This window comes from Oryx dammah, unplaced genomic scaffold (genome assembly GCF_014754425.2).
Source record: "Oryx dammah isolate SB20612 unplaced genomic scaffold, SCBI_Odam_1.1 HiC_scaffold_13, whole genome shotgun sequence".
NCBI classification, from domain to species: Eukaryota; Metazoa; Chordata; class Mammalia; order Artiodactyla; family Bovidae; genus Oryx; species Oryx dammah.
In genome coordinates this window covers 40,939,470-41,083,648 of record NW_024070197.1, presented here as the reverse complement: position 1 = coordinate 41,083,648, position 144,179 = coordinate 40,939,470, and the positions used below count along the sequence as shown (strand labels likewise).

The 144,179-nt window shown below is 44.2% G+C and overlaps 1 protein-coding gene and 3 long non-coding RNA genes across 5 annotated transcripts; 2 read left to right on the top strand and 2 right to left on the bottom strand.

Annotated features, from left to right (window-relative positions):
• Window positions 1-23,048: 23,048 nt before the first annotated feature.
• Window positions 23,049-26,372, bottom strand: LOC120873223. The gene is made up of 2 exons (XR_005723414.1): window positions 25,885-26,372; window positions 23,049-23,507 (listed from the first exon to the last, which is right to left on the bottom strand). It is a non-coding gene; the product is annotated as an uncharacterized LOC120873223 (long non-coding RNA).
• IRX6 (iroquois homeobox 6) lies at window positions 25,223-30,987 on the top strand. Of its 2 annotated transcripts, none has more exons than XM_040254023.1 (6): window positions 25,223-25,653; window positions 26,609-26,866; window positions 27,537-27,646; window positions 27,846-28,153; window positions 28,957-29,568; window positions 30,531-30,987. In XM_040254023.1, the coding sequence occupies exons 1-6, from the start codon at window positions 25,609-25,611 to the stop codon at window positions 30,533-30,535; spliced, it is 1,338 nt and encodes a 445-aa protein (XP_040109957.1). In that variant the 5' UTR covers window positions 25,223-25,608; the 3' UTR covers window positions 30,536-30,987. The 2 variants fall into 2 exon arrangements, with proteins under 2 accessions (XP_040109957.1, XP_040109956.1); XM_040254022.1 differs by having other exon boundaries at window positions 30,528-30,987.
• Window positions 30,988-80,732: 49,745 nt separating this feature from the next.
• On the top strand, window positions 80,733-127,053 carry LOC120873221. The gene is made up of 3 exons (XR_005723412.1): window positions 80,733-80,935; window positions 81,359-81,466; window positions 126,676-127,053. It is a non-coding gene; the product is annotated as an uncharacterized LOC120873221 (long non-coding RNA).
• Window positions 119,861-130,893, bottom strand: LOC120873222. Its single transcript, XR_005723413.1, has 3 exons — window positions 130,420-130,893; window positions 129,857-130,388; window positions 119,861-119,874 (listed from the first exon to the last, which is right to left on the bottom strand). It is a non-coding gene; the product is annotated as an uncharacterized LOC120873222 (long non-coding RNA).
• Between the last annotated feature and the right edge of the window lie 13,286 nt (window positions 130,894-144,179).

The following is a 144,179-nucleotide window of genomic DNA, read 5'->3' as shown; positions in this document are numbered from 1 at the left end:
TTTGGGATCCAGGCAGAGGGAAAGCCCTCACTTCGTGGTACATCAAGGCCCTTCCCAGCAGGGCAAATGGTCTCCTCCTGGCCCCATTTCTGCAGGCGGCAATATAGGGCAGGAACAGAGAGACTTTATAAAGCCCATCTCTTAGTATTATTTTAAAGAAGACAAAGTATCTAATAGCACGCTCTAGGCAAACACACTCTCAGAGACAGATCAGCTTAACTCCCCGTATCCTGCAGCACAAAGCATTTTAATAAAGAAAAGATTTTGGCTGCTGCACTAGTCTGAATTGCAGGCCTCTTTTCTAGACATATGTATTCAAAGAGAGGCAGCTGGGAGCGTAGCTGACGTTACATTGAGCTTCAGGTCCTTGCCTCCAACCCTTATTCCTCAAACTCAACCTCAGGCCCTAAGATGCCAACTGGGGAGCCAAGAAGGGGCTTCCTTTCTCTTCTCCTCCCAGCCAGGGCTTGCCTTCCCCAAGCAGAAGACCCACAGAGCTGCCCTCCTCCACTGACCTGCTCTCAAGCCACAGCCTGACCAAAGGCTGACCTTTCGCACCATGGGTCAGGAGCAGGCTTCTGTTGCCAACGCTAAGCTTTTCTTGGCTTAAGAATTATGAGCTATGGCAATTCCAGAAAAATAAACGACCCAATCAAAAAATGGGCCAAAGAACTAAATAGACATTTCTCCAAAGAAGACATACAGATGGCTAACAAACACATGAAAAGATGCTCAGCACCACTCATTATCAGAGAAATGCAAATCAAAACCACACTGAGGTACCATTTCACGCCAGTCAGAATGGCTGCAATCCAAAAGTCTACAAGCAATAAATGCTGGAGAGGGTGTGGAGAAAAGGGAACCCTCTTACACTGTTGGTGGGAATGCAAACTAGTACAGCCACTATGGAGAACAGTGTGGAGATTCCTTTAAAAACTGGAAATAGAACTGCCCTATGACCCAGAAACTCCCCTGCTGGGCATACACTCCAAGGAAACCAGAATTGAAAGAGACACATGTACCCCAATGTTTATCGCAGCACTGTTTATAATAGCCAGGACATGGAAGCAACCTAGATGTCCATCAGCAGATGAGTGGATAAGAAAGCTGTGGTACATATACACAATGGAGTATTACTCAGCCATTAAAAAGAATACATTTGAATCAGTTCTAATGAGGTGGATGAAACTGGAGCCTATTATACAGAGTGAAATAAGCCAGAAAGAAAAACACCAATACAGTATACTAACGCATATATATGGAATTTGGAAAGATGGTAACGATAATCCTGTACGCGAGACAGCAAAAGAGACACAGATGTATAGAACAGTCTTTTGGACTCTGTGGGAGAGGGCGAGGGTGGGATGATTTGGGAGAATGGCATTGAAACGTATAATATCATATATGAAATGAATCGCCAGTCTAGGTTCGATGCAGGATACAGGATGCTTGGGGCTGGTGCACTGGGATGACCCAGAGGGATGGTACGGGGAGGCAGGAGGGAGGGGGGTTCAGGATGGGGAACACATGTACACCCGTGGTGGATTCATGTTGATGTATGGCAAAACCAATACAATATTGTAAAGTAAAAAAAAATTAAAAATAAAAAGACTCTGACTACCACCTTAAAAAAAGGGAGGGGGAAGAATTGTGAGCTATGGGAAGTCTTTTTTTTTTTTGGCTGTTCTGGGTCTTCATTGCTGTGCGAGGACTTTCTCTAGTTTAGGGAGCAGGAGCTACTCTCTCATGGTGGTGCCTTCTCCTGTTGTGGAGCACAGGCTCTGGGGCATGTAGAGTATTTGGGCTACCCAAGTAGCACCTGGGCTCAGTAGTTCCCAGGGCGTAGTTGCCCCCACGGCATGTGAAATCTTCCTCGACCAGGGATCGAATCTGTGTCCCCTGCATTGGCAGGTGGATTATTTACCAGTGGACCACCAGGGAAGTCCCTCTGGGAAGCTTCTTTAAGCTACTCACAGACAGAGAGGGAAAGCATGGGTTCCAAAGGTGCTTGAGTCTGCCTCATTGTAATAAATGTTTCCTGCCATTCTACTGTGTGCAAAATGGGATTCTGATGGTTTGTCTCCACCCTCAAGCAGTTCCAAGAGAGAACGATGATGAAATTAGACTACGAGGTCCCAAGCAAAAAGGTGCAATGGAGTCTAAACATCAGACTAATCCTTCACTCATTTATTCATTTTTGAATGTTACTACAATATGCCAGGTGGTTTTCTATGTGATGGAGTGTCATAACGATGAATGAACATGATTTCTGTTTTCACAGGGAAAGCCTACTACAACATGATAAATGTAAGCAATCAGGACCATAAAATAAAGAGGATTTTTGAGATTTTTAGGAGACCATTCTCATAGGAAGTCCAGTGCTAGTGATATGTCGCTTATTAAAAATCTTGGTAAGCCATGAGGGTACAGTGGGGAGGGGTCTCCCTAAAAGGAGGAAGGAAAAAATTTGCTCAACTATACGCTTAAGAGAATAAGCTCTTTTAACTAAAGGATGCTTTGTTTACTGGACACTTCAATGACCTGGAAATTGGGTTAAGTGGTTCATTCCATTTGTCAAGGAAAAAAATAGAGTGGAGGAAAAGAGGGCAGATAGAACAGGAAAGTAGAATGGAGCTAGATCACTTTTGTGGCCCATGGATATATAAGTTCATAGTTTTCACAATTCCTAAAATTGGTTGATGACTGAAATTACCCTGGGAAAAGAGCCAGGACCAGGGTGAGCAGAGTGAGGTACCTAGGATGCAATATTTAAGGAGTCACTCACTCTCAGCATCCTGCAAGCACAGAGTTAGCACCTGACTGTGGGTGCCTCCTTAAATTGTGCATACTAGGCAGCTCCTGTGCCTTACCCTAGTTCTGACCCTGGGGAATTCTTTTTAATTTGTATTGGAGTGTATTGCTTTACAGTGTGGTGTTAGTTTCTGCTGTACAGCAAAATAAATCAGCTATGCATATACATATATCCCCTCTTTTGGGGGGGATTTCCTTACCATTTTAATTAGAATTTAACAGATGCTTGCTCCTTGGAAAAAAAGCTATGAGAAACCTAGACAATGTATTAAAAAGCAGAGATGTTACTTTGCTAACAAAGTTCTGTATAGTCAAAGCTATGGTTTTTCCAGTAGTCTTGTATGTATGTGAGAGTTGGACCATAAAGAAGGCTGAGCATCAAAGAACTGATGCTTTCTAACTATAGTATTGGAGAAGATTCTTGAGAGTCCCTTGGACTGCAAGGAGATCCAACCAGTTAATCCTAAAGGAAATCAGTCTTGAATATTCATTGGAAGGACTGAAGCTGAAACTGAATCTCCAACATTTTGGCCACCTGATGTGAAGAGCCAACTCATTGGAAAAGACCCTGATGCTGGGAAAAAATTGAAGGCAGGTGGAGAAGGGGATGGCAGAGGACGAGATGGTTGGGTGGCATCACTGACTCAATGGACATGAGTTTGAACAAGCTCTGAGAGATGGTGAAGGACATGGGGTCTCAACGAGTTGGACACAACTGAGTGGATAAACAACAACCATTTAGGTCACCACCAGAGCACTGAGTAGAGGTCTCTGTGCCATACAGTTTCTCATTAGTTATGTATTTTTTACACAGCAGTGTATACATGTCAGTCCCAGTCTCCAAATTCATCCCACCCTCCTTTCCTCCCTTAGTGCCTGTACATTTGTTCTCTACATCTGTGTCTCTCTTTCTGCTTTGCAAATAGGTTCATCTGTACCATTTTTCTAAATTCTACATATATGAACTAAAATACAATACTTTGTTTTCTCTTTCTGACTTACTTCACTCTGTATGACAGTCTCTGCATACACCCACATCTCTGAAGATGGTACAGTTTTGTTCCTGTTTGTGACTGAGTAATATTCCATTGTCTGTATATACCACATCTTCTTTATCCATTCCTCTGTTGAGGTACATTTAGGTTGCAAAATGCTGATTCCTGGGCCACACCCCAGAGGTTCTGATTTAACTGACCTAGTAATGGACCTTGGCATTAAGAATATTTTAAAGCTCCCCAAGTGATTATAATGTGCAGCCAGTTTTGAGAACCACTGACACAGTGGGTCTCCTCAAGCCAAGCCCATTAGTAGTGGGCAGAGGTGTTAATTAGGACTTCCCTGGTGGCTCAGATGGTAAAGCGTCTGTCTACAATGTGGGAGACCAGGGTTCGATCCCTGGGTTGGGAAGATCCCCTGGAGAAGGAAATGGCAATCCACTACAGTACTATTGCCTGGAAAATCCCATGGACAGAGGAGATAGGCTAAAGTCCATGGGGTCGCAAAGAGTTGAACACAACTGAGTGACTTCACATCAAGGTTTGGAGGAGGAACAGTTGGATTCTTTGTAAGCACTTGACTTTTTCTGGTTGGCTCTGTAAGATTTCAGAGTTTCCTCTTTTCCAATGAGACAACCCTGCTGTTGATCAGAGTAGCCACTGGGAGAGCTCCCACACACCAGTTCATCTAATTCTGATGCCAGTCCTGATATTTACTTATTACTGTCTTCATTTTATGATGAGGAAACAAAAGCCCAGAGAGGTTAAGTCACTTGTCTAGGTACTTCTCAGGCTTCCCAGGTGACTCAATGGGTAAAGAATCTGCCTGCAGTGCAAGAAACGCAGGAGACCCGTGTTTGACCTTCAGGTTGGGAGGATCCCCTGGAGGAGGGCATGTCAACCCACTCCAGTATTTTTGCCTAGAGAATCCCATGGACAGAGGAGCCTGACAGGCTACAGTCCTTGGGGTTGCAAAGAGGCGGACACAACTCGCATGAAGCAATAGAGAACACATGCACTAGGCACCTCCCAGAAAGGCAATGGGCTGCAGAATTCGACCCCGGGTTTGTCTTTTTTCAAAGCATGTGCTCTTAACCTCCCACTAAACTTCAGTATGTCTTTCCTGGGCAAGTGGCCACCTGGAATCAATGGTAATGGGAACAATGACTCTTAATTTGTAATCTGTGAGTAATTTTACTTACAAAAAGTCTCTCAGCCTTGACCTAAGAGAAAATCAAGCCATGCTATGCCTTTTAATCTCCAGTCACCAGAGTTAGCAGGTGTCCAGTTCTGAAACCCCGGAGAAGGCAATGGCAACCCACTCCAGTACTCTTGCCTGCCAAATCCCATGAACGGAGGGGCCTGGTAGGCTGCAGTCCATGGGGTCGCTAAGAGTCGGACACGACTGAGCGACTTCACTTTCACTTTTCACTTTCATGCGTTGGAGAAGGAAATGGCAACCCACTCCAGTATTCTTGCCTGGAGAATCCCAGGGATGGGGGAGCCTGGTGGGCTGCCGTCTCTGGGGTCACACAGAGTCAGACACAACTGAAGTGACTTAGCAGCAGCAGCAGCAGCAGCAGCAGTTCTGAAGCCCATATCTGATTAAGGTTAGAATTCAAGTTTGCTTCTGCCTCCAGGAAGGGTTCCATGTTGCCGTGCCCAGGCCACTCAATGATGGCAAGTGAGGCCACTGGGATGCTAGGTCCACACTAATTCTCCACAGTCTCCAGAGCATTCAGCCACTGGTAGCTGCCGTGCAGGGATGCTGGGTGACACAAGTCCCTGAAACAACAGTCCCTTTCAGTTTGAAGATGCCTAATAATCACAGAACATGCTGGAAAGATGCCCCAAAAGGACATGCATGGCTTCCTGAAAGGTACAGAGGATTAAGGCGAGCAAAATTAGGCTCAATGACAGTGTCTTCCAAAGCCAAATGCCATAATCACCTAGTGCTCCAAGAGAACGCTATGTCCCAAGGCCAACTGAGTTGAAAGTAGAATGGATTGATGTTGAAATAATCAAGGTTTGCATTCTCCATGTTGCCAGCTCTTATTTTACTTTTTTATATTTATTTTATTTGTTTATTCGGTTGCCCTAGATCTTATTTGCCACATGCAGGGATCTTCGATCTTCATGGCAGCGTGTGGGATCTTTAATCACAATATGCAAACTCTTGGAGCTTCCCTGGTGGCTCAGCACTGAAGAATCCGCCTGCCAGTGCAAGAGATGCAGGTTCAATCCCTGGGTTGGAAAGATCCTCTGGAGAAGAAAATGGCAACCCACCCCAGTATTCTTGCCTGGGAAATCCACGTACAGAGGAGTCTGGCGGGCTGGCAGGCTACATTCCATAGGTTTCCCAAAGAGTTGGACACAACTGAGCAACTAAACAAAAACAGCAATGCAAACTCTTAGTTGAGCATGCAAACACTTAGCTGTGGCATGTGGGATCTAGTTCTCTGACCAGGGATAGAACCTAGGACTCCCACCTTGGGAGCATAGAGTCTTAGCCGCTAGACCACCAGAGAAATCCTGGTCCCAGCTTTTAGCCATAGAAATACCCACTTCCTTCCATGTCAGCTGATAACATCACTCCTGTGCTCATGGTCTCTAGTACAAGTTCTGGGCCTTCATTACCAGCTATGTGAACTTGGGCAAGACACAACCTCCTATGGTCACAATTTCTTCACTTGTAAAGATAATAATAGTAGCTAGTACTTGTGGTAGATTGATTACATATCAGTGATTTTTGCAGCATCTCCTATTAGGAAGTGGAGCCTATTTCCCCATTCCTAGAATCTGGACTGGTCAAATAGAATAGTGACTGTGTCAGTTCCAAACCTAGAAAACTTCATAGGCTTTGCATGTTTCCAATCTCTGACTCAGAATCCTTCCAGTCTCTGTCTCAGAATCCCGTCAAAGACACATGAACATCCAAGCTATCCTGATGAAAGAATGTGAAAGCATTCAACAGAGGCTGCCTAGCTTAGGTCATCGTAGACCAGCTAGACCCAAGCTGACCCATCAATTGAATACAGACATATGAGTGAGCCTGAAATCAGCCACATTTGGCCCAGACCTGCAGAACTTCTCTAGACTCATGATAAATAATAAGTGATTATAATTTTAAGCTACTAAACTTTAGGATTTTTTGTTATACAGTAATAGCTAACTGATACATTATTTTATACAGCTTTTATGATTATCAAACGATATCATATATTTAATATGCTTAGCACAGTGCTTAGAGCAGCCTAAAAGTTAGTTGTATCCAACTCTTTGCAACCCCATGGACTGAAGCATGCCATGCTCCTCTGTTCATGGAATTCTTCAGGCAAGAATACTGGAGTGGGTAGCCATTCCCTTCTGCAGGGACTGAACTCAGGTCTCCTGCATTGCAGGCAGATTCTTTACTATCTGAACCACCAGGGGAGCCCAGGGGCTCAATAAACACCAATTTGTATTATTAGTAGTTTCAGTGCTAATAGTAGCAGCAAAACCAGAAGAGAATACTCTAAACTTCTTATCATAATGTTCAGTGTATCTTGTCTATTTTATGGTACCTGGATTTAAACCAGATTGAGCAGCTCTCCACACATACTTTGCATTTCTCATATCTTGAACTTGATTTAGACCCTTCCTCCTACCTGAAATGTTCTTTACAATGTATACACCTCCGAAATCATCTCAGACCTTGAAGGCTTAACTGAAATGCTACCGGATCTAAGAAACTTTCAAAGGTGCCCATTATAGAATCCATTTCCCATTTTTCTGCGTATCAGTAGCACTTGGATAATTCATCATAAGATCCTACTTTGTCTTGTTTTGGAACTAATTACACTTGCTCCACCACCTCTGCATGACTTTAGGCTTTCTGAAGGCAAACCTAGCATGTGTTCATCTCTGCGCTTCCCCAGTGGACACAACACAGTTCCTAAATCAAGGATGGCAAAAACTAAAAATTAAAATTTGGGGTGCAAATTATCCCTAATCAGCTGGTGGTCTTCCTGGAATGCTAAGTTGAAAAGGATTGTGAGGTTGTGTCCAGCTCAATTAACAATATCTTTCATGGGCACAAACGGGAAAGGGACACCATCAGAGCCTCTCAAATTTTTGCCAATTACAGTTTTAAAAGTCTGTATCTGAAACAAAAAAAAAATATGATATAATGTTGCATTTCTATATCCTGTCTAATTATTATTGCATTTATCCTCATGACAACTCTGTAGTTATTACTCTCCACTTTACTGAAAATGTTAAATGGCTTGGCTGAAATCACACAGCTAACAAGAGGCAGAACCCAAACTTGAATGCAGATTGGCTGCCTCTAAACTTAAGGCTGCTTTTATTATGGGATATGAATTGTCCTAATTGACATCATAGCTTTGAGTTTATATTTTCATGCACCATGGAAATTCACTAAAATTATGTAAATTGGAATATTTATTTAAAACACAAGAGAGTACAATGTGGCCAATAGCACACAGGCATATGGGCAAGCATACATGGAACTGAGAGACATAAAATCAAAGAGCTTGCTTTCAGTTCTTTCCTACTATAATTCTCAATGTGAGCAACTGGGCACAGACATCATTATTGCTATAATTGTATCATAAGGTCATAATGTAATGACTGATTTACTTGGTAGAAAATGAAGACAATATTTCTAGCAAAGTAGTCTTGGCTGGGGAATAAAGGTGTTCTGGTAAATCCAATGTTCTGGTTAATAAAAAGGGAGTACATAATATACACAGTAGTGAGGAACCATGAACCAGAACCATGAACCAGACGTACACAGAATGATGTGGACAGATCACAAAACAGAAGGCTTCATGAGAAAAGTAGGAAAGAGCGCAAAATGCTTAGTATAATCCAATTCATATAAATTAAACACACACACACAAAACCACATCCCATATTTTACATATATCACACATATCCTTACTTACGAAGGGGAGTGAAATGGAAATCACAGAAAAAAAGGAGATAAAGTTAGCAAGAAAAATTCACTCAGTGTTAATAACTGGCTAAGAATAGAAAAATATGAGTAATATAATTCCATTTTTTAAATATTTATTTATTTGGCTGCACCAGGTCTTAATCGCAAAACACAGGATCTTTTAGCTGTGGCATGTGAACTCTTAGTTATGGCACGTGGGATCTAGTTCTCTGACCAGGGATCAAACTTAGGCCCCTTGCATTGGAAGCATTAGCCACGGGACCACCAAGAAAGTCCCAACATAATTCTATTTTTAATTAAAGCCAAATAAAAGTCCCTGCTTTAAACAGAAAATGGATTCAAAATACATAAATACTTTGAAGGGTGCTTTATTATCGAAAATCATTTTCTCTACCTGCCATCCCATCAATACATATGGACCACTCTCTATGAGCTAGATATTGGGAATCCAAAATAACGTAGACTCTCAAGGAACTTAAGAACTGCTAATATTTATTAAATGCTAAGTTCTGCCAAAGTTATGTTACATATGTTAAAATTAATTCTCAGAACACGATAGCAGTTATCATCTCCTTTTTAAAGAAAAGGAAATTCAGGCTAACAGAAGTCAAGAATTTTACCCAAAGACTCAGCCAGGAAGTAGCAGAGCTGGAATTCAGACTCTCATCCCTCTGACCATGAAGCCCAAATTCTTTCCATGGACAATTTTGTGCGATTTGGTACTGGGGCAAAGTAGGGATGGAGATATAAAACATACTCCTGTTCTTATAGTGTCTTGGTGCAATTATTATAAATGTTGCATTGACTATGAACTCCTTGAGGTCACATACCAGTTCTCATTTATGCCTACAGTGGCAGCACTCAGCACAATGCCTGACTTCACATTCTTAGTAAATGAAAAAAGTCATAACACTAAGAACAGAAGAGCATATTGCTGGTTGAGCTCCCTTTTTTGTATTTGTTCTTTTATATATAGACTAGGCAGTTGCACAGACTGTCATAGGTATGGACACTTGATTGGTTTCATATGATACAATAAACCATGCACCAGTATGTGCCAGAGCTTCCCTGATGGCTCAGCTGGTAAAGAATCCACCTGCAATGCGGGAGACCTGGGTTCGATCCCTAGGATGGGACGAGCTTCTGGAGAAGGGAACAGCTACTCATTCCAGTATTCTGGCCTGGAGAATTCCATGGACTGTATAGAGTCCATGGAAAGAGTCGGACATGACTGAGTGAGTTTCACTTTCAGTATGTGCTAGAGAAGATGCTCACCCACTGCCCAGAACTGGAGATTATCTGGGTTCTTCTAATTAAATAGAAGGGTTGAATCCAGTTACTGTATCCAGCTTCTGAATCATTGCCATCATCACCATCACCATCGCCCCACATCATTATTACCATCACTATTGCCATGATCGTCAAGTATATTCTATGGCCAAACCCAGAGCTAAACATTTTACATGCATCATCTCATTTAATAACCTTATGAGTTGATGCCATTATCTATCCTATTTTACAGATAAACAAAAGGAAGACTCAGAGAAGTTGCTTGTCCACATAGGCAGTAAGCAATATACATCAGGATAGGTTAGAATCTGCTGCATTAACAAATGTCTCCCAAATCTCAGTCTCTTAATTCTTGCAAACTTTGCTGCATGTCAGAGAATATTAAAACTAACCATCCTCCATGCAGTGAGACCATATCCGCATGAGACCTGCACATTTGCAAATTCAAGGAAAAAGAATGATAACTCTCTCACACAGAGATTTCTCGTTGCCTTAGCCCGGAAGTGACTCATATTGTTCATTATCCCGTGGCCCAGACTAGTAACATGGTACTGTCTAATGGCAAGGAAGCTTGGAAGTGTCTTCTCCAGGCCACCAAAAAGGAAAGAGGAGAAGTATATAGGTGAACACTAAAAATGCCTACCACAAAAGAGGACTCTAAGGATCTCTTGGTTCCTGGAGAGACCCTCACGCACCGTGAATGTTGGATGTGACTTCTTAAACACTTCTGCAGGAGCTGGGGAGGATTATCATGTGCTGTGCCTGGACCCTTTGCTCACACCCATACAAGATCACTTGCATAAACGATCCTCCAACATTCACAATAACATCGCAGGATAGGCACGACTGTCCCCATTTTATAGATGAGGAGACTGAGGAGCCGAGAGGCAAGGTGACTTTCCTAAGCAAAGCTGAGACCCAAAGCAATGATTTTCGCCTCCAAAACCCAATTCCAGCAAGATAAGCACATTCACTCATGTGTTGTTTTACAAAATGCTTTCAAATGTGTTCTGCACTTTGCACTTGTGACAGCCCTATAAGGTCACTAGAAAGACCCCCATTTCACAGGTGAGGATGCTGGAGCTCAGCAAGTTTAATTGCATCACCCAAGAGTTCCAGCAGTGGGCGAATGGAAAGAAGGTGCCCCCAGCCCCCAGCCTTATCATGGTAGCCCAATCTTTGGGGAGAGAGAAGGCAAGAGAAATTCCAAACCCTACAGAGTTCATGCTCTTAAACACTTATAAAAGCTTTAAGATCCAGACAAAATCCAGACCTAAGTGCAAAGGTTACTGGAGTTGGGATTTTATTGCCAGATGTAAATCCATCTTCTCTAAGACCTGTTCCAGGTCCCTTGTGCCTCACTTGAAATATTTCATGTGTGCTGAATGGATTTGTTGGCTCCCCGTTGCCTTCGTAAATTATGAAGTCCAAATTTCTTAGGGCCAGGATCCAGCAGAGGTAACTCTAACTGCCCTCCTCCAAGCCCTGAACGGAGGATAACTTTGCTCCACTCCTGGAGATTGTCCTGATTTATTCTTTGAGCCACCATTTTAAATTTCAAAGTGTTGCTTGGCTTATAACAAGTAGACCCTGCAAGCCTCAGTGCGCAAGTTTGAGCCATCACCCCATCTTTCTGTGGCCACAGATGATCGGTCCAGTCACAATAATACTAGACTGAAAATGGACCAATCATATTCTCTCTCTCTCAGGAATATCACACTTATTAAAAGGGATATTGTTATTGGATGCTTATTGGCAGCCTTCTGGAAGAAAAGTCCTCAAGTCTCTTGCTGAGATCTCTGAATGTGTGTGCTTAGCCACTCAGTCGTGTCTGACTCTTTGCAACGCCATAGACTGTAGCCCGCCAGGCTACTCTGTCCATGGGATTTCCCAGACAAGAATAATGGAGTGGGTTGCCATTTCCTTCTCCAGGGGATCTTCCCTACCCAGGGATCGAACCTGCATCTTCTGCAGCTGAATTTTTTACCACTGCAACATCTGGGAAGGCTGAGATCTCTGGATGTGCTTTCCTAAAGTAGGATTGCTAACTCGTCCTTTAATCCACTCTCCATTTACCTTTTTGTTCTTAACGGAGCCCGGCTTCATCTATTGTAGCAACAAAAAGAATCTTGACTGATACCTGTGTTAGCACCCACTCTCAAGTCACAGGCGTATCATCATCAGCCTTCCCACTGCCTTTGTTGTTGTTCAGTTGCTCAGTCATGTCCAACTCTTTGTGACCCCATGGACTGCAGCAGAGCAGGCTTCCCTGTCCTTTCAGTTCAGTTCACTTCAGTTCAGTCTCTCAGTCATGTCTGACTATTTGTGACCCCATGAATTGCAGCACGCCAGGCTTCCCTGTCCATCACCAACTCCCGGAGCTCACTCAGACTCACGTCCATCGAGTCAGTGATGCCATCCAGCCATCTCATCCTCTGTCGTCCCCTTCTCCTCCTGCCCCTAATCCCTCCCAGCATCAGAGTCTTTTCCAATGAGTCAATTCTTCACATGACGTGGCCAAAGTACTGGAGTTTCAGCTTTAGCATCATTCCTTCCAAAGAACACTCAGGGCTGATCTCCTTTAGGATGGACTGGTTGGGTCTTCTTGCAGTCCAAGGGACTCTCAAGAGTCTTCTCCAATACCACACTTCAAAAGCATCAATTCTTCGGCACTCAGCTTTCCTCACAGTCCAACTCTCACATCCATACATGACCACTGGAAGAACCATAGCCTTGACTAGATGGACCTTTGTTGGCAAAGTAATGTCTCTGCTTTTGAATATGCTATCTAGGTTGGTCATAACTTTTCCTCCAAGGAGTAAGCGTCTTTTAATTTCATGGCTGCAGTCATCATCTGCAGCGATTTTGGAGCCCAAAAAAATAAAGTCTGACACTGTTTCCACTGTTTCCCCTGTTCCCTGTCCTTTACCATCTCCCACAGTTTGCTCAAACTCACATCCATAGCTTCAGTGATGCCATCCAGCTGTCTCATCCTCTGACACTCTCTTCTCCTCCTGCCCTCAATCTTTCCCAGCATCACAGTTTTTTGAATGAGATGGCCGTTCATATCAGGTGGCCGCTGCCTGTGACCTACTCTTCTGTACTTCTTTCCCAAACTCAGCCACTTTCATCCCTTTCTTTTGGAGCCCCTGCAGAATGGGACAGCCTGGTGGGTGGGATAGGAAAGAAGCTGAGAGTGTGCACTGGGCAAGGGATAGAGTTCTAGAAAATGCTACATTTGTCATTTATGACACTCCTCGATCCCAGAGACATGAATCAGAGACTCAGTGGTACCCAACGGCCTTCTCAGTCTGTTCACATCACCTCCCCTGGCCCCATCCCATCCATGCCTTCCCATGTACCCTATTACCATCCCCAATATCTCACTTCATGGCGCTGCCTATGCTAATTTCCTCTCTCACATGGAATGCCCCCTCCCTCCTTCTCTGATCAAAACCCCAGCTTGCCTGTCACGGCCAGATTATTCCCTGGTCTTCAGCACAAGCTATAAGGCACAATTAGCTAAGATTAGTCACTCCCATTGCCCTTTATGCTTATTCTCCCTCATTACACTTCACGTGTTACGGTATTATTATCTGATTTATTTCATGTCTGTGCCCCCATTGGACTAGTTGTCATTTAAATACCCCTTCCTTCATAGGATTAATGTCACCAAATTACCTATCATGTTGTCGCTGTACATAGAGGACTTCTAGGTTGGTTTCCTTGTTTGTTCGTTTACTTGTCTATCCATCCACCCTAAAACAAGGGACGCAGCCTCATGGAGGAAAAGTCTGCAAAGATCCAGTTCTTAAATGCTGAAGTAGAACACATCATAAATGCTGCCCTGTGAGTGTGCCTAGCTCTGAAAATAACTAAAGGGGAAAGTTTATTAGACAAGGAGATGTGAAAAGGAACACCTAGCAAAAGAGAAAGAAAACCAATCTCAGCAGATTCTCCTTGTGCTGTTAGCCAGCTGCTGAGTGACATAAATCCTTTTAGAACATGATCCTCCATCAAGAGGGCTCATTCAAATGTCCCATGGACATTAAGAGAAAAAATACTGATCTCTGGACTAAGGAATAATACACTAGGGTCCAAAGGAGGGGTATCTGTGTGCCTTCTGTGTATAAAGTAGCAAACACTTTTGAGTGGTCACAGTGTACAAGAGAGAGCTATGTATGCTTGATCTCATAGTATATTAAATCATCAGAAGAAACTGTGGTAAGCTTGTTATTCTCATTTTCCTAATGGGGGAAATTGAAAAACAGGAATTAAGAAACTTATTCAAGGGACTTCCCTGGCAGTCCAGTGGTAAAGAATCTGCCTTCCCACGCAGCGGATGCGGGTTCGATCCCTGGTCAGGAAAGGAAGACTCCACGGACCCCAGGGCAGCTAAGCCTGTGGGCCACAACTGCTGAGCTTGAGCATTCTGGAGCTTGTGCCCCACAACTAGAGAAGCGTGAATGCTGCAACGAAGAGCCCAAGACTCAGCAGAGCAACAAAAAAATTTTTTTAATTAAAAAAAGGAACTTATTCAAGATAGTCATGGCTAGAAAGTGTTGAGATCACTACATAGGCAGCCTGTATGTCATGAAATACTATATAAACTGCATATATAATACCTATGCTATACTACATAGGTTGCCTCTGTCTAAACCTCCAACCCCCATGCTATACTGTCATTAATTGTGTGTGTGTGTGTGTGTGTATGTGTGTGTGTGTGTGAGAGAGAGAGAGAGAGAGAGAGACGGAGAGAGCGAGGGATTAGGAGATTGCATGTATAACTTATATTTATATGACTTGTATTAACATAGAAAATTTCTGGAAGGCAGCCAAGAAACTGTTAGGAGTCTGTGCCTCTGGAGAGTGGGGATGAAATAATCAGATGACTTACTTGTCTCTTTGTACCCCCACTACACTGTCTCAGGAATTCATTCAGCTGAAAGTAATAGAAAACCCAATTAACAGAGACTTAGACAAAACCAGTTTGTCTGACATAACCAGAGGTAGCGTTTAATTGGCTCCCTGATAAAGGGGTACTTTTGTGCAGTAATCTTGACCCTTTACTCGCAGTGACTCTCCTTCCTTGCTTTCTTTTTGTGCTCTATAGCCTTTCTCTTCCTCTAGAATCTCTGTACTTTACCTGTGTACATTGTTTATTGTCTGACTCAGGCCAGAATATCAGCTCCATGAGGATGGTGATTTTGTTTCGTTCACAACTGTACCCCCACCTCTTAGAATCCTACCTGGTACAGAGTAAGTGCTCAATAAACATTTGTTGAACTAATGAACAAGTGAAAGTGGCTGTTCAAGACTGAAAAGAGAGAAGGGTGCCACATTGCTTCTGGCCTCTCTTATCATGAAAACAAGTGCGTTCCCAGAATCCTCCATGCAAATCTCCTCTATGTTTTATTGGCCAGAATTGGTTCCCATGGCATGCTCCTCTCCCTCATTGAAAGGTGCTAGAAATCCATAAGCAAGTAGTTACAACTGTGCATAGTCACCCCAGACAATGTCAGAACATGCTTAGCCAGGAAGAAGCAGAGAGTGGGTATGAGCTAGACCATCAGTCATATCACCCACAGGAAGTACAGCATTTTATCACATGCATATTCTACTTTTTATTTTTTATTTTTCTATTTGTTTTATTTTTCTTTAAAAAATTTTTTATTTTATATTGGAGCATGGTTGATTAACAATGTTATATTAGTTTCAGGTGTACAGCAAAGTGATTCAGTTTTACATATATATATATTTCAAATTATTTTCCCATGTAGGTTATTATGAGTATTGAGCAGAGTTCCCTGTGCTATACAATAGGTCCTTATTGGTTATCTATTTTAAATATAGTAATATGTACATGTCAGCAACATGGATGGACCTGGAGATTATCATACTAAGTAAAATAAATCAGACAGAGAAAGGCAAATATCATATGATATCACTTATATGTGTTATCTAAAAAAATTATACAAATGAACTTATTTACAAAGCAGAAATAGACTCAAGACTTAGAGAATGAACTTATAGTTACCAGGGAGGAAGGGTGGGGCAGAGAGATAGATTGAGAGTTTGGGATTAACATGTGCACACTACTATATTTTATATTTTTCTTGAATACAGATGTCCAGGCCACACTTCAGGGTTGCTTAGAATCTCAGAAGGTGAGGCTGGTCATGTGTACTTTTTTAAAATGCTCAAAAGATTTCAATCTGCCTTCCATGATAAAAAAGAACTTTCCAGAGAGTCTGTGCTTATAAAGGTAGCAGAAGGATTTTTAAGTCCTGGAAAAGGAAGCGTGACCTGACTCCCAGAAAGATGTGAGCCCAGGGGACCCTTGTAGATCATGGAACTCAGGCTCTCCATTTTGCAGATGAGTAAACTGAGGCTTCCAGAGGAAAAGAGACTTGTCTAAAGCCCTCCAGACAATCAGCACTGGACCAGGGCTAGATTCCAGCGTTGTCTCGCAAACCAGTGCTCTGCTCTGTTAAGCTCTTGGCCATCTTTTCCTCTAACACCAAGTGTTTACAGCCAGGGGCAAAACCCTCCCGTTACTCACATTTAACTTTTACAGAGAAACAATCAAGTATCAACTTTCCCTTTGCTCTGTTAACTGCATAATCTAGAGTAATAAATTAGTCCCCAAGCAAAAAGATGTCCTTAATCCCCACACTGCTTTTCCATATCCCTGTGGTGTATAATGTAAAAGGAGTTTCAGTGGTTAATATCCACTTTCAGCCTTCCCCTTTATATATGTATAAATTTATATTTCATAATTATAGTTGCAGGTTTCCCCTCTGCTCTGCCCCTGCCCTTGAGCTGGAGAGTAACACAGGAAATGGTTTATGTTCTCCGGTCTACACTGACAGTCTAATCCCGCTCGTGTATTTCATGCTGTCTCCGTCAAGTCCATTTTCTCCTGGCCATGAGATAGACACTGCGCCCAGTGTCTCCATCTCCGCAGGTTCAAAGCAGCATGTGCCTGGAGCTAATGTAGGTATCCCCTCTGAAAGACACCAGCTTTGGGGTTTCAGAAATGCAGGCAAGAGATCCAAAGTCCTGTTGGTGGATTTATTACTGTTGATTAAATGTCTCATACTCAGTGTCATGCCCTGTCATTGCTGTGAACACTGGAAACTTTCTCTTCTGAGTTCTCTGTTAGAGTAAACCTGAAACATCAGAAAGCTTCCCAGGTGGCTCAGAGGGTAAAGAACCTGCCTGCAATGCAGGAGACAAGGGTTTGATCCCCTGGAGAAGGGAATGGCAACCCACTCCGGTATCCTCACTTGGAGAGTTTCATGTACAGAGGCTACTTAGGCAGAAAGCAGAAGCATGTATGGCTTTAAAACTGCCAGGGGAAATCTGATAGCAAAGCCAAAATGAAAGAGCAAGGTGCCACCTTCCCAGAGATATAAAGAGCTGCTAGGCTACTTCCCAAAGCCTCTATAGATATCCAAGGTCGGACTTCATGCCTTCTTGCAAAGAGTGCTGGAATCCATGAGAAAACCATGCATCAGTTCAGTGACCCATTGGTTCCAAGGTTGTCTCAAGCGCTACTCAGTTATGTGCCCTGAACCAGAGGTTTAATCCCTCTGAACCCTGGTTACTCATCTGTGAAAAGAGGGTAAGAAAACCTCCCCTATTTAACCTTTAGAGTGACTAGGAGAATGGAAGAAAGTAAGTAATGGACCTGTAATAGATGTAGCAGGTAATATGGGTAGATTTGAAGCAACTGAGTCACGGCTCAGCAGTGCTCCATCTCCTATGCCCATCAGCCAATATTTATGAGATGTGTTTTCCTAGTCATTTAGATATTATATACAACCCTAGTCATTAGTACATCAGTCAAAGGCAAATGTAAAAACTAACCCCTGAGAATCCAAGGGGTTGGTGTCAACGGGACCAAAACATCCACCTAGCTGCTCCATTGTTTTTCATTTCTATGCAGAAAATTGGTATTACATAGGCTTTAAAAGGTAGGGGGAACCACTCACATGCTATGAAAAATAACACAGCAGCTCAGATCATCTGTGTGTTAGGGGAGGTGGTTATTTCTTGAAACAGCATCATCTCAGCAAGTAAGTATTTCATCAGAAATGTTATTTTCCCCAGATTTTAAAGCCAAAAGTTAGTTCAAACCCATGATTTTCAGAACCAGCTCTGTTCCACTGGGCAAGTTAAGCTCTCTTAGGATCCAACTTCTGTAAAACAAAACAAATGATTTCTAATATCAGGTAGACATTACAACTAAACTGTAAACTCCATGGGGACAGAAATTTTCATCATCTCTTTGAACTAAATTCACAGCCCCTAAGTCAGTACTTTTAAAAAACAAGAACTCAGTGAATACTTGGCAAAGGAATGAATGAAGGTATAAAGGTTCTTAACTTTATGCCTAGAGTCTTGTCAGCATTCAGTAAATACTAAGCCACTTTCCCAAAGTATTACAGTGCCAGATAAGTGATTTCAGGATGATGCAAATAATATTTAACTCATTTGAATGTAACCTTCATGAGGCAGGGAACTGTTTTGTTCAGTTCTGAACTCTTACCTCCTAGAACCATGCCCAGCATTCAATAGACATTCAGAAAATGTCTATTGAATAAATGATTTGGGTCATTCTTCCCAGACGCCATGCGCTACTTGAAGGGAAGAATTTTCTTATATTCTCACTCCAACTGTGTGTACACAAAAGATATTCAAACATTCAAAGCAGATGAGTTCAGTGGACTATCAGGGGCTCAAGGTTTCTTAGAACTACCACGATCTGTCAATTACATGTAAGTGTCATGAGGGTTATACAGTACTTTTGACTCCAAAGTAATGGAAACATCTTCTATTGCCCTGGAAACTCTTCCTGCCGACAGAATTTTGAGAGAAAATTGCACAAGAAAATACTGTGAAATTTCACAATCTCTGTCACTATGAAAAATGTCATGGAAAAGGATTTTTCTTATAAAACAGCAACTTATGAAAGTAATCAGTGCTGTAAAGCTCAAAGATAGATGAAGAAAACAAGAGGAACCGATCCAACAGCTCTGGTTTTATGAATAGACGATTCCATCACCCCACTCATTTGTAAGATTCTCATGAGATCTTTTTTTTACAGCACGTTATGAATCATCTTCATGATATCTTTAAATGGATGATCAATACTATATTTTCCCATAAAATGTTTGGTTTGAAATCCGATTTTAAGTGCATTAGAGTTTTTGTGCACCGAATGGGTGAATGCAATAATAAATTGTCATCAAATATGAAAGAAATATAGCAGAGATTAATTGCCATATTTATTTATGAGTCTATAAAATACCTTGTGAAAGTCCTGGCACATTTTTGGGATACCAATTTGAACCTTCAGGAAAGTTAAAAGCATTAAAAGAGACTGCAAGGAGATTTATTATCAGAATGTTTTTAATTGCAGACCTAAGCAGACATGCAGGTATTAGAATGGCTATGCCCCTAATGGGCATGTCTCATATGTTTCTCTTTTTTTTCCCCCTTTAAAAATGATATACTTCCCATATTTTTATTGATTTGTGAAGATTTGTCATAAATTACTCTGGCCAGCACGTGACATCACAAATGGTCCCAGCTTCCCTAAAGTAGCGGGCCCCAGGTGGCACAAAAAAGAAGGCTCCTGGCCAGTTCTAATGCTCAGTTTTAAAAGTAGGAGAAACCACAGTGAAAGAGAAAACTGGCGGAATGCAGCTAATCAGACAAAATGTGTGTGGCCAGAAGCTGCTCGTATTTTAATTGAAGCCTTAAAGTCTATAACAGTGAAATACTTTAGGGAGAAGAATGACAAAATAGCATCCTTAAAAATGGCCTATTAGCAATGGTCCAGTTAGAGTGTTGTATGCAGAAAGGCACAGTCCCTGGCTAGAATCACAGCCGGCACCAAATCAGCTCCCTTTCCTACTGGTCTTGGCCATGTAGGTTTGTTCCCTAACTGTACATTCAAAACCACTCTTGGTGGTTTCCCCTGTTGCCAAGCAGAAAAGTACACAGCACCCTATGCTAGCAAGTCTTTATATGTTGCCTCTTTCAGGCCTTTGTTTTTTACATGCATTTTTTTTTCCTGAAGACTTTGACTTCTGGAACTGTTCCTTGGCTTTCAAATCCATACACCTCTTGTTGACTTTCAATTTTAATTCCTTGAGATTCCTTGAGCTATCATGAGAAAAATGTCAAAGATAAAAATAATGAAAAATTTCTATACATAAAAGCTGCTTTATAACTGAGAAGTTAATGCACCAATCCCCCCCAAACTACTGATGCAAAAACAAAGATTAAAATATATATATACAAATATAAATAATTTGGTTGGTAAATAGTTATATATATATATATATATATATACCAGTCCAGGGATCAAACCCGGGTCTCCCAACTATGTATATAGGAGACCCGAGTTTGATCTCTGGCTGGGAAAGATCCCCTGGAGAAGGAAATGGCAACCCATTCCAGTATTCTTGCCTGGAGAATTTCATGGACAGAGGAGCCTGGCAGGCTACAGTCCACAGGGTTGCAAAGAGTCAGATACAACTGAGAGACTAATACTTTCACATATGTATATATACACACACACGTATATATATATCTTCCTGACACAGTCACTAACCAAATTGCATTAATTGTTTTATAAGCCATCATATAGACATAATCTTGGGTGGATTTTTTTTAGAAGTTTTTTGTTGTTGCTGGGGTTTTAAATTATTATTATTGTTATCCATCACAGATGGGTCTGTTTGCCATTTTCTATTTTAATTAATGATCTTCATCAAATTTCTAAAACTCCTAAATTATCACATAAGCTCTTTCCTAAAACAAGTTGATATAAAAGCATGTAGTAGAGACTTGAACTAATGTGCTTACTGTAGTGTCTCTTCAGATATTTCTGGGCTAAATTACGTTGTGTTATTCCAGGGCACTACATCTCCAGCTGTATCTGGCTTTACATATATTTGAAATAAGGTTTTGTGGAAAGACCCAGACTGCAGTTCTGTTTCCTCCTCTGTCATCTGCTCGTTTGTGTGATCTGAGGTTGGCTTCCCACCTTTTCAATTTCCTTATCATGAGCCTTAAATAAGATAAAGCAGAGGTGTTTAGGGTAGCTCCCAAGAATCTACAAATGCAAAGCTACAATTTTTTAAGTCTGACCTCAGGTTTGTACCTGGCTTGCTGACACACCAGGATCCCTGCATTGTCTCATTTTTCGCTTTATCTAGAAGTTCATTCTTTCTTTCTATTTTTATTTCCTAACAAGCAACATCAACACCCTCATCTGGGAATTATTGCCTTTTTATTTTCCTCTCCTGATGCCAGAGTTGCTGCTGACAATATATATTCAGGCAAGGCAGGGGCTCGCTGGGTTTCACAATCAGACGCCATGCACACTACTTCCGTCAAAACAATTAGTGTTCATTTCGATTTTACTCGGGGAGACCTGTGGTGACTGATCAGTATAAATTATAGATGCACGTGTCCAGATGCACTTGTTCATTCATGCATAGATTTGAGGAGATGTCATCCTTCTCAGTTCAAAAACAGTCACACAAAAAATTCATACTTAAAAAAATAACAGCACATTTTCCTCAGTGTTATTTTATCCATATAATCACACATTCCATCTATGATCTGAGGCATCTAAAGTTGATTTGGGGCATTTTGCTGTTATCATCCTCTCCCTGTAAAAATCTGTTGTCTTTCTAAATCATTAGGAAATCAGAGCTATTTAAAATATTCAAAATAGTACAGTGTGATTTATTTTCCTTTTTATGTGTGTGGCACCTGCATTCAGGTTTATTATCAAGACACATCCTTTACTCTGCCTGCTCAAGACCTTCAGTACATTTCAATCAAAGCAACCTGAACTTCAAATAAACAATGTCAGATTAGTACTATCCCTGCTCCAAAGAGGCCTTTGACTGTTGACTGTTTCAGATTTGTTTTAATGAGCGGTTAGAGGCACTATCAGGGTATGTGGTATAATACAATAAAAGAATCTGTATCATCTGTATAAAACAAGGTGGAACGACTCCCTTAAATATAATTGGGTCTGTATTCGATAGGTTTATTTACTTGCTTCAGTAAAATTCAATACGGACACACAGACAATTGGGCAGTTCTCCCCAAACTAAATGAATCAGGGCTGAACAAAGCAATGAAAAGCCAGCATGGTGGAGAGGCTCAGGGCACTTGGCTGTCGATGTGACTGCCTGTCAACAAGTCCGGAAGAGAGCAAATTCCATGGCAGCTTCCCTGAATCACTTTCCAGGAAACACTCCTTTTCACCCGAGGTTTCTGCCAGACAGAGGCTGATACTGGTTGAACCTGATGGTTTGGTTTTGTAATGAGGGCCCCCAAATAATGGGAAAAGGCACACTTCATAGGAACACTTTTAGGGAATCCTACTAAATGCTTAAGGTGGTGACAGTCAAATGTCAGTGGCACCAGGCAGACTTGCTTTGGGTGCCACCTCTCTCCAGGAAAGCAACATGAAATCAAGGTCTCCATGCCTGGAAAGAGCAGCCTTCCTCCCCAGTACATTCTTATACCTTAAAGCAACTTTGAACACAATAGAAAGAAAGATGCCTTAACAGAAAAACCGGCTCTTTTGTTTGTTTTCTTTTCTGCAAATGAAAAAAAAAATGCTGAAGCATTTATAGTCACACCTCCCAATTCACTTCACCACTGTTCTTCCTCCTCTTTTCTTTCTTTTTTTTTTTTTCCAAATCATGTTGCTTTTTTTGAATCCTAGAGAGGGAAGACAAGAGGTAGGCCTGGAGGCCTTGCACACAGCACTGATACCACAGAGATCTTATAAATCACATGAAAATCAATAAATCCTATATGGTAGTTTCTCCTTTGCAACCAGATCGCCAGGGGACAGAACTAATGCTTTTTCTTCACCACCCTCCCCATTTTTCTGTCATTAAAAAAAAAAAATTCTGCTTAGGAATGAATGGGCAAACAAAGTTGCTGAGTAAGTATTTCAACTACCTAATTTTATTACTTTACAATTGACATACCTTCCCTCTGGAAATGTTTGCAATTAATTAATTAGCGGTAATCTTCCCCAAGGGACTAATTTAATGAATTCTCTCCAATTCTTACTAAAAAAAAAAAAAAAAAAAGATGTATCCCAGCTGCAAACGTGTAGATGGCTCCAAAGTGCATTTTGAAAAATCAAGGAATCTTATCTATTACGGTGAATTTTTATCACTAAATCAATCTGGCGGTAACTGTAATTCTTCTTCTAACTAGGATTTTCCCGGGTTGAACGCAAGGTTTCTCCAAGGTAACGACATGCAGTAGCCGCAGCCAGGAAACCTCGCTGGGTTTGTTCGTATTTGGAATGGATCTGGTGCTCCTGTTAATAATCTCTTAGGCGGTGGAGTCTGCGGTTTGCGGCTTATTCAAGCTCGGTGCGCGTTCTGCAGAATCTGTAAAGAAAAAAGAAGCCGGTGTCGTTCTAAAGAAGTCGCTGACTGCCGGGCCTACTAGTCTCCGCTGAAAGGTGCCTGAGGAAGGCTCGGGGCCAGGGACCCAGATCTTACCCGTCCCTGGGCTTCCTCCTTGCCTTGCCAGAACCCAGGTCAGAGATCCCGGTTGTTCCTAACCTCCAGGCCACACGTTCTTGCGTTTCAGCTAGAAAATAGAGCTAGGCCCTTGAACCACCACCCCCGGTTCCTCTGGGAAGGCGCCGAGAGGGCCTGGGAGAGCGTTTTTGTAAGATGTAAAGCTCGGTGACCCCTCGAGTGACATTCTGAGACAATCTGAGGTGTCTGGCCTGCAAACCCGAAAACCCTAGAGTTCCACTCAGATGCCGGCAGCATCCCCGGAAGACCTCCTCCCTCCGGACTGACAACCCCTTGACGCCCCCAGATGTCCTGGGGTTGACGGCCCCGGAATGCCTGGGGATTGAGCCTTCAGGAGTCCAGTTTCTCCCGTCCTAGCAAACTGGCGGCCCCTCGCCCTGGGGACACAGACCCCTCTAAGGCACCAATGAGCTCGTCCGCCATCAGCGCCCATTTGAGGGCCCCTAGGATGCAGGGGGTGGTCAGATCGCTGGGCCCAGCCAGGAGACCCGGAGGAGCTCAGGGAACCGGCCGCCCTCCCCGCGCGCTGAACCGTGGCTCGCCAGCGCCACCCCCAGCGGAGCTCAGCGGCTGCAGCCCGGCCCCAGCGCCTTCGTGCGGCTCCCGGGTCCCCCGTGGACCCATCGAGCGGCGCGCACGAGGCAGCCAAGTCTCGCCTTCCGAGAAGACGCCCAGGAGTCTCCACCTGCCGTCTGCAGATGCCCAGGGGCGTCCGACTTGGCTCCTTTACCCACAGTCAGAGGAGGGGAAATCTGAACTTGACCTGGAGGGGGCGCTATTCAGTCTATTAGAGGACCAGAGAGCAGCAGAGAAACCCTGGGGTCAAGACCCTAGTAAAGACCGGCACATGGAGATCCTGGATGGAGCTAGAGTCCTAGGGCGGGGAGCCAGGCCCCCGAGGACAAAAGACGGCCGGAACAGTGGATCCACCGACGCTGCCCGCAACGAGCTGGGGGCCAGCGGCGCGAACAAACTTTCCTGCAGCGGCGGTGGGGGCTGGGGGACCGGGCTGGAGGCTTGTCCCCCGAGCCTCTGCGCTCCTCCACCTGCCAGCGTTCCACCTCCGCCCAGCCTTCGCCCACCCTTGTTTCCTCCCCTCCCCCGCGCGCCTCTGTTCACTTAGACTCCTCATCTCTCTCCTCTCCCCTCCTCCTTCTCCCTCTAGTCTTTCTCCCCCACTTTCCTCCTGTTGTTTCTCCCGTCTCTTCTTTTGTATTCTCTCCTCCCTCGCCGCCCGGTGCTTCTCTTCTCCTCCGGGCCGCAGGGGAGGAGGTAGGCGCGCTGCGCCCGGGGCCTGCGCGGCGCGGTGGGAGGCGTTTCTCCTACTTCTCCCGGGTAATTTGGTGAGATTGTATGTGCGCGCGCGCGTGAGCTTAAGGCGAAAAGGGGTAGGATCCTGCGCCAAGCAGAGAGGGTCAGGGTCTTTGACGTTCCTCACCAGCTGCACAAACCTCCCGGAACTAGTGTGAGTGTGGTTAAGAGTGCGCGCGCGCGCACGGGCTGGAGGCGCTTGGCAGGCTTGGTGGCCCGGGGCCCCAGGGCCCGGGGGCCCTCCTGGCGGCCCGGGATTACCGTGACGTCACACTGAGCCTCTGGCCACCTTGGACTGGGGCACCTCGGGAGCCGCACAGCCCCGCACCGCGCCTCACCTGGCCTCGCCGCCGCGCGCTTTTGGGAACCCGCATCCTCTCCCTTCCCCTGCCCATCCATGGGCCCTTCTGTCTTCCGGACCACGCGGGCCGGAGGGGAGCCTTCTGGAGCCCAGGGCTCGGCAGCCGGGCTGCCTTCGGCTCTGCCTCCAGCCACGCCACGCCGGCGGAGGACCCAGCACTGGGCACCGGCGACCGTGTAAGGAACCGAGGCCGCGGGCGGCTGGAGGCGCAGAGCCGCGGGGCTGAGGCGGCAACCGCAAGAGAAGAGGGCGGCGGGGTCACGGACAGTCACAATGTCCTTCCCGCACTTTGGACATCCTTACGGCAGTGCTTCCCAGGTAAGAGCCGCCCCCATGGGGGATGGGGGGAGACTGGAAGGAGGGAGTGCCCAGCGCCGGAACCTGCCCGCAAAGCCCTCCTCTCACACGAGTTCCCAGGGAAGCCAGAGAGAGCGGGAACCTGGGTAGTGTACCGCAGACCCCTCTGACGTGCCCCGTCACTGGCACAGAATGCGCCGCTCCCCCAGGCAAGTTGAAGAATCGTGTGACCCGAAAGTTGGGCACTCTGACCTCGCGCTCCGCGAGGTGGGTGGGATCTCGGGAACCTTCCAGACAGGCCTCCTCGCTGTACAGGTATCCGAGGTGGCCGGGAGGGTCTCAGACTCGCTCACTCTTTTTCTGGGCTCGTTCGTTTGTGATCCTCTGTTCTTTTCCTCTCCCTTCCACGGGTAGGTCCAAGCTCTCGGCTTCCGGTTCCTTCGATTTTCCAGATCTGGGTGGGCACTGTGCAGTGACAGGGTCTCCTGGGGAGATTCTGGAGACGCCCACCCCTGTTCAGTTTCTCAGCAGAGAGCCCAAGCACTAGCCCCAGCTTGACCTCTGCCCTGCTTTGTGATCTCGGATAAGCCTCCTATTCTCCGTAGTCCTCCTTCGCCATCTATAAAATGGGAAGAGTGAGACGTGGTCTCTAAGGCAAACTTCAAGTTCGGCCTTGGTAGGATCCTGTGGCTGCGAGGAGGGAGGGTTCACCAGGGAACTGGCCGAGTCTGGCTTTTGTGACCCGGAGCCCCTGGAACTCTGGAGCTTTAGCAAAGCTTTAGGAGGGTCTATAAAGGCGGTTTGGATAAATGGCGTCTACGGATCATTTCCGTCACAGTCCTCAGGAGAACGCTCAGCACAAGGGGGAATTAGGTTCATATTGAAGGAAGGACTGATCTGGTAGTTCCGCCGCTGGCTCCCGCCAGCCCGAGGCGCCGGTCTCTGACCTCCGGTGCCCCCTCTCTCGCCCCCGTAGTTTCTGGTGTCTGCAAGTTCCAGCGCCACTTGCTGCGAATCCGCCCCGCGCTCGGTCTCAGATGTGGCCTCGGGCTCCACCCCGGCGGCCGCGCTCTGCTGCGCACCCTACGACAGTCGGCTGCTGGGCAGTGCGAGGCCGGAGCTGGGCGCGGCCTTGGGCATCTATGGAGCTCCCTACTCAGCCGCTTCAGCTGCCCAGAGCTACCCAGGCTACCTGCCCTACAGCCCCGAGCCGCCGGCGCTGTACGGGGCGCTGGTGAGTACCCGGGGTGGAGCCTGGGTCCTCTCGACAGAACCCACCCGCCTGAGGGCAGGAAATCCCGCCTGATATTTCCATCTAGGAAAATCTGGGATGTACAGCACCAGTTCGAGGAAAGGAAATGGTTACGATTCTATGTAAAGTAAAAAAATAAATAAACATCTTTACATGTTACAGTTTGTAGAAGTCCATCCTGTTTAGAAAACATCTGTACCTCGATTATTGGGGGAAGTAGGCAAGTCATCACTAGGCTCAGTGTACAGGTGAGGAAACTAAGGTTCACAGTGGCTTGAATAACCTTACCCAGAATCACAGAGATAGAACAAGGCAGAGAATGGCTCCGGAAAGGGAGTAAGAAAGTGCCCCAGCTGTTGGGAGGCAGTTGGGGAGACACAAGTAGTTAAATGACAGCGAATATTGCTTATGCTGCACCAGGAATTCTGCCAAGCATGTTTCTTCAGTAACCTTTAGGCATGATTGTCATCCCATTTACCAAGAGGAAACTGAGGCACAGAGGGGCTAAACAGCTGTGCCCAGGATCACACAGTCAATGCCAGTGGTGGTGCTGCAGTTCTAACCAGACTTGCCTCCAGAGTTCACACCCTTAGCAACTCCCCACCCCTTCTCCCCAAATATAGTCCTTATTTCTTCCCTCCTCCCCCTCCAGAATCCACAGTATGAATTTAAGGAGGCTGCGGGGAACTTTACATCCAGCCTGGCACAACCAGGAGCCTATTACCCCTATGAGCCAACACTGGGGCAGTACCAGTATGATCGGTAAGGCATGGGGCGTTGGTGGCTGGCATCACAAGTCCTCTCCTCCTCCCCTGCCAAGGTAGGACCAATCCACAGAGCATGGGGTGGCTGTGGGCTAGGATGGTGAGCAGAACCTCACTTCCTTCAGGGACAGAAATTGTCTCCTGCCTGCAGCCCCAGGTTCCCAGCCCCAGAACTGTGAGCCAGGTTCTCCCCGCAGGTATGGAGCGGTGGAGTTGAGTGGTGCTGGGCGCAGAAAGAACGCCACCCGGGAGACCACTAGCACGCTCAAGGCCTGGCTCAACGAGCACCGCAAGAACCCCTACCCCACCAAGGGTGAGAAGATCATGCTGGCCATCATCACCAAGATGACCCTCACCCAGGTGTCCACCTGGTTCGCCAACGCGCGCCGGCGCCTCAAGAAGGAGAACAAGATGACCTGGGCGCCCAAGAACAAAGGCGGGGAAGAAAGGAAGGAGGAGGGTGGAGCAGAGGAATTGCTGGGCTGCCTAAATGGTGACACCAAAGGTACCCCATGTTCCCTGCCCCAACTTACCTGGGTTTTCCAATCATCAAACAGTTTGATTGGATTTTCACAACCACCCCATGGCATAGCTTCTGTGGAAGGCTTCCCCTGGCTTCCTTTGACACCTGCAACCCCTGCATGCCTCAGGGCCTTTGCCTGTGCAATCAGTTCCCTTTGCCTGGAATTCCCTATGGAACTGAGAACTGCCTTCTTCTACACTTGAAAGCACCACCTCCAAAAAGCCTTCCCTGTGCACCCACACCAGCTAGCTTCCCAAGTTATTCTCTACCACATGTGTCTACTTTATTTCCTGTGGCATACTTACCCCCTTAGGGATGTCAGCTCCACCAGAGAAAGCCTCCACTGCTGTATTCTCTAAATTCCTAATACTTGAAAGCCTCAGTGATGTCTGGCACATAGCTGGTGCTCAGTAAATATTTTCTGAATTAAATAATACACACCAGATGCCGCTGAGTGTTGACATTGGTTAAAAACTGCCCTCTGCTTTTTTAAGGCTGAGAAACGGATCCAGGTCTTAGGGAAAGTGTCCGTTTCTTTGGACTATCAAAGGGGAGGGCTCTTCTGAAGGGTGAGAGCAGGTCTAACTAAGGGCGGGAATTCTTTCCCAGCCGCAGGCCCGCAGCTCTGGGGCAAGTGTCGGAGGCGGTGTGGCCATCTTGGTGAGTTACACCGAGTCTGCCCTGAGTGCAGGGCACATCTTGCTAAAAGCTTCTCCGGAATGGGCACTCCCGAGGATTTCCCTTGGGGCCTGGGGCTTTTCTCACTCGTTCTTGATTTCCCTCAGACGTTACTGCTGGCCAGGAGGCCCGGGGGCTCCGGCTGAGTGACCTGGAAGACCTGGAGGAAGAAGGGGAAGAGGAGGTGGATGAAGAGGAGGCAGTGGCCACAGCTACGGACAGACGGGCTGAGCTCCCTAAAGACACTCAGCCGCTGCCGGCGGCGCAATGTGCCGCGGCTCGAGAGGGCCGACCGGAGCGCAGGGAGTGCAGTCTGGCGGCACCCCGCTTCTCCTTCACTGAGCCGCCCAGATCGGGAGAAGCCGACTTCCTCCGGGCCGAGCCAGGAGGCCCCACGTTGACCATGCACTACCCCTGCAGCGAGAAACCACCGCGCATCTGGTCTCTGGCGCACACGGCGGCCGCCAGCGTCGTCGAAGGGGCACCTCCAAACCTGCCCCAGCCACGAAGTCCTGAGCACCATCTGATTCCCGAACAGCCTCCAGGCCCGGGCGCGCGACCCGCGGTCCCCAGAGACTCCGCGTGCCAAGAGTCTCCCCGAGTGGCCAAAGCCTTTGGAAACCCCATGTTTGCCCTACAGGGTCTGCCGCTGAACTGTGCGCCGTGCCCGCGCCGGAGGGAGCCCGTGGTGCGGTGCCAGTACCCATCCGGAGCAGAAGGTAGTGGGCCCCCAACGGCGCTGGGCGTGTCTGACCAAAAGACCCCTCCCCTCCCCACCTTCCCTCACCCCACTCCCCGTACCCCAACTCCGGGGTACCCAGCCGCTTCACAGGCTCTCTGCCCACGTTCAGAGGTAGCCTAGCTCGAGTGTCTCACCGCATTCCTTGAAACAGTTTAGAGATCAAAGTTCTAGCTCCTGAATCTTCTTAAAACCAAATACTAGATTATGCTAGAATGAGACTGTAACTTACCTAGGAAACACTTAGAAAGTCATTGAGGAGGGCAGCTTAGATCTCTTCAATGTTTAGATCTCTCCAGATGTGCCAGGTGGGCACCGTCATGGCCCTCCAGCCCAGGCACTCTTGTCCCCTGCCTGCCCTTTGGAGGAGGCCAGCTGGCTCCCCTTATGGTCTTGTACCAAGAGTTTGCTAGGGCTAGGCAGGCACAAGGGCTTTCCCAGAAGTCTCAGGGGAAAGGCCAGATACCTACAGTCGGTTCAAGGCCAGTGCTTAAGGCCAGAAGCTCTCCGTGCAGCCCACTGAAATCCCTAGGGATGTAGTTCAGGTGAGTGCTGTCTGGGGAGGGCCGTCTTACCAAGCTGGGAAGGACTGCCAATCAGCTGTCTCCTGCACCTGGCTAGTTCACTGGTTCACTGGCTGTGTTGGGTTGGAAGGGAATTTCACCCCACAAAGGGACATTCCCAAAGCATTTGGAAGCCTCCAGCAATTACCATCAGATTCTGCTCTTTGAAGTCATTTCTCGCAGGATTAACTACTAGCTTAGAAAATTGGGTTACACTGTTATTTGAATTTCCACCTAACAGGGCCAAATGTTACCTCTGGCAAGCAAATTGCCTCTGGACCTTGGATTCCCTTGGGATGAGACACCACCGACCTCGCATTTCCTAGGAGTAGCCCCTAAGTGGCCTTCGGGTTTTAATCAACCTTTCCTCTCTCAGCAGGTTAGCGCAATGGCTGCAATTAGCAGAAGCATCCTGGAAATAAGCCCTACTTTTTGGAACTCACCTCCACACTAAGAAGCTAAGAAACCTCACCAGGGTCTGGGGCTCTCACTTTGCCTAAGAGACAGACACACAGAAATACTCCGAATGGCCCTCCTGGCACGCAGAGGAGGGGAGTGGCTGGCAGAGGTCCGTCTTTTCAGATCCCCAGAGGAGGTGGAAGGGCACCTTGGGGAAGGTCAAATGGGAAGGCTGGGCGAGTATGCCCAGGGCACCCAGCTCAGCACTCTAGTCTGCCTCTCCCCTCTGGATTCAGGTCTCAAGCCACTCCCTCTCCTGTTCACTCACCCCACCACCCTCACTTTGTAACTTCAATGCTGACCTGGCTCCTAAGGACCAGCGTGTCTCCTCCCCTTTCTCACTCTTTGTGTCCTTAAAAATAATCCACCGAACCCAAGCTGTGTGGCCTGTTTGCAACTGGGGAACTCGGTGAGGTCGGGGTGGTGGGGAGGAGGAAATGCGGTCAGGGGTTCTGGAGACAGGGCAGCATGGGCTGCAGATTTCAGTCCCTTTTGTAGCTGGGAGAGAAACTGACAAGGTAATGGCCAAGGCCCACCAAACTTTGCAGACCCAACCGAGTCGGAGAGCCAGTGGGACTCCAGGCCGATTCCGAGGAGTTGGAGGTGGGGAACGAGTGCGCAACTTGGGGTTGGGGCAGGAAAGGGGAGAGGGGAGCGAGCTGTCAGGATATTTGGGTAGAAGCTGGATTAGTTTCCGAGTTCGTACTTGGGTTTTAAGTTTCTTGGGAGGAGGGGCGATGGAGGTCCGCTCGGCAGTGTCTGGGCCCGCTCCACCCCTCTGACCCAAAGGCAAGTCGGACAGCTTGCCGGGTCGATTAGAGGCGAGAAGGGGGCACCCTTCCCGTTTAATCAAGTGTCAGGAAACACTTCCGGTACGGGCCAACCAATGGGAGCCGACGAGCAGGGAAAGCGCCTTTGTCCCGGGAGTAAGCAGCGTCCAGACTAGAGCTGGGGAGTGCGGAGGGGCGGAGGTGAGAGCCCTGAGTTCGTGTCCCCGGCCCAGTGGCTTCGGCTTTAGCCCGCGAGTGCGTTCGCTGCTGCACGCGAGGAAAGAGAGAGGGGAACCCGGGACGGTACCCTAGGGGGAGGTCCGGGGAGCCGATGGGGACGGGGAGGCAGGAGGGAGGGCTGCTGGGGTGTGCGCCTAGGGGCCGTGTCTCCACTGCAGAGCTCCAGCCCCTCCAGTCCCTGGGTGACAGCCTTTCAGACCAGCGCGGTGCCCGCAGAGGTCACTGAAGTCTGGGACAGGAAGGATCTGCAACCTTGGGAGATTTTAAGAACCTTGGAGGCTGCATAGAGGAAAAGTGGGTGTTTAAAAAATTAAGGGGAACAGGCAACCTGCCCGCGCCCCACTCTGCCTTTTCTATAGAATAGTCAGAGATAATGAATTACAAAAGCACAAAGCCCTTCCTCAGATGAGGAAACTGAGGCCAAATGACAGGGCAGGGACTGACTCAGGGTCATAGAGAACCCGTGGTGAAGATAAATCTAACTCTCCACTCAGCGTCCAAGGCCCCCTTTCGCTCTGACTCCTCTCCCTCTTCCTCTGGGAAACCCCCTCCCTGCCTTCTTTTTGCTCCTGGGTGACAGCTGCTCCTACCCCCAGCCTCTCCAGGGACCCTCCTGTCGCCCTCACTGTCCGGCGGCTTAGGGTCCGGGAAATTAAACTGCGAAAAGATAAACATTATTTCCAGTCGGCTTTGCGGGATTAACGCTTGTAATAAAGAGCATTAGCTAGAGGTTTCTTTCAAGGCACTTTCGACCCCACCCCCTCCTAGGGGGCCAGGTAAACTCACCCCAGCCCCACCCCACCGCCAGGCTGCAGAAGCTAGTTCCCAGGGCCAATTGGAAGTGGGGCACCAGCTAGCCATTCTGTGGAGGGGAGAGGGGCAGTAGCATCACATGGAGTCATATTTCCAGATGGGAAAGCGAAAGCCAGAGAGGAGACTCACCTAAATCAAGGTCATGTTACTGAACTGGGACTAGGATGCAGAGTGTAGGGAGGATGGTAGTGGGCAGAGGGTTTACCTGCACCCTGCCTCCAGTCATGGAGCTTTTATAGGACCCTGAACCTCGGAAAATAAGGTCCAGGTACCATCCAGGACCTCATCTACAGGATCCAGCCTCTCCCTACCTCCCACAACCCAGAGCAGGAGCCTGTAGCCCAGGCTTGTCCCAAAGATCTGGGACTGGTTGGCCAGAGTGTGAGAAGGGCTATAAGGAGTAGCCTTCAATCCCAGGAAATGGCTTGGCCACCTCAATCCCGTTGCATTGCATGCTCAGTTGTGTCCTACTCTTTGCAATCCTATGGACTACAACCTGCCAGGTTCCTCTGTCCATGGGATTTTTCCAGGCCAGAATACTGAAGTGGCTTGCCATGCCCTCCTCCAAGAGATCTTCCCAACCCAGGAGTTGAACCCACCTCTCCTGTGTCTCCTGAATTAGCAGGCAGATTCTTTACCACTGAGCCACCTGGGAAGCCCATTACTCCCTCAATATGTGGCCATGGACAAGCCCTTTGCCCTCTTTTAGTTTCCCCAGCAGTCAAGTATGGAGATAATCTAGTTCTCCACCCTTGTGCTCAGTGTTCTCTGCAGAGCTGATGGTCGGCTCCAAGAGTACAGCCAAAAGCCTGAGAATGGCGAGTCTGAGCCTGCGATCCCAGCCTCCGGCCCCCAGCAGCAATCTGTTCCCACTATCTCTGCCCCCACTGAGAGCCTCCTGCAAATCTCCCAATATAATCTCCCAGAATCATATTTTGAATACTGTTTTGATTAAACGCCTGAGCAAGGGGAGGGGGGATGCAACCCGGCTGTCCTTGGCTGAGCCTGCTGGGGCCTGCAGACAGCTGGCCTGTGAGCTCTGCAAAGTGAGCGACAGTCAAGGCAGCGAGGTGACGTTCTCAGGCTTGGAGAGACTATAGAGAGGTCTCTCCAAACTCCCTTAATGACAAATGTGCTTCATCCCTTGGCTGGGGAGCAACCACCAGAGGACTGGGTAGAGAGAGGCTGAGCCGAGGGAGCCATAGCACTTAAGTGCCTTCTTCCTTTATTGATTCCTTTCCGGCCAGTAGTCATGACATTGGCATGGGACCTACTAGATGACCTCTATGATCACTTTTGGCTGCAACATCCTATGACCCTGGTAATGATGATGAGAGCTTATAAAGCCCTTTTCATGTGCCAGACGCAGTGCCGTGTCCTTTAAATGCACTGACTCATTTATACGTTGCAAGAGTCCCAGGAACCTTTGTGTTTTCTAGTATGTCCTATCTACTCAATGAAGAAAAATGAAGCTCAGGGAAGTAAAATACCTTGATATCAGTTATCCAGTTAGCGAGTAAAGAAGTCAGACCCTTAGTAGGGCTGATTCTTAAGTGAAAGGTGAAAATTAGTTGCTTGGTCGTGTCTGACTCTTTGCAACTCCATGGACTATAGCCCACCAGGCTCCTGTGTCCATGGAATTCTCCAGGCAAGAATACTGGAGTGGGTAGTCATTCCCTTCTTCAGGGGATCTTCCCGAGCCAAGGATCGAACCCGAGTCTCCCGCGTTGCAGGCAGATTCCTTATCATCTGAACCACCAGGGAATCCCCTTAACCACTAAGTTCTACAGTCAGTGCATTTTCTTGTTTTAAAATTCTTTTTTTCTATTATGAATAAGAGCCTTGTCTCTGAGACTGTCTATGAGTGTTATCTGTTGCCTCTGGAGCTCCAGGTTGCCCTGCTTCCTTCTCAGGAATGTCCAATGGAAAAGAACTTTCAGTGATTCCTGGACCTGCCCCCACATCCTGGCCAAGAGCATCCCCCCGTCTCCCACTGCCCACCTTTCCCTGGATCAAGACTGTCTGAGACACCACAACCCTGGTCAGTGTTTGCTAAAATATAGCCTGTGGATCTCCACCATTGCAATCAGACCATGACTAAAGGACCCCGCTGAGAGGTGGGCTGAAAGATTTGCTTATGTGACAAGCACCCTAGGTAGCCTGAGGGGCCTCTGACCTGAGTAGTAGTGGCTGACCCTCAAGTGGCCAGACCCTAAGTTCAGCCTGAGGCTTTAAAATGCCTATTGTTGGCCAAGAGTAAATCACATCCCAGTAACAGGTGCAAATATTCCCTCCAGGATTTAATCTGGATTCACATGCAATCGCCTCATCTGGTTCAGCTCCCCACCCCATATCCTGAAGCTCAAAGATTAGTTGAGGAGGAGGAGGTGACCTGGGAGACGAACTTGCCTCCCCCAGTGGTCTGACGACTAACTAGGGTTCCAGTGTTGGAAGCATCTTTGGATCTCCCAGCACCTCTTCATGTAAGAGAGTTCTGCCTGCTGTCCAGAATCCTTACATATTTAAGAAAAATCAACACTACGAAGGGAAGATTGTATCTTAAGCAAACAAAAGAAGTGATGGAGGAGGTGAGTCTCACTGTCTCCTCTTGCAGTCTTGGCTGCAATAGAAGGTTCTTTCTTTTTTGAACCATTTTTTTCCTCCACATCCCTCCTGAAATCAATCTCTTGAACCAATGAGTTTTACTCTTCTCCACAATTCCATGTTCTTTGTCCTACCCTGTATGCCTTCTCTTTCCTTTGCCCTCTCAGTGGGATCTGCTTGGCCCTTACTCTGAGATCAGAGTAAGAATGGAGCCCAACGGCTGTCTCCCAGTTATATGGTAGAAGATCCCCTCCGTTGGCATGATTTTCATTAAATACTAAGTTGGAGAGTGTGGTCTTGAATTGTGGTGTTCGAAAAGACTCTTGAGAGTTCCTTAGACTGCAAGCAGATCCAACCAGTCCATCCTAAAAGAAATCAGTCCTGAACATTCATTGGAAGGACTGATGTTGAAGCTGGACCTCCAATACTTTGGCCACCTGATGCAAAGAGCTGACTCATTTGAAAAGACCCTGATGCTGGGAAAGATTGAAGGCAGGAGGAGAAGGGGATGACAGAGGATGAGATGGTTGGATGGCATCACTGACTGGGAGCTGGTGATGGACAGGGAGGCCTGGCAGGTTGCAGTCCATGAGTCACAAAGAGTCAGACACAACTGAATGACTGAATTGAAACTGAAACTGGAGAGGGTGGAGAGGCAGTGACCTGAGTCCTTGGGCAAGTCACCAAAAGCCTCTGAGATTCAGCTTCCTCCTGGTAGGTTGAAATCACATTGAACCGTATGGCTCTTTCACAATTTCTCTAGCTGCCATGGAGACAAAGATGTAGGTCAGTGTTACTTAAATTTTGGTCAGTGCAAATCAATGCCCTGATTTTTGCCAAGAGTTGGAGAGATGTTAAAGACATGCTAGCACCAAACAGAGGTTTCTCCTTTGTGAATCAGAGGATTCAAAGAAAGTTGAAGAGGGACTCATTTGGGTCACACTGAGATTCAGCATTATTTAATGCCATGATCAGCTCACATCAAGGCTGGTACACATTCAACTGTTTGGTGAGTTAATCTGTATTAATGTGAAAGGTGATTATTATTTATGAGATCATCAGAGACTGAGGTCTTCCCTCATTGCCTGGGACTGTCTCCAAATTCCAACTTGGCTTTATTCAGAGTTTTAGACAACCTACCTTAGCACAACAATGCCAACAATGATAATGATGATGAGTCTGGAGTATTTGTTCTCAACCCTGGGGGTGCATAAAATCAGCCAGGAAAGTGTTTTGTTTTGTTTTGATTTTTCATACCAATACCCAAGCTGTGTGTGCTAAGTCACTTCAGTCATGTCCAACTCTTTGCAATCTTATGGACTGTAGCCCTCCAGGCTCCTATGTTCATGGGATTCTCCAGGCAAGAATACTGGAGTGGGTTGCCATGCCCTCCTCCAAGGGATCTTCCTGACCCAGGGATCGAACTCCTGTCTCTTACCGTCTTCTGCATTGGCCAGCAGCTTCTTTACCACTAGAGCCACCTGGGAAGCCATACCCCAGACCAACTAAATTCCACCTCTAGGGGTAGGCCCTCACAGTAATTTTGAAACTTTTCAGTAATTCCAATGCACAGCCAAGATTGAGAATCAGTGAACTACAACAAGGCTGTTTTCTCTTTCTAGCCCCAGCATTTTTTAGAACGGTGTAGGAGTAAGTAATGAGGTTTAGCAGAAAAAGTTGACAAGCCTCTAGTTGCTCCCTAGACCCTATGGACTTCATGTTTTCCCCAGGATAAAATGAGGTATAACAGTTACATTTTTCTATTTTGTTTATGAAGGAGCTCAGAGATGGATGTAATCTGGGACATCAGTGGCCAGTGTCAAGCCAGGGAGACCTTCTTGAGCCTTGTTTATCTCATATCCCAGCTGCCTGCACACAGAGTAGAAGGTCCTAGGCATATGAGCCAAGTCATGCCTGGGACAGCTCAGAGGTGGCTCTGAGCAGGGGTGGGGGCCCTTTGAAAGTGTTTCTTGGTGTTCCAATTATGTATTGCAGAGGGAAAAATCTCCTTCGAACTTAGTGGCTCAACAGTCACTGATTTTGCCCATGGATCTGACATGTGGGCAGTGTTTAGTGGGAATGATTTGTTTCTGGTCCATGAGATGTTAGTAGATGCAGCTTGACTGAAACTGGAGGACCCACTTCCAAGGAGGATGTGGGGTTCCAGCCCCTGCATAAGTTTCCACCCTCCCCATGGGCTGCTTGAGTTTCCTTACATTATGGCAGCCAGGTTTAGAGAGCAAGTATTCCAAGAGGCCTGGGAGAAGCTGCAAGGTTTCTTATGACCCATCCTCAGAAGTCACAAGATGTCATTCCCACTGTATTCTGTTGGTTTAGCAAGTCACTAAAGCTTGTCCAGAGTCAGGAGGAGAGGAATTCAACTCTACCATTTAATGGGAGGAGTAGCATAGAGTTTGTAGTAGAGAGCTGGACCATAAAGAAGGCTGAGCGCTGAAGAATTGGTACTTTTAAATTGTGGTGCTGGAGAAGACACTTGAGAGTCCCTTGGACAGCAAGGAGATCAAACCAGTCAATCCTAAAGGAAATCAATCTTGAATATTCATTGGAAGGACTGATGCTGAATCTGAAGCTCCAATACTGTGGCCACCTTGATGCGAACAGCCGACTCATTGGAAAAGATCCTAATGCTGGGAAATATTGAGGGCGGGAAGAGAAGGGGACAACAGAGGATGAGATGGTTGGATGGCATCATCGACTCAATGGACATGAGTTTGAGCAAACTGTGGGAGATAGTGAAGGGCAAGAAAGCCTGGTGCGCTGCAGTTCATGGGGTCACAGAGTCAAACACGACTTAGTGGCTGAATAATAACAATCTTTACCCAAGTTGGGATCATTGCTGAAGGCACAGTTCTGAAGGAACTTGCAGAGTTTATTATTCTCCCATTCAGCTTGTGGATTTGGGGTCCTGTCTTAGTCAGCTAAGGCTGCCATAACAAAATACCACAGCCTGAGCGGCTTAAACAACAGACATTTATTTTCTCACAATTCCAGTCTGTGAAGTTCACGACCAAGGTGCAAGCCAATCTGCTTTCTAGTGAGAGCTTTCTTCTTGGCTCACAGATGGCCACAGTATCATGGTACCCTCTCATGGTGGAAAGAGAGAATGCTGGTGTTTCTTCCTCTACTTACAAGGGCACCAGTCCTATAGGGTTGGGGGCCTAACCTTATGGCCTCAGTTGACCTTTATCACCTCTGCACAGGCCCTATCTTCAAATACAGTCCCACTCAGGTTGAAGGCTTCAACATAGGGGTTCTGGAAGGCCATAAACATTTAGCTCATAGCAGACTCTAACTGAGAACCCAAGTTAAACAAGTCCAGTTAGGAAGTAGGTGACTGAGAAAAGGGTGCTGACTCTCTGACCGATGACCTATACTAGCCACTAGCCAAAGAGATGCTGGTTGGGACAGGCGTCTAGCTGCCAATCGTATTCCCCCATCAACATCCTGCCCTGGTGATCGTGTCTGCAGCCTTGATGGGGAAGAGGAAGCCAGTCACATATATTCAAGAACCATTAAGTCTCTGACGCCACATATAATTTCATAGCACTCTATAAAGGAAGAAACTGAGTTTTAAGAAGCAAAGTCCTGGGACTTCTCTGGTGATCCAGTGGTTAAGAATCTACCTTCCAATGCAGGGGGTGTGGGTTCGATCACTGGTCAGGGGACTGAAATCTCACATGCTGTGGGGCAATTAAGCCCTCATGCTTCAACTAGAAAGCCTGCATGCTGCAACAGAGATCCAGCGCAACCAAAATTTCAAAATTAATTAAATAAAACAAAACATACACAAAAAGAAGCAAAGTCCTTTTTCCAAGGTGCTGCATCTGGAAAATGACAGAGTTGGGGTTTCCACCCAGGTCTGTGTGACCCCCAAAGTCCATGCCACCCTTCAAAGGAAGAGAGAAGGATCTGAGTGTCTCTACTCTAAGACCATGCTGGGAGCAAAGTGATAAGAACATGACTTCTAAAAGCAGACCTATGAGTTTAAATCCCAGCTCTGCAATTTACAGGCTGTGCCACCTGAGGCAAATGGCATAACCTGTCTGAACCTCAACTTGCTCATCTCTAAAATGGGAATTATAATAGTGCCTGCCTCATTGGACTGTGGTGAAGACGAAAGAGTTAATATGTAAAGCATTAGAATCGTGTACCTGGTCCATAGTACGCATTATGTAAATTGCTACCTGCAACTTCTTTTCCTATGACTGTACCCTCGTGGTCCCTGCCTCCCCAGGGAAGCTTGAAATCACTGTCCCCACCCCCGCCTGCCCTGTTCCTTCTGCCAAGTCAATGTCACAGCTCACACGTGTCCCTCTTACCTAGAGCAAAGACATGGGGTCACTCTCCCGGCTGTCCATTTAGGGAGAAACCTCACCAGCAGATTTTTATGAATTGCTCACGCTTCCCCTTATCAAGATTAATGGCATCATTGCCCACGGTCAGTCCTTCTGTGGTCTCAGCTAATGACTTCAACCCTCAACACGCTTCCTCTGCATTTGCTTCAGAAAATCGTTCTGAACAGCAAGACTGCTTTAATAGCCACTTGGTACTAATGATGCCTTTTAAGTGCATAAAGAGAATCTCTAAGTACCAAACGGGAAGGCCCACTGACTGGTGACCACAGCTATTGACATTGACAAGCGAGGCAAGGTCAGAACGCTGCCGACCACAGGGACTGTCCCTGGGCCTAACGTGGGGATTTTTTTTTATTACATTGGAAAGCTCCTCATTTTTATCTCTGGCTCCTCAAACACACCCAACTAGCACCATTTACTGGATTCAGCTATGTTTGTGTCAGAGCTATCAGCTATGCTAGTTTTCATTTCACCTTTAAGGTTCAGGCCATAGCCAAACTTGCACCATTTTCTCTTGATATTTTCCTTTACACATACTCACTTTTACATTTTAAATAAATGTTTTTGAAAAGGAAACTTTGTATTGGTACCTACTCTTTATTTCTGCCCTTCCCCTGCTGTGTGGCCACCATGACACACTCAGCTAGTCGAGAGGTGGTGTGGTAGTGTGATTAAGAACATGGATATAGAGACAGCCCTGGTGGTCCAGTGACTAAGACTGCAGGGGGCCTCGGTTTCATCCCTGGTCAGGAAACCAGATCCCACATGCCGCAACTAAGATCCAGTGAAGCTGAATAAATAAATGTGTATGTGCGTTAGTTGCTCAGTCATGTCCAGCTTGTTACAACCCCATGGACTGTAACCACCAGGCTTCCCTGTCAATGAGATTTTCCAATTTTCCATTACTGAAATATGTTGGTCCTTGGTTTCACCTTATGCTCAGCTTTTTGTTGGTGGTGGTTGGTGTTTAGGCTCCATCCCTAAGGTTGGGGCAGAGCAGCAGGATGAGGCTATCCTCGGGGAGGGTATTCCTGAGCACTGGTGAAAGCTGTAAACTTTCAGTGAGCAAAAGAGAGGGAAAGGAATATGTGGGGGAGAAGCAGAAATGGAGCCTGGATTGGGGAGAGGAAGTGAAATGACGATACAAAGATAAATGGGCATGGAGGATGTCAGTTCAGAGACTTCAGAGATGAGGAGCCAGCTGTAGGGTGACCAAGCCTGGAATGTTCAGGAAATGGAGTCCCTCAATGCTGGGTATCCAGTGGACTTTACTTAATGTGCAGTATGCTGAACATTGAATGCATGTGGCAGAAGGGCATGGGCTGTTATTGCATTTAGTACAAAACTGAATACTCCAGCATACATTCTAACTGCAGCAAAGACACTTCTAATCTTTGGTGTAGGCAGTATCATTATCACTGTGGTCCAGGAGGCAACAGGCCCTGGGATGGATGCAGAAGCTCTGTCTGTGGTTCCTCCCACTCTCTCTTCATCTAACTCTCAGCTTCTATTCAGCCCCCTCCCTTCACTGTGACATTTGACATATGACACCCATGAGTTTCACTTGACCCCTTTGTCGAGTGTCATTAAATGGCCTGAAGTTAAAATGTTAATTATCATTAATCATTTTTTACAAAATGGCTTTGCAAACCATAAATCCAGGAGAGAGAGGCCTCTTGTATGAGCTGACAGTTTATGGAATACTGACTGTCAGAGAAGGCACTTGAATATGTGGATGTTTCTAAAGGGGTAAGTTGTAAAGGGAAAAACGAATGCCTACAGGTGGGAGGGGATATAGACAGTGACTCAGGACACAAAGAGCTTCTCTGGTGGCTCAGACAGTAAAGAATCAGCCAGCAATGTAGGAGATCCAGGTTCGATCCATGGATCAGGAAGATCGCCTGGAGAAGGGAATGGCTACCCACTCCAGTATTCTCCTAGGGAATCCCATGGACAGAGGATCCTGGTGGGTTACAGTCCACGGGGTTGCAAAGCATCTGACACAATGGAGCGACTAACACTGCTGCTACTACAGGATAAAAAAACATAATGGCACGATGAGTCCAGTGGTGGGAGGGAAGGACAGAAAGAAGTCAGTTTTGTCCACCTTGCTCCCTCCACCAAGTGCAGTGACCCATCCGAAAACCAACCTGGAAAGGCAAACAAATGAGGAAGGAGAGAAGAGGTCAGGAAAGAAAAAGAAGAGAAAAGCAGAGGAGACGGAAGTTTACAGAGAGTTGGAGAGTAAGTCAAAGGCATGTGAAAAGAAAAGAGCCCAAATTTCTGACCTTGAGTTCAAGACCCTGGAAACCTCAGATCTGCTTCTTTATTTTTGGCCAAAGTGTGATTTACCTGTTTGATTCCTGTTCAAGAAAAATTTGCCCGCCATTAGTGATATTGCATTGTGCTCCTAAAAATCTGTTGTGGGGGGTGAATCTCATGTCAATTCTTCTTACCCCAAAACAAAACAAAACAAAACAAACACACTCAAAAAGGAACACAAGGAAACTTTGGGAGGTGATGGACATATTTGTTACCTGGGATGTGGGCATGGTTTCACCAGTGTATGCAGCTGCCCAAACTCATTGAATTGTACACAGTAAATATGTGTCATTTTTGTGGATCAGTTATACCTCAGTGTGGTCATTCGCTCAGTCTTGTCCAACTCTTTGCGGCCCCATGGACTACAGCCTACCAGGTTCCTCTGGCCATGGAATTTTCCAGGCAAGAATACTGGAGCGGGTTGCCATTTCCTCCTCCAGGGGATCTTCCCACCCCAGGGATCGAACCCACCTCTCCTGTATCTCCTGCACTGGCTGGTGGGTTCCTTACCAGCTGAGCCACCAGGGAAGCCCACATACCTCAATAAAGCTGTTAAAAATCATCTTTTTATCAGAATAAACAGAGAGTGCCAGATAGTGTCTATTATTTGTAGGAAAAAATGTTCAGAAGTGCACCCCAAATATAGGCGTGTTTGTTTATAAATTATATGCATGTACTAAAATGTGTAAATATACAAAATATATTCATTTTTAAAAATAGAATGTACGTGATAGTTTTAATATTTCCACTCCATCTCCCAAAGGAGAAATCCAACCTCCCTCGACAGCACTTTTTGGAGAAAGCCACTTCTAGAGTTGAGGTCCCCATCTTCCCATTCTCCAGCCAAACTAACCCCTACTATAGGGTGCCAAGTTCCACAACAGGAAATAAAAACTCTGGTGTCAAATTTGACATTTATAAAACTCTGAAAGTCTATAAAACACTGCGTAACATCATAAAAGTGGCTTCTTGGCTGAAGTACTCACATTGCCAAACTTGCCCTGCCATCTCAGCTTTAAATTCAAGCAGCAGTGGTTTTACTTTTAGGGTTTAATATAATATACAGGGGCTTCTCAGGTGGCACCAGTGGTAAAGAACCCACCTGCCAATTCTGGAGACATGAGAGACACAGATTTGACCCCTGGGTTGGGAAGATCCCCTGGAGGAGGGCATGGCAACCCATTCTAGGATTCTTGCCTGGAGAATCCCATGGACAGAGGAGCCTGGAGGGCTACAGTCCATGGGGTCACAAAAAGTCACACATGACTGAAGCAGACAGATGGGCATCACAGCATGGACAGTCATCCAGGGTGCATTTACTTCAACCCCACCCTGAAATTACCATGGCTTTCACCTTTCTACCTACTGTACAGCACAGGGAACTATATTCAATATCTTGTAATAACCTATAATGGAAAAGAATTGGAAAAATAAATCATTCTGCTGTCCATCTGAAACTGACACAATATTGTACATCAACTACACTTCAATTAAAAATATTTTTCTTCAAGATGAGGTTTTCAACTACATGGAAATAGATGACGTTGCTTTTTAGTTTTAAAAGCCTGGCTTCATTAAGGTGATTGTACCCAATACAATCACCCTTTTTTCCCTGTGGAGAACTGAAACCTGGAGTAAAGTTTTCTGAGGCAGTCCCAACAGATTTCCAGTTGAGTACCTGTAATAGAGAATGAGCTGTTTATCTTTGTCAACATACCGAATATTAAAAACTATAATGCAACCATGTACTCCATTTTATCACCAACTCCCCATCTCTAAAGAAATAATAGTTAATTGGAATTCTAGTGCAGTAACAGCCATAAAAGCAAGGCTCTCAGCTGAGATTGAGGGGAAGTACCATTTTAACAATTACACTTCCTTTACCTGTCAGAGGAAGGGATCTCTGCCCAAAGAATTCAGTCCTTGGCAAGTCTGGGTGAAATTACAGAAATGGAATCTAAACGGGTAGCTTGGTGAAAAACACCTTGTGTTTTCCAGCCCACATTATCCCTTTGTCCATTTAATGCTCTACAGTTCACAATGTATTTTCATGTGTTTTGTCATTAACCCTCACAAGTGGAGATTATCCCCCTTCCACAGTTAGTGGAACTGACGTTGAAGAGGTTCACATAGCAAGACTGGATTTCCCCTGCAAGCTAACTTGAAAGCAAGAGTTGAATTGTTGTTGTTCAGTTGCTAAGTCATGTCTGACCCTTTTGTGACCCCATGGACTATAGCCGACCAGGCCTCTCTGTCTGTGGGATTCTCCAAACGAGAATACTGGAATGGGTTGTCATGCCCTTCTCCAGGGGACCTTCTGACCCAGAGATTGAACCACTGTCTCCTGAATTGGCAAGCCGGTTCTGTGCTGCTGAGCCACCACGGAAGCCTGAAATAGTCAAAAAGACTTTAAATATGTGTTATGCTTAGTCACTCGGTTGTGTCCAACTCTTTGTGATCTCATGGACTGTAGCCCGCCAGGCTCCTCTGTCCCTGGGGATTCTCCAGGCAAGAATACTGGAGTGAGTTGCGAGGTCCTTCTCCTGGGGATCTTCCCAAACCAGGGATCAAACCCACATCTCTGGTATTGGCAAGTGGATTCTTTACCACTGAGCCACCAGGGAAGTCAGACTTGAATACAAGTGGTTTCTTTGGAATATAGCCTCAGAAAATACCAGTGAGAAGGAAGACAGAAAAGGCAAGGAAGTCAATTCAGAGTGCATGGACAAACAAGTTACTTCTGTGGGCAGTTGGGCTCAATCCCACTGGAAACTGACATGAAATACGTCTTAGAGCTGCCCCACTCAAGGGTGAGGGAGCTGGTGTTCACCTCCAGTGTCTCCTCCACATCTGATTTGCTCCCAGAGGTGTAATTTCCCAGCCCCAAGGGAATGCCAACATGCAGAAAAGAGAAAGCCCCAGCCCCTCACAGTAGAACATAACTAGCATGTATGGAGAGTGCCACAGAGATTCTGCAAGCATAGTCAATACGTGGAAGGCACCAGGGCTGCTAAGGAGCATCATGCCCAATCCCTTTATCCTTATCTGTCTCCCAGCAAAGAGGTTTTCCCTGCTATCTCTGCAGCTAAAGTTGGCTTTCTTTTGGCCAATGAGATATAATAGAACACCCTTTGGTGTCTTCTGGGAAATATAAATATTTTTATTTCCCATTAAAAGGACACAGATTCACATGCTCACTTCCTGGCCTCCATGTGTTTCCTGCCTTTGGACGGGTTATGTGAGGTCATGCCTGGAGCAGTGGCACCAACTGGGACCACTGTTTCCACCCTGACATCAGTTGTATTCTGAACCAATAATGGCATTGCATATATCCAGACTTAACATAACCTAACAGTGATTGTCCTTTGTTTGAAGCCACTATTGGTTGAGTTTTCTGGTACTTGCAGCTAAATGCATTCTTAATTGACACAAAATTTGCTTTTGTCTCTGAATACAAAGCTTGTATCATTGTCTATTTAACTGTTCTTTGTTCTGCTGGGTAATATAAAACATAAAGGCAGTCTTTGCTTTACTTTTTTCTGTTTGTTTGTTTGCTCTGTGTGGCTTGTAGAATCTTAATTCCCTGACCAGGGATTGAACCCAGGTCCTCTGCAGCGAAAGCGTTGAGTCCTAACCACTGGACTGCCAGGGAATTTCCACCTTACGTTTTTAATAATCATAATGAGGGTAGTGGTTTAAACTGATATAAATATATGCTGAAAGTTAACATACCATGCAACTGAAACAATCAAAATAGAAAACAAGTTATTATTTAAATGAATAAATTTATGCTTGTATTTTCTCAATGCTCTTTTTAGCTTTTACACCTCACAATTTATCGTGGATATTACAGAATTCCTCCCCGCTAGCACAACCCCTACCTTCTCTTGTCCCTCTTTTCATGACTCATATGTAATACGGTTCATCCATGGTGGGAGGAAGGGACAGAAGGGTAACTTTTGGCAGAAATCAAGTTCAGAAAAGATAGAAGTATAAACTAAGCTTTACCAACAAATAGTAATGCATGCCAAGTCACTTCAGTCATGTCCGACTCTTTGTAACCCTATGGACTGTAGCCTGCTAGGCTCCTCTGTCCATAGAATTCTCCAGGCAAGAATACTGAAATGGGTTGCTATGCCCTCCTCCAGGGGATCGTCCCAACCCAGGGATCAAACCTGCCTCTCCTGTGGCTCTTGCATTGCAGGCAAATTCTTTACCACTGAGCCACCAGGAAACTGGTTATTTAAAGCGCACAGGGGCAAGCTTTGGAATGAGAGGAGAGATGGCAGGCAGAACAGGGAGTCCTGGGTTTGAATATTAATAGAAGCTTCACCAGCGCAAAAGGAAAACTCAGCTTCCTGTGTGTGCCGGAAAAACCCAGTTCTTTCTTACTATACGTTTCTCGCCTGTGTGCTCTCTTCACTCTCACACCACCACCATGCTCACAAAGAACATTTCACTTGTAACACCCCAATATGTTTCTCCTCCACCACAAGCAATTCTTTGCAACACCAGCTGGATATCCTAACATTTAACTCACTTCTGACACTACCTACCAGAGGTAATGTCAGAATGCCAGTTACAAGCCCAGATTGCCACCTGAGTTTCTGACCCACTGGTTATAGCTTGGAGGGTCCAATAACCTCTATCCTTCGGTTGGATTATTTTGCGAGAGCAGATCCCAAAACTCAGGGAAACCCTTACATTTACCAGTTTATTGAAGGATATGGTTAAGGACACAGATGAGCATGCAGATAGAAGAGATGTGCAGGGCAAGGTATGTGGGAAGGGACACGGAGCTTCCATGTCCCATCTGAGCTCACTATTCTCCCAGTGACTTCATATACTCACCAACCCAGATTCTCTCCAATCACTATACTTTGGAGATTTTAATGGAGGCTCCATCACGTAGGCGTGATCAATCATTAACTCTGTTTTTCCCTTCTCCCTTCTCTAGGAAATGGGGGTGGAGGGCAGTGGGGCTGAAAATTCTAAACTTCTAATCATGACTTGGTTTTTCCCATGACCCGCCCTCACCCAGGAGCCCACTCAAGTTGTTTCATTAGAACAAAAAACAGTCCTGTCACCCAGGAAATTTCCAGGGTTTCTGGAGCTCTGTGTCAGCCACAGAGGTCAAAGACCAATATTAGAACAAGAGATGCTTCTAATGTTCTTACCACTTAGGAAATTACAAGAGTTTTAGGAGCCCTAGTCTGGGAACCTGGGGCAGAGACCAATAGATATTTTATATTATTTCGTAATCAAGCCCCTACACAGGGCTCTTGCATAGGTCATTTGCCCCATCTAAGCCATACTTGTCCCCCCAGTAAAATGAAAGTGCTATAAGGACTACCTCTAATGCAGTGGGATCCTAACAATGCCCTGATTCATCTTCATTTTCAGATTAGATTTTTATATCCCTGTTTTTCTTGAAACTGAGCACATATATTATTAGAAGCTGCAACCAAAGGTATGTTTGGTTTGCTGGTCACTTCTAAATCTTTATCCCAAATATTAGTTGCAGAAATGTTCTAAAGACAAATAAAATAAAATAAATCAACCATGCCAGAAAATGGCATCCATTTATTTTAAAGTCTTCGGCTGCTACAAAGCAAGGAGCATGTTAATATGACATTTACAAATCACCCCCAACCACTCTCTAATTAACTTATTGTGTGCCTTCTCTAAACTAACATACACAGAATTAGAGGAGAAACACTTATTTGTTCTGTTGCTAAGGAACCAATATAATTTGCATAGTGAAAAAAAAATCATTAGTATATTTAAGCTGAAAATCTATCTATTTACGACAGCCAGATTTAAAACATGAGATCAAATTCTCAGCATTTTTTTTTTTTCCTCCACTCTTAAGGAAGCAGCCCAAAGCAGGAGTGTGGTTGTACTTAATACATAATATTAGCAAGAACCTCTGGGGCACTTTCTGGTACTTACTCCTTCATAGTCAGCCGTAAGGACTAGCCTGAGGAAGGTCAGAATCGATCAGTGTAACCGGACCACACTGACATTACATGTCACTTGGCTTCATTTGACATTTCACAATACACAGCTCAACATATACCTGGATCCCAAGTAAGTTCAGATTGACTGATTCATTTTTAGGCTCTGGATAAAGGTAACTGTATTTTTTCCTTTTTTCCAGACTTACTCTTTCATTTGTATTTTCTGGGGGTGACGGAAAGGGCATGGGATTTAGAGTCAGAAAAACCTGGATTTGACATCAGTTCCCCTACTTATTAGGCCTTGAGAAATTATTTATCTCTATACAATCTTTTCCCATCTGTAAATTACACCAATAATAATATCTATTTCATAAGATCACAATAAGGATTAAGTGAGGTATTATGTATGAAAATATTTAGATCAGTACTACACAACTGTAGCTATTTTATTGTTGTATATATATTTTTTCAATTTTTTTAGACTTATACATGAAACTACCATAAACATCTTAATGCATAAAAAAAGAAAAAGAAAACCTGGACTTGAGTCTTAGGACATTGCCTCTGTGTCAGCTGCGTGAGCACAGGCAAATGTCATTACTTCCCTGAGTCTCAGATTCTTCACCTATAAAGAGGGATTCCCAACATTATTATGAAGCATAAAAGAGAAAGTGGGTCAGAAAGAGCTTTTCAAAGAAGGACGTAATTATTTTTCCCCAGCTTCACTAAGGTACTGTTGACAAATAATATTGTGACATTTTTGTGTACAGTGTACAGTGTGATGATTTGATATATGTATACTCTGTAAAAAGACCTCCCTCACTGAGTTAATTAATACATGCATCAAGGAAGTGATCATTAATTAAGCATTCATTGAGATTTTTTTGGAGTACCTTGACATAAGGATATCAAAATTCACATGGAAAAATAATCTTATAAGATTTTCCAGGAAAATTCTGAAAATAAAAAATATTGTGGGGAACTAGCACAATAGGATATTAAAGGACATTATGAAGCTTCAGTAATAAAAACAGTATGGTCCTGGTGCAGAACAAGGGAGGCAAATCAATGAATTATATATTCAGGGATCTTACATATAATAAAAGTGTCATTTAAATTGATGGAGCAGCTATGGTTTATTCAATAAATGGTGCTAAGAAAACTGGCTAAACATTTGGAAAAAATGAAATTAATCATGAATGCACATTTTACAACTTTTACAGATGTCTCAGATATTTAGATATCAAATGTGAAACCATAAAAAATAGAAAAGAGCTTAAATAATTGTGTTTTAACAAAAAGGCAGAAGAAGGTTATTTCATATATGGCATACTACCCAGACACTATCATGTTAAAGATTGATAAATTTGACTACATAAAAATATTTTGTGTGGCTAAAAATAAATCAGAAAACAAACTGCAAATATATAAAGAAAAGGGCAAAATACATAAACATTACATGTTTTTTAAAGAATTACCAATGGGTAATAAAAATGTGACTAGATGGTTAAACATATTAGTAATTTGAAAAATGTAAACAATAAGATACTTTTCACTCACTGCATTGGATAAGAGTGAGTGGATTATCCAAATATGAGAAGATTGGATAATGTCTACATTGCCTTTGAAATTCAACAGACATTCTGATGTACTTTTTGGAGTGCACATATTTGTTGTAAACTGATTTGGAGTAATTTTAGTTGTTTTATTCACTAAGTTGTGCCTGACTCTTTTGCGACCCCATGAACTGTACCCCATGAGGCTCCTCTGTCCATGGGATTTCCCAAGCAGAAATACTGGAGAAGGTTCCCATTTCCTTCTCCAGGGATCTTCCTAACCTAGGGATCAGACCTGTGTCTCCTGCATTGGCAAGCAGATTCTTTACCATGAGCCACCAGGGGAAGACATAATTTTAGTAATAGCTATTAAATTTTGGCCCAGTAGTTTAATTCTCAGGAATTTTGTTCTCATGCATAAATTCACACAATTGTGCAAATATGTTTGTGTGATTATATTGTAACATTGTTTGTAGTAGCAAAAAGCTGGAGATAACCTAACTATAAAGGAGCCTGCTTAAATATAGTTTAGTAAATTCATATAATGGAATAGTAGGTAACTTAAAAAATGAAGCAATGATCTGATATAAAAAGTTAGTAGGTGTCACTTCTGCCCTTACTCTTGACATGTATTTATTACAGATAGCTCATAAAGTCTTATGAAACAGGTGCTTTCACTCTGGTCCAGTTTTATAGATCAGAAAACTGAGAAAGGAGAGGAACTTGTCCAAGGTTATACTGCCAGTAGTTAGTGAGCCAAGGCTGTCTGACTCCAGAATGATGTTCTAAACACCAGGCTGCGCTGCCTCTCTGAAGAGCCTGGCCACATCACTAAGTGAGTAAGAGGCAAAATCAAGTTACTGAACAACATAACAAGTTTGTGTGGGAAGAGAATGAGAAATTTTGCGTTTCCATAGAAATGTCTGGAAGGCTACCTAGGGAAACCACAGCTAGAGGAATGGATGGGGAAAGGGACTACTTTTCCCTCCTCATAAATTTTGGTTTCGAATTTTTTAAACCATGACAATGAATGACTTTATTATTTGAAATAGTAGTTATTAAACTTCTCCAGGAGGAAATTGCCACAGATCTCTCTTTTATTCTCTCTCCTTACAGACTCTCTCCTCAACTCTTATCTGCTGGCTTCCAAGTACCGAAGAAATGTTGATTCATTCATTCACCTCTGTTGCAGGGCCACCTACAGTACAGCAAAGTGCCCAGTGATGCCAGCTCAGACAGAGTCAGACTGAGCCTCAATGCCCTAGGAGCACAGCAGTGACTGTCCTGGGCTAGTCCTCACCGAGGTTCAGCTCTGCCTTTCTAAAGCAGCCGGATGCCACTGTGGGTCCTTGGGGACTGAGCTCCACCAACTGGTCTTCCCACTGCAGTGGGCTGACTGATTGGACTTCATGACCCAATGGCCACCTGGAGTCAGCAGCTCCGAAGGGCAGCTCCAGGCAGTGGTGCATTGGTTTAACAACTGGCTGGCTCTGTAGGGTAGAGAAAAGGGAAGCTCTGATTCTTACTGTTGGCTGATTCCTAGAGAATAAATACCCCTGAGTGCATGCTAAGTTGTTTCAGTCATGTCCAACTCTTTGCCACCCCATGGACTATAGCCTGCCAGGCTCCTCTGTCCATGGGATTCTCCAGGCAGGAATACTGGAGTGGGTTGCCAAGCCCTCCTCCAGAGGATCTTCCCAACCCAAGGATCAAACCCGTGTCTCCTGCCCTGGCAGGAGGGTTTTTGCCACTAGCACCATGTGGGAAGCCCAAATATTCCTACTCTAGTCGATTTGCAGATAACAATATATCACAGAACATGAAGTTGGGAAAAGAAGCAGCTTGAATAGCACATATGACGTAGCATTTTCATCACACAGCTATAGAAATAATCTCAAGATCACCAATATGGTAATAATAATTAGGAAGTGATGACCTTTAAATATATATTACCTTTCTTTTGATGATTTACTTAATTGAAAAGTTCAATAGTCTAATTTTTAATAATGGCTGTGTGTAACAAACCACTTGCAAAATTCCCCAAAATGTAGTTATTAGATTTCGAGAGTTGACTCATGCTGGTGCCACTGTTCAGAACTTTTGGAATTGCAGCAAATTTACTGATTATAAACAACGATTACTTCTGTTTGGAGTTAATTTTTCTTCGTGGAATTTCCATTTATTAAAAGTCAGATTTGACTGACAACCATTATGTTTTAAGGCCCAGTGAACTCTATGTTCCCACTTCCCTTTTCATTCTCAGATCCATCCTTACCTCCTCCAGGAAACCTGTCTTTTTCATGGCACTCACCCCTGTACCAATATTACTTAAATAATTAGCCTATTGTTGCCATAATATGCAATATTGATATTGTAATATGTTTCATTATTTATGTGATTCATTAGCTGTCTTTCTCCTTCATAAACTGTAAACACTTTAAAGTCGGAATATTCTGTTTGGTTTTGTTTTCAGTGAGATTAGGGAGGCTCGGTATTCTCTTTTCAGCTCCTGTCTTAATTGCCTGACACAAAAGAGGGTCCCAAAGAACATCTGTTGTATATCTTCTCAGAAAAATATATCAGCATCAACCCACCAGGTGGGGTTTTTGAGATGAGCATGCTGCTACAAGTTAGAACAGCCATCTTTGGTTTTATTTTTGTGCTATTGGTTCTGTTTATTCATTTATTTGGTTTTACTTTGTTAGTTTGTTTAATTCATGAAGAGCAGGGTCTTTAGAGAGAACCTCCTATTCCACAGTTAGGAAAATGGAGTCTGGGGAATACTTTTCTCCAGGGCACACAGCCATTTCGTAGGAGCACTCAGATCCCCTGGTCTCACTTTTTACCACACTGTGTCATCTCAAAATAAATTAATTAATAAACTATTTATAAATTATTTATCTTAATCATGGTAATAGGATGAGTATTTTTAAAAAATTAAAAGACAGCAGCATCAATAACAACACTCCTTCCTCGAGACAGGAGGGCTAATGAATATTCTAAAACTTTGATATATTTGAGTAGAACTTTAGTGAGGCCCAGTGGCAATTATGAATCTTTGGATTTAATTTGCTTGGGTTTTTTTCACACATATTCTCAAAAATACCCAATCACCCTGCATTTATAGCCTACCATTTTCTTTGAATGAGAAGGAAGCAACCAGGCTGTACCCCAGGACATAAAGATGGGGTTTAATTGACCTCGCATTTTAAAAGCATGACCTGAGTTCAGATGTAGGAATAGAGAAACAGGAATCATTTGTGTTTGCCAGGCAGACTCTGGGTTTGGTGTCTTAAAAATGAGACAGTTCTTTGGCCCATTTTTTGATTGGGTCGTTTATTTTTCTGGAATTGAGCTGCAGGAGTTGCTTGTATATTTTTGAGATTAGTTGTTTGTCAGTTGCTTCATTTGCTATTATTTTCTCCCATTCGGAAGGCTGTCTTTTCACTTTGCTTATATTTTCCTTTGTTGTGCAGAAGCTTTTAATTTTAATTAGGTCCCATTGGTTTATTTTTGCTTTTATTTCCAGAATTCTGGGAGGTGGATCATAGAGGATCCTGCTGTGGTTTATGTCCAGCAATCCCACTACTGGGCATACACACTGAGGAAACCAGAATTGAAAGAGACACGTGTACCCCAATGTTCATCGCAGCATTGTTTATAATAGCCAGGACATGGAAACAACCTAGATGTCCATCAGCAGATGAATGGATAAGAAAGCTGTGGTACATATACACAATGGAGTATTACTCAGCCGTTAAAAAGAATACATTTGAATCAGTTCTGATGAGATGGACGAAACTGGAGCCAATTATACAGAGTGAAGTAAGCCAGAAAGAAAAACACCAATACAGTATACTAACACATATATATGGAATTTAGAAAGATGGCAATGATGACCCTGTATGCAAGACAGCAAAAAAGACACAGATGTGTATAACGGACTTTTGGACTCAGTGGGAGAGGGAGAGGGTGAGATGACTTGGGAGAATGGTATTGAAACATGTATAATATCATGTAAGAATCGAATTGCCAGTCTATGTCTGATGCAGGATATGGCACGCTTGGGGCTGGTACGCAGGGATGACCCAGAGAGATGTTGTGGGGAGGGGGGGTGGGAGGGGGGTTCAGGTTTTGGAATGCATGTACACCCGTGGTGGATTCATGTCAATGTATGGCAAAACCAATACAGAATTGTAAAGTAAAATAATAAATAAATAAATTAAAAAAAAAATGAGACAGTTGTAGTTATATGATCAAGAGAATCAGCTGAGGCACTAAGAATCCAGATTCCCAGGCTTTCCTCAGAACCACGGAATCATAATTGATAGAAGAGACATGGAAACATGTATTTTTACATAACCACGTGTGTTTCTTATTATCAGATAAATTTGGAAGATCCTGGCAGAGTAGCCAAGGGAGTGGACTTGAGAGTTGCCAGTGATACATCTTCCTAAGTGGGTAAACCTGAAAGAATTAGTTGCTTAACCTCCCTGGGCCTCAGCTTCCCCATCTGGACAATGGGAATAACAATAATCTCAATAATAATAATAATGGCAACCCATTCCAGTATTCTTGCCTGGAGAATCCCATGGACTGTAGCCTGTCAGGCTCCTCTGTCCATGGGGTTGCAAGAGTTGGACACGACTTAGTGACTAAACCACCACCACCACTTCCTAAGGTTTCTAAGACAGTCTGCTCCAGGGTTTGAGAAAACTGTTTAAAAAAGCGCTTTTCTAGTGAGTTCCCTACCCAAGATAGCTAGTTTCTTGCTACTAAGAGGTACATTATTACGGCATGAAGAAGAACAAGAAAACTTACCCAGCCAATATAACTGAACCAAGTGCTGGTTTTTCCGAGTTGCCACAAAGCGTGCTGCGCTGTTGGGTAAAACTAAAAGGCAAATACCAAGCAGGCAGAGCGGGTTGTGTAAGAACATCAGTTCAGGAGTCTGGAAATCTTATGAATTTCAGCTCCAACACTCACTAGAAAAATTGCCCTCAATGCAAGAGACCAGAGTTTGATCCCTGGGTTGGGGAGATTCCCTGGAGAAGGGAATGGGTACCCACTCCAGTATTCTTACCTGGAGAAATTCCATGGAAAGAGGAGCCTGGCTGATGATATAGTCCATGATATAGTCACAAAGAGTCAGACATGACTAAACAATTAACGCTTGAGAAGAATTGAGCTTTTAAAAAAAAAATCTTCAAGCCTCAGTTGCATTGTTTATATAATGGGAAGTAATAAAGCATGCTTTACCTAGGCTGTTAGGAGGCTGCAGTTATCAAATGATATAATAAATATCAGTATGATTTTTATTTGGAAATAGAGGCTGGTTCTATAAGAAATGCTCATTGAACAAAACAGAGAAACTTCTAGAAGAGTTTTAAAAAATCCATTACCTACAATCTACCCAATCCAAGACAATGATTTTTTTTCTAGTTTCATAACATTCATGATTTGGGGTTGCACTTTTGAAAGAAAATAAATTGCTTCTTCATGTTCTAATCATAGGGTCTATATAGTTTCGCTTTTTATCTTCTATTTAATATTATCTCATATGTATTCTTGCATCATTGAAATGACAACACAAGATCACCGTTCACTTCATCAGTCTTGCATTGCCGGACCTTGCTTTGCTACATACCTTGTGCTGTGATAAAAATCACTGTCATGAACATCTTTGTGCTTTAATATTTCAAATTTATTTTTACTATTTCTTTTCTTTTCAAGTCATTCCCAGAGGGAATACGGAATTACTGAGTCAGAGGCACACAATTCCAATCTCTAACACGTTTCTTAAAACCACAAAATGTTACACAGTAAGGACTGGCTGCAGCTCACATTTATCAAGCCCTTCCCACAGCTGCCTGGGACTGTCCTCCATGCCCCAGGAACAACTCACAGAGCAGCAGGGAATCCTTGTGTCAGTCCTAGAGACACTAATAAGTTAATAAGGATGACAGAGATGAAATCAGCAGAAACCCAGCCCTCAAGGAGGCCTCCCTAAGGAAAGCAGAACGATATCTTCATAAATAACGTCAGCAGATCCAGCCTCAGCTCAGCCACTGACGAGCTGTGCTACCAAGGGCCAGACACTTCATCTCTGGGGGCCTCTGTTCCCACTCAGCAATGAGGACCTCACACCAGACAGCCTTGAGAGGACCTTCTGAGCTCTGGAAGTTCTCTGATTCTGCCCCAAAATTGTAGTTTATGTCTTCCTGCAGGGATTCCAAATACTTTACTGCACAGACTGAGTGCTCAGCACTTGGGCGTGTGAAAGATGGGACTAACAGTGCAGTGGGCAGAGCAGGCCAATGACCCCTCTGCCTGCTCCAGGCTTGGGATGCACCGCCATGCACTGCGGAGGGTTTGCCTGGGCAAGGACCATGATTTTCTCTGCAAAGACTCCATACTTGGGAGAGACAGATGTTTCTTCCCTCATGGGCATGCTGCTTTTTTCTAGCTTTGGAAGGAGTCAATCATAGCCAAGTGAGATGAACTCTGTTCATCAAAGAAAACAAAAGGAAGTACCATCAAGATGCAAAATGAAAATGTTTCCATGCCCGAGTGTAAACAAAACTAACATATTTGAAATGGCATGATGCAAATGACTTCACTAATAGTTTTGTTTTTAAAATACTTGCAGTTCGGTTCAGTCGCTCAGTCGTGTCCGACTCTTTGCAACCCCATGAATTGCATCACACCAGGCCTCCCTGTCCATCACCAACTCCTGGAGTTCACTCAAACTCACATTCATCGAGTTGGTGATGCCATCCAGCCATCTCATCCTCTGTCCCCTTCTCCTCCTGCCCCCAATCCCTCCCAGCATCAGAGTCTTTTCCAATGAGTCAACTCTTCGCATCAGGTGCTAAAGCAGTACAAATCAATCTTAAAGTATTAACTTAAATGTAAGCTTATGCTCGTGGCTCAGACAGTAAAGAATCCACCTGCCAATTCGTCACGGGTAACATCTAATTTTAGAGACAACGGCAGGATGAATCCAAAAATATCTCCATGGTAACTTTTCCAAACATTTTTATTGTGTTGTTCTTTTAATTCAAATAAGACATCTTGTTCTCTGTGAGTGTGATACCTCCCTTGTTTACTTGAAAAATCTTCAAGAAAATCTCCCTGATTCTGACCTCATTGATTTTGCAGAGTGGGAGGTTTGCTAGATGAGAGTGGGGAAATCTGGGTCACCTACCCCACCACCCACTCATTCTTTGCCCTGGAAAAGGCATTTTTTTCTTCTTGAACTTTAAGTTTATGATGGAAGCCAAGAGAACTACATTCAGTTCAGTTCAGTTCAGTCGCTCAGTCGTGTCTGACTCTTTGCGACCGCATGAATCGCAGCACGCCAGGCTTCCCTGTCCATCACCAACTCCCGGAGTTCACTCAGACTCACGTCCATCGAGTCAGTGATGCCATCCAGCCATCTCATCCTGTCGTCCCCTTCTCCTCCTGCCGCCAATCCCTCCCAGCATCAGAGTCTTTTCCAATGAGTCAACTCTTTGCAAGAGGTGGCCAAAGTACTGGAGTTTCAGCTTTAGTATCATTCCTTCCAAAGAAATCCGGGCCTGATCTCCTTCAGAATGGACTGGTTGGATCTCCTTGCAGTCCAAGGGACTCTCAAGAGTCTTCTCCAACACCACAGTTCAAAAGCATCAATTCTTCGGCGCTCAGCCTTCTTCACAATACAACTCTGAGAACTACATTAGGTATATAGAATCAGAACATTCCTCCTTTCTCTAGTTCAATAGTCTTGCTATTGAACTGGGACTGCATTGAGATGCTCTTTGTATGTGAGAAGGTAAACAAATAACCAGTAAAGTCGAAGAAAGAGATCTACTCTTGTGCTTAACAAAGAGGGTATGGAGTCTGTGTTATTGACCTAGATTCATCACACCCCCACCCCCCACCATGTCCATGCCTTTCATCACATATTTATTGTATATTTCTCTGCCCTTTGAGTTCAGCCCTGTGACTTGCTTTGGCCAATAGAATGTCCACTGCTGTTACTGGAGGCTTGAAATGTGCTTGGTTGATTGTGCTTGCAAAGATAGGCTTGCTGTTTTGCCCCTCTGCCATCATTCTGAGATCATATCCTGGTTAGCCTGCTGGTTCCAGGAGGAGAGAGAGAGACATGGAGCAGAGCTGTCTCAACTGCTGCATTCTAAAGCAGAATGTTTCAATGTATGAGCAATAATGAATGGTCATTATTGCAAGTCACTGAGTTTCGGCATGGTTTATTACACGGCTTTGCTGTGGCAATAGCTGACCAATATAAAAGGGAGCTTTTTATAGAAGGGAATTTGTATTGGCCTATGAGTAAAATACCAAATAAAAATAAGCTTTATTTGTTGTAAACTATTGGGCTTCCCTGGTGGTGCAGAGGTTAAAGTGTCTGCCTGCAATGTGGGAGACCTGGGTTCGACCCCTGGGTCAGGAAGATCCCCTGGAGAAGGAAATGGCAACCCACTCCAGTATTCTTGCCTGGAGAATCCCATGGACAAGGGAGCTTGGTGGGCTACAGTCCACGGGTCGCAAAGAGTCGGACATGACTGAACGACTTCACTTCACTTCACGTCATAGAATTAAAACTTCCTACACCATAGGCAGCCTAAATTGGATTGTGTCCTGTATGATTTGGGGCTGATTAACTTCTCTTGACCTCAGTTTCCACATTTGTTAAGTGGGATGCCTGAGTAATTAGATTTACTGTGAGGATTAAATCTGAGATCTCATTGCAAACGTTTAACACTGTGGCCACACAGATAACAAGAACTCAATAAAAGGTAACTTTCAGTTAGCCTACCATCTTCCAAACTCCTGTGAAACAAAATTCAGCACATATCTAGGAAAATAATAGGTAAGTAATCATTCTGATGGGCGAGTACTTTCTTACCCAACAGGCAAGCATCTGAAAGCAAAACTAGTTTCTGGGTCCAGCCCAAAGGAATGGAACCACTGTGAGCACTTTGAGTGAAGTCAAATCATTCAGTCCTTTTTTCACTGTTCTTTACATCCTTCTGATTATCAAAGAGATATTCTCCACTGGTCCTAGCACATCTTCAGCACCTTTCTGACATAGGACACAGGATAATCCCCCTTTTTAATGAAGAAAGAGAAAGCCTGGGGCTCAGAAAGCCTTAGGCAAGCAACAATTATTTTGATGGTTACTTTGTATTGGTATAATGAGTTTCTTTCCATTTATAGAAGTGATGCAAACTTCCCCTTTAAAAATAAACTTACTTAATTAAAAATTAAGTCTGTTTGAATAGAAAAATAGGTAAATAATAGTATAAGTTATACTTGGATCTGTCAAAAAACAAAGTTGGTGCTTGAATGATGTTTGGAAATCACTGTGTTAACAAATACTTAAGTGATTAAAGCAAAAGTTCTATTTATATATGGAACTTAGAAATTGTATCTGTTCTGCTAAAGCATTCACTAATCCAGATTTGATTTAGTGAGTGGCTTTATTTTCTATTTAGTGATCTACTGATAGGCCCTATTTTTCTGCCCCTGAATTTTACTCCAAATAACTGGACTTGATGGTGTTTCTGATCTAAAAACATAAGGAACTCTTCTGGAAAAAAAAAATTCAGCATAACATTTCTCATTTCAACACCCAGGGCACTGACAACCAGCCCCTTTCAATACTCTGATGGAAAAAATATATATATACGGATTCTGTGTTTTCCAATTTTATTGGAGCCGGCAGGAACCATCTGCACACATGTAGACATGCAGGGTGACACCCATGACTCCAATAGGCTGGCAAATTAGGCCAAGCATATCTTTGTGTCTACAATTATCAATTTCAAACCCTGGAACCATGTCTATAGAACAGAATCAGAGGGAAACAGGGCTCTCTCTCATGTCTCCTTGCAAACAGCCATTGTTCAAGACCAATTAGCATTACTGGTGGTCCCTTCTTCCGGAGGTTCACACTCTGGGCTGCGGGCATCTGCTGTACGTTTTTCATTTCTTTCCCGTTTTGAACAATTTGGTTCCTAAGCCCTCTTTCCTTGTGGCTTCCTGGAGTTCTGATGACAAACCACCACACTTTGTTCCTGTCCTTTAAGGCCTGAAGGGCACTGGAGAATGTGCAAAATTTGTTTCTAATTTTGCATCTGCCAAAACATTCCTGGGGTAGCAATACAAGCCTGTAAAAATAGGATGCACCATCCCTCTAATTCCACAAAATAAACAAATCCAAAAGGAAATCAAACACAGTCCTTGAAAATGCATATTTTTTGCACCCGCTCCCCCTTTCCTTAGCTGGTGAGAACTTGTTCCTGAATTATGATTTCAGATCGCGTATTTATCCTTTTATGTTTACAACCAATATCATGACATAAGCAAATGAAAAGAAACACTAGGGCTTTCTTCTACTTCTGGGCTTATGTCTTGTAAAATGAATGTCCCTGAAGACAATTTAAGAGAATGCGGAATCCAGTTTCCTCACTGGTGTTAGGAGTTTTATTTTTAACTCAACTACTCAAAATAATAGACATTCCCCATGTACTCTTATCCACAGCTGGAGTACACATAGGCAGAAAGAAGAATCATCTTTCCATTTTCGTTTTCATATAATTCAGGGAACTTAGAGTTCTAAATTCCTGAATCTTGGCCAAGGTGATGTCATTAAATCTATAATGAAAACAGTGTCACTGGGAGAATTAATTCATTATGGTGGAATTAAGTTAAATCCTTTATGATATGCCATTAAGTACCCCTACTAACTTGCTTGCATCAACCTGAATGAAGCACATTCAAATACAAAAAAGAAAAACAAGTTCCAGCCTCAAACATCATAGAATATTAGGTAACTTTCAAAGTTAAATTCATTTAACTATTAAAATATTTATAAATCTCATGGTATTTAAGTATCTTAAGATGTCTTAAATGCTGCTGTAGCCAAATACTTTGTGGTTTATATAACATCTTTGCCTAAGGGAGTATAACTTACTGTATAAATCATTATTATGTATTTTATAAATGTTTTTGCCTTGTTTCTCAGTTTCTTACAACTGCCAAATAGCACAAGAATTGCCCAACATTTCAATAATCCTCAAAATATTACTATCTCAGTCCAGAGATGATAAAGCAGCATTGCCAGAATTTGAAGTAACTTGGTCAAGATTTTAAAGACATTTCTCATCCCCAAGTCTACCATAAAACCACCAAATACTTATGTCGTTAGGGCCTGCAGAGAGGAATAAACAAATGAAATCTATTCCCTGTCCTCTAGGATTTTACAGTTCAGTCCGGAGTAATAATGTATTCGTGTAAAAATCTATCCCCTACAACCTGGCCAGTAAAGGAAGAACTACACGACTATTAGCCTAGCACTTACAAGGGGCTATTTCTGCTTCTGACACCAAATTTCTGCTGAGTCCAGGGAAACTTCCCACTTCCGCCCTATATCCTGGCTCACCACACACTTATCTAGAATAATGACTGCTTAGGAAGGAGGTTGGGTTTCTTAGAGAAAAAAATATTATGATGGCATTGAATATGAAAACGTCGATGTTAATAGTTCTGTTTTGGTTGGTGTTGTTCACAAAGGTCACTGCTTCAAAAACTAGGTCATTTCATACTGTTGAAAGAACAGAAAATTTTAAGAGATATTGAAAAAAATCTTAATTTGTGTTCAAAAGCACCCTGCTTCAGACACATGACTGTTAAGTGACAAACGGAAATTTCCCGAACTCAGTAAAATGAGTTGACAATAGGCTGCATAGAGTTTCTACAGAAGCTGGCTGTCAAAAAAGTTGTAGCCATCATGCATTCCATCATTAATGATGACCAGCCAAGTTCTTTGTCTGCAAAGACTATAGACTAAATATTGTCATAGCCTGGACGGGCTGTGCAAGCCTTTTCTTGTTGCCACCTTGCAAAAGGAAATTTTATTTTTACAGATTGGCTCTCATTACAACAAATATCACCCCAAACCCTTGAAATAACAAAAAGAATTCCGAGGCCCAGCCAATGACCTGCTTGCTTTATACAATATTGATAGGACAACCCCTGGACAACAAATGAATTCTGACGGTGCCTTGGTTCTCTTTGTAATGGGGTTTGGCCAGGATCAGGAAAAGCATGTGTTTCTTTTTTATTTATTTAAAACGTATAGCCTTCCTGCTTCTCAAAAGGTTTAGGATAGCCTACAAAAAAAAAAAATAATAATAACAGAAAAACCACCTGCGTTAGGACTGGGTACAAACATAAAAATGAAATGTTAAAAAAAAATAAAATAGAATGTTTTAAAAGCAAGAAAAGAAAGAAAGAAAATAATCAAACACATCACTAGCCTAGACAAATACAGCTCCTATAATTGAGCATTAAAAGAACTTCGAGGTAGTATTTCCGGTTCAAGAAACAAGCCGGACAGAAACTCAGCTGGGACAGTAGCGCAACTTACCAGACTTACCAGCTGTTTTGTTTTCAGCTGGCTTCCGCTCCAGTTGGTGGATGCTGGTGCTGTACTAGCTGTTAAATATGTTTATCATCACCCCAGGAGCCAGGCAGAGAAGAGGCACTCAATACATGGTAGCAGGTATTCAGTTCATATTTATTTGCAACATACAGAAAATGTATTCATGTTTTCCCTCTAAACAGCTGCCTGCTAAGTGCCTTCTGCCAGCAAAAGAAGACAAGGAATCAAATCGATCTTTCTCTGGGTTCTATTTTTCCTTAGTAGACGAAATCAGCACAAGAGGCCACAGCTCAATTGACGTTTACCAAAAATCTGATTCTTCTTCCTAACAGACTTTGCAACACCATTATAAATAAATTGAATACCGCACTGGGGTACCCCAGTTCTGCTCTATTGCTGAGAAGTATGCAAACACGATATGGAGTTTTGAGCTTACAGCGAAAAGATAGGAGCTGGTGGGGGGGCTCACTCTCCTTTTCTCAAATTTTCTTTATATTTAAGCTTTCCACCTCTGGGAGACTTCATGGAGCTAATTGTGCATTTTCCCTTGTGTGAGTAAAGGACAAGTTGCCTGCTTTCACTTCAAATTGCCTGGCCCTCAATCAACATCACCATAAACGTGACAGATGAATATTAAATCCAAATATTTTATTGGTGCAGATAAATATGATTTGTAAAAAGAGTCAAATTAACAATCCATTACATACTAATGGGTTCTAATCAATAAGTTTAATTTGACTAAAAGGAGATGGGGGTGGGGGGGTGGAGAAAAGTGACTCAATTACACCCAAATGGTGCAATTTAAAATTATAAAGGCGACCGACTCCTACAACTTTTGAGCTCTAGTCTGACTTAGTGGCTTAGGGAACCAAGGCCTGAGCTATGTTGAAAGTGGACTTCTGTTTGGGGTCTACAAAGCTCATACTGCTGATTATTTTTCCTTTAAAAAAAATTACTTTTAAAACAGAAAAAGCACTGAGAATAATAAAAACAAACAGGCTTTCACAACCTAGAAAGGAAAAAAACTGCTAGTGTCATATTTGTATCAGATTATTTTAATGCAAATAAATCAATGCACAGAAAAGTTTTTTCCCCCTCTCTGTCTCAACCTCTCTTCTTTCCCTTCTCCCTCTCTACAACCTGGGTTGAATGTTGTTTGTTTCCTTCTTGTCCTTAGTTCTATGCTCTTCTTACTAAATAGATAGGGCTCCATAAGTCAGCATAGTATCACTAGATGTGCTTGTGAAATTCTACTGCTGGCTTTTCCCACTTGGCACCCTAAGTCATCTCTTTTGACATTTTGACTTGTGATTTTTTTTTTTTCACTCATTCATTCCTCTCCTGACCGGTGATTGGAATGAGCCAGCTTGCTAAGGTTATTCTGACTTCAGTTAGGAGAAAGGTGCCCACATCCCTTGGTCATAGATGTAAATTTCAGGTCTTAGGACAGGCCACAGCCTTACCTGTGGGAAGACCTACACCCCGTCCTCTAGGACTCAAACACGAAAGATCCAAGTGACAAAAATAGCCCCTGCTCCCGCTCCTCTGTCTCCTCCTCAGCTTGAATTTTATGTGAGGACTCTGATCAGTTTGGCTCAAGCTGGCAGGAGCCTTTGAGCGTGAAACGTGCCCTCCTTCCGTCTTTTCTCTCCCACTCTGTGGCAACAGACAGAACTGAAATAAAGAAGGAAACAAACAACGCTTTTCTTTGCAGCGGCTCTGGCTCTTCAGACGGGGCGTCTGCAGCACACCCATAATCCTTGTGTCAGTCTGCTCCCTAGCGTCGCCGGCAGCGTCCAGCATCTGACAAACTCCAATCTACAGCTGCCGGCAGCTCCTTTCTGAGAAGCAACTCACAGCTCCAGCCGCCCTCCTGCAGAAGAGGAACAAAGCCCAGCGGACTATCTTGCTATCTTCTGGGTGGCAAGGAAATCTCAATTATACACCCAAGGGATGTGGTTTATGAAAAACTAGAAAGAATGTTTAAATTGTATACGTAAATTGTTTTGTTTTACAAGCTGGGGTAAATCAGCACATTTGCAGCCCATATTTATCTGATCCACTCCATAAGACTCTTTTTGAATGTATGCCATTGATGTGGGGGAGATGCCTATGCAAGACATAACCGACCCCCTAAATTCAATTAGGGCATTAGCGAGGGGAAAATGGAAATTTTGCTCTGGGGTTAGTCAACACTGCTGAGAACTTCTCGGAATAGTTCCTTGGCTGTAACCGAAGACTGAAATTGAAGGATAAAATTTCCAACGGATGCCGAGTAGTCAGAAGATTGGCTCGGGCTCGCCCTTTTAAGAAAAAGATGGCAAAGGAAATGCCCTCTTCTTGCTTGATTTCTAGCTCATTTTAAAAACTCTCTTCTTTGTGTCTCCCCCAACATAACAGAGTCAACATTTATTGAACTAGATATAAAGCTTCATTCACATTCTCTATCCCAAGGATCATAAATGGTGGAAGATGAGAATACAAAATTCCACAGGACAAACCATAAATTGGGGGGAAAAAATACCCCAAGGAAGGAAATATTTGAAAACAATGTTTTACTTTTATACAACTCTTAGCAGCAGAGCACACCCCAGGGATGTGGTTGATGCAAAAGTAGGAGTGTTTAAATCGTGTATGTAAACTTATTTTGTTTTGCAAGCTTGGGTAAATCCCAGATAGAGGTCACAGTGATGAGAAAAATTTGAGGTGGCAAGGGAAGCTAGGCAGGAATAATCTCCTGGCTTTGACCATGGGCTGCTGAGCCCTGATCACTGATAACAACCATCAAGCTACCGAGGGGCTCCACTTCATATCAATGTGGCATTTACTTCTCCAGAAAGCCCCCACTTTGGACCGACACTTAGGGTGAGATAATTAATAGTCCCCTGAGTTATAGATTCTGAGTTAAAGGTAACAGTACGTAATAGAAGTCAAGGTCATGCATAATACACTAGTTTCTATAACAAAGGGGATTTTTACCGCAATTACCGTCCTATTGGAAAGAAAGATTTTGGAAGTTTTCATCGTTTTAATTCTTAAACCTTCCTCTTGCCACTGAAGTTTAAGCTCACCAATTTATGATAGAGGAGTAAAAACAAAAGCTTTCTCCCCCGAGCATTCAAGTGGCTACTGGGGAGGTGGAGAGACAGAGAATGGTGATCCTGTTTAGCAGGAAGGCTTTCGAGAAGTTTCCACAGACTGGACCTGTCTACTTTGCTTTGCTCCTTCCTGTGTTGTATCAAATACACACTCAAATCCCACCTTAGATGTAACTTTTTCTTTTCTTTTTTTGCTATACAAAACAGGAAAGAAGTTTCTAGCTTTGTGTATAACATTATTTATTCATTTTCAGCAGATAGGATTCTGTTTTTCTTTGGCAGCCACTGATTCCGCCCCCCGCCCCACCAGGTCACACAGATTTTTGAAGGCCCTTGAAAAGTTTGAGGCTCTGGCCCCTTGCCTGTTGTGTCCAGGGAAGGCAACAGCTCTGTGTGCCAGGACCTAAATTGGACTTGAACCCACGTTTCCCGCCCAAACTATTTAGTAACTAAATTTGCTCCTGGCTGGAAGAAAGCTAGTTCCTGTCCTTTAAACCAAAGCAAAACAAAACAAAACCTGTTTTAAAAAAACTTCTTAAAAAAAAAAAAGAGTTCTGGTCTAAAAATTGTGATTAGTTTAATAAGACATCCTGCACAGAGCCGCTCAGAAGCTCTCCGTGCCATTTGAGTGAGCCTTGTGAGCACAGTGGTGACAGACAGCGTCGCACAAGTGCGTTTTGAAATGGTTTCTAACTAACACTGCACTCATTTTTATGACCCGGACAGTCTTGCCGTCTTTCTGCTTGGGGACAAAAGAGCGAGCAGACACAATCATCTTTTGAGAATGATGGCATCGTCATTGTCTGCATAGCAGGACTGTAATTAAGCGCCAGAAATAGGACAGCTGAGAACAGACAAAGAGAGGGGAAGGGAGGGACGGTGAACCGGCGGCGTCGCGGTGAGAGGCCTGAGCAAAGATAGTAGCTGAAATCCAGCACACGCATAGATGAGGTCATCCTGGGAAAGAGCGTGTGTTTGGAAGGAAAAAATGTGAAGCAGGCCAGAGGAAGGGAGGCCCAGTGAGCTGCTTGGTGTCTGGGGCCCAGTTCACATGCTCCTTCCTCCAGGCAGACCTCAGGGATGGCTACTGGAAAAATTACGCATGTACCACATATTTACGGATATAAATGTGGCAATCTCTATTTTAGGTACTGGAGACTCTCTGTAAACAAACCAGGCCCTTGCCTTTCTGGGAATACCTGAATGTCAACTCCAGAAGGAACTAGGCATCGAAAAATCCAGGGGAAAAGCATACGATGCAGAAGGGACAGAAATGACAAAGTTCCCAGGGGGTATCTCTGCAGGCCAAAGGAGGCCAGAGCACTGGACCTGAGGACCCTAGAGGGTGGAGTCGGGGTGAGATTGGAGAAGTGGGCAGGGCTCCGTCACATGGGATCTGTGGACCCCAGGTGAGGATTTGAATTGGGGTCGCTGAAACCATGGAACTGTCATGGAACCGTGACACTTCATTTGCACAGAACTGCGCATATTCACAGGAGCCCTTCTTTCCAGGTTTCTCACCTCTGATCCAGCGCTTCCAGACAATGCACACCCACAGCAGCCACCTCAGCAAGGTACACGGAATTGAAAATGGGTCAGGATTCAGGTGAGGACACAGCCTGTGGAAGCCCGCTTATTCTGGGTGCTACCTGCAGACCTTACTTAGGCTCAGCGAGTTGGTAGATGATGACAAATAAAATAAGAGCTGACTCTGAAACAAAACTTTCCAGGAGGGTTCAAAGAGAACTCCTACAATACCTAGTTTTGATTTCTTTCATCCCATAGTCGATGAAGCTATAGAAAAAATGTATTTCTCTCCAGAAATCAATAGGTCCGTCATGGGACTTTCCTGAAGGTCCAGTAGTTAAGACTTCTGTTGCCACTGCAGGGGAACGCTGGTTCAATCTCTGGTCAGGGAACTAAGATGCTGCGAGGCAAAAAAATAAATAAATAAACACAGAAAACTTCTTGAGCTGAATAAAAAATGAAAAACCAACAAATAAACTTAAAATTTTTATATTGAAAAAGTTATAGATTAAAAAAAAATCAGTCATGAGTCATTTAATATCCACCCACATAGAGGCCCAAGTAGAGTGAGTATTGAATAGGAATAATAGCATTGAAACATATACATTACCATATGTAAAACAGATAGCCAGTGGGAGTCTGAGGTATGATTCAGGGTACCCAAAGTCAGTTCTCTGGGACAACCTGGAGGGATGAGGTGAGGAGAGAGGCGGAAGTGGGGTTCAGGAGGAAGGGGACACATGTATGCCTATGGCTGATCCATGTTGATGTATGGCAAAACCATCACAGTATTGTAAAGCAATTATCTTCCAATTAAAATAAATACATAATTTTTATAAAAGATTTGCAAGTGAAAACAAAATAAAAAGAATATATACGTGAATGTAGTACATAGGATGGAGAAGGAAATGGAACCCACTCCAGTATTTTTGCCTAGAGAATTCTGTGGACGGAGGAACCTGGTGGGCTGCTGTCCATTGAGTCTCACAGAGTTGGACACGACTGAAGCGACTTAGCATGCATACGTGCATTGGAGAAGGAAATGGCAACCCACTCCAGTATTCTTGTTTGGAGAATCCTGTGGACAGAGGAGCCTGGTGGGCTGCTGTCCATAGGGTTACACAGAGTCGGACACCACTGAAGAGACTTAGCAGCAGCAGCAGCAGTACATAGGAACTCATTACAGGCATGAACAAGTGGATTTCTTCATCTGTGCCTTGGATGACTCATCTGTGCCTTGGACAGCTCCAAGAACTTGGGGCCTAGATATCCTGATTTGGGGGCCTGAAGAAAGAAGACTCCTTGATTCCAGCTGTCAGCAACTCCTCTGAGTTAGAGATCCTCTTTAGTGAGTAGAGTCATATAGCATCAGAGCAGCAAGTCTAATCCCAGCTGGAAACTCTGAGGCCCAGAGAGGGGAAGTGACTTGCCCAAGATCACACAGGCAAACCAGGACTAGAATTCTACATAGCGCTCCTTCCAGTGTACCCTGCTTCCTCCTTTTAGGTTAAAGAAGGACAGGGGAAATCAGTTCAGAACATACATATATGAGTGAGCATTAACTAACAAAGGAAGACCTGAACAGCAGGCAGAAGCTTCTTTCCTTTTCCTCCCTGGGCCTGCTTTGTAGGCCCACCCATGATGGGGCCCTTTCAGCAGGGAACCCAGACTCTGGGGTTTCCAGGGCAAAGATCAGAAGAGGAGCATGGGCTTTGGGTGGGCATGCCCCCTTAGTTTCCTCATCTGTAAAGTGGGTATAATTATAGTACCTATCTTACAAGATAGTTGCATGGTAGATTTATCTGTGAAAAGTTTATCACAATGCCTGGCATGTAATTAAGTTCTCAATAAATACTAGAGTAGCCATTGTCAATACTATTTTTTTTAATGATAGAAAATATAGAAATATACACACTAAAAAAATCACCTATTATCCCAAACCTAGAGATAACCATAATGAACATTTGAGGATTATCTTTCCAGTCTTCCTTCCAAACCTACATAATATACATGACATAGAAGTATACATATGTTACACATAGTATGTATAATGTATACACTCTTTCATGTGTGTGAGTGCATACTCAATCACTTCAGTCATGTCCAACTCTTTGCAACCCCATGGACTGTAGCCCACCAAACTCCTCCATTCATGGGGTTCTTCAGGCAAGAACACTGGGGAGGGTTGCCATGCCATCCTTCAGGGACTCTTCTGGCCCCGGGGGTTGATCTCCTTCATCGCCTGTGTTGCAGGCAGTTTCTTTACAGCTGAGCCACCAGGGAAGCCCACACTATTTCATACTTTACTCATTAATTTCAGGTATATAATAAACATTTCCCATGTCATCAAATCCTTCCAAAAAGTATTGTTTTCATGGCTCTTTTAACCAACCTCTAATTATTGGAAATTCAGTTTCATCTACTTTGTGCTATTGCAAATAGGGTTTCAGTAATTATTCTTATACATAAATCTTTATAAATATTTATGATCATTTCTCCAGGAGAATCCCTAAATGTTGACTTGCTGGGTCACAGGGCATGCATATTTTTCAAGCTTTTGATAGAAATTTCCAAAGTGCCCTCCAAAAAAGTTGGATCACTTGACATGCTACTAAGCAAGGTACAGGAGTTTATGTCCGCATCTCCAACAACCCTGGGTGGCATCTCTTTAAATACCTTTACCTTTTAGATAGGCCCAAAATATTGCATCTTGTTGTTTTCAATTCCTCGATTGCTAGGAAGTTATGAAGGTTGAACTTTCCTCTGTATTGATTCATTTAGGAACTTCCTTGCTCAGTCACTCAGTCATGTCCAACTCTTTGCAACCCTATGGACTGTAGCCTGCAAGGCCCCTCTGTCCATGGGATTCTCTAGCCAAGAATACTGAAGTGGGTTGCCACGCCCTCTGCCAGGGCTATCTTCCTGACCCAGGGATCAAACCCGTGTCTCCTGGGGCTCTGGCATTGCAGGTGGATTCTTTACAGCTGAGCCACTGGGGAAGCCCAGGAACTGCCTGATTAAGTCTTTTAACTATTTTCTACTTGGGCATCTGTCTTAGTAGAACTACTACATCTTGGTCGAACCAATTTGTAAGAGGATGTTGTGTAATTGGGATGCTAATGTTTTGGCACGATATTAACTGAAATATTTCTCCCGTGTTTTGCTTGTAGCCTTTTAGTATAGTAACCAAACTGTTGGAGGAACACAAGGTTGGTGTGATGTTTATCTGAATCTGCTATGCAGTCATTGGTGACTAGACAATCTCATTCCTGTTCATTCCTGTTCCCCAATCTGTCACCCATGTGGGTTGGGAGTCGCTCCAGGAGGGGTCCACTTTGGTGACCACGAGAGCCCTTTCTAGCACCCCATGCAGTCCCAGCACCCATCCCCTTTCCAGTAAAGACCCTCTTTAGGGCCTGGAGAGATATCTCCACTTGAACGGCCTCCTTCTCTATGCCCCGGGATATACAATTAGCACAAAAATTAGCATACAACTATTCCGGTGGGTTCCAGATAAGGGATATTGTCTTTGAACAAAGTGGAGGTAGAGGGGAGGTAAGGGTAGCTGCTGGCTTTTTTTAAGCAACCTAATTTAAGTGTGAAAATCAACTTTTCTTCTGAACAATGTGGCAACAACCTGAAAGCTGTGAAAGATGGTGCTAAAGCTAAGGAATTTGTGAGGAAAAGCTTTTATCAAAAGCCCAGGGGGGAAGCTGACTGCATCGGTGCTTACAAAGGACCTCCCTGACCTGCTTGGTTAACCCACCAAGGCTCTTGCTTAACTCTTCGAGGATCTCTTCCTTGTCCCCATCAGTGACCTCTGACCAGGAGACACATCCCGTCTTTGGTTGATGTGATGGACACTGACGCCCCTAGCTGTACTCTCCCTCCTTCTAGTGACAGGACTCCCATTTTCTCTGACAAATCCCTTTCTCAGTTCATGTATTTGAAGAGAAGTTGACTTCAATGCCAGTGCCAGGGATTTGTCTCACACTTAGTCAATCTGAGCAGCGCCATACTTGTGGTCTCAGATATCTGTGTAGGGATGGACACGCGATTCAATTCAGGCCAATGAGAGCCAAGCCCAGAACTCTGCCCCAAAGCTTCAGGGGTCAGAGCTCTGAAAGCTTGGGGCTGCTGGCAGCCAGCTTGCCACACTGGGAACCCATAGAGAGAAGTCGAGGGGAGAGATGACGATTAGGGAGCCCACAAAGGAAGCCACACCTGTATTTTCAGTGGTGTGAGCCAATCAACTCCCTAGTATACATAACCACCCCACCCCCTTGTTTTTTCTCGGCTACACTGGGTCTTAGATGCAGTATGCAGGATTTATCTAGTTGCAGAGCATGAGCTCTAGATCGCGAGGGTTCAGTAGCTGTGGCACCTCTGTGGTTGCAGCCCTGGGCTTAGTTATCCTGCCGCATATGGGATCTTTCCAGATCAGGGATTGAACCTGTGTCTTCTGCAATCGCAGTCAGATTCTCAACTACTAGACCACCAGGAGGTCCCCCAACATAAGCCCTTTTGAGCTGGTTTCTATCACTGACTGTGGAAGGACTCCTCAATAATACAGTCCAGTCCATCAACTGGATCTCTGCCTTGAACAACTGAATTGTAGATACCCATGAACCCAAACCCAGATGAGTTTAGTGTGTGGGTGGATGGGGTGGGGAGCATTGGTAGCCCAATGAGCTCCTAGGACAGGGACCTGGAAATATATGTGAGGAATAGTTGAAGAAAGCAGAGGAGAACTCCAAGAAGATGTGACAGCCTGTTGTCATGGAGACCCCACACCATAGACCATTGGATGAAGGATTTTTAGAGCTGAGTTTTAACTCAATATGAAGAAAAGTTACTGATTCTCAGACGTGGAGATAGTGAGTTCCCTTCCCCTGGGGATGTATAAGAGGAGGGTGTCTAACAAGATGTCATGGGAGAGATTCAAGGACCGCATGCAAGTTGAACTATAGACCCTTGATGTTCCCACTAACCCTGAGCCACTATGAATCTTTCTTTCCTGATGCAGAGGTTGGTTTTCGAATCAGATTTTCCTCTTTTGCTACCCAGCTTTTCTAGCAGTAAAATTATGTTTATAAAGGTACAGTTGCTATGGAGATGATTAAAATGACAGATTCAATGCACAAAGCAAGGAAACAGAGAAACTGCCTTCTACACCCAACCCCAAACCCTTACCCATTTCTGTTATCCAACATACACACACTTCAGGGGGCTCCCCAAAAAGGAACTTAGCTCCCAGGAACCCAGAGTTGAAGGCTGGGTAGATTGTGGGGCAGAGATGAAATCTGGACACCGTCCCAGGGTTTGCCTGACTTGGGTGTCAGAAGGCCCAGAGGCTAAGGTCCCTTGTCTTGGTCAGTTCCTACCAAATATGGGATTCTTGATCCACTGCTGTTCTCTCCCCTCCCCTCAACCCAGAACTACTTACTCTTTTCTAAAATGGAAGCTGAATTGCTATTCTGCGGAATGTGTCTTAACACAAGTGGCCTTATTGTGTCTTTCGGGCTTTTGCTGTTTTTTATTATTATAGATTATATCATTATTCTGCATATTCACATTCATATTTGGGGCATTATTTTGAGTTAATATTTTAAAAATCTTTTTCCAGTTACTGATGTTTGTTTTTCCATTTTGATGTTTTTAAAGTGTGTGTGCAAATGTGTGCACACGTGCACACACACACTTTGTTGCTATTTTTCAAGTCCATTTTAAAAGATCAGGCAAAAAATTTTTCCAAAATACAGATTAGCTGTTTATAGGCACCTTCTTTTTTATGGAATCTATTTATTTTGCCGTGTCTGCCATACCTGAACTATAGGTGTTTTTACGACCTTTCTGTAGGTCTAATACAACCATTGGGAGGAAGTGATTTTTTTAGTAAACTACCTTTAAAAAAGAAATGAGAGACTTTCCCCTTATCTCAGCATCTTTTATCTCTCTTTCTTCTGTTAGTGACTTTTCCCCTCTCCCTCATTTGGGTAAATATGTACCATGCCTGGGACTCTTATGATCCATAATCCACCAAAAATAAAATGTACAGATGTTTTTCAAGTGGGCCAAAATGGACATTTTCCATATCTCACTCCTCAGGGTATTTTATTATTGATTTTTATTTAGGGGAAAAGATGCATCATCCTTTTGGCAATGAAACCAAAGCAAAGGCGTGTCTTAAAAGCTATATCCTTATGACCCTGGTGGGAACACCTGGTGTGAGTGGACCTAGTAATTAGGAAACTTTTCCTAAAGCAAAAATGCCAAAATACCAATAGTGTTATCTCTGGGGTCTGAGAGATATGATAAATTTTTATTTTCAATTTTATATTTTTCCATGGTCTATAGCAATCATAAGCTAGTTGAAAAATAAGTGAATATGTGAAGACATATTCCTTGAAAAAAATGAAACATCTATAAAATTAAAGTCTCCTTTGACTTCTATCACTTCCCATCCTGGTTCCCTCTCTAGATATAATTGCTGTTAGCAACTTAGTCTGTATCCTTCTAGAACTTTCTTTGATTAATTTACACACACATACATACAGGCACACAAAAACATATGCATTCATGTTGTTTTTTAAAAATCAAGGGAAAAACAATGAATTTGGTGAAAGCAAAGCCAAGAATACTTACAAATGTTAGAACAAAAAAAGTTTTAAGGGCTTTCTAGTCCAACTCCCTCACTTAACAAATGTGGCACTCAGTTCTCCGGAGCCTCTCTTCCCAGGAAACCACACTCTGATGCAAGCCATATTTTGATATGTGGGTCTTCAGATGAGCAGGAAGATGTGTAAATACTCGTCTCCCAGGCCTGAGTATGACTTTTAATAATCGAATATGGAGCTTGAGCCAACATTTTATTCAGGCACTAAATTTAAAAGTGGAGCCAAGAGACTTTAAAAAATTTATGATTCCACAAACGCAGGGAATTTTCCCCCACGATCGCTATCTCAGAACTAAAAGCGTAAAACCAGCCCTGTGTGGCTTGGCTCTCTTTGCCTGAGCTCCAGCTCTGGGGTGTTCTGAAGTCTCAAGCAAGCTGCCTTAGCTGGGGGTCCCTCCAGGTGCCCACCCGACCCTCATCCCTGCCCCAGGACTAACGAGTCCTCCTGAAGCCATTTGGCTCCCTTATCACCCCTCTCCCTGTGCTCCAGCCCTCGGAGCAAGCGCCTGAGTGCCCTGTGATAAAGATAGTGTTTCGACTTGAAAGAGTAATTGCTGACACACATTACTGTTTCCCTGGAGGAAATCAGTCCAGACAAATCCTCTGAAACCTAGGACAGCAAACGCAGCAGATTATGGTGGGAGCCGACTTGCCTTTTGGTCTCCCTTGCGAAGCTGCTCTGTCTCATTTTCAAGACTCCAAATGCCTGTCATGCCCACAACACCCTCAACCCTTCCCACCCAGCCTGGCCCATCACCCGGATCTGGACCTCAGAGGTTTGGGCAAAGCTTTATCCTCCTTTCCTGCTGCTAGGAGACTTAGGGGACACAGCAAACCTCCCCTATGTGAAGCTCCAAGGACTGGGAGCCACCCCAGAAGGAAGAAGCCCATTGGACAGAGACTACTTTCATAGGAATTTCTGTATCTCAGCCCTCATTCATTCATTCATTCATTTGACAGTATTCACAAGCATCAACTATGTGCCTGCACAAATAGGTAATGATAAGCTCAGGAAAGAAAAAATAGAACAAGGCAGAGAAGATGGCTAAGGCAAGCGAGGTGAATTTATTATTATGTAAGTGGTGAGCAGGGATGACCTCACTGATTGGATGACATCTGAGCAGAGACAGGAAGGAAGAGAGGATGTAGATCATGCAGCCATCTGATGGAAGAACAGTCCAGGCAGTGGGAACAGAAAGTGCCAAAGGCCTGAGACACGAATAACAAAAAGGCAAGTCTGGCTAGAGCAGGATAAGTGAGGGGGAAAATGGGAAATGAAATCGGGGAAGGAGATTATTTATGGCCATTGTAAGGATTTCATTTTTTCCTTCAAGTAAGAGAAGCTATTGGAGGGCTTTGAGAAGAAGAGGGGCATAACTGGATTCAGATTTTGACAGAATGACTCAGACTTAATTCTATACATACTGTGACAAGAATGGAAAGAAGGAAACCAGATAGGAAGCCATTGTTGTCATCCAAGCAAGAGACAGTGGTAGCTTGGCCCACGTTCGTAGTGTGGAAGTGGTGAGAAATAGGAGAGTTACTGGACCTCTCTTCTCCTAGATAGATAGATAGATAGACAGATACCTATGCACCTATATCTATGTTTGCACACACACACACACACATATAACTGGACCACTCCTACTTCAACTTCATAAGTTAATGTTATAGAAAAACCTAAACATTTGGCCAACTCAATGCATATACATATGACAGGGTCAACAGGAATTTGGCTTACAATATTGGGGAAATGGAGGTATTGGGTTAACCAAAAAGTTGTTCAGGTTTTTCCATAAGATCAACTTTTTGGTCAACCCAATATATTCTGAAATGGGACAATGGCAAAAGAACCAAGTCATAAGGAGTGGGAAACTTGGGAATTTGGACATGCTCATTTTGAGATGCCTTTTAGACACTCAAGTGGACAGAGATTCTCAAGTTCAAGAGAGAGGTATCTTCTGGAGATATGTTTTATGATGGTATTTAAAGCTATGAGACTAAATGAGTAGCTAGAGAAGAAAAAGCATTAAAGCGTGTATAGAAGCAGAGAAGAGGGGAAGGATAGGGAAACGGAATGAAAGGAAAGGGGACGGAAGAGAATAGTAAGAAAGGAAGAAAAAGAATCTGAAGGCTGAGCCTGGGGATGCTTCAACATTTAAAGATTGGGAAGACACTGAAGACCTCTAATTAAGAAAGAGTTTCCATTGAGATAGCAGGAGAGCCAGGGGAGTGTGGTATCCTAAAGTGTTTCATGAAGGAGACAGTGATCAACTACATCCAACACTGCTGATCAGTTGAATAAGATGAAACATGAGATTTGACCATGAGATTTAGCAACATGACCTTGGGAAGAGCTTTCTCAGTGGAGAGGAACCTGATGGAACTGGGTTCAAAAGAGGATGAAAGAAGTAGAAGATAACGAGAAAAAATGATTAGTTCATGAAATTCCATAACCTCAGATCTTGGAGTGATGAAAAGGCACCCAATGCCTTCATGGATTTCCATCCAGTGCAAGAAACCAGCTCCTTGTCAGTCACTGCATTTCTGTATGCCTGCACTTGAAAATTTACCAAGAGTCCAAAGTATTCAAAAACAAACAAAAAAAATAGGATGTGCATTTCTATAAAGTATCTCTATTGCCTTTTTTGTTTCAGTAAGGAAAAAATCTTATGACACAAATGAAACTAACCATATGGCTTTCCAGCGAATGGCTTTTGCTGGACACATTCCTCATTGTTGGAGTTTAGAGGATTCTGTAACTCTCACTTAAACTTTTAGACACTATTGAGCAATCTGACTATTGAGCAATCTGACTTTTTTCCAAATCAACCAGGAAAGAAAAATAGCTGGTCTTAAATAATTCATCTATTAAAGTCATGATCCAAGTGCAGTAGTCATAGCTATCAATGTTTAGTTGTTTAAAGACTACAAGAGTATCATGTTTTCATATGTATCATCTCATTTGATCTTCACAGCTACGTAAGATGGCAGGAACCATTATCTCCACTTTACAAAACAAGAAATGGAGAGTCAGAGAGATTAGAGACTCATCCAAAGTTATTTAAAATGTAAATGGTTGGACTTCCCTGCTGGTCCAGTGCCTAAGACTCTGCACTCCCAGTGCAGGGAAGCCTGGTTTGATACTAGGTGAGGGAACTAGATCCCACACACAGCAATTAAAAGTTCATACATGCCTGCCTGCTATCACTGTTGTGTCCGATTCTTTGGGACCCTACGGACTGTAGCCCACCTGGCTCTTCTACCCATGGGACTCTTCAGGCAAGAACACTAGAGTGCGTGGCCACGCCTTCCTCCAAGGGATCTTCCCAACCTAGGTATTGAACCCACGTCTCTTATGTCTCTTGCATTGGCAGGCAGATTCTTTACCACTAGCACAGTTCACATATTGCAGATAAGATGTATGATCCCACGTGCCACAGCTAAGACCCAGTACAACCAAAATAAATAAATTTAATAAACAAATATATTTTTTTAAGTCAAAAAGTAAATGGTGACCCTTCACACAGCATTACTTCTCCCTCTAAAGGTGGTCCTGATGCTTCCCAGCCCATACCTGACGTGGGGTGGATGGAAAGAGCACTGATGTGAGCAGAGAGCCAGACAACTCCTCCCTGAACGTTTCCCCTCCGTGGAGTGGGTTTCTCCACACGCCGAAGTGGCTTCCTCTGCCCACATGTGTATCTGACATTGTAGCTGACATTGAGTGAACACGGAAAACCATCTCTAAATGCCTCTGCAAGCTGTAGGGAACATGGAAAAGTTCGCCGTATTCTTTGTACTTCACCTGACCAAGGAGTTTGCCCTCATCTTTTACAAATGCTCAATGATCGTGGCCAAGACTTCCCACCAACCATGAGGACAATATGTCAAATGACTAATTGGCAAACACAGTGTTTCCAATCAGAGTCTTGATAAACCACTGCACTAGTCTGATGGAAGTCTGCCCAGCTGTAAAGTCCGGATGGTAATGGGTCCGTGTTGTCTTTGACCTCACATCCAAAGTTCTTGGTTTTTAAATATTATTAATGTGCAGTCATTGCGTATGGATTTATTTTAATCAGCCAGCAATAGCCATTGTGGCCTTGGAACATGAGTAGACAGACGTCCGTAGATTAAGAGAAAGTTCAGAAACAAACTCAAATTTACATATTCATTTGTATGATAAAAGAGGTATTTCCAATAAGTTAGGAAATTAATAATGATTTAATGAAATTGTGCCAAGGAAATTGATTAACTGTTTAGAAAATACAAGGTTAAAGCCTCACCTCACTCTCCCTGCTCAAATGAATTCCAGTTCAATTAAAGACATAAATATAGAGCTAAAATAATACAAGAAATAGATTAGATGATAGGGAGCTTTTTATCTGACCTTCAGCTGGAGAGGATTGTTGTAAATACCCACACAAGGAAGGGAGCTGTGTATGAACATATTAATAATTTGAAAAATATTTTTCTTTTTTTATTTATTCATGGCTGTGCTGGGTCTTTGTCACTGCACTCAGGTTTTCTCTAGTTGCAGTGAGTGGGTGCTGCTTTCTAGTTGCAATGCTTGGCCTTCAGCAGTTGTGACGTGGGAGCTCTGTAGTTGCAGCTCACAGGCTTTGTGGCCCTGGGGCATGTGGGATCTTCCTGGACCAGGGATTGAACTCTTGACCCCTGCTTTGGCAGGCAGATATTTAGCCACTGGACCACCAGGGAAGCCTTCTATTTTAATTAAAATAGAGTCTTGCTGCTCAGGCCCTTACCCTACTCTTACTGCTAAAACTCCCTTTTCCACCCCTTCCCTCTGACCCTGAGTCTTCCTAGGATCCAAGGAACATCAAGCCAAAATTATTCACTCATCTTGAGAAAGGGAAACCAAAGACCCAGAGAAAGGAAGCAACTCATCTAAGAACAGATAGCCTGTAGAAAAGAGCCGGATGGCTTGGGCTTGACTCTCTTCTCTGCCACTGTGTGCCACTGTGCCCAAAGCTGAGCTCCCCTCTCTGAGCTTCAGGATCCTCAGCTCTAAATGAAGAAGGAACTAACACTGTCCTAGTGGTTTGTTGTGAGGATAAAATGAGTTAATCTGCAAAGTATTGGAAACAGTGTCAGCTCTATAGCAAGAGCTCAATAAATGGTAAGAGTTATGTTTACCTCAGGCTTCCCTGGTGTTTCAGAAGGTAAAGAATCTGCCCACAATGCAGGAGACCTGGGTTCAATCCCTGGGTAGAGAAGATCCTCTGGAGAAGGGAATGGCTACCTGCTCCAGTATACTGGCCTGGAGAATTCCATGGACCGAGGAGACTGGTGGGCTACAGTTCATGGAGTTGCAAACAGTCGGACATGACTGAGCAACCAACACCCTTACCTTATCCTGGCAGATAGGGTTTACATGATACATGTCCTCATTACAATGGTAGGTACTAGGCCAGCATTAAATCCTCAAGAAATACTTATTTTTGATAGAAGGTGAGTAATTGTGTATCGCACCATTGCCTTGAGACCTATTCTTTCATTTTAGACTCAGAACAACATTGGGATGCAAACAGGGCAAACACAACTGTACCCATTTCAAAGATGATAAAACTGAGATGTGGAAGTCCTTGCCTTCAGCCACAAAGACTTGGGAATAAGCTCAAATATCCCAGCTTCTCCACTACACTTTCACACTGAAAACTTAACCCTGTTCCCCCACAATCAAACAAACGATAGTCTTCATGCTTGTTTTTTTGTCATCAAAGTCCTCCCGTTTATTAAGCTTATCATGTACCAAATTGATCACTAATGCTACACAAGCATCATCTCATTTAATCCTTAGAACAATCCTGGGGACTAGACATTCCTGTGTACATTTTATACCTAAGGAAATCAAGAGTTAGATAATAAGCCTAAGGTCATAGAAGAACAGATGAAAATCCCTATTGTAATGGAGGTCTGTGTGATAATAAAGCCCAGGTTATTTGCCATTTTTCTAATGGCAGAGGAACTAGGAAGCAGAAGGGCCCAATTCTTGCCTTAAAGTGTTCAGGAGTCCACCTTGGGAAGATGCCACGGCTTAGAATAGACATCACCAGGATTCAGACTCAGGTTGTCCGATTTGGGGGCCTGTATGTTCATTCCCAGGTTACCCTGCCAATTAGTCCCCAAAAATAATACTGAAATACTTGATGATATTAAAATGTTAAAATGGTAATACTGAAAGAAATCATTGTATACCTACCCAAAAACAAAAGCCCTATCTAGGAATTAGAGAGATGCATCCATTGATTATTAATATACCAATGGGTCCAACCCACTGATGTTGATTCCTGCCACATGCCAAGCACTGCTCTAGGTGCTGGTGACATCACACCAAAGAGTTTGCCAAAAGGTTGGGGAGAAGAGACATAGTTAGACAACTGGAGAAGTAGTCATTAAAGATGAAAGCAAGAGTTTGGGAAAAGAGTTCCAAGAGATGGGGTCTTGGTTTCTGTATTCAAAACACTTAAGACCTTTTTGAGGAGACAAGACACAGAAATCACCAAGGGGAAAGTTCCATGATAGAAGTAAATAGTGTAGATGATTGTAGAAAGGCGGCCAATGGATTGCCAATGAGTTTGAATAAAGCATGGTAGTGGGAAGGTTAGTGAACGTTAGAAAACTGCAGAGCGCTCATGCAGACTTCAGGGCCTAAGCTGGTACATGTGTGACTTAGATCCGTAGATAATCTTATTTCCCTGAGTTTAAAATGAATAATAATAATAATAAACTATTTGAAAACAAAAAAGTAAAAGAGCAAAGCATTGTCTCCTTCCCCTGCTGGCCCTCCTCTCCCATTCCCAGTCTTGCAGGTTGTCACCCCTCTCTCTAAATTGCCTGGTCCATAGATCCCCACATCTGATGGAAAGCAAGGCAGGGAGAAAGTGTGAATCGTGTTCCCTGTGCCTTGCTCAGCCCTTCCCCAAATCACTTCTGACCCCACTGTTAGGAGACAATATTGAAAACAGTCCAAAACCACCCCACTAAAAACATGAATCAAAAAGTCGCGACTCCTGGACATGTTTTTAAAATTGCTTAGTTGCATGCAAGTCCCTTTAGTGCTGGAAGGACTTTAATAAAATTGATTTTCTGAGTATAGCCTTTTAGCAGCTACTGTATAAGCTTGAAATATGAACCCTTCATTGTTGAAAGTGTTTCATTTTTGGCCTGTTACTAATGATGAAGGGAAAGTGTGGGTTTGGAATTCTCTAAGGCTGACATTCTCATAATTAAATAGTGTTAATAATAAAGCTTTTGCAGATTTTAAACAAACCGGCACAGAGGTGGAACAGTTTGCCGTATTTCATTTAGAGACCACAGCAATTAGCCTTTAATGAATAGTACACAGCGACATAGAAGCGAGTCATTTCTCCCTGTCGTTTATTTGCCAAATCACAAAAGGCTATGTTTTCATTCTGCTGATTGAAAATGATGCTCAGGATTTCTCCTGAAAGCCTCTTAAGTAATTGCCTCGTGAAACTGAAAAATAAATAAATAAAATGAAGAGGAAGAACATTAATTGCTTTTAATATCTCCGGTCTAATTTCGGCCAAGCTTAGCACGCTAATAGCTGAGGATCTCAAGCTGTACAACAATGGATCAAAAATAGAAGGCTCATCGTGGTTGATATATTTAGAGGCTGATGTTTTTCTTTTATAATTTTAGGAGAGAGATGTTCCCAGGCACATTGTGACTCCTCTCTGTGAACTGACACGGGGTGTTTTTATAGAGGACTCAGGGGTGGGGTGACTCTGAAGTCATTGCCAAAGGAAGATGACAATGATTATCCTGAAGGTGAGACGAGAAAGAGCTGCTCCACGGTCAAGGTTGTGAACAACAAAGGAACGTTTATCCTTTTAGGGTCTTCCTCCTCCAGGCTTTTGAGGACAAAGATGAATTATTTCTAAAAAGGTAGGTAGCCTCTAGAACTCTTTTTTCCACACTTGAAAATATTATTTCTTATCTCTGAGACTCAATTTTCTTATCTGCAAGTTCATGGAGGAAGGAAAGGCAGGAAATAATGACTTAACTGGATAAATCCTAACATCACCAGGAAGCTGTTAAACATTCATATTCCCAGTTTCCATTTGGAATCCACTGAATTGGAATTCCCAAAGGAAGGGCTCAGGGATTCCACCCTTTATGAAAGCAGGCTTAGGGGTCCTGAGTACAGGTATCCCCCACTATTTGAAAGTTTGCTTAACACCTCCTCGCTTTTAGGAAAGACCTACGTTGGTACCTGTTTCACTAACTGAAAGAAATCCAAAGAGAGATTTTGCCTTTAGGAAAAAAAGGCAAAAAATGGGAAAATAATGTTCAGTGTTTGTTTTGCAGAAGCCAGTATGCAGACACCTGAACAGTGAGAGTGGTTCCACCAGGCTCCTTCTCAGGCAGTACACTCAGCATCACAGCATCAGGCCACCATGGCTTTGAACTATGTCTGTGAGTATCTGTGCTTTATCTCGATTGATTTTATGCATCTGTTGGCAAGATGTGTCAAGATTGTTTCTTCACTTGACACCATTTCAGCTTATGAAAGTTTTCATGAAAATGTCATACTTTTGGACAGCATGGAATCCTGAACCTGGTAAGTTTGGTTAACTCGCTTGAGCATCTTTGGACCATCCAGTTCCACAGGCGTTGACAGACTCAGGGACCGCCATGTTTGAAGCAGTGCATTGTGGGAGATCACAGAGGCTCCCACAAGGGGCCACTTGAGAAATCACAGATCCCCAGCCTGAGAAAGTCTTCCAACCCATCTACCACGGTGCTGCAAAGACTTCACCCTTCACTGTGATGCTGAAAGAGCACGGGTTGTGTTGAAATAACTTCCTAGACTCAATGTGGAGCTTCTCCTGCCCAGGGTGCAAGGTCAGCAAACCGAAACTCAGACAACTTCCATGTTCCTGTAAATGACTCTCCTGAAACACAGGCTGTCCAGTCAGCCAGTCCCCAGACGCCAGCTCTGGGTTCTATACTTACTTATTTGTTCCTTATCCATTTTCTGTCTCTTCATTGTTCCTTATTCCTTACCCAGTGAGAGCTCCATGCCTCCCACCCCATTCTGCAGTTTTCTGGACGCTTGGGGACAGAAAATGCCCGCTTCATGGAGTATTCAAGTTTGTATCACCCACATGGTCTTCTTTAATCATTTTTAACAGTTATAAGGAACAGCACTAAGGAAAAATAAGCTGTAACAAGGCTTGGGTGGAAGGTCAGGTGATGGGGGAGGCAGAGGCCCCACAGGGAAATATATGTTCAGTAGTAGACAGTACAAGACAGACCAACAGACAATTTGAATGTCCCATGCGCACCCCCTTCCATGCCGGAAGGCCTGAGTGATGCAGGGGCCCTTCCTCCTTCTGGGTCTCAGAGTGCCCAGCTAGAGGATGTGATGGGTGAACCAGAACCAAAGGTGCCTTCAGGTGGTGGCATTACAGCTCGTAACACCTGGCAGCTTTGCTGGGCTGGTCCAGACTTCTGCTGGGATAGTCTAACCTAATTCTGCTTTGCAGGAAGGGCCTGGGTAAAGTACTTTGATTTGACCTTCTAGTGAATTCCACATGGAGCTGGAGCTGGCCTCATCCAGAATGGCAGGTGCTAACTTCACATCCAGGCATTTTAGAAACAAAACAGCCTTAAAGATTGAAAACTAAGATTGTTTTGTTTGCTTTGTTTTTAATATTTTGCTTTTTCTAAATGAGGAAAAATGAAGAACAGCCTGATAACAGAAACCAACTTAAACATTTTAAGCTTTTAGTACCATTTAACTTTTTTCTCAACCCTCTTGCAAAGTCATTGTTATATCATGGTCCGTATTTCATAAAACACCTCATGCCTTACTTGGCACACAGCAGGTGCTCAGTATGTGTCAGGAGAACTAATTGATATGTTAATAATTTATTGAAGTATCACTGTGCTAAATACTTTCCACGTGTTGTGTCATTTAATCTACATAGTCATCCTTAGAGCCAGGTAGGTCGGTGTGAAGTGGCATCTCACTATAGTTTGGATTTGTATTTCCCCAGCAATTAGGGATGGTGAGCATCTTTGCATGTGCTTCTTTGACCAGTTGTATATCTGCTTTGGAGAAATATCTATTCAAGTTTTTTTGTCCATTTTTGAATCGATGTTCATTTTTTGTTGTTGAGTTGTGAGAGTTCTTTGAATATTCTGGATATTAATCCCTTGTCAGGTAGAGAGTGGACATGGCTACATGGGGAAGGAGAGGGTTGGACAAATTGATAGAGTAGCATATATATACGGAGAAGGCAATGGCACCCACTCTAGTGCTCTTGCCTGGAAAATCCCATGGACCGAGGAGCCTGGTAGGCTGCAGTCCATGGGGTCGCGAAGAGTCCGGCACGACTGAGTAACTTCACTTTCACTTTTCACTTTCATGCATTGGAGAGGGAAATGGCAACCCACTCCAGTGTTCTTACCTAGAGAATCCCAGGGATGGGGGAGCCTGGTGGGCTTCCGTCTATGAGGTCGCACAGAGTCGGACACGACTGAAGTGACTTAGCAACATATATATATATATATATATATACATATACATACATACATATACATACACACATATACATACACACACACTACAATGTGTGAAGTAGATGGCTAGTGGGAACCTCTTATAAAGCACAGGAAGTTCAGCCAATGCTCTCTGATGACCTAGATGTGTGGGATAGGGTGTGGGTGGGAAGGAAGTCCAAGAGGGAGATATATATCTTTACATATGACTGATTTGCTTCATTGTACAGCAGAAACTAGCACTACATTGTGAAGCAATTTTATTCAAATAAAAAATCCTTTATCAGATATATTATCTGCAGTCCTATTCCATAGGCTGCTGCTTCACACTGTTGATGGTGCCTTGATGCATAGAAATATTTAAGCTGGATGGTCCAATTTTTCTATTTTTTTCTTTTGTTGTCTGTGCTTTGGTTGTACTTGAGTGATTTTGATGCAGCAAAATTTGGGGACCCTAAACCCGATCCCTAGTCTAAACTTTTTTTTTATTTAGACAGTGTAATCCTCACCTCCCTCTCAGTTTTTACAAATAAAAACTCACTTAGGAAAACCTGTCTTTAAAAGAGAGAACTTCTTGAATGAATAGTTCTCTTCCAAGTTGAGTACCTGATCCCCAGGGCATCAATATCCCGCAGCAGTAACTTTAGAATAACCTCCACAGGTTTAAGAAGCATTGATCTAGTGATCAAACCACACCTTTTAAAATGGGATCACTGAGTCCTAGAGAAGGAAAATTAATTTCTAGAAATGGATGGTGTCTCTGCTGCCTGCCCCTCCGAGCTCTGTCTGGAGGACCCTGAGGGGATCAGCCATGGCTGATAAAGGGAGAACCCCTTGATTCCTGGCTGGTCAAGATGATCAGTTAACGTAAAATTCAATGATGAAGATGTTTCCATGTGTATGGAGAGCTTTGGAATAAAAACATATTGCTAAGGTAAAATAAGACACGATTTCTTTTAAAGAAAAAAAAATCACCCAAGTTTAACTAGGTAATTAATTAATTCATAAGTAGGTCCAAAGTGAGAGCGATTACTAAACAACGACAAATGATAAAGAATAACCCCTAAGGTAAGTGATGATCAAGAAGATGAAACAGTTTTAGCTTGGAATCCTATTACAATTCTATTTCAATATAAATAAGCTGACACCAGAAGCAAACGATTAACCCCAAAGCCACTGGCTGTTCATTAGCTAAGGAATAATTTTACATTTCATTATTATTTGTGTTGGCTAAATTTCCATTAAAACTAATTTAGTAAACTGGCCTTCTGATGGGCTTGAAATTAAAAGGAGGAAGAGAAGGCAAGGAGGGGACAAAACAGAGGCCACCATTTGCGCATCAAGGGACGGAAAACTCATGAGGGCAAATTGCCACTTTAATTAAAAATAATGTCTCAATTCACTTTCAAAATGAGCCACCAGAAAGTGCCTGGGAAAATTTCCCTGGCCAGGATGTCTGGCTCGTTCACCAAGTGGGTGATTTCTGTTGCTGGGGTTTCCGATTGAATGGAGGAATGGCTGGCTCATTCCCAGGTCAGCTCCCCCAACCCCCAGCTGAGCAGTTTTCAGTTGGGGAGAAAGGGCCTCAAACTCCTCAAATACTTGCCCAAGAGCCTGGGTAAAGAAGTCCATGCTTCATCCTTTGGGCCGTTCATCGTGCAGGCTTAAGGACCCGTATGTAACATTAAAATGGGACCAAAATACCAACAACTAGCTTAGCTCACATTTCACAAGCACTCACTTTAGCCACGCCCTGTACTAAGTACTTTCTTGAATTAACTCATTTAATTCTCTGAATCTCTCTAAGAAGGTATAGTCTATTTATATTCCTATTTTACTGATGTATAAGCTGGGGCACGGGATGAGTAATGGATATTACTCAGTAAAGATAGCCCAGAGCTGAAATTTAAACCTGTCATTTACACCAGAGCTGAGTGCTTAACCATTAAGCTATATTGCCTCTTGATAAAATAATGAAATGACCTTGTGCTGTTTAAGTATAAAAACCGACAGAGCACAAAGTATATAATGAGTTGTTAGGGAAGACAGTGAGTGGGGGACAATTCTGGGTGGGACTTAGAATGCCAGACCCAGGGTTTTGAACTTGACTCTGGGGATTCACAAAGTACAGTGCCCAGACCACTGGGAGTCCATAAACAGATTTTAAAATAATATTTTGTAGTTATGTGTATGTTTTAAGGTTATTAGAAATATGTTTAGCTCACATATACAGTTGGGCAAAAAAGATAATCCTTATTTAAGAACAAAAGAAATTTTATTTAACATTTGGAGTTCCCAGGTGGCACTAGTGATAAAGAATACTTCTCCCAGTGCAGGAGACGCAGGAGACTTGGGTTCGATCCCTGGGTCAGGAAGATTCCCTGGAGGCAGGCATGGCAACCCACTCCAGTATTCTTGCCATGGACAGAGAACCCTGGCAGGCTACAGTCCATGGGGTTGCAAAGAGTCAGACATGGCTGAAGCAACTTAGCACGCATGCACGTATTCTCTTACTGTGTATCAGGCATTGTTCTAAGTGCTTGGCATTTTAACTCAGAACAACTCTATAAGGAAGGTTCTATTTTTCACTTCAATTATAGATAGGGAAATGGAGGCAAACAGAAGTTAACTTATGCAGGGCTCCCAGCCAGCAGATGACAGAGCCAGGACTGGAACCCAGGCATCTATCTCCAGGCTAGACTCTCAATGATTATGCTAAGTGACTAAGAGACAGGAGGGTGGAATATAAGCATCATGGAAGCGATTGATGTCCGATGACCAGCATCTGCTCCAGGTGATGTCGTCTGGGATGTGTTCTTCCCAAGGGCTGCTGGGAGCTGTGGCTGGCTTCCACCCCTGTGAGAGGCGCTGCCAGTAGACCTGCTGTTTGTAGCCAATAGGGCAGGATTCCCAGCACATTTCAAGGATCAGGTGTCCACATCGGAAACCAACCCAGCTCTCGGTGGCCAAAATCACTTTGCGGGCAGTGAAGCTTTTTCGCTCCTGTGCGACGGACCAGTATGCACCCACTCTGGAAGCTAGAGGCCCCGGGGACCCCTCAGCCCAGCTGCTTTGGAACGTGGTAGAAGGAAGAGCAAGAGTGTGCCTTTGGATGGCTCCAATGCAGGAAATATTATACATTCACAGAAGACGTAATCATGCCGCCTCCCCTGACCTATGATAGCGGAAGCAGGACTGGAGACTGCCCTGCCCTGCGCATCAGTGCCTAGTCCATCTCCATCAGAACCTTCTCACTGGTGAGTTCTCTATCTGGACTACCCTTACCAAGGATGCCCACTCCCACCCCAACCCATCTGCTTTCCCAAAAGCTCCACTGAGGCAGAAATTGTGTCCTATGCCCCTTTCCTGTCCTGCATGGCCACCATAAACATTTGATGCCTGATCCAGAAGAGGAGGGTGGTCACCAGCCCAGGCTCTGCTACCACTCACTTTTTACTTTCTATCTGAATGGCCCTGGGCAAGCCCGGTGATCCCTCCCTGTCCACTCTCTTCATCTGAAAAGGAGACTGATTGCAGACCCAAGTCATATGATGGGGTTGGGAGGGTTATCTAGATAATGTATCTAAAACACTTGTCCCAATACCAAAAACATATTGAATATTAGATAAATAATAACTTTGACTCAATAATATTAGTACACTTCAAGTTTGATGGTCGAGATCTGAAGTTTGGAGATGGGCAAGAGTAATTTACATCTGCCACTCACACCTGTGTTGGGTTTGGCATCAAGTAGGCACTGCAACCTCCCAGACCTGACGCCCTCTTCCCTTTATTAGATTCTCTGCTTTCCCTTCTGGCCTGGACAAGCCCTCACTTCTCTAACTAATGGGAGGAGTGATTCTTTGTCAGAGAAAGGGGAGACATCCTCAGAAAGGCATCTGAAACGTTGCCATTTACGGTTTCAGAGAGAAGGCCATAGCTACTCTTTCAATGACACACGCACAAAAGCCCTTGTTATGGACACAAATAAGAAAAGTGAACCCTTCGCCTGGTGTAATTCACTTCATTTATTGACCAAAGGCCTCTCCCCCAACCCCGATTTCTTTGCGTTTGTCAGCGGTTCAGAGACCCCTGGCATTCAGCATGATTTGTAATGTAAATTATATAATTGTACTTTCACATATTTTAACATCAAATGAAATGATTGACTACAGAATCGGAGCTGTCTACAGGTGGGGGTCAATTACCATCTGAATAATCACAGTGCCACACAAGAATAGCACAGCCGCTGAGCGTGACATATTTTTATCTCTATGCATTTCAATGAAGTCAGGCTGGTACATAAAAGGTTATCACCTAGGAAACATATTTTCCTAAGCACAAGTTAAACATGCAAGTGAGATCAGCAAAGATATTCAATTTAGCCAGTCAACCCTAACCTATTAATATTTTAACAAAATCCAGTGAGGATAATTTTTTTTCTTTGATCCCATTTCATGTGAGCAGCCGGGAAAGGGAAGAAAAATTAAAAACAAAATAGTCAAGCATACAGAATGAGGTTATGTATTAAGTGGGCTATTTAATGTTTCTGGCATTTCATAGCCCAGGGGGAAAGTGTGGATGGATTTAACCATCAAGAGCTGTGTTCCCTTGGCCACAAAGTTCGAGAAACATAAAATAATCTATACTTCCAAGCTGACAAATCGTACCTGACACCCAGCTTCATCTCACCGGGACTCCGGAGATCAGCATTAATCATCTGTTACAGGGAGTAAAAAGAAAAGTAAATCATGCCACGCTGAAAAGTGAGATGGAAGGTCTTCGGGCAAGGATTTTAATCAATAATATGTGGGATGATAACCAGAAGCTATTGTTTTAATCTTCTGATATGAAAAGAAATTAATGCAAAACACAAAACTACCAAGAGCCGATGCGGCTTCCGTGAGGCCTCGTAAGAACTGAAGTGTTTGGCAGCCCAACTTTACCGATTGATTCATGACAACACACACACCATTTCTTTTTAAAGAGAGTCAAATGCATTCTTGGAGTGGCCTATTTCTATAGCCTCCGCTGTTGCCCAGTGCTGGACCCGGGGTTCTGATTTGCTCATTTTCCCTTGTGTAGTAAATGTCCAGGTTTTGTGCGTGCAACGTCCAGTACTGCCTCTTCTATGGGCACCTTCATTTTCCTCGAGACCCTCCCCTCCCCTCCTCCCAGTGCCTGTGGTTTGGGTTGTGTTGACTTCACCAGGGGCTCCAGGAGATGTGTCTCTGTCCCGGCATTACTGTGATTAATCAGTTCAGGGATGGGTGTGTTGTTCACTAGAACCCATGAAATGGAGCCTTGGGTGTTCTTGGCAGTATTATTGTGAAAGAGGCTGTTAATGGTTTGAACTGTGTTTCCTCTCCAAAATATGTATGGTGAAGTCCTAACTCTAAATACCTGACAATCTGATGTTATTGGGCCATAGGATCATTGCAGATGTGATTAGTTACAATGAAGTCTTGCTGGAATCAGTGGAACTCCTAATACACTGTGATGAGCATCTCTATAAACAGAGGAAATTCAGACACAGGCTCACACATAGGGGAGGGCCATGTAAAGATGAAGAGGGTGGGGTGATGCCTTTACAAAGCCAGAGAGCACCAAATACTTCCAGCAAACCAGCAGAAGCTAGGGGAGAGGCATGGAGCAGAGTCTTCTCACAGCTCTGAGATGAAAAACCAACCCTGATGACATTTTGATCTCAGACTTCTAGTCTTCAAAACCGGGAAACAATTTCTGTTGTTTAAGCCACTCCATTTGTGGGACTTTGTGACGGCAGCTCTTGCAGACTAATACAGAGGCCCACTCTCTTTTATTCCCACGTACCAGGAACTTTGAACATTTAAACCTGGTCTATGCTGTGGTCTGAATGTGTTCTCCCAAAATTCCTATGCTGGAATCCAAACCCTGACAGATGGTGGTATTAGGAGGTGGGGCCTTTGAGAGATGTTTAAGCCATGAGGGTGGAGCCCTCATGAATGGGATTAACATTCTATAAAGAGGCTCCTGAGAGGTCCCTAGCCCCTTCCACCATATGAGGACACAATGGGAAGTCTGTGACCTGGAAGAGATCCCCTCACCCAAGCATGCTGGCACTCTGATGAAGGACTTAGAGCCTTCAGAACTGTGAGAACTTGTTTATGAACTGCCTGGCCTGTGGCATTTTGTTATAACAGCCCAAACGGACTAAGAGAGCATGGCAGGCATTTATCTTTCCTAACCATGAAGCCAACAATTGCAAAGCTGAGAAAATACTTACAGAGATGCTTACCTCAGACAAATGTTGCTTGAGCCCCTGGACCCATTCATCTCTATTAAATTCCCACTTTTACTTAAGCTAGTTAGAATTTAATTTTCATCATTTACAACCAAAGGAACCCTGAATAGTTTGTTCTGAATGCAGTCAACATGATCTTGCACGTGTGCGTGCAAAGTTACTTCAGTTGTGTCTCACTCTGTGCAACCCTATGGACTGTTGCCCGCCAGGCTTCTCTGTGTCCATGGGATTCTCCAGGCAACAATACTGGAGTGGGGTGCCATGCCCTCCTCCAGGCTATATGATCTTAGGATGAATTAATAGATACTAAGTCTTTAGAACAAATTAGACACAGGAAGATTGCATTCAGTTTGAGGCATCCTACATTCAAAAGGGAGTCAGGTAAATGTGGGCAGAGTGTTTGGGTGGTGAGAAGCCTGGACAGTGAATCACAGGAGGCATAAAGAGATGCTTGTTGTAGGCCAAAAAAAAAAAAAAAATTATAGAAAACATGACAGATGACCTCAAATATCCACAGGAATGGGAATTAAAGGAAAGACTGGGATTTAATCTCATGTCCCCAAGGATAAAAATAAGAAGCCACAGGAATACAGAAAGAAAACACTGATTTTCTAATGCTCCCAGCTATGGGAGAAAGTAACGATCTTGCCCTGAAAGCAGTGAGCCCTCTGTCACAGAAGGTATTCCAGCAGCAGAGGGGAGTTCTGTCTCCTAACGGGAACTCACTGAAGGGGTAGATAGGTTGTGTGTTTGCTGTGCTTAGTCACTTCAGTCGTGTCTGACTCTGTCGACCCTATGGGCTGTAGTCCACCAGGCTCCTTTGTCCATGGGATTTTCCAGGCAAGAATACTGAAGTGGATTGCCATGCCCTCCTCCAAGGGATCTTCCCAACCCAGGGATCAAACCCACGTCTCTCATGTCTCCTGCATTGACAGATGGATTCCTTATCACTAGCGCCACCTGGGAATTTGGAAGACCTTAAAGTCCTTCCAAGTTCGACTTTTAGTTCTGTAATTCCTTTACTAGAACCCAGGTGACTTGGACATGTCCTTTCCCACTTGTGGACCTCAGTTTCTTCATCTGTAAAATAAGGAAGTTGGGCCTGATGGTCCTTAAACATTATTTTGACTAGAACATGTCATGATTTCATTTTTCCAACTCCGTTCTTTCTGCCTCAACTTCTATGGAAGTTGAGCTTGGGCTCACTCTGAATGCAGAATATCACACCACTAATATATTTTTTTAAGGTGGACCATTTTTAATGTCTTTACTGAATTTGTCACAATATTACATTTGCTTTATGGTGGGGTTTTTTTTTTTTTTTTTTTGGCCATGAGGCATATGGAATCTTAGCTGTCCAACCAGGGACCAAATCTGTACCCACTGCATTGGCAGTCCTAACCACTGGGCCACCAGGGAAGTCCCTGCCACACTAATCCCTGATTCAAGGAGCAGCTAATGTAGATGTGGGACTGGTGAGGCAGGGGGACGCAGAGCAGGGACCATCTCACATTCTTTGTCTCTTGGCTTTAATGAAATTGCCCACTTCACAGCAGAGGGCTGAGGGGTGACATTAAACTTATAATCCATTTGGCTCTAGATTTCTTTTGGATGGCCCATAGGCACACACTATTGGCCAGTTAAGGAACAAACTGGATGAAAGCTTAAAACAGCATCACGAGCTCTCTCTAGTCTTTCTTTGGAAGATGCTGGGATTTCGTGCTAAGGAGCAGGGAAAGTGGGCTGCTTATCTTATCTCTCGGCCCCAAGTTGCCCTCTTCATCTGGACTATTGTCCTTTGTAGCCCTTGTCACATGATGGCCAGACAGTTAACTGCCAACTCAACACAGGATTTAGGTTTGATATTGCAAAAAAAAAAAAAGCCTGGGCAATATAAGAGAAAACATTCTTGTTTTGCCCAGTATAAATGTGGGCTGGGCCAAGTGAAAGACAGTTGTTTATCATCAGGAGAGAAATCAAGAGTGGATTGTGGGAGAATTCCTGTCCACTGGGCTGGGGAAAAAGTCTTGAGATTGTTCTGGGCAAGGCACGTCCCAGCCATTTTGAAAAGACCCCATGCTGCTCTTCAGCATATTAAGATTGATCCACTTATTATCTTGGCCTGTTTAAGCTCTTCCTTGATTCTAAATTATTTTTCAAGTCAGCAATCTTTTTTTCTTTTTTTAATTGGAGGATAATTGCTTTACAATACTGCATTGGTTTCTGCATATCCCACATCCCATTCTCGGTGGACATGGCTTTGGGGCTTCCCTGATGGCATAGACAGTAAAGAATCTGCCTGCAATACAGGAGATCCGGGTTCAATCCCTGGATTGGGAAGATCCCCTGGAGAATGAAATGGCAACCCACTCCAGTATTCTTGCCTGGAGAACCCCATGGACAGAGGAGCCTGGAAGCTACAGTCCACGGGGTTGCAAAGAGTCAGAGACAACTGAGGGACTAACAGTTCCTTACTAATCTTTAAAATGAATCCCCAACAGGAACAGGAACACTGTCTGTTTAGAACATCCATAAGGCGCCATTATTTTGAGGGTTTTGCCCATTCCACTAAGAAGACCCATCTCAGGTTGGAAGGCGTTCTTGAAGAGAAAAGAAGTTACAGTGTTTTCTCTCAGAAGGGATTCATTCTTCATGAAAATAACATTTTAAATTTGGAAGGTCCTTCACTTTAAAATAGTCTTACAACTGAGGACTCCCCAGAGTGAAAAGCAAGATCAGACTGTAAAACTAATAATCCTGAAGGCCCCACACTGTCAGTAAGAGTCCCTCATGCCTGCATGGAGAGTCTTGAGCATAGGCACCCCCGAGGTCATTGGCATCTCCCCGCGCCCCTGTGAAGAAAGCATGGCTGGAATTACTATTTTCAGCTTCCAGGTGGGAAAACAGATTCAGAGAAGGTAAATGTCTTGCCCAAGGCTACAGAACTAATAACCCACTGTCAGAGCTGGAACCCAGATTTTTCAACTCGATTTCCACTAATACTGGCAGCCTCTAAACAGGGAGACCAGCAGGAATTTGAGGAGGGAAGAATTTCCTGATTGTTTAGACACCTGTTTGCCGATTCCTTAGAGTCCTGGTTCTCCAAGTGTGATCCCTGTACCAGCACCCTTAGCATCAGTCCGATATTGGCCAGAAATGCAAGTTTCTTGGGTTCTATCCTAGACCTTTCAAATCAAAAACTAGAAGAGGGGCCAGAAATATGTGTTTCCAAACCCTCCAGGTAATTTTGATGCACACTCAAACTTTCAGAACTGCTCCCACAGAAGTTGAGGGTGTTTTGTGGGTTTGCTGAAATGGCTGCTTCGAAACACGAGTCAAAATTCCAACTCATCACCTCCAAATTCCATTTAACCAAGGCCAGAGTCCAAAGCCTTGAAAAGCTTGTTATGATTCAAAGTTGCCTTCCCCAGCTCTGAGACCGCAGGAATAAAGACTCACTTACACTCCTATAGAGGCCTGTCCCCAACTTCTCTGCCAGTCACTCACCATTGGCACAGAATTAAGCCCAGCTCAGCCATGTGGCTGATTATATTCTGGGACTGGGTGACCAGTAACTTTAATCCTGTAATCTTTGGAAAACAAAGAGCTAAAGTCTCCTGGATGTCTGGGGTAAGCAGAGGAGGCCCCAGGGGTTTGGTTTCATCTGTATTAAGCCAGAAGGACCATGAATGCATCTGTATACATGCCCCACGCTTGCTCCCTCTTGGATCTAAGCATTCTTCTGCGGGAAATATTAATATGCAAAGAAAACAAACATCACCAGAAAGATGGAAAGTACAAAGAGTCAGTGATTATTAAAGTTGGGAAAGCAAGACTGGGTTCTTTCCCCCACACTCAGATGGACTCTGTGCTGTGCTAAGTCACCTCAGTCATGTCCGACTCTTTGCAACCCCATGGACTATAGCCCACCAGGTTCCTCTGTCCATGGGCTTCTCCAGGCAAGAATACTGGAATGAGTTGCCAAGCCCTCCCCTGGAGTATCTTCCCAACCCAGGGATCAAACCTGCTGCTCTTATGTCTCCTGCATTGGCAGGCGAGTTCTTTACCACTAGTGCCACCTGGGAAGCCCCAGATGGACTCTAAGACCTGCTAAAAACCAGGCTGCCATGGAGAGGATTCCGCTACCCAAGATCACCAGCCTCTCCGGTGGCCCAATGGTCTGGCACAGAAAATCTATTTATAGGGATGGCTGCCACAGATAACCCTGGAGAAAGAGGCTGACAAAAGGAAGGAAATTGCAGTGTCTTCAAAAGGCCAGGTGGTTTAGGACAAAGCTGAAAATCATACACAATGATGTAAATCAAAGATCTTTGCAAGCTGGTAGTTCTCGGGCTAAACTTGACCTCCAGGATTTTGTTTAATCCACACTTGGCCCAACTCAAGAGTTTCATCTTAAAGGTGAATGTGTTGCCACTAAATGAAAATAAGGAAAGTTCACAGAAAAACTTCGGAATTGCCCCATCTCAAAATCAGAAGACCCAGCTGAGTTGTGTCCACTCCTCACGGCAGCCATCTCTCAGTCTCAGTTCCTGCCAGCTGCCCCTTTGTATGTGACTCACCTGACCTCAGCAGTAATTTAAGTTAGTAAGCCCTAATTTAAGCAAACCCTGAGTTTATACCATTTAGTATCACAGACCTAAACTGGTTTTATGAAAGTTCCAGGCTACAGTAGAATTGTCTCTTGGGTGGCTATTTTCCAGTGAGTAATCAGCAATGAAACACTGGTATAAAATCAGGATGAGTCTTCGGAAGTCTAGAATCAATGACCCAGTAAATGTTCACATTCTCTGCCAATAAAATCAAATGAAAAATGTAATAATCTATAAAAATGACAGTAAGAGAAGCTAACTAATGACTTAAAAATCTTTGTATTCATTGATTTTTTTTCTTTTTTTTTTTTTGCCTGCGATTGTGACTAGAAGCCCCGTGAAGGCAGGGACTTTGTTCTGATGACCGCGTATGCCCAGTGCCTAAAACAATGTCTAGTACCCTGTAGGCATTTACCAAATATTTGTTGTGCAAGTGAACAACAGTAGTAGTTGAGCCATTGCTCTGAGCAGTTTATAAGTAAGATTTCAGAGATACTCTTTAACAGATGAGGAAACCGAGATAAAAAGCAGGTAACCAACATGCCCAATGTCACCTGGCTGGTCAGTGGTGCATCAGACCACTGACCATTCCTGGTTCCTCTCTAACCTCTTACTGCAGCTCAATTTCTGAGGCTGAAACTGACTAATGAAGGCTCCCTGAGCCAGTCCAAACCTTTGAATGTCTTTCTGGTGCAAAGTATACACTCACTAAAAGCTTTACAAATTTGAGTTATTAAAAGTGTTATTTCCCTGAGAATAAGAACAGGAGGGCTCTTAAAGAAACCTGTGATCTAAGAAAAAGGCCAGAAGTCAGGAAGTTAAAGACCCTCTCTGGGATCAGTTTCTATTTCTGCTTCCTCTTCCTTCAGCCTTCATATGTTCCTGTTTTCCCATCTATAAAAACTGGGAAAATACTTTCTCTGACCTCCTTTTCACAGGAACATTTGCTCAGTGAAATATGATGGAGGAAAATGCAAAACATGTAATATTTATAATAATACACTTACTTGACAAGTTTAAAATGTGGTTTCCAATTTCTTATCTTATTGTCTCTGTCCCCACCTCCAAGAACTCTGTTAATAGACCATGGATTGTTAATTCATTCCATAAAAATAAGAAAAGTGAGGCTGAAAAGTAATTATCACTTGTTTAGTCACTCAGTTGCATCCAACTCTGTGACCCCATGGACTGCAGCACACCAGGCTTCCCTGTCCTTCTTCATCTCCCTGAGTTTGCTCACACTAACGTTCACTGAGTCAGTGATGCCATCCAACCATCCCATGCTTTGTTGTGCCTTTCTCCTCCTGTCCTCAATCTTTCCCAGCACCAAGGTCTTTTCCAGTAAGCTGGCTCTTCACATCAGGTGGTCAGAGTATTGGAACTTCAGCTTCAGCATCAGTCCTTCCAATGATAATCATGGAGTTTACAAATAATAAAACTGGGGCTAGAACCAATCCGCTTCTTCTAGGCCAAGTGTTGATCAAGAACTACAGGGAGAATGGGATATTGCTATAAATGTGCTCTGTGATGTATGGGGATGGAGTGATTCAGATAAGCAGAATGTCAAGCACAGGACCAGGTTGTATACCTCACAGTGAAAAAGAGAGAACAGGCTTCCCAGAGCTTATGTTAAGTCATGAGCAGCCTAAGGGAAGAGAGATGAAGGGCAAGGATTCCAGACAAAAAGTATTTGCAAGGTAGTTTAAAGAGCATTCCAGAACTGCTAAGTGCAGAGGCTGTCCATGCCAGATTTGAGATGCTGGCCGATATAAGAAAGGTCAGGGAAAAAAAAAAAAAAAAAGGGTCAGGGAAACTGAGACCTTGAATGCCAGGCTACTGACATATCTTGCTTTTCCTAAACAATTGGAAGCCCATGGGATTTTCTTAGTGGAAAGAACACGGGTGTTGGAGGTAGCAAGTCCTGGATTCAAATCTCAAGACTGCCTCTTTCTATTTCAAATCATTGGGTGGCTGATTGGAGGCCAAAAGCCTGTCACTCAGCACAGCAGCGACTACTCCACTGTCCCCAAGCTGGCTGGACAGGGCCTGGGGTGATGCAGGCAGAGGAGATGAAAGTCCAAGATGCCCGGCTGCAGGTTCATCAGTGATGTGGTTCTGCTGAAGTACAGAAGCATCTCAATCAGGCAGTGTGGGAGAAGAGAAGGGGGGTGTTGCAGGCTCCAGTGGTCATTTGCATTCAAGTGTTTTATCCAGAGAACTCTCTCTTCAGACTTGCAACAGGCCCATAATTAGGGAGACAGGGTGATGGTGTCCCTCGCAGGTTGGCTGATGCATTCCACTCTTACCATCACCTTTCAAGTGTGTCTTTGAGGCTTCTCTTTCTGGATTGTTCTGGGAGAGTCTTATGTGAATAGATAACCACCCACCTTGCACAGTGTTGACCAGCATAACCTTTCTACACACTTTGTAGCCCCTGCAAACCTGACCAAGCATCCTCCATAATCAGTGTTCTTATTTAGAAAGGCCAGCTTTATTGTTATTTTTTGAGAGCTATCATGTAGGAAATAGATACATTCAAGGGGAAACAGGCAAGCTACCAGCCATTAGAAGGAAAGAAAGAAAGAATTGCTTTTTAATACATTATTTATCACCTGTTCAATGCTAACATCTTTCTTGTGGAGCTCAGAACTTCAGTCACACTAAAGTAGGCTCTTATTTACTCACCATTGTATAAACGTAGACAATAAAACTATGGGGCTTCCTTGGTGGCTCAGACAGTAAAAGAATCTGCTTGCAATGCAGGAGAGCTGAATTCAGCCCCTGGATCCGGAAGATCTCCTGAAGAAGGGAACAGCTACCCCTTCCGGTATTCTTGCCTGGACAATCTTATGGAGAGAGCAGCCTGGCGGGCTACAATCCATGGGGTCGCAAAGAGTCGGACACGACTGAGCAACTAAACAAGAGGGAATTAAGATTCCACATGTCACTGGCAAGGCCAAGAAAATAAAAAATAAGTAACACAAGCCAGACATGAATTGATCCTGGGCATGTGATGCTGATTCCCGCCCCTTGCACTAGGCCCCAGCTATTCTGCTGTCCCTCTCCAGGCCTCCTTTTCAGGAAACTAAACTAAGGGGTCCTGAGATTAGTTCTGGGGTTTGGCAGCTAGATCCGGGCCAGCTCTCAGGGAGCAGATGTTCTGCTGACAAATACTTCCATCGTGATTGGCACACGCTGTCACCTTGGTGGGCTGGCTCAGAAGCAAAAGCCAGCGAGTAAATGGACCATGGAAGCTGAATTACCAGCCCAGCCCTTGGTGGTTTTTAAATTATAGATTTTTAAACAAAGCTAAATATAGAGCAATTAAGAAATGGCTCCACGTTCTACTCCAAAGAACAAAACAGCTGAAGTGGAGTTAACATCACACATGCATATGCATGAGATGAACAGAGGGAGCTGCTTAGAGTAAAACCCGAACTCTCTAGCTGGGTTTTCTCTAGCATAGCCCACATGTTCCTGCCTCAGGGCCTTTGAACATGCTGTTCCCACCACCCCATCTGGTCACTCCCATTCTATTCTCCTCTTTGCTAGCTCTTTCTCTTTCTTTTGAACAGACACCTCCTTAGATTCTCCCCCAATTCCTCTCTCAGTCCATTTTATCTCTTCTCATGGATTTTACGACCACTGGCCTTTTTTTTTTTCATTTATTTCCTTTTTTTGGGTCTCATTCCCCTACTAGTGCCCAAAGCCTCTTTTTCTTCATCTGTACCATCAGCCTTCCCTGATGGCTCAGACGGTAAAGCATCTGCCTGCAATGCAGGAGACCTGGGTTCAATCCCTGGGTCGGGAAGATCCCCTGGAAAAGGAAATGGCAACCCACTCCAGTATTCTTGCCTAGAAAATCCCATGGATGGAGGAGCCTGGTAGGCCACACCCCATGGGGTCTCCAAGAGTCGGACACGACTGAGCGATTTCACTTCACTTCACCATGATGATAATATTTCCACTCTGCCTATTGCAGTGGCAACTGAGATGCTGAAAGCCAGTCACCTTCACTGGTCTCCCCTCCTTTGGCTCAATAGGACTGCTAGTCTGTTTTATAGAAACGATTAATATGGAGGTTGCCAAGGGCTGAAAGGAGGGGAAATGAATGGATATAGAGTTTTAGTTTGGTAAGATGAAAAAGCTCTAAAGTTTCATTGCATATCAATGTGAATATAATTTAAAGTACTGAACTATACACTTAAGACAGCTAATATGGTAAGTTTTGTGTATGTATTTTTTACCACACTTAAAACAAAATTAATGTACATAATATGATAACTTTTGTGTAAAAACATGAGGAAATGGGAATTATATATATACAGTATTTTTGTAATATATATTACAAAAATAGTGTATTTAAATATATATTACCTATTAAATATTATATATTATACACATTTAAAATATTATATTAAAATATATATTACAAAATAGTAAATTTGAACATAGTATTTTTATATATATAGTATTTTTCTAAAAGGAAACTGAGAAAAGATAAACCAGAAATGAATGAAAATGGTTTCCTATCATGATGGGCTAGAAAAGGGCAAAAGAGAAGGAAGGGGTGGGAAGGAGCATTTAGTGAATGCACCCTTTTAAATAAGATTCTGACGTTTGAACCTTGTGACTATTTTAAAAGAACAGAGTGAAATTTGAAAGTGTCTGGAAAGTAAACCCTAACACTGAAATCAAACAGAAATGAATTAACTAAACTACCTATCACAATGATAATATAACCACACACCCACACAAAAGTACTTGTAGCAACTTTTGAACATAATATTCCAACAGTTAACATATAGTGGGATGTCGTCTAAGAACAAAAAAAGTATAAAGAAATCTTGAACTTTACTTAAAGCATCTTTTATCCATAGGAGTATCTGTGTGGTAATCCGAACACTTTTGTGTATACTGTAGGAAAGGGCATCAGTATTGTTGGTACCCAGTATTCTCCCTGTGAGAGCACGAATGTATGGAGTGAATGAGGAAAATGAACTGGAGATATCACGTTAATCCAAGAGTCATGACTGGGAGAGAAATCATACGAGGTCAAAACTGTTTGGAACAGTTCTCCTTAATAAGAAGAAGCATTCCATGCTACCTGGATTTTAGAAGAGTCCTACTCCAGTATTCTTGCCTAGAGAATCCCATGGACAGAGGAGCCTGGCGGGCTATACGGTCCGCGGGGTCGCAAAGGGTCGGACACGACTGAGCAAGTTCTCTTCACTGGATTCTTTTAGTGTGGCTTTTCCTTTATTCCTAGACCAACTCCATGCTTTTATCTGATGGTCAGCTTTATGTGTCCATGTGGCTAGGCCATAGTCTCCAGTTACTTAATCAAATACTAATGTCAGCGCTACAAAGCAAGAATTTTGTAGATGTGATTAAGGTCCCTAATCAGTTGACTTTCCATAGGGAGATTATTCTAGATAATCTGGACACAACTAATTCAATCAGACAAATGACTTGAAGAACAGGATAGAGGCTTTCTGGAAGAGAAGAAATTCTGCCTGTGGACCACGTCTCCAGTCCATGCCTGAGAGTTCCAGCCTGCCTTCCTGATAGCCTATCATGCAGATTTAGGACTTGCCTAGTCAGTCAAGTCCTTGCAATAAACCTCTTAATCATATCTTCTACTGGTTCTGTTTCTTAGACTGAACCCTAACTGATATATCTTCTAATAGACTTCTTTTGTTTCTCCTTTGATTCAGTTTCCGTTACTTATCTCCAAGTGATGTAGCCCCACTTAAATCACAGTGTTGAGAATGTCACCATCACTATTTCTCTACAAACTTCTCAGAGAAGGTCAGCCATAACCTCTACCCTTCATCAGACACGGGCCCTATGTTGACCAAGGACTCCTCCTTCCAGATTTGGGGGCCCCGCCAGGATTCAGTGAATAAATAACTAGTTCTATTGCAACAGCCTATAAAAACAGCCATTTCTGGGGTTCCTCCCTCTGTGTTCTGTTAATCAGACTTGGGATTTGTCAGAGGCCCTGAAATATTCATGAACAACTGCTTCAGTGATTTCGACAGCTGCACAAATAGAGATGAAGTCCACAGGGGAAGCAGGAAGACAGGGGTTCTGGGGTTTTCATGTCATCTTCTCATTTATTCTCAATCCCATCAGACAAAGAAAGAATTTGGGAAATTCCAAGGAACTCTGATAGCCAGACAGTGCCAAGCTTCAGGCAGGAAGCCAAGGATCTCAAAGGCCAGGGGATCAGAATCCCCAGGTGGGGGGGTGGGGAGTTTCTTAAAGTACAGGTTGCTGGGCCCCACTACAGATTATCCAATCCAGTAGGTCTGGGTTGGGGCCTGGAATTTTGCATTTTTAACAAATTCCCAGGAAGTGCCCATGCTGCAGTTCAGGTGACCTTACTGCTTTACAATATTAAAGCAATATTTCAAAAAGACAAGAAGATAGATAGTCGATGCTTTACCTGTCTAATGAAAACCAGTCTGAATCTTTTTCTTATCTGAGTCTCTTCTCTGAATTTTGGGCTTTGCACTAAACTGCTGGGAGCCACCTAGTCATTACAGGATGTGATCAGAGGCCTCAAAGTCATCAATTTGAAGGCCATTCTTAGCAAGACCCATACCACTATCTCTAGATTCCAGCCACTCCTGTAAGACTCAGTTCCACAACTTTCTACCTGTATGTCTCGGTAAATGATTTTAAATCTCCTTTCTCAGTTTCCTTATCTAAGAAATGGGGACAACAATGGTCACTACTTTCTGGACTATTGTAAAGGCATCCTAAACTGATGTGGATTAAGTGGTGGCTCATAGCAAGCAGTTGGATAAGTCAGAATCCTGGTAAGAAACAGAATTCACTTGGGAGGGTTCCAACAAGAAAGCTGCGATGAGGGAATTACTCACAAGCCATGGGCAGGGGTGGGGACCATGGTGGGATACTGAGGCACCTAAAGACAAGCAGTAGAGAAAAACTGTTCCATCTCTTAGAGCTGAAAGACAAGAGGAGGAAAATGTGCTACTGGAGGCCAGAGCATCTGGGGCTTGGACGAGGGCCACCCCGGCAGGAGCTGTAGCCATGGAAGGGGAAGCCACGGCCAGAGATGCGGCGCTGGTAAAGGGAGGAAAAAACACTCCTTCTCTCTCTTTCCAACTTACGACTTCCTGCCAGCCTTCCCATTGGCTGAAGCCAAAGGGCAATGAAACACAGAGATGCAGTACACAAGAGTCTACTTCCTGGGTCACAGAGCAGGGAAAGAAGGGCAGAAAGAGGATGGAACACTGCAGTACCAAGTGGAGACTCAAGAACACAGTGCTCGATTAACGTGTACCATTGTGGTCGATACCGTGAACACACATTTCTCACTTCCTGGGACAATTCCATTTTATTGCTGCTTGTTTTTTAATTGGAGGAAAATTGCCTTACAATGTCGTCTTGGTCTCTGCCATCCAACAAGGTGAATCAGTCATAATTATACAGATATCCCCTCACTTTTGAGCCTCCTTCCTCAATAGACACGTGTACCCCAATGTTCATTGCAGCACTATTTACAATAGCCAGGAAAATTCCAGTTTATGCCCATGGTACATTTTCGCTCCCAGTTTTCCCAGTTGGGAAGATAAATTATATGATCACCCTAGTTATTTATCAAATACATGAAAATCTGATCTGCAATGGGAAGAGAGTTCCAAAAAAATCATTTTGGTTCTTTGGAGACAATGTGTCCAAACTAATGTTCTGTTTATTGATGCAAGTGGGGGTTACATGGGTGTATTTAACTAGTGAACACGTATATACAGAAAGGTGTACATTTGTGATTTCCAGAAAACTTCTCTGTATTTATACTATACATCAATAAGTAAGTTTATTGTTTTTGAGTATCCAAGCCACACCATGCTCAGAGCCAAGAACACAGAAAATAGCTATTTCACTAGAGGACACTAGAATGCTCTGTTAAGAAAACCTAACCCAGGAAATGGGGTGGCAGGTGCACCTGTTGTTGTTGTTGAGTTGCTAAGTAGTGTCTGACTTTTTGCAACCCGATTTCTCTGGGTCGGGTCCACCAAGCTTCTCTGTCCATAGGATTTCCCAGGCAAGAATATAATGGTTTGCCATTTCCTTCTCCAGGGGATCTTCCTGACCTAGGGATTGAACCAGAGTCTCCTGCATCGCAGATGGATTCTTGACCACTGAGCCATCAGGCAAGCCCACTGGATCCATGCTTAAGAAATACCCCAAGGGGGCTATAAGGAGCCAGGACAGAGTTAAGTCTCTGTATCCAAAGAACCTACTCCACACCCCTACTCACTTGCTTTATCTGTTTAGCAAACTCGCCCCATATCTCGCCTCCTCTTTGCGCCTGACATCTAGCAGGATCTTTGAAATTTATTTTCTCCTTTTAGCCTGCTGTATTTTTAATGTCTGAGTGAAAGAACAAAGGAAGGCGAACACCAGACAAGATCGTTTCATTCCTCCAACGAGCTGTTGTGTAGCCTGGTTCAAGCTCAGCCAACATAAATGTTTTAAAATTCTGCCTTTGCACAGAACAAGTGCTGGTCTAGTCATCAACTCCAAAGTCAGGCCCCTTGTTTCTGCCTTTCATTGGGTGACATAAAAGGCCCCTGCATCAATCATTAACAACATATTAACACAAGCAGCCCAGAGAAGTTTCCCTGGTCCAGTTGGTCAACCACAGTGGAAGAAATTCCTGTCGCCCAGCTGGCTGGCCATCCGCGTGATGCAGGCTGTTTTTCAGCTTTGAAAAAGGCCTGCTGATTTCTCTTTCATCTCTCTCTGAGTAACAGATACCTGGTAGGCTTGCTTTCCTTCCCCCCGCCACTGCAAATTTATCCACCTGCCTTCTCAGCTTCTGGCGTTAAGAGACGCTTGCACAAACACTGACAACATTGATTCTGTGCAACCGGTGTGCCAGGCTGTTAGGACGTCTGCTCAGCATGCAGGCAGAATCAGATCTGTTTCATCCACACATGTCAGGGTGAGCAGGGTCTTGAAGCGTCTTGAGAAGGCAGTCATCTGCCTAATGTTTCTGACTCTTGTATCTAATTGGTTTTGATTTGAAGCAAAACCAATCAATATGAACCTGGTTTTTTAAAAAGGCTTTGTGGCTTAGCCAGACACACCCTGGAATCTTGCAGACCCAGAGAATCAGATTCAGTCTTAATTTTTATACTGATTCACTGTGTGACCTGGAGGAAGCCATTGGTCTGTGCCAGGCTTGTTTCTTTTTTTTTTTTTAATTATGAAAGTATGAAAACACATTTACAAGAGGCTTGGAAAATACAGATCAAAGTTGCATATAGTTCCACTATATATTACAATTATTTTTAAGTAGATAAATTAAAATTTTTTTGTCAAAGTTTCACTATCAAACCCTCAAAAATTAATAGAATGAATATATAGAAAAGTAGGATATAGTAGACCTGAAAAGCACCATGAACCAATTCAACGTAATTAAGAGTTATACCATTTTCACACAACAGTAGGATACAAATTCTATTCAAGTTCCCATAGACTATAAACCAGAAGACACTGGAACATATCCAGGCAGATAAGACAAGGGGCAAAAATGTGGTCTAGAGGTATTAAAATCATGCAGTCTGCTCTTATCACTCAGACTGGTTTCTTTGCCTAGGAATGAGGGGTTGGTGGCCTCGGACTCTAGAAATCCTGACCTCAAAGTCCCCACCTCAGGTCTGACACTGACCTTGACTGCATGTCTTACTCCCTGCTTCTGCTTCTCCATCTTGCAAATAAGAATACGACTCGCCTTACTTTCCTCCAAAAAAAGCTTCATTGCTGGTCAAGGATGGAACAGCAATTTAAAGGACAACCCTGGGATTTCTTTGGAAGGAATGATGCTAAAGCTGAAGCTCCAATTTTCATTCCAATTCCAAAGAAAGGCAATGCAAAAGAATGCTCAAACTACCGCACAATTGCACTCATCTCACATGCTAGTAAAGTAATGCTCAAAATTCTCCAAGCCAGACTTCAGCAATGCATGAACCGTGAACTCCCTGATGTTCAAGCTGGTTTTAGAAAAGGCAGAGGAACCAGAGATCAAATTGCCAACAACCGCTGGATCATGGAAAAAGCAAGAGAGTTCCAGAAAAACATCTATTTCTGCTTTATTGACTATGCCAAAGCCTTTGACTGTGTGGATCACAATAAACTGTGGAAAATTCTGAAAGAGATGGGAATACCAGACCACCTGACCTGCCTCTTGAGAAATCTGTATGCAGGTCAGGAAGCAACAGTTCGAACTGGACATGGAACAACAGACTGGTTCCAAATAGGAAAAGGAGTATGTCAAGGATGTATATTGTCACCCTGCTTATTTAACTTATATGCAGAGTACATCATGAGAAACGCTGGACTGGAAGAAACACAAGCTGGAATCAAGGTTGCTGGGAGAAATATCAATAACCTCAGATATGCAGATGACACCACCCTTATGGCAGAAAGTGAAGAGGAACTAAAGAGCCTCTTGATGAAAGTGAAAGAGGAGAGTGAAAAAGTTGGCTTAAAGCTCAACATTCAGGAAATGAAGATCATGGCATCCGGTCCCATCACTTCATGGGAAATAGATGGGGAAACAGTAGAAACAGTGTCAGACTTTATTTTTTGGGGCTCCAAAATCACTGCAGATGGTGACTTCAGCCATGAAATTAAAAGATGCTTACTCCTTGGAAGAAAAGTTATGACCAACCTAGATAGTATATTCAAAAGCAGAGACATTACTTTGCTGACTAAGGTCTGTCTAGTCAAGGCTATGGTTTTTCCTGTGGTCATGTATGGATGGGAGAGTTGGACTGTGAAGAAGGCTGAGCACCAAAGAATTGATGCCTTTGAACTGTGGTGTTGGAGAAGACTCTTGAGAGTCCCTTGGACTGCAAGGAGATCCAACCATTCCATTCTGAAGGAGATCAGCCCTAGGATTTCTTTGGAAGGAATGATGCTAAAGCTGAAGCTCCAGTACTTTGGACACCTCATGCAAAGAGTTGATTCATTGGAAAAGACTCTGATGCTGGAAGGAATTGGGGGCAGGAGGAGAAGGGGACGACCCAGGATGAGATGGCTGGATGGCATCACGGACTCGATGGACGTGAGTCTGAGTGAACTCCAAGAGTTGGTGATGGACAGGGAGGCCTGGCGTGCTGCGATTCATGGGGTCTCAAAGAGTCAGACATGACTGAGTGACTGAACTGAACCGAACTGGGGAAAGTAAGGAATCGAAGTTCCAAGGATTTTAGAGCAAAAGGTGTAGCTACTTCCAGTAGGTGCTGGGTGGGCTCTCCCCATGCACCTTGGGCCTGAGGGCGACAGCACTTACCCTGGATCTTCCTCCCTATGTGCAACTGTGAGTTTCTAAGAGAACAGACCACCCTATATCTGTTACCTAACCCAGGAGCTGACACCCAGTAACTACTCACCATATCTAAAGGGGAGGAGGATCCAGTGAGTAGATGAGAGCAATGGGCAACATCTAAATTAAGCCCGGAGGGCTTCCCTGATGGTCCAGTGGTTATGAGTCCACCTGCCAATGCAGGGGACTCTGGTTCTATCCCTAGTCTGGGAAGATCCCGCATGCCTCAGAGCAACTAAACCCAAGTGCCACAACTGCTGAACCCATGCTCTAGAGCCCAGGAGCCACAACTACTGAAGCCACGTGCCTAGAGCCCCCACTCGCAACAAGAGAAGCCACCGCAGTGAGAAGCCTGGGCACAACTAGAGAGTGGCCCCCACACACCACAATCAGAGGAAGCCTGCACACAGGGACAGAGGCCCAAGGCAGCCCAAAACAACCAAATAAAAATGATAAAAAATAAATAAAGGAAGCCCTAAGATGGATAAATCTAGAGAATATCATGCTTAGTGAAATAAGGCAGACAGAAAGAGACAAATAAGTATTATATCACTTATATGTAGAATCTAACAAATAAAACAAACACATGTTATGCAAAACAGAAAGAGACTCACAGATAAAGAAAACAAACTAGTGGTTACCGGTGCAAAGAGGGAAGGGGGAGGGGCAAGGTGAGAGTATGGGATTAAAAAATGCAAAATACTATGTATAAAGTAGATGAATTACAAGGCTATACTACAGCTCAGGGAATCATGGCCATTGTCATGCAATGCACTTTAATGGAGTAGAATCTTTAAAAACACTGAATCACTAAGCTGCACACCTGAAACTAATATAATTTTTTGAATGGATTCAATTTTTTAAATAATTAATCAATTAAGCCATGAGAAAGAAGAAACGGGGGAGGAGAGTGGATTACTCACCACCTGCTGATGCCTCTGTCTTATTTTATCTCAACAGATAAGTATTAATTCTTTTTTCCGCCTTTTTAAATTTTAACTACCAAGGCTGCTAAAGTCAGTATCCGAAGAGTTATATTTTAAACTTTAAGCCTGTCAAGGAGACAGGATTGGGCAGGTACCAGCATTTCAGTTCAGGAATGAGACCATCCACTTATACAGCCAAATCATCCTTAGCATTATCTCTATTCCCACTCTCACCTCCTTCCAACTTAGTCAGTCTCCATGACGACTGCTCCCTTTGGAGGGTCAGGACTCTGTCTTCATTCATTTATTAATCTGGCAAATAATCACTGAGGGCCCATAATATGCCAGGTATTATCCTGGGTCCAGGAGCTAGAAAAATGAATAAAGTATGAATATCAGTCAGGAGGGTTGGATCAATGCTGCAAAAACAAGCATCTCAGAATGGTTAAAATAGGGAGTTGACTTCACTGGTCAGCAGGGGGCTCTACTCCTCCTAATTTCGCAGATACCAAGGCTGGACAGAAGCTTCTGCGTTTCTGCAGGAGTGGGAAAGGAATGTAGTAAATCAAGTACACAGTCTTTTTTAATAATTTTTATTGGAGTATAACTGCTTTACAATGTTGTGTTAGTTTCTACTGTACAGCAAAGTGAACCAGCTATATATATATATATGAATGGACATGTATTAATATATTATAATCATATATTAATAGATAATGGAGGAGCCTGGTGGGCTGCAGTCCATGGGGTCGCGAAGAGTCGGATGCAACTGACCGACTTCACTTTCACTTTTCACTTCCATGCATTGGAGAAGGAAATGACAACCCACTCCAGTGCTCTTGCCTGGAGAATCCCAGGGACGGGGGAGCCTGGTGGGCTGCCGTCTATGGGGTCACACAGAGTCGGACACGACTGAAGTGACTTAGCAGCAGCAGCAGCATGACTGTATTAATATTAATTATAATTAATAATTATATATATATACCTTCTTTTTTGGATTTCCTTCCCAATTAGGTCACTACAGAGCACCAAGTTCCCTGTGCTGCTATACAGTAGGTTCTCATTAGTTATCTATTTTATACATAGTATCAATAGTGTATATATGTTAATCCCAACCTCCCAATTCATCCCTTCTCCCCTCCCCCCCTGAAATTTGTTCTCTACACCTGTGTCTCTATTTCTTCTTTGTAAATAAGATCATCTATACCAAGTTTTTCAGATTCCACATAGAAGTGTTAATATAGTGAAAAGGCTGACTTAAAATTCAATATTCAAAAAAACTAAGATCGTGGCATCCGATCCTATCACTTCATGGCAAACAGAAGGAGAAAAAGTAAAAGCAGTGACAGATTTTATCTTTTTGGCTCCAAAATCACTGTGGATGGTGACTGTAGCTATGAAATTAAGAAACACCTGTTCCTTGGAAGGAAAGCTATGACAAACCTAGACAGCATATTTAAAAGCAGAGATATCACTTTGCCAACAAAGGTCCATATAGTCAAAGATATGGTTTTTCCTATAGTCATGCAAGGATGTGGGCTTTCCAGGTAGTGACAGTGGTGAAGAACCCACCTGTCCATGCCGGAGATATAAGAGAAGCCAGCTAGATCTCTAGGTCAGGAAGATCCCCTGGAGAAGGTCATAAAAACCCACTCCAATATTCTTGCCTGAAGAATCCCATGGACAGAGCCTGGTGGGCTACAGTCCATGGGGTCACAAAAAGTCAGACACAACTAAACTGACTTAGCACAAGGAAGGATGTGAGAGTTGGACCATAAGGAAGAATTGATGCTTTCAAAATGTGGTGCTGGAGAAAACTCTCGAGAGTCCCTTGAACAGCAAGGAGATCAAACCAGTTAATCCTACAGGAAATCAACCCTGAATATTCATTGGAAGGACTGACTGATGCTTAAGCTGAATCTCCAATACTTTGGCCACCTGATGTGAAGAGCTGACTCATTGGAAAAGATCCTGATGCTGGGAAAGATTGACGGCAGAAGGAGAAGGGGGCAACAGAGGATGAGATAGTTGGATGGCATCACCAACTCAGTGGACATTGAGTGGCTTTTCTTGTTTCGGAGCACAGGCTTCTGTAGTTGTGGTACACAAGCTTAGTTTCCCCATGGTATGAGGGATCTTCCCAGACCAGGGACTGAACTCTGCACTGGCTGGCGAATTCTTTACCACTGGACTACCAAGGAAGTCAAGAGGGGGCTTTTTACCAAATAGTATTTCAACATTTAACACTTTAGACAGCAGAATCACAGCATAGCGGCCCCAATCCAGTCCAAACTTCCTATTCCTAATTCTGAATACTGAATAGCTGGAAAACAAGAACCCAGTGTAATCAACAGGATACAAGTAAACTTGGACCTCAAAGCCAATTCTACAGTCCTTCCCTGATGCCCCCTGTCTGAGGGGAACTGAGACCCCAAGGGGAGGGCCCTTCTCTGGCCCTTCTGTCCCCGCTTCCCTGTGTCCATCCCTCTGGTCTGTGCTGCCCAGGCACGCCAGGCCACCCCGCCTTGTTTGGCAGCTGGAACCTTTGCCAAAACCCATATTTAGTTGTTGAAAGTTCCTTGCCTCGGCGCCTCTGAAGTTAATGATGGAATCTTTGAAAATGACATTAGAAGCAAAACATGAGCAGCGGAAGACATGAAGCCACCTCGAGTCCATCTGTTCAAGCACGATCCACCTCAGAGCTCCCGTTTCCCATGTAAAACAGAAGATATGATTTATAATTCATATCTCACCAGTACAACCCTGATTGAAGCAAACCACTTTGATGAAATGTTGGTTTCATGCTAGTGGAACACCATTCCAAATCAGAGAATATTTAGAACTCTAACTCCTCTGCTGCCACTTTGAAGTAGAAAGATTTGTATTTTATATGCTTTTCTGAAAAAAGAAAAAAGAAAAATATGTACACTCCAGCATGCATGTGGTGGAAATATGAAAACACTTACAAATGAATCAGCACCAAAATGTAATTACTGCTTAAAGGATTGAAAATATTTATAGACTCATATCTTGTGTTGAAGACCTGGTTCCAATAATTCTCAGAAAACTGAAAAATTCATAGTTTGTTTTTCTGGGATGAACTTAATTGCTTTGAAATCTACAACACATGAAGAACAAAATTAAAGAGAGTCAACTTTCCCATCACCTCAACTAATGATCTAATAAAGTTGTTCTGAGGAGAGGTATGTGTCTATATGTATATGACTTATACTGGTTGAGAAAATGAAAATCAGAGTCAGAAAGAAAGACAGAAGTGGAAAGAGAAATAGGTTGAGATTTGGAAAACAATCCTAACTATTCCTACTGGAACAACCGGAAAAATATCCTGTTATGTTACAACCAAAATATCAAACAATCAAGTTAATTCTCTTAATTATTTCTCCCAAAGACCAAACTAGCCAGTTAATTGATATAATTACTGACGGTTCATTCATTCACAGGTGTTCATCGAGCCCCAAGATGCTGTAATAAGCAGTGGTTCCTATCCTCATGGACTATACATCCCAATAAAGGGTCAGAAAATAAATATAAAACATGCCCTTATAAAATCTATAATAAACAATTTAGAAAACAGATAATGGAGGCTTCCCTGGTGGCTCAGTGGCGAAGAATCCGTCTGCTGATACAGAAGACACGGTTCGATCCCTGATCCAGGAAGATCCTACGGGCCAAGGAGCAACTAAGCACATGCGCCACAACTGTGGAGCCTGCGGTCTAGAGCCCAGGAGCCACAGCTACTGCAGCCTGGGGACCCTGGAGCCCACGCTCCACAACAAGAGAAGCCACCACAATGAGAAGCCCGGACACCGCAATGAAGAGCGGCGCTGCTCTCTGCAACTAGAAAAAAGCCCAGCACAGTCAAAAATAAAGAAGTAATTCTAAAAAGAAGAAGAAAGCAGAGAATGATTTAAAACTAGAAAAAGGGTATGCCATTTTTGATTGGGAAGGCTTTTTTGGAGAGATTTGAGTCATTATCTGGGTTAACTGAGGGAGACAATTGTGTAAAGACCTGGAGCTCAAGCACAAGTTAGAGAGGGATGAATGGGGTGAAGAGGAGATGGTGAGGACAACGTCAGGGAGATGGGCAGAGCCAGACCCCACGAGGTATGACAGGGATGCATGCAGACTTCCTTCTGCATCAAAACCAGAAAGGGTGAGTTTAGGCACTTCAGGTCAACCTAACAACCATATGCTAAGTGTCTATGACGGTCAAGGCTCTGAAGGCCCTAGGCCCCACTGGAAAAGGAAAGACAAATTCACAATGATTGTAGATAATAATAATAATTATAATAAACATCAGATAAACATCATAAGAAAAGTACACAAAGGAATTTGTCTTTGACCTGAACTGGATATTTGGGCAAACAGAAATAAGAGAACAAATGGAGAAAATTTCATTCACTCAATCAATCAATATTACTGGAGTACAAAGCACTGTGCTATTAGGCTGTGGGAATTCATAGCTGAACTAAAATAAAACAAGAGGACTTCCCCGGTGGTCCAGTGGCTAAGACTCCATGCTCCCAATGCAGGGGGCTTGGGTTCTGTCCCTGGTCAGGGAACTAGATCCCACATGCCTCAACTAAGAGTTCGAATGCTGCAATTAAAGATCCCACCTACTGCAATAAGACCTGGCACAGCCAAATAAGCTAAATAAATAAATACTTAAAAAATAAAAAAATACAAGACCCAAGCCCTCAAGGATCTTAGAATTCAGTCGTACATACAAATACAGTTCTGACTGCAGGGAGTGTTATATAAGAGAGACTCATAGCAGACTCACCAAGGGTCAATAGAGAGACTTCTGGAGAAGGCCTGGCTGACTAGGAGATGAAGGATGATGAGGTATTACCTGGAGGAAGGGGGATGGATCTCTCCTAATGGAGAGAATGGCAAAGGCAAGATCCTGTGATCCAAGGCCTTAGAAGGAGAGTAAACAGGAAGCGTCACTTGAGATGAGGTTGGTGGGGACTGGGAGGGGGCCCTGTGTTTTGTTTTGTTTTGTTTTTAATGTAGGTGTCCTTTTTTTTTTTGGCCATTTTGTGTGGTCTATGGGATCTTAATTCCTCGACCAGGGATCAAATCTGTGGCCCCTGCAGTGGAAGTGGGGAGTCTTAGCCACTGGACCACCAGGGAAGTCCCTGAGAGGAGAGGGGTTGTGTTTTAAGAGCCACGGAAAGCCAATGAAAGGGTTTACCTTGAGGCAAGGGCAATGAAATAAAATTTGCCTACTGACAAATTCCCTCGGATCAGAGTACGGACAGTAGATCAGGGAGAAAGATACAAGAGTAAGTTCAGGGAAATCAGATCAGGGCTCCAGCAGACGTCTAGGCAAGTGAAGTCTGGTGGTGATGGAAGAAATGGAGGAGAAGGTAAGTGATTCGGTTCAGGAGAAAGATTTAGGAGGCTGAGATAGGACTCTGGCTTACGACCAACGTGGCTGTATGACTTGCTTGCCAATGGACAGTGATCAGAGGTGACATGTGCCAATTCTAGGTGGAAGCTTTAAAGAGCCAGTTAATGTGTGATTGCCCACACTTGCTCTTTCCCCTTGAATGACATTTATCATCATTTCAAATGCTGGCCACACATACACCTCGGGTCCCTTGTTCAGAGGAGAAAAGGAGCAAACACTAGGTGATTCACTGGATATGTAGCATGAGTCGAAAATCAACTTCTGATGGTTATTTTTTTTCTTTTTGACCATGCCACGGGGCATGCAAGATGTTATTCCCCTGGCCAGGAATCTCACCAGCTTCAGTGGAAGCACGGAGACCTAACCACTGGGCTGCCAAAGAAGTCTCCAACATCTCAAGCCTTTGCAATCACGGGATTGTTTGTTACTGCAGCATAACATGACCCATCTTGCCCCCCTCAAAAAAAGGGTATAAGAAGAAGGCATGACTGGGACACATTTGGGAGGATTTGGGATGGAAAGGACAATTATCTTGAGGTCTCTCAGGGCTTATTTTTCAGCCTGTTTTCAAACACAATGCTGCACTTTAAGGGGGTCCCCTGCCCCTTGTCCTCTCTAAATTCAATCTGAGATGATTCAGTGTGACACAAAAGAAAGGGAGTCTGTCTTCAGCAAATGTGGCCTTTAATGGTAGCAGAGTACTTTGAAGATGAGACGTTCCCTTGTGAGTGTGAAGCATTATTGTTCATCAGATGTGAGGATGCACTTTTTAAAAAAGGATTCAATTTAACTGCCTTGCCACTGTTTTATGACACGACCATCAGGCATTTTCAAAGGGGTCCAGTTATGACCAGAATATTTAACTTCTAGTAAGAGCAGAGAGTAATTGATCCAGAAGATGTGACTCTTGAGAGTCCCTTGGATGCAAGGAGATTCAACCAGTCCATCCTAAAGGAGATCAGTCCTGGGTGTTTATTGGAAGGACTGATGCTGAAGCTGAAACTCCAATACTTTGGCCACCTGATGCGAAGAGCTGACTCACTGGAAAAGACCCTGATGCTGGGAAAGATTGAGGGCAGGAGGAGAAGGGGGTGACAGAGGATAAGATGGTTGGATGGCATCAACGACTCAATGGACATGGGTTTGGGTGGACTCCGGGAGTTGGTGGTGGACAGGGAGGCCTGGCGTGCTGCAGTTCATGGGGTCGCAAAGAGTCGGACATGACTGAGTGACTGAACTGAACTGAACTGAGAGGATGAGCCAGGAGCTGAAAGACCAGGTATTAATTCAGCAGTGGGATCTGTGGGCGAGAGAATGTAAGAGAATGATGGAGTCAGTGTACTCATTTAGAAAGCCTAAGTGTACAGAACCCAAGAGGGAACTGGTTGAATAGAGCCACAGCCCCGGCATGGACAGGTGAGGCTGAGACAGCCCATCCTGGACATAAGCAAGGGCATAAGGAAGGGTGGATGGATGCAGACACACACACCCATGGTCATTGGTGTCTCCTGTACATCAGTGTCTCAGATAAGTGTCTGGGTCTTGAGAAGCTGAGCGGGGAGACTAGGAAACTGTCCTGCTCAGCTCCGTGATTCCCGCTTCATATTTGCTGTTAGAATCTGTGCTGCATCTTCGCTGCAAAAGAGACTGAGGAAGACGAGGAGGCAAAGGACATCATGGAAAATCAGAAGAAACCAGGTTTAGAATTGTTGGGTGACTGGGATGGTGCCAACAGGCAAACATATTTTGGTGTGATATTAAGGCCCGCCAATCTTCCCACGGGTAGACTGGCTCTTCCCATAGGTTCACGGGTAAAGGATCTGCCTACAATGCAGTAGATCCAGGTTCAATCCCTAGGTTGGGAAGATGCCCTGAGGAGGAAATAGCAACCCACTCCAGTATTCTTGCCTGGAAAATTCCTTAGACAGAGGAGACTGGTGGGCTGTAGTCCATGGGGTCACAAAACAGGCAAACACACCTTAGCGACTACACAACAGCAAGGTACTACCATTACAAGGTGGGGAGGCAGGGGGGTCACAATTTCAGTCATATTACTACTTAGATGTATACAGAAAATATAGCAGCTTTATTTTGTATAATTGATCTTCTCATTTCCCCGAGCCTCTTGCCACCGGACCGGGGATATAGGTGGTGGGTTCAGGAATGGATAAACTTGCTACTTAAAGACCACTTTGTTTCCTTAGTTTGAAGCATCTCCACTGAGTTAAAATAATCCTGTCTTGTCTTGTTTGTGACTTTGCAAGAGAAGGGACGTCTTACTCTGTCTTCTGAATACTCACTGGCGCCCTCTGCAGGGCAGCTCATGCTGCCAGAACCAAAGCCTCCTGGTGATCTATCCCACTTGGACAGACATTCAAGCTGTTGTGTATGTAAGAGGCTGTGGTCCCAGCATTTCTTCCCTAAGAAGGGCGGTCAGAACCCCGGTGGCCCAATGCTCATATCCCCTACACGACCACGCTCTTCATTTTCCTCTCACCTCTCATCTGTCAAGAAGGGTCTTTCTACTTCCTCTTCTTGTCCAGCCTGGGCATTTCCTCCCTCATATCATAGTCTTTCCCAAGGTGACATTCACCCTTCATTGGACAGCCAGGGGGAAATGGCTGTGGACAACATTATTTATAGAGGAGTTGGATGAAAACCACAGGCATTTAATATTTTTAAAATATTTTCTCCATTACAAGAGGTGCATTCCTTTAGCCTAAGCTTTATTTCATCTCATAAAATGCAGATATGCCTAGGGAGTGTCAAGCAAAACCTCTTCTCTCTGAAGCACTCTTGGAAGAATGAGGTTGTTGGTGGCTCACCCAGCCCTAAAACTGCATAAACCCATCCATCCATCCATTCATTCAGCAGCTGGTCACTGAACACATCTCTGTGCTGGCCCAGTTCCAGGAAAAGGGGACCGCCAACTACTGAGAGGAACAGGAGAAGGACAAGAATAGGGAACTCATGACCGGTCACACAGGACACGCACAGGATGCTGTGGGGGTGAAGAGCGCAGGCCAGGGGCTCTGGGAAGGCTATCTGAGCAGGAGACAAGTGGTGCAGAAGGACAAGAGGGAATTATGGAGGTGGAGCGGGATGGAGGGGACAGGCGCCCACAACACAAGCAACAGGACATGCAGAAGCTTCAGGTGGGAAAGAGCTTGGAGGGTCCCTTCCCAAGTGATCTGTGGAAATAGGCTCTTCAAGGGGATGGATGGATCATTAGGGGGAGAGGCTGGAGGCAAGGTGTGGAAGGAGGCAGGGAGCTAAGGAAGTCAAAACTCACCTTGAGAAAGAATTCCCTGGTGGTCCAGCCATTACTTCCCTGGTGGCTCAGAGGTTAAAGATCTGCCTGCATCTGCCTGCAATGAGGGAGAGCTGGGTTTGATCCCTGGGTCAGGAAGATCCCCTGGAGAAGGAAATGGCAACCCACTCCAGTATTCTTGCCTGGAGAATCCCATGGATGGAGGAGCCTGGTGGGCTACAGTCAGTCCATGGTGTCGCAAAGAGTCGGATACGACTGAGCAACTTCACTTTCACTTTCACTTTCCAGCCGTAAAGACTCTAAACTTCCACTGCTGGGAACAGGGGTTCAATACCAGGTTAGGGAACTAAGATCCCACATGCTGTGTGGGATAATCCCTACCCCCACAAAAAAAGTCATCTTGAAAACTTGTGGGTGAAGTCATGGCCACATTTTCATTGCTCATTAAAGAACCACCACTATCCCCCAGATGCTTTAAGCCTTATTCTCATCACTTCCAAACTGAACTTGAATGACCCTCCACTTTGGCCAAGTTGCTGGGTTCTATCCTGACCCTCTGGGAGAAGGCTGGTTGGGAGGGACCCTCAACATCACACTAACCCTGCACCTGCTGTCGACCAGGTCAGGCACCAAGTGCCGGGAAGGGAACTAAGCCATGGTCCTTACCTTCAGGGCACCTGTTCTGGCAGATCCCAGCAGCGGGAACTGCCAAGGCTTTCGCCCTTCTGCCAGCACCCTGGTTATGCTTCATGTGGGGGCACAAATCCCAAATCTGATGGATTTGTGCACACGCCTGCCATACTCCCCTTCACTCTCCAACTTCCAGCCTCATTGGCCTCTCTGAGCTCCTAGAAGGAACCAAGCTGCCACCTCCCAGAAGCCCAGCTCTCCTCTCCACTCTTCCTCCCTCAGGCAGCCTTCCCTGATTACCAGGCTAGCTCAGTCTCCCTTAGAGCCATCATTCTTCAGGGCAGTGGTCTTATAGTGGGATATTTACTGAATGGATGGCTCCCCACTTGGTTCTGAGTTCCTTGAGAGCACAGAGGGTGGTGTGTGATAAAGTGGGGAGAATAACTGGCACAGAGTGGGAGCTGCATGGATATGAATTGGATGAAAGAAGTAACAGCAGAGGGAGTGAGCAAAGATTATTCTGGCTTCCTCCCCAGCATCCTTGGACATGAAGACTACGAGGCCTGCACGGTCTGCAACCCTTCCCCACCTCCTCCTCAAATATCTGATCCACCATCTCCCTCTAGGACACTTAACTCTGGCTTCATCGTCTGTTCCTGGTGTTCTGACTCCCAAGTGTTTCTGTTACAGGAAAACTATGTCCCAGCCTCAGGGCCTTTGCACACCCTGCTCCTTGTGACTGGAATTCTCTTTCCCCCGCATTCATGTGACTGACTCCTTCCAACCTTTCATTCAGGCCTCTGTTCGTAGAATACCTTCCCTGCAGGCCTTTCTCACTGTGTGTGTATCATCTCTCTCCCTCCACTAGAATATGAACTTCTTGTGGGCAGTAATGTGGTCTCTTTTGTACTCTGCCAGGTCCCCAGTTCTTATTATAGCATCTGGCATGTTGTAGACACTCAATAAAGGTTTGTGGGTGAGTGAGTGAAGGAAGGGATGAATTCATTCATGCATCTTTGGCCCAGAAAGGCCCTGGGCTTTGTCCTCAGAGACACTTTCTCCTTTGACCCTGTGGCAAAAAAAAAAAAAAAAAAAAAAGAACTTCTATGCTCAACCAAGCTCTAATCCAAGCAGGCTCTAAATTCCCAGCTGCAAATTAATAGTAATAATAAACCACTATTAAGTACTGACTGTATGCCAGATATTCTGCTAAGTGTTGTCATCTGTATACATCTTTCTTACAGTACTATTGTGAGAAGAGTAGTTACAAGCCCTTTTTGATAGACAGAGAAAATGATGATCAGAGAGGCTAGATCACTTGTCCAGCGTCCCACAGCTAGTAAGTGACTAAGCTGGCATTCGAGACTCATCAGTCTCTGGGGCAAAGGTTGGCAAAGTATGGCTCACAGGCCAGCTCCAGTTCACTACATGTTTTTGTACAGCCTGTGAGCTAGGACAGGTTTTCACATTTTTAAAGAGTTGAGGGGGTGGGTCGGGAAGGGGGAGAATGTGCAACAGAAACCACACACGGCCCACAAAGCTTAAAGTGATAAGAGAATGAATATACCAAATTAAGAATTCCCTGGGCACTCCCCATGTGGACACAGGAGTCACAGAGAAGAGATGCATATTTAATGCATTGGGCTCCCCTTTTACTCCAAGCACCAGCTAAACACAGGCATGGATACTATCTTGTTGAGTCACTTCACAACCTCCAGCATAGAGATGATTTAAAGGGTACCTAGAGGGCCTTCTCTGGTGGTCCAGAGGTTAAGAATCTGCCTTGCAATGCAGAGGACGCAGAATCGATCTCTGGTTGGGGAACTAAGATCCCACATGCCGTGGAGCAACTAAGCCTGCATGTCACAACTAAAGAGTTCACACACTGCAAGGATACTAAGACCCAACCTGGCCAAATAAATAAGTATTTTTTTTTAAAAGGTGGGATGAATTGAGGGAATAGCGTTGAAACATATACATTACCATATGTAAATTAGGTGGCCAGTGAGAAGATGCTGTATAGCACAGGGAGCTCAACCTGGTGCTCTGTGACAACCTAGAGGGGTGGCATGGAGGATAGGAGGGAGGTTCAAGAGAGAGGGGACAGTTCAGTTCAGTCATTTAGCCGTGTCTTACTCTTTGCAACCCCATGGACTGCAGCACCTCAGGCTTCCCTATCACCAACTCCCAGAGCTTGCTCAAATTCATGTCCATCAAGTCAGTGATGCCATCCAACCATCTCATCCTCTGTCGTCCCCTTCTCCTCCTGCCTTCAATCTTTCCCAGCATCAGGGTCTTTTCCAGTGAGTCAGTTCTTCACATTAGGTGGCCAACGTTTCAGCTTCAGCATCAGTCCTTCCAATGAACACCCAGGACTGATTTCCTTTAGGAGTGACTGGTTTGATCTCCTTGCAGTCTAAGGGACTCTCAAGAGTCTTCTCCAACACCACTCAGAAGCATCAGTTCTTCAGTGCTCAGCTTTCTTTATAGTCCAACTCTCACATCCATACATGACTACTGGGAAAACCTTAGCTTTGACTAGACAGACCTTTGTTGGAAAAGTAATGTCTCTGCTTTTTACTATGCTGTCTAGGTTGGTCAGAGCTTTTCTTCCAAGGAACTTTTCTTCCAAGAGAGGGGACATATGTGTACTTATGGCTGATTCACATTGTAGTATGGCAGAAACCAATACAACATTGTAAAGCAATTATCCTCCAATTAAAAATAAATTTTAAAAAAATTACAAGTGAAAAAAAAGATAGAGAGAGAGGCCTGGAGATAAAGTGAGGTGGCCAAGGCCACATTTTAAGAGACAGAACCAGGTGCAGAATTACAAAGTTGCGGCTGAAGAGTCGTCGTTAGCACTCATCTGGTCCCAGCTCTTTCTTTTATGGATTCAGAACACAAAGTATCCGAGTTGTGGGGAGACTGGGGACGCTTGGGATTAACACCACAGCCCCTCTCCATCCCTGGGCCAGAGGTTTACCCTCAATTTTCCCTCCACTCCACCCTCATTTCCAAAATCTCCAGGAGTCTTTACCAGCCCCGGCATCCAGTCCATTTCCTCTCCCCATCCTGACCTTCCACCTCACCTGCAGCAGCCCTGCTTGCAAGGACCACTCCAACAACAAATGAAGTGAAAGGCAAAACTGAATTGATATGATCTGAGCAACGGAAGCACGAAGGCCCCAATTTCCTCTCCACATGATTCAGGAAGATCAGGGCCACGTGGGGAGCAGGCGCAGGGCCTTTTGATGTTTGCCTTCCTGCGAGCACCAAGGAGAAGAATAGGAGACGCCTTCACCTCCTCCATGCAAACTTGCACCAGCAGGCTTCCAGTCACGCTTGAAACACCCAAAGATGAAAAACAAAGAAAGGAGGCGGAGAAGGAAGAGAGAGAAGAGGGTGGTTGAGAGAGTATTTAGGATGACGAGACCCTTTAAAACTAGCAACAGGATGCGTGAAAGAGCTTACACACACTCTCCCAACACAGCCCTGGGCTGAGCTCCTGGAAATGTATCAACAGGGGAATCAGCCTGACCTAGACCCTTACTGATGGAGACACCAAATCCTTCTTCATTCACCTGAGCTGAGGTTACTGAAACCCAGGAGCCAGGATGCTGCCATAGCTCGCATAGTCAATTGCACCAGCCAGGACACCAGGTCTATAAATACCCCTTCAGATTCACATCTCCAACTCAGGTATCTGTGGTTCAACTTGGAACATGTGCCAGTCACGTTGGCATTTAGGAAACCACCAGTCAACCTCTCTTTCTCTCTCTCTCCCATTCTCTCAAACTTTTTATTATAATGAGATGGGTAGCTGACTTCTATCTAAACCACCTTGGGTTTATTCTGCAACACTAGTAACTCTGGGCCATTCCAAGGTACCAACTGAAGATCAAAGGTCTTGTCTCATTGAAACAACTTCCTGCCTTAATTCACCACATTGGCCACCAAAATTATTTAGGAAACATGTAAAATATACATCCAAACAAGAAATTGCAGTGGCCTTTTCCTTCCAGAGAGAGGAGAATGAAGTAAGATCTCTTTTCTTAGTTACGTCCTTATGACACAATTTTTTTTTATTGTAATACGCAATCATAATATCTACTGTCATTATTTTATAGATGGTGGAACTAAAGGCTCAGAGAAGTTAGTTGACTTGTCTGAGGACCACATGTTACACTGTGATGTAGCCAGACGTCCAGCCTAGGGCTGTCTTGTTTTAAAGCCTGAACCCTTTCAGATAATACCCACGTACATTTGTCCTAAAATGGCCACATGGGCCATTTGTGAAAGCAGAGTCAGACTGAGCCCAGATGTTCCTTGAAAATGATACCAGAGTAACCTGGATTCGGCAGCTGCCTGAACTTGTACTTGTCAGTGTTGTCCACGTTGCCAGCAAAGTTGGAAGGTGAAGATCTCCAGCTGCTAATATACCTAAGTATGAGCCTGCTTTGCCTGAAACTGGGAGCCCATTACTATGGATGGGAAAAGTCACTATAAATGCAATTACCTGCTCACCTCCATAGCCAAATGCCAATACGTAAGCCTTTGTGCATGGATAACTAAGCTCTTTGAACAAGCGAAAGAATCTTCAGTCATATTTTCTCCCAAGCCTAGGGGTTACTCAGGAAGTCAGCTTTGGTGACTTATACACAGAGGTTAATGCAGATGACTGTTGCCCCATACTGGGGCGGGAGGGGGTGGGGTAGAAGGGGTAATGACCCGCAATTCACATTGTTGGAGACAGGCAGCCATTGAATTCGATCTTAATATTCTAGTCCATGAGCCAGCAGTTTCACTAGAGCCTGGGTTTTTTTTTTTTTTTTTTTAAGGCAGGAAAACCCCACACACATTCTTTCAATTTCTAAAGGGAAATTTGACTCGAGCTGTAGAACAAAGGACGAAGAAATAGAAGTAAAAGAAAATCAAAGAAAAAGTGATTTGGATTCAAGGGGATCAGATGTTTCATTTATTGCAGGTTGGAGACCTTCAATCAGTCAAATGAAAGGAACATTTGTATTAAAATACCTACGAGGCAGAGAGAAAGCCTTGATCGGGCGCGGGAGAGTTAAGTTACAGCAATCTTGCTGAGAGATATGAACCCACCTTCGAGGCTATCTGTTCCTAATATTGAAGGTTTTCTGTGTTACAAACCTGAGATGAAAGGTAGTTGTTTTGACGTCTGAGTCTGGAAGCCAGACGCCGAAATTAGCAGCGTTCTCCAAGTGTGTGTTACAGGGATGAAGAGCCTTAGATGCAGGGAAAATGTATCCGCTTTTTTTTTTTTTTTAATTTTCTTGGCTGTGCTGGGTCTTCATTGCTGCACACAGGTTTTCTCCAGTCGTGGTGAGTGAGGGTTACTCCCTAGCTGCAGTGTGCAGGCTTCTCATTGCTGTGGCTTCTCTTGTCACGGAGCATGGGCTCAAGGGTGAGCAGCCTTCGGGAGTTGTGGCTCCTGGGCTCCAGAGCACAGCCTCGGTAGTTGTGGCCCATGGGCTTAGTTGCTCTGCAACATATAGGATCTTCCCAGATGAGGGATCGAACTTGTGTCCTCTGCTTCAAAAGGCAAATTCTTAATCACTGGGCTACCAGGAAAGCCCTAGCTGCTTTATTAAAATGAAAAGATGTTTAAGGCAACACTAAGGGCCCAAGTCATCTGTGAAAGCAGGGTATGGATGGAAATTATGAAAACACCTTCAGGTGGATGGGAAGGAGCAGGAGAGGAGCACTAGACAAGGAACCAGGGGACCTGGGCTACAGTCTCCTCTCCCCCTGGGATGGTAGCTCCATGGTGACTGAGACTTGGTCTGCCTGGGTCATGGCTCCAGGTATATTAGAGGTGATCCACAGATAGAAGTCAAATGGACACACGGATGAAAAAATGAATGAGACATTGGGTGAACCCTTCTCCTCTTTGAGCTTAAGTCTTGTAAAATGCAAAGTTGGACTAGCTGAGGATTTCCCTAGTGGGATGGATACAATGATGCTCGGGTACCATATGGATGGGATCAGGGGATAAATATGAATATGGCATTAAATCACGCCAATACACAGAGGGGAAAACGTATCACTTTTGAGCTGTCTTTCAAGCTTTCTGATTCCCTCCAATCGAAAGTCGCCAGTCCAAAACTAGTATGTCTTTAACACCTTCTTATGTTCATAGATCTCCTGCTATCATAACAAGAAGAGGATTCATGTTCCCATGCCTCCATAGGCAATAGTTTCCAGCTAAAGTTAATAACATGATTTCTTTCTTTTTTCATTATGTTTACAGTTACCTATTTATGGCAAGTATAAGTAATTTTTCCTTTACAGAACTGATTTTTAAGGCTTCTTTGTCAGAAAAATATAGATGAGTAAACATGAATTGATGTAAATAAATAAGAGTTCAAGAAGGATGCAGGAAAGGCAAACACCTTGATGATGAAACCTAATGCCTCTGACTTGGGAAGAAGCGTCCCAACAGACCTCCAAGGTTCCCTCTAGAACACTGACCATCTGAGCTGCCCCCCTCTGGCTTGTAGAGAGCAAACACAGCTATCTCCAGCAAAGGGGCAGCCATAGCCTCCACTTTAGGCTGCTGAATCAGTCATTCATCTGTTCTTTTGATAAATTTTTACTGAAGGCATACTATGTATTCACTGCTTTTCCAGTTACTGGGGATAGATCAAGGGAAAAAATAGACCAAAAAAATAAACAAAAACCTTGCCCTCATGGAGTTTCTGTTCTAGAGGTCTGAGCCACGGCAGGGATCAGCTGAAGCAAATGAGGCACCAGGGTGCAAAAGTTAAGGAAGCCCTTGAGGACAGTGCCCCATCCAGGCCACAACTTGACATGGTTCATCATCACTTTGGGGGCCATGGATTCTGCTCCTGGGCATCTGCTGTTCAGTCTTGGGGGGGACCCCCAGAATCAGCACTACTCCAGTTCTCCAGATGAGTCCATGTACATCATGATTGAGAACCACTGCGTTATAGACCTAGACCAAGAAACCTTTAAAATTTATAGTCCGGCATTTTTCAAGATCATCTATCAATAGACGTTTACCAAATCAATGAACTAGTAAGTGAATGCCAATATACTGCCATGCACCATAGTCACAAAAATCTCTTCTTTCCTGTGTGTAGTTGCTAGGGATCAGGGGCTCTTCTGAGTTTTTTTTTAAGATTTTTTTGATGTGGACAATTTTTTTAAAGCCTTTATTGACTTTGATACAATATTGCTTCTGTTTTATTTTTTGGTCGGGAAGCATGTGGGATCTTAGCTCCTCAACCAGGGATCGAACCTGCAACCCCTGCATTAGAAGGCAAAGTCCCAACCACTGGGCTACCAGGAAAGTCCCCTCTTCTGAGCTCTTTACACTTTTTGCCTTTTTCAATCCTCACAACCACCTCCAGGAAGTATGATTTATTATCATCAGCCCGTTTTGCAGATGAGAGGCAGATTTCTAAGGAAGTTGCCCAAGGTCACCCAGAAAGCCATACTCCTAACCACTGTGTCCAAACTGCCTCTGTGGGAGGGACCTTGATGCCTGGGTCCTTGGGCATAGGAGTTATGGTGAAAGTGAGGGAAATGGGATCATTTGCATATTAAATATAGCACATAGAAAGAGCCATTACTTCCACCAAAAAATCTGCCTGCAATCATCCTCTCCAAACACAAGGCCCACTCCAGTTTCATTTGACATCCCCATCTGTTAAAGCCATGGCTGTATAATAATGTTCCCCTATGCAGGAAAACAGCAACAGCAATACGTGCACTAGCCTACACAGCAACTGTCTTCCTTCCCTAGTGTTCAGGGAAGCTTGGGGAATGGTTGGAGTGTGGAAAATCAGAAAAGGGTCATGTTCAATGTCTCCAGCTCTTCTGACTTATCCAAAGAAACAAAAAATTGAAACCGTGTGTGAAAATTCCTGATTTCCACATGGGCTCTAACTTCTAAATCACTGCATGGGGCAGATATGTGTTTGGGTGTAAGACATGAATGTGAAATCAGGAGAGAAAGGTCAAAGCTGAAGGAAAGTCCCTGTGGATCTGGTCTAAGAGCTCTATCAGGTCTGGGACCAGTGGCTGCATTTCTTTGTGCCTTGAATCTAAAGCTGTAAGAAGGATAAAAAAATATCACGGATTCCTTCTTCAACTTTTAGTGACAATTTCCATATATCTAACACTGTGCCAGATGGTGGATTTAAAGATTAAATCAATATGCTTATCACTGAGAGAGAGACAGGGACAGTGAACCCTAGGTCCACAGGATGAGGGCGGCTATGAAATCAGAACCTGGGAGGAGTTCTGCCTGGAAGAGATGACGTTTCAGCCAGGCTTGGAAGGCTAAAGTGATGCTTCTGGCAGCAAGGGCAGAAAGGAAAGGACTTTTCCTTGATACCAAAGTACTGTGTATGCCAACACAGCATGAATGTTTCATGAGTTCAAAAAATCACACATGCACATCCGTAAATAATCAAGAATGTGCAGATTGGTACCACAAATCCAAACCTGCATCTTTTGTTTTATATATAAATTACTTATTTAAGTGTTGAACCAGACTCACTGGGTTTTCCATTGAGCTGCTCCCCTTACCAGAGTCATGATGTCCAGGAACTCAGGTAACGCACGTTGGGATCACCTCCATTTCATCCCTCTTCCTTCTCCTCCATGCGTGATGCAGAGACCTATCCCTCCAATCAAGCACATGTCCTCACCTACCGCCCGCCATCAGGCCACCACCATCATCTCGTTCAATCACTGTCTCCTGGGTGGGTGCTTGCTGTTTTCTTTCTGCTTTTCTTGTCTCTCTTCCAGTCAGTCCGTTGACATTTCCAAAACTCAGATCTGACTGCATCGCTCTGTAGCTTTAAAGCTTCATCGGTTCCAGTGGCCTCAGGATAAAGTATAGCATGGCACCCACAGCCCTTGGCACTCAGAGCCTTGCTTCCTCTCCTCTCTCACCATCCCTCAGTCCAAAATCCCCTAAAACAGATGCCCAAGATGCCTTCCGTTCCTGCCCACCAAACATTCCTCAGAATGCGCCTGGTGCTTTCCTACCTGAGAACTCTGACGCAGGCTCTTCTCTTCAGTGACTCTCCTGCCGGGTTTAGCAGTAGACTCACAGCCATGGCCAAGGAGTCCCTCCTCTGGACGCCTTCTCTGGCTATCAACCCCCACCATTCCCCTCCAGCCCCGACTGGGGCACAGCAAGCCAGGGACAGAGCTGGGGAGTTAAGACAGGCACGGCAGGAGGGATCTTGAAAAGCAAGGAGGGAAAATTCATTTTTGCAAAACCCTCAACCCAGAAAGCCACATTTTTTTTTTTTTTGGCTAAAGCCTCAGTTCTCCAAAACCTTTCAGCAAGCATGAAGACCTACTCGCAGAAAAAAAGAGAAAGCATCTCTCACTTTGGAAAAAGGCCCAGGGCAGAAGACATGAAAGCCACAAGTTGGCAGTAGGTACTGCAAGGTTGAGCAGGAAACCCAGATCAAATGGGAGGTTGGGACATTTCTGGGACGCACATGGACCCCAGCCCTGCTCAGGCAGGCGGATACTTGCTTCTGAGGGGCGGGGCCTTCAGGCTCCCTAAGGGCTCCGACAGCCATGTGTCCCCAGGCGTTGTTCACAGCCAGCAAAGGGGAGGGGACTGCACTAGGCCTGTTCTGGGCTGAGGCAGGAAAGCCCAACAGGTTAGAGCAGAGCATACTCTGGGCCGTGCCCTTATCAGTCACCAGGGAAGAAGATAACACTTCCAACAGGAGTGTCTCCCTTTCTACCTCGAGGATTCAGACACTCTACTTGGAAAACAAAGTCACTAACTCCAACATCATGGCTGGGCAGGTGACAAGAGAAAATAGTATCACCTAGCAGGGATCAAGATGAACAGACTATGGCCTTGACAGGCAGGCCTAATTCCAGCTGATGGTCCCAGATCTGTTGACTTTTCTAGAGAGGTCAGTTATTGGCATTTTCATGGGAAATCTTATTATTAAAATGTTTGCTCAAAAAAAAAGTTTCCTCCATTTTTAAAAAAATACCATATAGTGCAAAAGAAAAAAGGCCTCCTGTGCCTGAACTCTGATGTCTGGGTTCAGGTTAAGTTCATTATTTCTAAGCAAAAAAAGAAAGAAAGAAAGAAATACAGCCCTTGGGACTTCCCTGGCAGCCTGGGGTTTAAGGCTCTGAGCTTGCAATGCAGGTTGAATCCCTAGTCCAAGAACTAAGACCTCATACGCCATGAGGCCAAAATAAATAGATAAATAGGTAATAGACAGATTGGGGCTTCCCTTGTGGCTCAGAGGGTAAAGAATCTGCCTGCAGTGCAGGAGACCCAGGGTTTAATCCCTGGGTCAGGAAGATAGATAGATAGATGGGTAATACGGCCCTTAAGTCGGCATGACTCCCTCTCTTTGGCTGATAATTGAGATGCTATGGTGGAGTTGGATTTTTCTTATTGTCTAGGTATGTATTTGGCTCTAGAGCAATGGGGTTACAGTACCAGTAACAAAAGTCACCGGTATTTCTCTGTGCCTTCCTGTGTATCTGTATTTTTATTTGAGAGCAGCGTCCATATCATTTTTTGTTTTAATTTTAAAGCACAAGAGGAGTTCTGAGACATCGACTCTCCTCCTCTCCCCTCCGCAAGTTCACAGCTCAGGAAACAGAGGCCCCAGTGGAGGAGACAGGCTTACTAAAGCGCCTAGAGCGACTGAGAACATCTGATCCCAGGCACCCCCGCTACTCCTTCTTGGCACACTTCGGCTGTATTTACACAGCGTGCACACCCGCGGCTGTGTTTGTGTTTTCCCCGGTCCTGAGAAAAAGCCCACCAAGCTGCCAGATGTGCGGGGCTCAAGGGAGCCTGAGGAAGTGGTTTGCCAGCGATGAGAAGCAGGCCTGGTCTGGGTGTAATCGCTCCTTCGCATCAGCCTCGCCTTTCCGCCCGCAGGAGATAAGAAATCGGAATGGAGGAAACTGACAGGCAAGCACGCACCCTGCACCCTGAAAATGGTTACCTCTGCCCTCTTGCAATCCGTGGGCTTCCACAGCCCCACCCCTCCTCGGCTTGTGCAAAGCCCCAGGACCCCGCAGTGCAGAGTAAGGAAGAGACACCCCCTTTGGGTGGATCCTGTCCTTTGCCCTTTCCCTCCATTAATAGCCCCCTCTTTCCCAGGGTCTCTTTTGAAAGAAGACATCTGACATATCCATTTCTGCTTTATGTGTCGGCTTTTGCATTTCTCTAGGGAACCCACAGAAGAGAGTGTGGAGCCAAACTCAAAAGCATGAGGTTCCAATTGTGACATTACAGGCTGTTGGCCGTGAGGGACTTCTTGGTCCACTTTGGAGGGTACCTCTTCGGCACCCCTTATTCCACCTTCTGATAAGACTGTCCTGAAATACAAGGGGCTCTATCTGCCAGTGTCTTTCTTGTCCCACATGTCACATTTATTCTTATCAGTGCAGACCTTGGCTCCAAACTATTTTCACTTAAAACAATATCTGTGCATGTTTGTGTGCACCCATGAAAGATGGGAGCTTCCCTGGTAGCTCAGCTAGTAAAGAATTCGCCTGCAATACAGGAGACCCCGGGTTGATTCCTGGATAGGGAAAATTCCCCCGGAGAAAGGACAGACTACCTACTCCAGTATTCTCAGTTTTCCCTGGTGGCTCAGACAGTAAAGAATCCGCCTGCAATGCGGGAGACCTGGGTTCTATCCCTGGGTTTGGAAGATCCCCTGGAGGAGGGCATGGCAACCCACTCCAGTATTCTTGTCTGGAGAATCCCATGGACAGAGGACCCTGGTGGGCTGCAATCCATGGAGCTGCAAAGAGTCGGGTGTGACTGAGCAACTAAGTATACACACACACACACACACACACACACACACGAGAGACAGAGAGAGATAGGAGAGCAGAGAGGAGAGAAGAGGAGGGGAGTGTGAGGGAGGGAGGGAAGAGGGAGAGTGAAGCACCTACTATGTGCTCAAATCCTCCCCACAATCACCCATCCTATGAAATAGGGTTTTTAAAATTTATTTTATTGAAGTATAGTTGATTTACAATGCTGTGATAATTTGTGCTGTACAGCAAAGTGATTCAGTTATACATATATATTCTTTTCCATTACAGATAAAGAAGATGTGGTACATATATACAATGGAATACTACTCAGCTATTAAAAAAGAATGAAATAATGCCATTTGCAGCAACATGGATGGACCTAGAAATGATCACACTAAGTGAAGTAAGTCAGGCAGAGAAAGGCAAACACCATATGATATCACGTTTACACGGCATCTAAAATATGCCAAAAGGAACTCACCTACAAAACAGACTCACAGCCACAGAGAGCAGACCTGAAGCAGGTTTTCTCAGCCCGACTTTCCAGATGAAGACCCTGAAGTGCCTCTCCTCCTCTCTATGCCATGCCTTCATCTCCCTCCCCTCTGTCCTCTCCTCCTTCCCAGCATCAATGTCATCCGTATACGCAAAGTCTAAGGAGGCCCATGCACATTGCTGGCCTGAGTATGCAGCCTGCCAGCCAGCACTCTGTCTCTCCACGCGGCCCCATACAGTGAAGGCTGTGCCTGGACGGACACCTGGCCTCAGCAGCTCCTGAGGAGCCACAGGATGCGGCAAAATGCTCTTTTCCTAGGGGGATGTAGCCTTGGAACAAAACACCACTGTGGTCGGGCAGCCGGGGGGAGAGGAGCCCCACCTGAAGAGTCAAAGACAGCAAAGGCGCTCCTGCTGGTTGTGCCACCTCAGGTTAACCAATCAGCCAGTCTCCATCAAATGGGGTTGTACTAACTAGTTCTAGTACTAAGTACTAGTAGTACTAACTCATACTAGTGTTAACCACTAGTAGTACTAACTCATACTGGCTAACTATTGCTAGTACTAACTAGTAGCTTAGGGCTGCCTCGAGGAGGAACTGAGTGTTTGGAGATGTACAGAGCCCACAGATGATACCCAAAATGATTTTAGGTGGTGCTCAGATAAGACAGTAAATAGCATTGATTTGCACAATTAGTATATTATGTTCTTATAAACTCCCTTTCAACCCTCCTAATAGTATCAAGAAAGTCTCCATTTGATGTGAGTATGCCTTTAACGCCTGACATGTGTTTTCTTTGTGCTTTAAAAAAGACAGGGAAGACTTCAGGCACTGAGTCTATTCTAGGCAGCAATACCGGAGTAGAATTTAAGAAATTTTTTTGATCAGAATAATTTATATGGTTATTGGTTTTCTATTTACACTGGTGGTATAAATTTCGCTTTGTAAGTAAATGGATTTAAGTTTTAATAAAAACAGGTCCATTAAAGAGAGGGGAAAAGCACTAGGTAGATAAGATTCAATGACATCCAAATATGGCCAAAGTTTTAAAGGGAGCTAGGCTTTCCCGGAGGCTCAGCACTAAGAATCCAGTTCACCTGCAATGTAGTAGACAGTCTGCAATTCACGAGATGTGGGTTCTATCTGTGGGTTAGAAAGATCCCCTGGAGAAGGAAATGGCAACTCACTCCAGTATTCTTGCCTGGAAAATCCCATGGACAGAGGAACCTGGCGGGCTGCAGTCCATGGGGTTGCAAGAGTCAGACATGACTTAATGGCTAAACCACCACCACCATAAAGGGAGCCACGAGTGATGCAAGTTTGGAATCACCGAGAAAATCTACATCAGTGGGTTCACACAGTGATTGTGACTGCGGTTTAGGCATCACTCCAAGAGGTGACATGGATTCTGAGAATCAGGACATGGTCCAGATCCAGAACCTCCCTCGCATTGCCTCCATCACCAGGCCTCAGATTGAAGAAGTAACCATAGTTCATAGAACATGGGCGAGGATGGAAGCTGGATGAGCACTTGAGCTGGTGCCAGGGCTCTAGGGCTCAGGCAGCATGGGCTCAGCTCTTCCACACACCCTCCCTGTGTGTCCTCATCTAAAACAGGGAAGACAAACTAGGTCATCCTTCCCACTCTGAGGACCTGGCAACCCTTCCTTGTTTCGTCCGTCATTTTTCTCTGTCTGTTTCAAAGTCAGATTGTCTGACGAGAAGTGAACATCCTCTAATGAAGCCCTGGGCTTCTCCTAGGGAACACCACTACAGAAAGATGATCAGTGTCAACAAACAAACAAAAAAATCCTCTGGAGTTAAGCCAGTTCACCTTTCTGCGTCTTGGTTCCTCATCTGTAAAATGCTATTCCTGATAGTACAAACCTCCTAGGATCTGTAGGTTCACTAAGATGATGTAAATGTCTCACAAAATGTGGGGAGTTACCTCAAGATGTATGTGGACAAAGCACTAAGTGATATATATATATATTTTTTTGCACTAAGTGATATTGATACAGAAAGCAAGTTTCCTCATTGTACCAAGGAGGAAGTCTCAGTTTGGTACTAATATGGCTTGAACACTTCTCTGACACTTGCCAAAAAACCCTAACTTAAGCAGAGAGCAAAGCCTCAGGCTCTTGGTAGGCAGCAGGGTCCACCTGGGATGCTAGAAGGATGTTTAGAGGGACAGGAAGAATTTATACCCAGGTGAGCCCTGGGGACAGTACAGCAGCCACAAGGCCAGCGGCCTTTGAGTTGAGCCCTGAAGAGGGAGGAAGTTTCCTCCAAGTAAAGCAGACTGGGGAAGATACACAGGTATGAGAAAGGGCAGTTCCTCTCAAATCAGGGTGTCTTAGCTTAGTGAGTACCGTGAACCCCTTTGCAGCACAGTGTCTTTTTTTTTTTTGTATGTGATTTGAAAATATCTGTATTGTTTCCACGGCTTTTTAAAAATTGTGATAAATTATATCACATTGGCAACCCACTCCAGTATTCTTGCCAGAAGAATTCCAGGGACAGAGGAGCCTAGTGGGCTGCCGTCTGTAGGGTCGCACAGAGTTGGACACGACTGAAGTGACTTAGCAGCAGCAGCAGCATCACATAAAATTTACCATTCTATTCAGTTTTTTTCATTTATTTATTTTTAATTGAAGGATAATTGCTCTACCATATTGTATTGGTTTCTGCCATAGGTACACATTCATGCCCTCCCTTTTGTACCTCCCTCCCACTTCCCACCCCATCTCACCCCTCTAGGTTGTCACAGAGCGCGGGGTTTGAGCTCCCTGCATCACACAACAAATTCCCACTGGCTGGCTGTTTTACATATGCTAATGTATGTTTCAGCGTTAGTCTCTCTATCCAGGGTTAAGTGTGCAGTTCAGTCGCATTACGTACATTCACACTATTGTGCCGCCATCTCCACCAGCATCTCCAGACCTTTTTTTCATCTGCCCAAACTGAAACTCTTACCCATCAAGCACTAACACTCCGTTCCCCCTCCCGCCAGCTCCTGGCAACCAACATTCTACTTTCGGTCTCTATGAAGTCACCTCCTCTGGGTGTCTTAGATAGGTAGGATCATACAGCGTTTGTCCTTCTGTGACTGGCTTATTTCACTTAACGTGAAGTCTTCAAGGTTCTCTACAAGTAATGTGTTTAAAGGCATAAAATTTTAAAATAGGATTACAAAGAAAAAATCATATTAAAGGATGGCTATTCAAGTAAGTTTAAAGATATAAGAATTCATGTGCTTCTATTAACCTTTAAATAACAAGATATAGAAGTGGATCTAACAGCTATTATCATTTCAAGATAGTAATGAGTCCATTTTAAGATATCCTGGAGCAACTATAATATGATATTAAATATCTGTGATTTCTGTTGATGACAAAAGCCACATGCAGTGCCAATACAGTCATGGTTTGTTACCTACATTCAGAATTGGAGGAAATGCTAACTTTCAACTGGAAGTTAGAAAAAAATTAATGTTGTGTGTGTGTGTGTGCATGTGTGTGTGTGTGTGTATACAGGCTTCCCTGGTGGCTCAGATGGTAAAGAATCTGCCTGCAATGCAGGAGTCCTGGGTTTGATCCCTGGGTTGGGAAGATCCCCTGGAGGAGGACATGAATATATACATTTTTCCCATCTAAGTTCACAGACTACCTGAATTCTCCCCCAGGAATCCTTCAGGCAGCTTCTGCTCCATGGAATTCAAGTTAAGAAGCCCCCCAGAGAAGGGGTGTTTTTATTCTCCACCAGGTTAAGTCCATCTTGGTTCGGAAGTGAGACAAAGGCCAGATTCTTCCAGCCTTCACGTAATCTCAGAAACCACTATCCACACCAGTAGGTCAGTTTCCAATCCATTGGGGTGCACATTGGGGCCGATTTCTGGACATCAAACAACCTTCCCTGGGCTTCCCAGGTGGCTCAGTGGTAAAGAATCTGCCTGCCAATGCAGGAGACACAGGTTTGATCCCTGGTCTGGGAAGATTCCACATGCTGCAGAGCAACTGAGCTCCTGAATTACAACTACTGAGCCCACATGCTGCAACAACTGAAACCCACACACCCTTGGAGCCTGAGATGACACCACAGTGAGAAGCCCATGCACCACAGCTAGAGTGTACCCCTGCTCACTGCAACTAGAGAAAGCCCACACAGCAAGGAAGACCCAGCACAAACAGGCTTCAATATCCCCACCCCCACCCCCACCCCAGGCACTGTGTTTGGGCTGCAGCCCATGAAGGGGAATGACTAAAATACAAGACAAGCCCATTTTTGCTCTGAAAGCTGCTCTCTTTAGCCTTGTGGTTCATTTCTATGTCATACACACAGCATCTGATGAAGATGAGGGGATGGCCTGAAACATGGGAGAGCCTCATCGTGTGGATGGGGTTTTAACCAACAGGAGACTCACAGCCCTGTTCATAGTAGTTGTCTAATTTTTCTCATCTGCAAACAGGCTTTGGATCGCCAACCTTTGATTAAGATGCAGTTTTCTTTTCAAAAGCAATGTATTCTAATAAATACCATCTGAGTTGGGGCGGGGCGGGGGGAGGGTGGTGGGTGCTACAGAAATTATAACTGCAGCTGAAACACTGAGACTCGCAGCAGACTAACCATGAAGACCTTCTGGAAGGGAATAGTTTCCATGTGCTTCAGAAAGGAGGACACGCCTGGTGGACCATGTTCCCAGGCTTTAAAGCCAAGCCACTGTGCCGTGGGTTCTGCCTTTTTGTGTGGAGAGAGGACCAGAAGAGGCAGAGTTATAGCTTAGATGACCCTCTGGCCTAGCGTTTGACTTCAGAATCAAGAAGGTACAAGGGATAAGGTTAGAAGGATTCCTGCTGCCCTGAGACTTAGCAGCCTCCAAGAAGGGGGTGCCTAGAAAAGAAAATCTTTCTGAATTGAAATGTCTTGGCACTCCTGTGTCCATTCCCTCAGCCACCACTTAGATTTGCCAGATAAAATACAGAATGTCCAGTTAAATTTGAATTTCAGATCAACAATGAATAATCTTTTATTATAACTCTGTGCTGTGCAATATGCTAAAATATGCAAAAATATTATGGTTGTTTACCTGAAATTCAAATTTAACTGAGCATCCTGTATTTTTTATTTGCTAAATCTGGCAGCTCTACCTTAACTCAAACTGGATCCTGCAATGTCTCCTTGGGATCTTGGGAAAGAAACTCTGGGCCAGCCTGGGACTTAACTGAATTCAGCTAACAGACATCTCTGTAGTCAGCATGATGGTTAAAGATGTGGAACTCTGGGGTCTTAAAGACTTAAACTGGCTTCCAGTTTAGGCCTGTCACTGCCTAGTGGGTTGTCCTTGAGAAGGTTACTTGACATCCCACAGCTTCATTGTTGTCGTCAGCACAATTTGGAGATTGAATATCATGGGTGATGTTCAGCCATATCCAGATATGGTGTGTGGTCCAGCTTGTCCTGGTCATTTAAAAACAAAACCCTCCCCAAGCCAGATGATACATAGGGCTTCCCTGGTAGTATGTGTGTGCTTAGTCGTTCAGGCATGTCCAGCTCTTTGTGACCCTATGGACTGCAGTCTTCCAGGCTCCTCTGTCCATGGGGATTTTCCAGGCAAGAATACTGGAATGAGTAGCCATTCCTTTCTCCAGGGGATCTTCCCGACCCAGAGATCAAACCTGGGCCTCCTGCATTGCAGGCAATTCTTTCCTGGGAATGGCTTCCCACTCCATTATTCTTGTCTGGAGAATTCCATGGACAGAGGAGCCTGGTGGGCTATGGTCCATGGGGTCTCGAATAGTTGGACATGACTGAGTGACGAACATAAGCCCCCTTCCATCTTGCCAGCCATCCTGGCTTCCTGTGCCTCCCCCAGACCCTCACGTTTTCTCATCTTGCAATGGGTAGCTGGCACAGACGAGGGCTTCGCTTGGTATCCTTTCTGATTGGCCCATATCGTGGTGTCAGTCAGTTCAGTTCAGTCACTCAGTCATGTCTGACTCTTTGCAACTCCATGGACTGCAGCATAACAGGCTTCCCTATCCATCACCAACTCCATGAGCTCGCTCAAACTCATATCCATTGAGTCAGTGATGCCAACCAACCATCTCATCCTCTGTTGTCCCCTTCTCCTCCTGCCTTCAATCTTTCCCAACATCAGGGTCTTTTCTAATGAGTCAGTTCTTCACATCAGGTGGCCAAAGTATTGGAGCTTCAGTTTCAGCATCAGTCCTTCCAGTGAATATTCAGCACTGACTTCCTGCAGAGAGAATGGAAACCATAGTTACAGAAAACTGACCAAACTGATCACTTGGATCACAGCCTCTCTAACTCAGTGAAACTATGAACCATGCTGTGTAGGGCCACCCAAGATGGACAAGTCATGGTGAAGAGTTCTGACAAAACATGGTGCACTGGAGAAGGGAATAGAAAACCACTTCAGTGTTCTTGCCTTGAGAACCCCGTGAACAGTATATTGTAGTGTACTGATAGTTAGATTAACTATTACTCCTGTGAAGAATGTGCCCTTGTGTGTTCTCAGTCACTCAGTGGTGTCTGACTCTTTGCAAACCCTCACACTGTAGCCCACCAGGCTCCTCTGTCCATGGGATACCCAGCTCAAAAGGTGGCTGCAAGGATTAAATGAAATGATATAGAAGAACTGTGGGAAATAGGACCTCAGCCCATGGGTGACAGACATGCATGAATGAATGAGTGATGAATGAATGAATCCATATACTACTTATAAGGGAGATCCTTGATTTTCTTTATACACAGCAGTTATTCTCTCTGTGAGTATATATTTATATGTATGTGTAAAATATGTATTTATTTTTATATGTGTATATATATACACACACACACACACACATTGTGTGTGCTAGAGTCACTAATTATACTGGCTTTAAGAAATCTTAAAGATCGCTCTTTAAGTTCCAATTCAATTCCTTCCACTTTACACAGAGGAAAACTGAGATCTGGTTTTATTTACTGACTTATCTGAACAAGGCCATCTCTATGCATTGGAGGAGAATTGTTTTGAGGAATCATTGGAAAGATTTTTTTGTTCAAAAATATCCCTTTCATCCAACTGCCACAAAGCCTAAAATTTCCCCATTAGCATTTTCACCATTTTTTTTAAATTGAACTATGGCTTATCATGGTGTTCCTCAAAGCCCACTCTCTTTAACGGGAAATGACCCAGGGTCATCCAGAGAGACTTAAGCACTAGGTTTGAGGAGGGAGGGGTGTGGTAGAAAGGAGATTCTAAACAAAGCTGAAAGGGGACCTAGGACTTGCCAAAGACACATGTGGCCAACTTTAAAACTTTGTGACAGGCTGGCTAAGCATGGAATTGTCCCCCTGTGACAGTTGTATGCTTGTGCTGTTGCATAATACAGAAGGACAACATGCATACAGACTAACTGATCATTTCATTCAAAAGAACTCCCGACAAGAAAGTGGGACCACTTGATTCAGTCTTATGCTAAACAAAGCTAAAAATCTTTCTTATATTGTTGGTCAAGGGTTTTTCCACCGGGTGGATGGAAATGTTTTTCACAGATCTACAAAGCCTGGATGGTGAAACAAAGCCTCAAACTATCCAGAAGCAAAAATGTAGCTGGGACTGTATCTGCTCATATACACAAATGGGTTCCACTACTTGGGTTAACGCTAACTCTTGGGAGTTCAACATCCCTTGCGTCCGGTTATCTCTTTATTCCACCTACTTGCTATCTGGGGGACGATTGCTGATACAGACTAGACTCTTGGCTCCAAAACATAATAAACATGACCACCAGTCATTTGACTGGCTTAGTTTGGAAGATCAGAGCCTTAGGGAAACGAAGAAGGAAACTTCTAGAAAAAAGGGGTTTCAAATTCCGATCTTTACTTCCAATATCAGTTCATTACCAATAGATGACCACTAAAATAAGGAAGGATTTTTTCCCATCTGAGTCTAATTAGTTTTCATTGCCTTTTCTCCGAGTTCTATTGTATTCCACCCTACCCATCGGCTGCCTGTTTTAATTAATTTTGCCCTGCATTCAAAGGTTTTTGCTTTGGAGCCTCTCTGTTTGATTTAAATTCCTTTTTTGCAAATAAATAAATAAATAAATATCAAAGCTAATGAGGCTCTGAAGATTTGAGATGTAAATATCATATGCAGATTCTTTTTTTGGGTCCCAGCTCAGCGGAAGACCAAAAATAACACTTGGAAGAAGTTTGATTAAGAAATCTCAGGCTCCCCCTTCCCTGTCTCCCTCCAGACAATCTTTCTGCTGGCAAATCTCAGTTATTTCACAAAAAATCATGCCCCCCACACGCAAAACCCCGAAGCAAGTTCCTTTCAAGAAGAACTCAGGAGGGTGCAAGATGGTGCAGAGCTACTGAGATGGGTCTCCTACCAATGGATTCATATCCATCCGGAGAGGTTTCCAATGTACACACTTGTACAAACTCACATACCTACACACATACGTGCTCTCTCCAGGCACTCACGTGCACAATTTATGCTCATGCATACAACACAAATGCCAACTCATACAGACATGTTCTGTATACGCATATCCTCACCCTTACACCAAATGCGTGGACCCATGCACACACAAAATCATACACACTCTGACACCCAAACTCACCCACATTTATACACACAGACACCCACACATGCTCACTCACGAAAACAAGCAGTGCACACATTTTCATACACACCTGCACAAACTTCATTGCATCCACGCACACACACATGTTCATCCACTCATACACACTCATATACACAGACATAAACGCAGGCAGTCTCATACCCACACATATATCATGCCCCGGCCAGCCCAGGTTCCCCATCTCAAACCTATGCCACCTAGATTTGAACCATTTCTCTAACATGCTCCCCAAAGACCTCCCTGCAAGGCTTCCCAGGACACCGCCCCCCCCTCCTTTCAGGCATACCAAGGGCCTCCCTGGGCACAGTTATTAAACTGTATCCAAAGAGCTGTTACACAGTGCAATCTGCTTTTGCCCAGGATATTTGTATCCTTTACCGAGAAAGGCTGATTCATTTCCCAGAAATTTTCATCTGCTATTAATCTTCCAGGATATAGTTAGTGTTGTGATATTTTCAGATATTGTTTTCGGGTGGCGGCGGGAGGGGAGGGCGGATTTCACGTGGCTGTCCCCTGGCAGTTTCTGAGATTACTCAGTGCACTAAGCAGCTCAGAATTGTGTGACAGCATTTCCATGCAAGGGACTTACAATCATGTTTCATTAATTCGACGTGAATGAAGCCTCATTTCTGGCCTTGAGGAGCTTAAGATTTATGTGAAATTAATAACAGAACAGATGTCTTCACAATTTGGTTCCTCTGGAAAGAAAAAAAAAAAAAAGAATCTGATTACTTTGAAAACTTCAATGCTGGAAAATGCAGACCCAGGGAGTTTTTACTCCAGGGTAAAGAGTTATGCCTTGATATCGTCCACATCTCAGAACTAAGCGGAATTTAAATGTCAGATTTATATTAAATAGTCATATTCCCCATTATGACATATATAAACAACAGCTTATTACTTTCATTAATAAGATATGTTGGGCATTTAAACTAAAGCTTCCGAGATAAAGCTGGCACCTCATAAGCAGGAGACACTGGGGACGGCTGGGGGAAGATGCAGGCAGCCTGGTTTTGAGCTTGGTTTCTGATAATTTAATCATCAATTCCTCCTAGGAAAACAAAATGCATCTGTGCTCACACAAAACTCACCACTTTCTAAAGGAGTCATCTCCCGCAGACGTCTGCGCCGGGGGGCCCAATGCTCTCCATTTCACAGGACGTTTTAAGTCTTGCTTCTTTATTTTTTCTTCTTGCCTGAAATCCACCCCCCCTTTTTTTAAATCTAGGCTTCTGTCGCACTAGGCACCTCTCCAGTTGAATTTTAACATTCCTCTAGGCTCAAGTATGGGTGCACAGAAGTGGCGGCTGGGTTTTTACTTCTCAAAGTCCAAAGAGGGAACGTGTCGTGTGGAAAGATCACCCACCGGCTCTGGAGGAGGGGGATCAAAGAACAAAAAGACCCAGGCATGTATGGATGGACAGACAGACAGACATTCCCCTCCTTCTAGCTAAGCAAGTTAAAGACACTGCAGAGGGAGAGTGAAAGTGAAAGTTGCTCCGTTGGCTCCGACTCTTTGCAACCCTATGGACTATACAGTCCATGGAATTCTCCAGGCCAGAATACTGGAGTGGGTAGCCTATCCCTTCTCCAGTGAATTTTCCCAACCCAGGAATCGAACCAGGGTCTCCTGCATTGCAGGTAGATTCTTTACCAATTGAGCTATGGGGGTGGTGGTGGGGGGGAGGGGGACTATTAAATGGCAAAGTCCAGAGTGGAGGTAGTAGATTCCAGACTCAGGCCCCTACTATGTGTATGATGAGCCGGTCCTCTACTCCAAAGCTACTGGGTGGTCACTGAAGCCACCACCTCCCCCATTTCCTCCATGGAGAACACAAGAGCATTGACCCAAACAATTGGAAAGTTCCTCCCTTCCTTCACTGACTCTCATTTGGGGCTTTCCTGTCTCTGATCCCCTTAGTTCTCCTCCCATCTCCCTTCTTTCAAACCTGGAGCGGGTTGGGGGGGGTCCCCTGCCCCAGTCACCTCTGCAGACTGACGCATACACGACGGTCAAGAGAAGTTCTCAGGTCTGGCCTCGGCACTTCCTAAGGGTGTGGTGTTGGGTGAGGCACAGAGTATTTTGATCCCTCTGTCTTTTCATCTGTAAGTGGACAGTGTAACCCTCGCCCAGAGCTATCGAGACAGTCGTGTGAGCTGATACTGGAGGGTGGGGAGACGGTCCACAATTAGCAGCCGCTATTAGTAATCCACAGCTCCACGGGGGTGACAAGCAGCGGGCCTGAGGGAGACAGAGGTTCCCAGGAATGACTTTAGGACATCACAGGCTGCCGAGGGCCCCACCACCCCACTATTGAAAGAGGATTGTCTGAATCTTCTGTATCTTTGGCTGATCTCGGGTTGTGGCTCCAACAGCAGTGAGGAGAATGCAGAGGGCAGGCCCCTTCCAAAGGGGCGAAGATGGCTCAGAGACACCCCAGGGGTGCACGCCAGTGGCACTGTGGGGAAAAGCTGGCCCTTCCACCCCTTCTTTTTTTAATTTTTTTTTTTTTTTTTGCCACACTTGCAGGATCATAGTTCCCCAACCACGAATCAAACCCGTGCCCTCCACGGTGAAAGCAGAGTTCTAACCCTAGACTGCCAGTAAATTCCCTCCTTTCACTTCTTTAAACACGTTGGAAATATGGAGTTTTATGTGAAAGCTTCCTAGGGTTCCCTGGTGGCTCAGACAGTGAAGAATCCCCCTGCAGTACAGGAGACCCAGGTTCAGTCCCTCAGTGGGGAAGATCTTCTGGAGATGGGAACGGCAACCCGCTCCAGTATTTGTGCCTGGAGAATCCCATGGACAGAGGAGCCTGGTGGGCTACAGCCCACGAGGTCGCAAAGTGTTGAACACAACTGAGCAAATAACACTTTTGACTTTCCTGCTTTTGAGTAGAGGCCACTGAAAATGAAAGTGTTAGTCACTCAGTCGTGTCCAACTCTTTGTGATCCCACGGACCGTAGCCTGCCAGGCTCCTCTGTCCATGGGATTTCCCAGGCAAGAATACTGGAGTGGGTAGCTGTTCTCTTCTCCAGGGGATCTTCCCAACCAGGAATCAAACCCCTGTCTCCTGTGTCTTCTGCATTGTAGGCAGATTCTTTAGAGTCTGAGCCACCAGGGAAACCCATGTTTGTTCTAAAGGACCCACAATTTATATTTTCTTCTCTTGTACCTCTCACAGCTCATGACAAGTCTCTACTGAGACCAGCACAGAGTTAACACAGGATATTTTTATTGTTGTTGTTCAGTCACTGAGTCATGTCTGACTCTGCGACCACATGGACTGCAGCACAACAGGCTTCTCTGTCCTTCATCATCTCCCGAAACTTGCTCAAACTCATGTCCATTGAGTCGGTGATGTCATCCAACTATCTCATCCTCTGTCGTCTCCTTCTTCTCCTGCCTTCAATCTTTCCCAGCATCAAGGTCTTTTCCAAGGAGTCAGTTCTTTGCATCAGGTGGCCAAAGTATTGGAGTTTCAGCTTCAACATCAGTCCTTTCAATGAACTCAGGAATTATTTCCTTTAGGATTGACTGGTTTGATCTCCTTGCAGTCCAAGGGACTCCCAAGAGTCTTCTCCAACACCACAATTCAAAAGCATCAATTCTTTGGTGCTCAGCCTTCTTTATGGTCCAACTCTCACATCCATACATGACTACTGGGAAAACCATAGCTATGACTAGACAGAACTTTGTTGGCAAAGTAACGTCTGCTTTTTAATATGTTGTCTAGGTTTGTCATAGCTTTTCTTCCAAGGAGCAAGCATCTTTTAATTTCATGGCTACAGTCACCATCTGCTGTGGCTTTGGAGCCCAAGAAAATAGTCTGTCACTGTTTCCATTGTTTCCCCATCTTTTTGCCATGGAAGTGATGGGACCAGATGCCATGATCTTAGTTTTTTGAAAGTTGAGTTTTAAGCCAGCTTTTTCACTCTCCTCTTTCACTTTCATCAAGAGGCTGTTCAGTTCCTCTTCACTTTCTGCCATAAGGGTGGTGTCATCTGCATATCTGAGGTTATTGATATTTCTCCCGGCAATCTTGATTCCAGCTTGTTCTTCATCCAGCCCGGCATTTTGCATGATGGACTCTGCATATAAGTTAAATAAGCAGGGTGACAACATACAGCCTTGACGTCCTCCTTGACAAACATCACAGGATCGGACTCATGTCTCCTGTGTCTCCTGCATCAGCAGGTGGATTCTTTATCATCTGTGCCACCTGGGAAGCAGATATTGCTGTTGCTGTTGTTATTCTTATTTCTCATATTATTTATTTTCACCCACACTCTCCTTGGCCAAATCAATTCATTTACCCTGAGGCGCAAAGGATGAAGCACAGAAGGAATATGAATATCACAGGAGAAAGACCAAGGAGTTAGCATTTTGAATTCAGCCAAAGGCATGAAAATCCTAATAATTACTCATGTGTGTAACTCTTTCCACTTTTCCCTCCATCACCTCATTTGATTCTTAAAAAAATAAACAACAAGAACTTACCATATAGCATGGGGAGCTATATTCAATATGTTGTAATAACCTATAATGGGAAAGAATGAAAAAGAAATATATGTATATATTGTGTGCCTAGTCGCTCAGTTGTGTCCGACACTTTGTGACCCCATGGACTGTAGCCTGCCAGGCTCCTCTGCCCATGGGATTCTCCAGGCAAGAATATTGGAGCCGGTTGCCATGCCCTCCTCCAGGGGATCTTCCCAACCCAGGGATCAAACCCAGGTCTCCTGCTTTGCAGGCAGATTCTTTACCAGCTGAGCTACCAAAGAAGCCCCATATATGTGTGTGTGTGTATATATATATATATATATATCTGAATCACTTTGTTGTACACCTGAAACTAACGCAATTTTGTAAATCAACTATACTTCAATGAAAAAAAAAAACTCAAGGAATAAAATCAGAAGGGAAAATTATCTCCATTTACAAATGAAAAAAACAGCCCCTTCTACCCAAAGAAACATTTATTTAGCAGAATTGGGATAGAATCTGAGTCCAGTTCTGATGTTTTTCTACGGAACACACATGTATATTCACTCAGCACATCCACACATACTCATTCTCTCATAAATACAGAGATCTAGGAGAAGGCAGTGGCAACCCACCCAGTGTTCTTGCCTGGAGAATCCCAGGGATGGGGGAGCCTGGTGGGTGGCCATCTATGGGGCCGCACAGAGTCGGACACGACTGAAGCGACTTAGCAGCAGCAGCCGCAGCAGCAGGACTTCCCCGGTGGCTCAGTGGTAGAGAACCTGCCTGCTAATGCGGGAGACCCACATTCAATCCCTGACCAGGAAAGATCCCACGTGTCACAGAGCAATGAAGCCCGTGCACCACGACTACTGAGCCTGAGCTCTAGAGCCCGGGAGCGGAAACTACTGGAGTCTGAGCACCCTAGAGCCCATGCCCCGCAAGGAGAGAAGCCACCGCAGGGAGAAGCCTGTGTACCGCTCCTAAAGAGCAGCCCCCGCTGGCCGCAACTAGAGAAAAGGCCATGCAGCAACAGAGACCCAGCACAGCTGAAAATTAATAAGCGGATAAATTAAAATGAAAAAAGGAAATACAGAGATATAGAGATAGAAATAAGCAGATGGATATGACAGATGACAAAGTTACAAACACTCGTAGGCCTCACGTAACCCCTGTCTTGAACCAACTTTATTTTTAATTTTTTTGGCCACACCTGGCAGTATGCAGGGTCTTAGTTTCCTGGCCAAGGATCGAACCCATGACCCCTACACTGGAAGTGCGGCCTCTTAACCACACTGGGACTCAGATTCTGTCCCAATTTTACTATTTAGTATCTGGACAACCAGGGCAGCCTCTTTTTTTTTTTTCAGGGCAGCCTCTTGAGTCAACTACACACCAAAGAATCAAAAGGTCCCTGGGCCACAAATTTTTAAGCCGTGTATCAAATAAGCTGCTTCCCTACCTTCCTCCAATCTTTCTACTATCTTTTTTGTCATCTCCCACCCCAGAGCCACCACATTGGCCATTTTTTCTGTCCCCCACCCTTATTTATCTCAACTGTGACCAGGAGTTTCTCTTAACTTTTGCTAATAAAAACTCTATTCAATTCAATTTATATTTACTGATTGCCTAGGAGGTTGTTATTATCATGTCCATTTTACTGACCAGGAAACAGAGGCTCAAAGAGTTTAAGTAACTTGTCCACAGTGGTACAGCTGGACCTGACCACTTCCTTTTGCCATCCTTTGACCCAGGTGGCCTGTCATTTGATTTTACCCAGTTTTCTTCTGTTTGAAACTGGGGAGAATGAGAGTTCAGGTCCTACTGAAGCAGGAAGGAAGTGGTTCATTTTAGTCCATCTTCAGATGAAGTCATCTTCATTCGTTCATTTCCCACATACTGAGTTCCTTCCTAGGTGCCACTAGTGGTAAAGAATCAGCCTGCCAATGCAGAAGGCACAAGAGACACAGGTTTGATCCCCGGGTTGGGAAGATCCCCTGGAGGAGGAAATGGCAACTGCACCAGTATTCTTGCCTGGAAAATCCCATGGACAGAGAAGCCTGGTGGGCTATAGTCCAAGGGGTTGAAAAGGGTTGGACACAACTGAGTGGCTAAGCACCCACACACATTCTATGTGTTAGTTCTCTTGGCCTGAGATTGTGAAGGGTTTGGAGGGCAGAGGAGGAGGGAGAAGAGAGAACACTACTTGTTAAAGTGTAATTGGTTCCAACATGTTTATTCTTGAATTAAAACCTATATTAGCAACCATTCATGGAAAAGTAGCTAGCAGTATGTAGATGTATGCAGGAGACCAGGGTTTGATCCCTGAGTCTGGAATCCTTTGGAGAAGAGAATGGCAACCCACTCCAGTATTCTTGCCTGGAGAATCCCATGGACAGAGGAGCCTGGTGGGCTCTAGTCCATGGGGTTGCAAAGAGTCGGACACGACTGAGGAACAGTGCAGCACACACATGCAAATGTATAGCGTCGAGATCTGTTAATAGTAGGTGATACATGCATGCACTGAAAAAACATCTAAGTATGAAAAGTCTCTCTCTCAGGACTTCTCTGGTGGTCCAGTGGTTAGCACTCCATGCTTCCAATGCAGGGGTCA

What these genes read in the sequence shown, in the direction of transcription:
- IRX6 (XM_040254022.1), top strand. Translation starts at nt 25,609, where the DNA reads ATGTCCTTCCCGCACTTTGGACATCCTTACGGCAGTGCTTCCCAG. An exon ending in CTTACGGCAGTGCTTCCCAG is followed by an intron (nt 25,654 to 26,608) that starts GTAAGAGCCGCC and finishes TCGCCCCCGTAG; the next exon opens with TTTCTGGTGTCTGCAAGTTC. An exon ending in CCTAAATGGTGACACCAAAG is followed by an intron (nt 28,154 to 28,956) that starts GTACCCCATGTT and finishes GATTTCCCTCAG; the next exon opens with ACGTTACTGCTGGCCAGGAG.